General features: G+C 45.8%; 1 protein-coding gene across 1 annotated transcript; it reads left to right on the forward strand.

Moving 5' to 3' along the window:
• Positions 1 to 8,355: 8,355 nt before the first annotated feature.
• Positions 8,356 to 116,048, forward strand: LOC149469379 (uncharacterized). The gene is made up of 3 exons (XM_089669333.1): positions 8,356 to 9,444; positions 62,584 to 63,359; positions 114,984 to 116,048. The coding sequence occupies exons 1-3, from the start codon at positions 8,659 to 8,661 to the stop codon at positions 115,918 to 115,920; spliced, it is 2,499 nt and encodes an 832-aa protein (XP_089525459.1). The 5' UTR covers positions 8,356 to 8,658; the 3' UTR covers positions 115,921 to 116,048.
• The last annotated feature ends 28,131 nt before the right edge of the window (positions 116,049 to 144,179 follow it).

The raw sequence follows: 144,179 nt of genomic DNA on the forward strand, positions 1-144,179 counted from the left end.
GGAAACACCTATTACAGAACTTGAGGTCCCGAACTCCATCAAGTCCCTAAAGTCTAATAAGCGGCCTGACCCAGACAGCTTACAGCCCTATATTCCAAAATATTTACTAACCTCCTTCCACCTTTATTGGTTAATGCATTTAATGCCTTACTCAAAGGTTATTCTTTCTGCTCAGACTCCCTAACCGCAGTCATTTCTATGCTACCTGAACCCCAATCAGATCACACCACATGGCTTCATTACACACCAATCTCCCTTCTTAACTTGGATGTTAAAATCCTAGAAAAATCCTATCTGCATGGCTGAACTCCATCATAGGCACCTTGATACACAAGGATCAGATGGGTTTTAACCCCCCCTCTGCCAAGCCGAGACCACAGAGTGATTTTGCTAGAACATGCAGCTTGCATACACCGCATACCCGGCTGTTTCCTTTCCTTAGACATAAAAAAAGCCTTTGACTCCAATGGATGTCACCCCTTTACACCTCCCCAAGGACGTACTTGAGGTACGTGGTTACAAGTCAGACTTTTTTTTTTCATACAAAGGGGAATGAGGCAAAGCTGCCCCTTGCCCCCCTCCCCCTCCTTTTCTAGCGAATGAACCTTTAGCACAGCTGATAAGAACTAACACAAATATTAAAGGATTAGAACTTGGCGGTCATCATCATAAGTTATGCTTTTTCTCTGATGACAATCTCCTCTTCATGTCTTCTCCTTTGATCTCAGCACCCAACCTTCTCCAATGCCTGGACCAATTTGCAGTGATTTTGGACCTGGTTGTGAATCCAAAAAAGTCTACAGCTCTTAATATCTCTCTACCCTCCTTAACTGTGTTACAACTACAACGTCCTCCACCCTTCTCTTGGTCCAGTCAATATATTCCTGATTTAGGACCCAAGCTGATGGCAGACCTCAATATTCTATATTCTACTAACTACCCTCCTATGTTAACACACCTTACCAATCTTATGACCTCCTGGTCCAAACTACCCCTCTCATGGATGGGTTGTATAACGATTGTAAAAAATGACAATTCTTTCCAAATTATTATATCTTTTTTGGGTCCTACCCATATATATACCTTCCTGTTTCCTCTGCATATTACAGTGTCATGCCACCACTTATGTATGGGGCACTATTAAACTGCATCTACCCCAGTCCATTCGTACCTCACCGAAACTTAGAGTGGTCTGGGGCTTCCGAACTTTGCAAGATATTTCCAAGCTGCACATCTTGCTCAACTCCCTAAATATCACGCAGTAAAAGTGACCCCCCCCCATGGGTCACTATAGAGTCAGTAGATTGTGTCCGCTTATCAGTTGCCAATTTATTATGGCTACACTCCAGAGACCATCGCTCACTGCAAGACCTAATTACTCAACACTACCCATCTATCTGGGACAGTCTAGAGTTCTGATACACCTTACAGTCACCCCATAACCCACTCATGGCATACCTCCTCAATCCAGGCTTTTATCCGGCATGGATGCCTCCATCTTCTTTTCATGCTTGTCCTAGAGCTAGTCTAGTTCAAACTTACAATTTCACAGCACCTGACTCCTTTATACCCTTCCAAACCCTATGTGACTCCCACAAAATATCTAGACCTGAAAGTTTTAGATATCTTCAGATCAATCATTTTTGTTCCTCCCACTTACACAGCAACCCCCTCCCTCCCAGACATGACAAGGTTTGAACACATATGTAAATGTGACCCCCATGTCAGAGGTTTGATTTCCACCTTATATACACAGCTACCAGCTCCACCACCTTACACTTCATACCATATACATCCAAGTGGGAATGGGATTTAAATCTACATTTGGAAATCCTCCCCCCAAAATATAGTAGCCATGGAGACTAACCACAAAACTCTCATGTCCTGGTAATATAGAAAAAAATCACACAGGCGGTGCAAACACCTAGCGCATTATCCAAGCTTTATTTAAAAAAAAATAAATAAAAAAGACAAAAAACATACTCACAGAATATGTACATGAAAAAGCCTAAAAAGCCACAGTGAGGGCCCAAACCTGATGTCAGAGTGTCCGACTGGTGGTGCGGTCATCCTGTTGATGCATTTCGGGGACGTGTCCCTTTCCTCAGAGCTGAAGCCGACAAGAGTTGATGCCCTAATATATATATGTGTGACCAGTGCCGCCTATAGCAAAGACCTCTCCCCTCAGGTACCTGGTCCCTGCCCGGATTACTGCATTCATTCCATCCTAATCCCTGACTTGTTTCCATGGCTGCTCTGAAGCAGTTACCCACCTTCACATGTGGTACCCATCATCAGTACCCATCATCAGTGCCGCCTAACAGTGCCACCAGTCAGTGCCCACCAGTGCTGCCTATCAGTGACTATCAGTACCCATCATCAGTACCCATCATCAGTGCTGCCTAACAGTGCTGCCTATCAGTGACTATCAGTACCCATCATCAGTACCCATCATCAGTGCCGCCTAACAGTGCCAGCTCATCAGTGCTACCTCATCCAATAAGATAAAATGAGCGCTGGATAAACATAGAAATGGAGTAGTTGGCATGAAAGGTAAGAACCTCAAAACCCTCTAATCAATAATAAATAAAACACATGCAGCGCTAAAGGTATGAAAAAAATGTAAAATCCTAAATATCATGAATGAAATGTATGTAGATACAATGGATAATATAAAAGTGACCAACTATGATCTCCATATCAATTATAGTGACATAAATAAATACACGCACTGAGGAGTATGGTGGAGTATAGATGTGATAAACGTCCCAAGTTGGCGTTTCAAAGTGCATACGTGAAATATAAAACTGGTTAGTCTCTAATCCGTGTAATCAGTGCTGCCTATCAGTGCCCATCAGTGCTGCCTATCAGTGCCCATCAGTGCAGCCTCATCAACGCACATCAGTGAAGGAGAAAAATGACCTATTTGCAAAATTTTATAATAGAAACAAAGAACTTTTTTTTCAAATGTTTTGCTCTTTTTTTGTTTATAGCACTAAAAATAAAACACCCAACGGGGAGTAAATACCACCAAAAGAAAGCTCTATTTGTGTGAAAAAAATTATAAAAATTTCATATGAGTACAATGTTGCATGACCGCGCAATTGTCATTTAAAGTGCGACAACACTGAAAGCTGAAAATTGGCCTGGTAAGGAAGGGGGTATAAGTGCCTGGTAGGCAAGTGGTTAAGGACCCCACTGGCACCTTTTGTGGGGGTAACCGAAATTGACAGGTACCCGCTCCCACTTCTGCTGCAATCACCTAGGTGATCAGAAGCGGAAGTTGTCCTCCCCCTCTCTCCCTGTAGTCTTCTGGGACACATGAAAGGTCCTAGAAGACTACAGGACCATTCACAAAGCACAGAGATACTCGCACATGCTCAGTGGGCACCCGGATGTGAAGCCGCAAGCTGTCACAGCTGGGTGCCCACACTGAAGATGCCGGCACTGGAAACACAGGGTGGCCGGTGAAACGAGCTGCGGGGAGGACACCACGAGATCGAGGGACAGGTAAGTGCCCGTCTTTTAAAAGTCAGCAGCTACAGTTTTTGTAGCTGCTGACTTTTATTTTTTTTTTATTTTCACTGGAACTCCACTTTAATGTATGAAGATATTATTTGTACTGTACAAATTACAACCTGTACGTTACCTCTAAGGGTTGTACCCCTTCTGACTTACTGTTGGTGAGTCCTGCAATCACATTGTTATGAGCTCCTTGTAAAACTATTATCTCTTTCCAATAAAATCTATGAACAAGAGAAGATATGGACCCCACAATTCCTCTATATACTCCACAATTCTCCCATGTGGACACCTCGTAAGTGGTTCTCCAGTATAGACTCCCAGTTTGGGGAACTCATTTAGAAGAAGCCGTCAGCTAGAATCACACTCACTACTCTACAGTATGGTGAAGACCAAGGAGGCCTAGCAATACCAAATGTTAGACTTTATTTTATAGCTGCCCAACTTCAACATCTTACCAGGTGGGACTTAGTAGACACATTAGATCCCATCCATCGATTGCTACTTCCATCAGATACAGATTTCACATCACTCTCACACTTGTTAATGGGCTTCAGATGGCACCAGTGGGAAAGGCATGATCTCTCATCTATTTATTCCAGTCTTTTGACTCTTACCGAAGACTTATAGAAAGAAATGGGAAACAGAGAAAATAAGACAGAGTGGTGGGAGGTGATTGTGACCTCCATACCTCTCATCTCTCTGTCCTCTTCACAGAAACTCAGTCATTTCTTTTGCATAGATCTTTCAGGACTCCAGCTCAATTGTTCAGCTAGGACAGGAGGGATTTCCCCTTATGACCCCAATTGTAGCGGTGTTGTCGAGGATTTGATACACGTTTTGGAGATGTCCAAAATTATTCAAAAAGTGGAACGATATGACCAGTATTGTAATGTTGGCATTCAATATTCCTCGGGTGTGCCTCTTGGTGTCAATAGAGGAGGAATTATTTACACCTCCTCCTATTACAAGTCATATAGCAATAGTGAGGCTGCTTGACCATAAAAAATATCCCGATCTTGGCTATCATCTCAAACTCCCAGCAGACACCAGTGGATTGAGCAGGTGAACTCCACATTAACATGTGAAAACTAACTTACCAACATTGTAATTCCCCCAGGAGATGTATGTCTGGCAGAACTGGCTGGATACTCCTTGTTCTCTCCTAGTTAGTTCTTCATAGGCTTTTAAAATCTTAGCTCTTTTAGCCCCATAGAAGAAGAACGGCCAGTTGTATCCTACTGAATGGTGACTACATGGGGGACCCATACTTGGGGTATGATCCTGTAGACACAGGCCTCATTGAACGGTGTCAGCTTTCTATGTACAGTTGTGTTCAAAATAATAGCAGTCAGACTTCACTAACCGGATCAATCACAGTTTTTGGTAGAAATTATATTTCTACATGGCAAATAATTTCCTAGCAGGTGTAGAGTAATAGAAATCCAACAGACCCAAAAATCATGACATGCATGCTGCTGATTCTGTGTCATTGAATCACTCATTGAAAGGGGCGTGTTCAAAATAATAGCAGTGTGGAGTTCTATTAGTGAGGTCATTCATTCTTTGATAAACAGGTGGCAATTATTGCCCTTATTTAAGGAAGGAAGGCAGCAAATGTTGGACATGCTGGTTACGGTGCATTTCTCTCTGAAATTCTGAGGAAAATGGGTCGTTCCAGACATTGTTCAGGAGAACAGCGTACCTTGATTAAAAAGTTGATTGGAGAGGGGAAAACATATAAAGAAGTGCAGAAAATGATCGGCTGGTCAGCTAAAATGATCACAAATGCTTTAAAATGGCAACCAAAACCTGAAAGACGAGGAAGAAAGCGAAAAACTACCATTGGAATGGATAGAAGAATAGCCAAAATGGGGCGGACTCAGCCAACAATCAGCTCCAGGAAGATGAAAGAAGGTGTGACGTTCCCTGTGAGGACTCAGCCAACAATCAGCTCCAGGAAGATGAAAGAAGGTGTGACGTTCCCTGTGAGGACTGTTACAATTAGAAGACGCCTATGTGAAGCCAAGCTATCTGCAAGAAGTCCCCGCAAAGTCCCACTGTTGGAAAAAAGACGTGTGCTGAAGAGGTTACAATCTGCCAAAGAGCACATTGACTGGCCTAAAGAGAAATGGCGCAACATTTTGTGGACTGATGAAAGTAAGATTGTTCTTTTTGGGTCTAGTGGGCGGAGACAGTTTGTCAGACGACCCCCAAACACTGAATTCAAGCCACAGTACACTGTGAAGACAGTGAAGCATGGTGGTGCAAGCATCATGATATGGGGATGTTTCTCATACTACGGTGTTGGGCCTATTTATCGCATACCAGGGATCATGGATCAGTTTGAATCCATCAGAATACTTGAAGAGGTCATGCTGCCTTATGCTGAAGAGGAAATGCCTTTGAAATGGGGGTTCCAACAAGGCAACAACCCCAAACACACCAGTAAACGTGCAACATCTTGGTTCCAGACCAACAAGATGGACGTTATGGAGTGGCCAGCCCAATCCCAGGATCTTAATCCAATAGAAAACTTGTGGGGTGACATCAAAAATGCCGTTTCTGAGGCCAAACCAAGAAATAGAGAAGAACTGTGGAATGTGGTCCAATCATCCTGGGCTGGAATACCTGATCACAGGGGCCAGAAGTTGGGTGACTCCATGCAACACAGATGTACAGCAGTTCTCAGAAACATTGCGACTACAACCAAATATTCATGAAGTCATTCAAAGGAAAGCAAAATCTTCAAACATTTCTCAGTTTATATAGTGAATGTTTGTAAAGAAGAATACAAACACTGCGATTTTTTTGAACCGTCTAATATTCACTTTTCTTCCATTTTTTTAGAGGAACAACACAAATTTGATGTATTTTCTTCATGTTTGGATTTGGAATAGAATGTGTCGTGTTCCCAATGCATTTGTGTGGATGGAAATAAAAGCTATTAGAAGGATTTTCAGCTTTAGTCACTTTTATCATCACACTGCTATTATTTTGAACACAACTGTATGTACTGGGGGGAGTTACTTGCCGTGTACAGCTGAATTGTTATAGGTTGTTTCTTCTTTTCTCTGTTCATTTGTTTATAAAAGGTAAAAGTGACACCATAGACAAAGCAAGTTATTGTTCTGTATGATCTGTAACAGTGCCACAACTGCCTATACGTGAGAATGTATGACTCCATTGTCTGGGCTGAATGTTGGGAATACTGTGCACACTTAGAAACTTTATTAATAAAAGCATTTGATTAAAAAATACTGTAGATAATGCTGTACATATTCTTTCTATTCATAAGATATATTTAGTAATGAACATTAAAAATAGAAAGCAACTTTATGTAGCCCTTTATTATTATTATTATTATTTATTATACAGTATTTATAAAGCGCCGATAGTTCACTCAGCGCTGTACATTACAAAGGGGGACAGAACATGTGACAGAACAATACCAATACAATGTGATACATGAGGGGATTGAGGGCCCTGCTCTTTCGAGCTTACAATTTAGAAGGGACGGGATAGTGGTACAGGAGGAGATAGCTGTGGAGGATGGAGTGGGAGGAAGAGTGGAGGAGGTCGGTCAAGATAGCAGGGGGTAGGCTTCCATGAAGAGATGGGTTTTCAGGGTGCGCCTAAAGGAGAGTGATAATCTGATGGGTTGGGGAAGTGAGTTCCAGAGGATGGGTGACACCCTGGAGAAGTCCTGGAGGCGGGCATGGGAGAAGGAGACCAGGGAACTAGAGAGAAGAAGGTCTTGTGAGGACCGGAGTGTGCGTTCTGGGCGGTACTTGGATATTAGGTCAGTGATGTAGTTCGGGGCAGTATGGTGGACAGCTTTGTACGTCAGTGTTAGGATTTTAAATTTGATCCGTTGCGCAATCGGAAGCCAGTGGAGGGATTGGCAGAGGGGGGTGGAGGTCAGTGGAGGGATTGGCAGAGGGGGGTGGCGGAAACGGAGCGGTTGGAAAGGTGAATGAGTCTGGCAGCCATATTCAGGATCGACTGAAGCGGGGATAGCCAGCGGCGAGGCAGACCAGTGAGGAGGGAGTTGCAGTAGTCAAGTCGTGATATGATGAGGGAGTGGATGAGCTGTTTAGTGGTTTCTGGGGTTAGGAACGTGTGGATTTTGGCGATGTTGTGGAGGTGGAGTCTGCATGTTGCGGAGGTGGAGTCTGCATGTTGCGGAGGTGGAGTCTGCACGAGTTTGTTAAAGATTGGACTTGGGGCTGGAAGGATAGGTTGGAGTCCAGAATGACACCAAGTACTCTGGCCTGCAGGGCGGGTTTGATATTGGCGTTGTTGGATGTGATGGAGAAGTCAATGGGGGGTGGGGTTCGGGCTGGGGGGAAGACAAGAAACTCGGTTTTGGAGAGATTCAGTTTAAGGAAGTGGAGCGACATCCAATCTGATATGTCGCTCAGTAGGTGTGTGATTCGGGCAGAGACCGAGGGGGTGAGGTGGGGGGTTGAGAGATAGATTTGTGTGTCGTCGGCATAGAGGTGGTAGTTGAAGCCGTGAGAGTGTATGAGTTGGCCAAGGGAGGAGGTTTAGATGGAGAAGAGAAGGGGCCCAAGGACAGAGCCTTGAGGGACCCCAACAGAGAGGGGGAGAGAGGGGGAGGTGGTAGCATTATAGGTAACGCTGAAAGAGCATTGTGACAGGTAGGATAAGAGCCAGGAGAGAGCAGAATCTCTGAGGTCGAGGGAGTGTAGTATTTTGAGGAGGAGGGGGTGGTCAACTGTGTCGAAGGCCGCAGAGAGGTCAAGGAGTAGGAGCACTGAATAGTGGCCATTAGCTTTATATAAAATTCTTTTTTTTTTTTGTACAGGTGGATTGATGAACCAAGTTTTCGGTCATGTTGGTCTTCATGAATACAGCTGAGTCACATGGAAAACAAGACATATGGTTGTCTTAATTGACTGAAAGTCTTTATTGCAGTTCACTGGAGGATTCGCACGGGATACAAGTCATATCTGTGTTCTAAAAGTCATGCTTTGGATCCTCTTCCACATTGATCCAGCAGGAGAAAAGTAATTTCAGTGTTCTGGAAGTGACAATGGCTTTACAATAAAGTCCAACTAAGTATAAATAAGAGGAGTCATTTCAAACTACTTCTTATTTGGAGATTTTACAATGGAGAGAAAATATATCACACACCAGAAGGTTCACAATGGGGAGAAGTCATATCAGTGTTCTGAATGTGATAAAGCTTTTACACGGAAGTCAGATCTTATCAGACACCAGAGGATTCATACTGGAGAGAAGCCATATCAGTGTTCTGAATGTGATAAAGCTTTTACACAGAAGTCACATCTTACCAGACACCAGAAGATTCACACTGGAGAGAAGCCATATCAGTGTCCTGAATGTGATAAAGCTTTTATAAAGAAGTCAAATTTTTTCAGACATAAGAGGATTCACACTGGAGAGAAGTCATATCAGTGTTCTGAATGTGATAAAGCTTTTACATTGAAGTCACATCTTATCCCACACCAGAGGATTCACACTGGAGAGAAGTCATATCAGTGTTCTGAATGTGATAAAGCTTTTACTGTGAAGTCAAGTCTTATCACACACCAGAGGATTCACACTGGAGAGAAGCTATATCAGTGTTCTGAATGTGATAAAGCTTTTACAGATAAATCACATATTATCCCACACCAGAGGATTCACACTGGAGAGAAGCCATATCAGTGTTCTGAATGTGATAAAGCTTTTACATTGAAGTCACATCTTATCAAACACCAGAGGATTCACACTGGAGAGAAGCCATATCAGTGTTCTGAATGTGATAAAGCTTTTACTGTGAAGTTAAATCTTATCAGACACCAGAAGATACACACTGGAGAGAAGCCATATCAGTGTTCTGAATGTGATAAAGCTTTTATTCAGAAGTCAAATCTTATCAGACACCAGAGGGTTCACACTGGAGAGAAGCTATATCAGTGTTCTGAATGTGATAAAGCTTTTACATATAAGTCAGATCTTATGAAACACCAGAGGAGGCACACTGGAGAGAAGCCATTTTAATGCTCTCAATGTGACAAAGTTTTATAGTTAATGCCGGTCTAATCTATCACCGGAGGTTTCATAAATTTCTGCATTGATTAAATTCTGGAAGAAAAGGAATATTAAAGAAGTTTCAGGTGTCACAGGTTTGTTTCACATCCCCAATGTCATCCCACAAGCTAGAGAAGGGAAAAGTTAAAATGTTACTTTAAAAGAAACAAACTAAAATCTGAGCAAACTGGAATGTAATGATCGGATGAACTAAGTTTAGTGCTTATGTCCATCAAGCACACAACTAGAAGGGATTTGAATATTTTATCTTTTGACATTTTTTGATGGGGGGAGGGACTGATGGTTGTGTTATTGGTATTGATGGAGAAGTCAGGGAGGGGGAACAGGCTGGGGGGAATACTAAGAGCTCAGATTTGTTAAGATTGAGTTGGAGGAAGTGGAGTGACATCCATTCCGATATGTCGCTTAGTAGGTTAGTAATGAGAGAGGAGACTGAAGGGGCGAGGTGAGTAGTAGAAATATAGATTTGTGTGTCATCAGCATAGAGATGGTACTTAAAACCATGGCAGTAGGGGAAGGAGGTGTAGATGTAGAAGAGTAGGGGTCCAAGAACGGAACCTTGAGGTACCCCTATGGAAAGAGGGAGTGAAGAGGAGGAGGCAGAGTTATAGTTAACTCTGCTCTCTCCTGGTTCTCCTACCTATTGCAGAGCTTGTTCAGAGTCTTGGAGGCCAACTGAGTGGAGTTTTTTGAGGAGAAGGGGTTTGTCAACCATATCAAAAGCTGCAGAGAGGTCAAGTAGTAAGAGTATGGAGTAGTGGCCATTGGTTGGGATGAGTACGGAGTAGTGGCCATTGGTTGGAATGAGTATGGAGTAGTGGCCATTGGTTGGGATGAGTACAGAGTAGTGGCCATTGGTTGGGATGAGTATGGAGTAGTGACCATAGGTTGGAATGAGTACAGTGTAGTGATCATTGGCTGGGATGAGTACGGAGTAGTGATCATTGGCTGGGATGAGTACGGAGTAGTGATCATTGGCTGGGATGAGTACGGAGTAGTGGCCATTGGTTGGGATGAGTACGGAGTAGTGATCATTGGTTGGGATGAGTACGGAGTAGTGGCCATGGGTTGGAATGAGTACGGAGTAGTGGCCATTGGTTGGGATGAGTACGGAGTAGTGATCATTGGTTGGGATGAGTACGGAGTAGTGGCTGTCATGGAAATTTTGTATTGTTGGTCGAACTTTAAATGTGTCATATATTCGTGTTATTCATATGTCTCTCGTGTGGCTTAATTAAAGCTCTGAAGGCTGCAATTGGGCCATGCGCATGTACAATGTATGTATTACAGTACTCAGCTTGGTAATGGATGAGATGGCAGATCTGCGCTTATAGACCGGTGTGTATACCACCATGGCATTCAATGCGAATGCCGCCGGTGGTAGGCCGCGGGCCTGTATCCACATATCAGCAGCATAGTACCACATGGACTTTGTATAGCCAGGCGCTGGGCAGTGCGAACTCCGCGTGTAGGCTCATGGATATCTCTGCAAGCCACTACCGACCTGAACTGTATCTGGATGGATGTGTTTTAATAAAGATCGTATCGGGCCCATTCAGATACAGACTGAAACTGTTTAATCTAAGGGATGCTTGTACAGACAATGTACATACTACTAGGAGATGATAGCATGTAAAGGATGGGAAGTTCGCTCTCCACAGAGAGCTTATGGGGGAGGGGAGGACTGGTGTAACTGGTTTCCAGTATAGATAAGAGGAAAGGCTACACTCCAATCAGGATGTACATTCTGTGTATGGACACTCCCTATACATTGTTCTGTGGGAGGGGATTGACCTGACCCTCATGTGGGGGAGCGTGTGTGTGCTTTTAATAAAACAGGAGTCTGGGGTTAGAGCCAGTCTCAGAGTGAATTCCAACTGCAACCTGAGAGTGTCGTGTGATCATTCCTGGGTAACGGGAGCTCCATTTTCTCCACATATCAACAGAGCTAAACCAGTTGGAGGCGCAGGAATTGTGGAGTTAAGCTGCAGTCGCGGTAAGCAAAATTTGCATAGCTTTATGGGGGATTGCTGCGCATCCAACTGCGGGTACTCACGGTAAGGAAAAATTTGTTAAAAGCAAATTTCCAAGACACTTGCTACCACTGAGGAGGTCACTAAGGTCTTCTCAGAAGCACGCCTCACCACTTGCCCCTTTGACCCTGTCCCCACACAACTCCTCTGGTCACCCTCCTCCTCCATCCTACGCTCCCTCACCCACATCTTCAATCTCTCCCTCTCTACTGGTGCATTCCTCTCCCCCTAAAGCACACGCATATCACTCCCATACTCAAAAAACCCTCCCTGGACCCCACCGACCTGAACAACCTTAGACCCATCTCCCTGCTGCCATTTACTTCCAAACTCCTCGAGCACTTAGCCTACAATCGCCTAAGCGCCCACCTCACTGACAACAACCTCCTCGATCCACTACAGTCTGGCTTCTGTCCCCTACACTCCACCGAAACCGCCCGACTCAAAATCACTAACGACCTGCTAACCGCCAAAACTAATGGCCATTACTCAGTCCTCTTACTCCTTGACCTTTCTGCGGCCTTCGACACAGTTGACCACCCCCTCCTCCTTAATAAACTACACTCCCTCGGCATCAGAGACTCCGCTCTCTCCTGGCTCTCATCCTATCTATCCCAACGTTCCTTCAGCGTTTCCTATAACGCTACCACCTCCCCCTTTCTCCCCCTCTCTGTTGGGGTCCCCCAAGGCTCTGTCCTCGGGCCCCTTCTCTTCTCCATCTACACCTCCTCCTTCGGCAAACTGATACACTCCCACGGCTTCAACTATCACCTCTATGCTGATGACACGCAAATTTACCTCTCCACCCCTCGCCTCACCCCTTCAGTCTCCGCCCATATCACCCACCTACTGAACGACATATCAGACTGGATGTCGCTCCATTTCCTCAAATTGAACCTTTCCAAAACCGAGCTCCTGATTTTCTCCCCAGCCCGCGCCCCCCCACCCTCTCCTTCACGACCAACAATGCCACCATCAGTCCCACCCCGCAAGCCAAAGTCCTAGGTGTCACTCTAGACTCAAACCTGTCCTTCCAACCCCATGTCCAATCATTGGCAAACTCATGCAGGATCCACCTCCGCAACATCTCCAAAATACGTACTTTCCTAACCCCAGACACTACTAAACAGCTCGTTCACTCCCTTATTATCTCACGTCTGGACTACTGCAACTCCCTTTTCACTGGCCTACCTCATCACAGACTATCCCCGCTTCAGTCTATCCTGAACTCAGCGGCCAGACTCATCCACCTTACCAACCACTCCGCCTCTGCCACCACCCCCCCTCTGTCATTCCCTCCACTGGCTCCTGATTGCCCAAAGCATTAAATTCAAACTACTAACACAGACATACAAAGCCATTCATAACGCTGCCCCAAGCTAACTCACCGACCTGATACCCAAATACCACCCTACCCGTAATCTTCGCTCCTCACAAGACCTCCTACTTTCTAGCTCCCTGCTCTCAACCTCCCACGCATGACTTCAGGACTTCTCCAGGACTTCCACCATCCTCTGGAACTCACTACCCCAATCCATCAGACTGTCACCTACCCTCCTCACCTTAAGGCACACCCTGAAATCCCATCTCTTCAGGGAAGCCTACCCCACCCTCACCTAACAGCCAATCTCCTCCACTCCTCCTACCACTGCATCACCCACAGCCACTTCCTCCTGTACCACTATCCCCTCCCTCCTATTATTATTATTATACAGTATTTATAAAGCACCAATAGTTCGCTCAGCGCTGTACATTACAAAGAGGGACAGAACATGTGACAGAACAATACCAATACAATGCAAAACATGAGGGGATCGAGGGCCCTGCTCTTTCGAGCTTACAATCTAGGAGGGAGGGGATGGTCGCACAGGAGGAGATAGCTGTGGGGGATGGAGTGGTAGCGAGAGTGGAGGAGGTCAGCAAGTTAGCAGGGGGTGGGGTAGGCTTCCCTGAAGAGATGGGTTTTCAGGGTGCGCCTAAAGGAGAGAAGAGTAGGTGATAATCTGATGGGTTGGGGCAGGGAGTTCCAGAGGATGGGTGACACCCTGGAGAAGTCCTGGAGGCGGGCGTGGGAGGAGGAGACCAGGGAACTAGAGAGAAGGAGGTCTTGTGAGGAGCGGAGTGTGCGTGCTGGGCGGTACTTGGATATTAGGTCAGTGATGTAGTACGGGGCAGTATGGTGGACGGCTTTGTACGTTAGTGTTAGGATTTTGAATTTGATCCGTTGCGCAATTGGAAGCCAGTGGAGGGATTGGCAGAGGGGGGTGGCGGAGATGGAGCGGTTGGAAAGGTGAATGAGTCTGGCAGCCGTATTCAGGATCGACTGAAGCGGGGATAGCCAGCGGTGAGGCAGGCCAGTGAGGAGGGAGTTGCAGTAGTCAAGTCGTGATATGATGAGGGAGTGGATGAGCTGTTTATTGTTTTCTGGGGTTAGGAACGTGCGGATTTTGGCGATGTTGCGGAGGTGGAGTCTGCACGAGTTTGTTAAAGATTGGACTTGGGGCTGGAAGGATAAGTTGGAGTCCAGAATGACACCAAGTACTCTGGCATGTGGGGCGGGTTTGATGGTGGCGTTGTTGGATGTGATGGAGAAGTCAATGGGGGGTGGTGTCCGGGCTGGGGGGAAGACAAGAAACTCACTTTTGGAGAGGTTCAGTTTAAGGAAGTGGAGCGACATCCAGTCTGATATGTGGCTCCGTAGGTGTGTGATTTGGGCGGAGACCGAGGAGGTGAGGTGGGGGGTTGAGAGATAGATTTGTGTGTCGTCGGCATAGAGGTGGTAGTTGAAGCCGTGAGAGTGTATGAGTTGGCCAAGGGAGGAGGTGTAGATGGAGAAGAGAAGGGGCCCAAGGACGGAACCTTGAGGGACCCCAACAGAGAGGGGGAGTGAGAGGGAGGTGGTGGCATTATAGGTAATGCTGAAAGAGCGTTGTGACAGGTAGGATGAGAGCCAGGAGAGAGCAGAATCTCTGAGGCCGAGGGAGTATAGTTTTTTGAGGAGGAGGGGTTGGTCGACTGTGTCGAAGGCTGCAGAGAGGTCAACGAGTAGGAGCACTGAATAGTGGCCATTAGCTTTGGCGGTTAGCAAGTCGTTGGAGAGTTTGAGTAAGGCAGTTTTGGTGGAGTGTAGGGGACGAAGCCAGACTGTAGGGGATCGAGGAGGTTGTTGTCGTTGAGGTGAGAGCATAGGCGGGTGTAGACTAGGCGCTCAAGGAGTTTAGATGTAAATGGGAGATGGGAGATGGGTCTGAGGTTGTTCGGGTCATTAGGGTCCAGGGAGGGCTTTTTAAGTATGGGGGTGATGTATGCATGTTTCAGAGGGGAGGGGAAAGTGCCGGAGGAGAGGGGGAGATTGAAGATGTGGGTGAGGGAGCGTAGGATGGAGGGGGAGGGAGGTTGTAGGAGTTGTGAGGGGTTAGGGTCGAGGGGGCAGGTGGTGAGGCGGGCATCAGAGAGGATCTTGGAGACTTCCTCGATGGTAGTAAGGTCAAAGGTGCGGAGTGTTGGGGGAGCTTCAGTATGAAGAATGTAGGGTGGGGAAGTGGAGGTCAGAGCAGTGGTGAGGCCGTGGGAGAGGGGTGATGAGGGGGTAGCTGAGTGAAGGGGAACGGGGTTGGAGGGAGTTTGAGCAGCGACAAAGTCCCTGCTGGTTATGTCGAGGGGGAGGGAGGATGAGGGGGTAGCTGTGTGAGAGGGGACAGGTTGAGAGGGCGTGTGAGTTGCGGCGATGTCCTTGCGGATTGTGTCAGTCTTGTTTTTGAAGTGATTGGCAATCTCAAGGGCAGTGAGTGAGGTGCTGGGTGGAGGTGGGGGTGGCGAGAGTAGAGAGTTGAAGGTGGAGAAGAGTCGGCAAGGATTGGAGGAGAAGGCCTTGATGAGGGTCAGGAAGTAGGCTTGTTTGGCTGCGTGGAGGGAGGAGGTGTAGGTGTGGAAGGAAGATGTGTAGCGGGCGAAGGCTTGTTGGGATTTGGTTTTGCGCCATAGTCGCTCCAGGGCACGACTATGTTGTTTGAGGGTTTTGGTGTGATCAGTCTGCCAGGGCTGGAGCGGTCGGGGTTTGATGTTGCGTGTGGTTAGAGGCGCTAGTGAGTCAAGGGCTGTTGACAGCGCGTTGTTGTAGGCAGTCATAGCCAAGTCGGGGCAGGACAGGGGGAGGATGCTGTCATTGAGTTGATCAGTTGCAGAGTGGAGGGGGCAGGGTTAAGGTTGCGGCGGTTATGGCTGGTAGTAGTGTGACATTTGGAGGGGTAGGCGTTGGAGGACGAGGAGATAGAGAAGGGGGTGTTAGTGAGGTTGTGGGGAGCGCAGCGGTTGGAGAAGACGAGATCAAGGATATTACCATTGGAGTGGGTGGTGGATTGTATGCACTGTGCAAGTGCAAAGGAGGAGGTTAAGTGGAGGAGATGGGATGTGTCCGGGTTGTCGAGGTTGACAGGGATGTTGAAATACCCAAGGATGATGGTGGGTAGCTCAGAGGAGAGGAAGAAGGGTAGCCAGGAGAAAAGTCATCCAGGAAGCAGGATATGGATCCAGGAGGCCGGTATATCACAGCAATCTTCAGGGTGGTTGGGGAGAATAGTCGGACGCAGTGGGCCTCGAAGGAGGAGAAGGATAGGGAGGGGGGGTTTGGGAGGACTTGGAAGGTGCTCGGTGGTGACAGGAGCAGACCAACCCCACCACCTTTACGACCGTTAGGCCTGGGTGAGTGGGTCCAGGTGAGACCTCCGTAGGAGAGTGTAGCAGGGGAGGTAGAGTCAGTGGCCTGGATCCAGGTTTCTGTAATTGCTAGGAGGTTGAGGGAGCGGGAAACAAAGAGGTTGTGGATGGCGGTAAGCTTGTTGCACACCGATCGGGCGTTCAGGAGTGCACATGAAAACGGGGGAGATTTAGGGAGCAGGGGGACAGATACTAAGTTGCGGGGGTTGCGGCGGAACGTGGAGGCGGGAGGGTGTTGCGCGGGTGAGGGAGGTGGTGGAGGGCTAGGATTCGGGGAGATGTCTCCCGCGGTTAGGAGGAGGAGAAGGGTGAGAAAGGTGGCATGGGAGCGGGATGTGCAGGAGCGTGAGAAACTCCAAGTGGAGGTATTTGGGTCAGTGGGAGAGTGGAGTAATAGGAGGAGGTGGTGGGTGCCATTGAGGGGTGAAGGAAGCAGTGAGGACACAATATACAATTGTTTGGGTGGGGCAGAGGAATATAGTGAATGGATTTTGGGAATGGAGGAGAGGAAAATGAGAAGGAGGAGTGGAAGAGGCATTTTGGGGAGGTGATGAGAGCAATAGTAGAGAGATGATAGCAATGAGGGGGAGATGTACAAATTTTGGGGTGGAGCAGAGGGGTAAAGAAATGAGATTTGGGAACAGAGGATAGTAATATGATAAGGAGAAGAGGGGTGTATTATATAAAGGTACATGGAGTGGGACTCAGGCATGTAAGAGATGTTTCCCGGGGTGATTGCTTGCAGTCTGTCCAGCGTGCAGTAGAGTTTCTTGCTGTTGTTGTGTCTTCCTGCTGCTGAAGTTCTCCTGCTTTAGTTCCAACTGCTGTGTTTAACTGCATCGCACTCCATCAACGCAGCACTCGCTCAATGCAGAACCCCCATCAGAGACTGTGCCCCCCATCAGTGATCTCCCCCCAATGAGCTGATCTAAATTTATAGGGAGATGCTCAAATGAGCATTCAACTCCACCCCAATTAGAAGCTGATAAGGATCACATGAATAGTGGGGGATGTTTCATTGGGAACAGGCTACAGTCATAAACCTGAGTGCAGCTGGAGGTGAGGAATGGTCAACATACACAAATATAAATACACCATTTGTTCTGAATTTAACAGGAGTCAATGCGTTTTCCTAGTTAAGAGCGGAGATAGGAGATAGATGCATTCACCCAGAGGAAAGCAGCAGGAGTCAATGCGTTTTCCTAGTTAAGAGCGGAGATAGGAGATAGATGCATTCACCCAGAGGAAAGCAGGAGGAGTCAATGCGTTTTTCTAGTTAAGAGCAAATAACAACAAAAGGCCAGAAGAGAACTAGGGAAATGAGGAAATAGAATTTGTTTCCCTAAAACTTGCTTAGCTTATGTATATATTGCTGACCATCAGATTTACAGAGCTATATTTTTTTTTACATAATTCGGACAACCCCTTTAAGGTTTTTTTTGGCATTTTATATCTTAAATGCACTTATGTGAATTAATTAATAGTAATTTGGACTTTAAATTTGGTTAAAAACCCATAATATAAAAAAAACCCAAAAAAATTATTTTTTTTATAAATTTGAAGACAGTTTTGCATTTTGTGGCAAATCATAACGTCTAAGAGTTTTTTCAATATTTTATTTGTTTTCAATATTTTTTTATTTGTTTTCAGCACACCAAAATACATGGAAATTAGATGAAAATAATCAAACAGCTTTTTAGTCGCAGACCTGTGTTATAAGTAAGACACACAACAAGTAGAGATGAGCGAATCGAAGTATCCGAAGTGGAATTCGAGTCGAATATCGGAAAAATTTCGATTCGCGCCGAATCCGAAAAATAGCCTAATTCGGACGCGCGAATCGAAATTTTTCAGAAAATGGCGGCTGACGTGCGGCGACGGAGCGGGGATGTCTGGGAAGGCACGCAGACAAGGCGCGCTGACCCATAATGCATTCCTCAACGACATGTGATCGCATCAGCCAATCAGCAGCCAGCCAGCCAGCACTGTGTAATGGTCGAGCTATAAATAGCGGCCATTTTGGAATTCTTCATTTGCCTGCAGTCATTGAACAGAGGCAGACCGCTCTGTATTAGGGACAGGGACAGAGTTAGGGCCACAGAAACGATACTTGGGGACAGAGAAACGATACTTAGGGACAGAGAACCATTACTCAGGGACACAGAATTGTTAATGAGGGCCACAGAATCGTTACTTAGGGACAAAGAAACGCTAGTTAGGGCCACAGAATTCATACTCAGGGACAGACAGAATTGTTACTGAGTGCCAGAGAATTGTTACTTAGGGCCACAGAAACTTTAGTTAGGGCCACAGAATTGTTACTTGCACAGACACAGAATTGTTACTGAGGGCCACAGAACTGTTACTGAGGGCCACAGAATTGTTACTCGCACAGACACAGAATTGTTACTCAGGGCCAAAGAACTGTTACTGAGGGCCACAGAATTGTTACTCGCACAGACACAGAATTGTTACTGAGGGCCACAGAACTGTTACTGAGGGCCACAGAACTGTTACTTAGGGCCACAGAACTGTTACTTAGGGCCACAGAATTGTTACTCGCACAGACACAGAATTGTTACTCAGGGCCACAGAACTGTTACTGAGGGCCACAGAACTGTTACTTAGGGCCACAGAATTGTTACTCGCACAGACACAGAATTGTTACTCGCACAGACACAGAACTGTTACTGAGGGCCACAGAACTGTTACTTAGGGACACAGAATTGTTACTCGCACAGACACAGAATTGTTACTCAGGGACACAGAACTGTTACGGAGGGCCACAGAACTGTTACTTAGGGCCACAGAATTGTTACTCGCACAGACACAGAATTGTTACTCAGGGACACAGAATTGTTACTGAGGGCCACAGAACCGTTACTTAGGGCCACATAAACATTAATCAGGGACACAGAATTGTTACTGAGGGCCACAGAACCGTTACTTGGGGCCACAGAAACGTTAATCAGGGACACAGAATTGTTACTGAGGGCCACAGAACCGTTACTTGGGGCCACAGAAACGTTAATCAGGGACACAGAATTGTTACTCGCACAGACACAGAATTGTTACTCGCACAGACACAGAATTGTTACTGAGGGCCACAGAACTGTTACTTAGGGCCACAGAATTGTTACTCGCACAGACACAGAATTGTTACTGAGGGCCACAGAACTGTTACTTAGGGCCACAGAATTGTTACTCGCACAGACACAGAATTGTTACTCAGGGCCACAGAACTGTTACTTAGGGCCACAGAATTGTTACTCGCACAGACACAGAATTGTTACTCGCACAGACACAGAACTGTTACTGAGGGCCACAGAACTGTTACTTAGGGCCACAGAATTGTTACTCGCACAGACACAGAATTGTTACTCACACAGACACAGAACTGTTACTGAGGGCCACAGAACTGTTACTTAGGGCCACAGAATTGTTACTCGCACAGACACAGAATTGTTACTCAGGGCCACAGAACTGTTACTGAGGGCCACAGAACTGTTACTTAGGGCCACAGAATTGTTACTCGCACAGACACAGAATTGTTACTCGCACAGACACAGAATTGTTACTGAGGGCCACAGAACTGTTACTTAGGGCCACAGAATTGTTACTCGCACAGACACAGAATTGTTACTCAGGGCCACAGAACTGTTACTGAGGGCCACAGAACTGTTACTTAGGGCCACAGAATTGTTACTCGCACAGACACAGAATTGTTACTCAGGGACACAGAACTGTTACTGAGGGCCACAGAACTGTTGCTTAGGGCCACAGAATTGTTACTCGCACAGACACAGAATTGTTACTCAGGGACACAGAATTGTTACTGAGGGCCACAGAACCGTTACTTAGGGCGACATAAACGTTAATCAGGGACACAGAATTGTTACTGAGGGCCACAGAACCGTTACTTGGGGCCACAGAAACGTTAATCAGGGACACAGAATTGTTACTGAGGGCCACAGAACCGTTACTTGGGGCCACAGAAACGTTAATCAGGGACACAGAATTGTTACTGAGGGCCACAGAACTGTTACTTAGGGCCACAGAATTGTTACTCGCACAGACACAGAATTGTTACTCAGGGCCACAGAACTGTTACTGAGGGCCACAGAACTGTTACTTAGGGCCACAGAATTGTTACTCGCACAGACACAGAATTGTTACTCGCACAGACACAGAACTGTTACTGAGGGCCACAGAACTGTTACTTAGGGCCACAGAATTGTTACTCGCACAGACACAGAATTGTTACTCAGGGACAGAGAACTGTTACTGAGGGCCACAGAACTGTTACTTAGGGCCACATAATTGTTACTCGCACAGACACAGAATTGTTACTCAGGGACACAGAATTGTTACTGAGGGCCACAGAACCGTTACTTAGGGCCACATAAACGTTAATCAGGGACACAGAATTGTTACTGAGGGCCACAGAACCGTTACTTGGGGCCACAGAAACGTTAATCAGGGACACAGAATTGTTACTGAGGGTCACAGAACCGTTACTTGGGGCCACAGAAACGTTAATTAGGGACACAGAATTGTTACTGAGGGCCACAGAACTGTTACTTAGGGCCACAGAATTGTTACTCGCACAGACACAGAATTGTTACTCAGGGACACAACTGTTACTGAGGGCCACAGAACTGTTACTTAGGGCCACAGAATTGTTACTCGCACAGACACAGAATTGTTACTCAGGGACACAGAACTGTTACTGAGGGCCACAGAACTGTTACTTAGGGCCACAGAATTGTTACTCGCACAGACACAGAATTGTTACTCGCACAGACACAGAATTGTTACTGAGGGCCACAGAACTGTTACTTAGGGCCACAGAATTGTTACTCGCACAGACACAGAATTGTTACTCAGGGCCACAGAACTGTTACTGAGGGCCACAGAACTGTTACTTAGGGCCACAGAATTGTTACTCGCACAGACACAGAATTGTTACTCAGGGACACAGAATTGTTACTGAGGGCCACAGAACCGTTACTTAGGGCCACATAAACGTTAATCAGGGACACAGAATTGTTACTGAGGGCCACAGAACCGTTACTTGGGGCCACAGAAACGTTAATCAGGGACACAGAATTGTTACTGAGGGCCACAGAACCGTTACTTAGGGCCACATAAACGTTAATCAGGGACACAGAATTGTTACTGAGGGCCACAGAACCGTTACTTAGGGCCACAGAATTGTTACTCAGGGACACAGAATTGTTACTGAGGGCCACAGAACTGTTACTTAGGGCCACAGAATTGTTACTCGGACAGACACAGAATTGTTACTCAGGGACACAGAATTGTTACTCAGGGACACATAATCGTTGAATTAAAGAGTATGTCAGACAACATGCAGAGGAGTGGCAGAGGAGGCAATGTTTTAGGAGCGAGCAGACGTGGCAGCAGAGGAAGGGGTCGAGGCAGCACTATTCGCAGCCAGAGGCCAGTGCTCCCGGTGTCATCCAGCGGTCGTGTCTCCACCGACAACCCTGCCGTCATTGATTGGTTGGCTCGGTCGTCTTCCTCTTCCCAGGTCACCTCTGACACCTACAGCCAACGGTCGGTGGGTATGTCAGACACAACCGTTAGTTGGCATGGCCCGGGAGCAAGCCCACTGAAATCACATGTCCTCTACCTGCCCCTGTCCTTTGCTGTTCCCTCACCAAGCGAAGTATCGCATGCTGTGGGCTCAGCCCCACTGTACAGTGAGGAAGAGCTAACAGAGGGCGGTCAGGAACGGGGGGAGACATCGGCCTTTTCAGCAGCCAGGCGAACAAGTACTGGCGAGGAGAGTGGCTCGGTAGCCGGTCTAGAGACAGGTCTGTCTCCTGACCCACACGCAGCCGAGGGGGCTAGTAGTGAGGCGGAGACCGTACTTGATGATGAGGAGGTTGATCGCACTTGGCTGCCTCGTCGTCATCAGGCAATTTCTTCCGCATCATCAGGAGAAGAGGGTGCCAGCTTGGCAGCGAGCGAAACAGTTGGTGGGTTGCCCAGGAGGCAGCAGGGTCGCATCAGTGTCAGTGGAGCCAAACGTCCACGGAGTAGAGCACCAGCTCCACTGCAGCCTACCACCACAGCCAGTAGTGGTGCCGGTGCGCACGGAGGAAGTAGCAGTCAGCCAGTGAGGAGTAGCGGGGGCAAAGTTTCCTACTCGGTGGTGTGGCAATTTTTCGTCAAGCCGCCCGAGGAAGTAAACATAGCCGTCTGTCGACTATGTGGCCAGAAATGCAAGCGTGGCCAGGGGGCCCATGTTGGGACTACAGCGTTGCGTCAGCATATGCAGCGTCACCATTCGGTGGCCTGGGAAAACCGTGATAAAGATACGGCGGTTCTGCCTGCCCCAGCCCCCGCTCCATCACCCGCTCCGTTACTTGCTCCGTCACCCGACGTCGTCAATCACCCTCTATCAGCCAGTCAAGGCTCCAACACCTCTGCTGAGGGGAGTTGTCGCTCGTTGGCATCTTCCGCTCGTTCAGATGCTCCTTCTCCTGCTACTCCTCTTCTCGGATTCCGTCAACAGTCTTTCTTGGAATCCGTTTCCAAGAGACAACAGTTTGCGAGCACGCACCCGACGGTGCAAAAGCTGAACGTCCTCCTGTCCAAGTTGCTGGTGCTGCAGTCCCTCCCTTTCCAACTGGTGGACTCAGCACCTTTCCGAGAAATGATGGCTTGTGCCGCGCCGCGGTGGAGAGTGCCAAGCCGTCATTTCTTCGCCATAAAGGCAGTGCCAGCCCTGCATTCACATGTAGAAGAGATGGTGGGCCAGTCTTTGAGCATGTCGGTCTCTGCCAAAGTGCACGGCAGCGCCGACGTGTGGAGCTGTAACTACGGTCAGGGACAGTATATGTCATTTACGGCCCACTGGGTGAACGTGGTGCCGGCATAGCCGCACCAGCAACTTGGACAGGTCACGACGCTTTTGCCTCCACGTTTGCACGTCCTTGGTCCAGCAAACATGTCCGCCTCTACCACCTCTTTTTCCGCCGTGTCCTCAGCCGCCACCCCCAGTGGAGGGATTGGCAGAGGGGGGTGGCGGAGACAGAGCGGTTGGAAAGGTGAATGAGTCTGGCAGCCGTATTCAGGATGGACTGAAGCGGGGATAGCCAGCGGCGAGGCAGGCCAGTGAGGAGGGAGTTGCAGTAGTTGAGTCGTGATATGATGAGGGAGTGGATGAGCTGTTTAGTGGTTTCTGGGGTTAGGAACGTGCGGATTTTGGCGATGTTGCAGAGGTGGAGTCTGCACGAGTTTGTTAAAGATTGGACTTGGGGCTGGAAGGATAGGTTGGAGTCCAGAATGACACCAAGTACTCTGGCCTGCGGGGCGGGTTTGATGGTAGCGTTGTTGGACGTGACGGAGAAATCAATGGGGGGTGGTGTCCGGGCTGGGGGGAAGACAAGAAACTCGGTTTTGGAGAGATTCAGTTTAAGGAAGTGGAGTGACATCCAGTCTGATATGTCGCTCAGTAGGTGTGTGATTCGGGCTGAGACCAAGGGGGTGAGGTGGGGGGTTGAGAGATAGATTTGTGTGTCGTCGGCATAGAGGTGGTAGTTGAAGCCGTGAGAGTGTATGAGTTGGCCAAGGGAGCAGGTATAGATGGAGAAGAGAAGGGGCCCGAGGACAGAGCCTTGAGGGACCCCAACAGAGAGGGGGAGTGAGGGGGAGGTGGTAGCATTATAGGTAACGCTGAAAGAGCGTTGTGACAGGTAGGATGAGAGCCAGGAGAGAGCAGAATCTCTGAGGCCGAGGGAGTGTAGTTTTTTGAAGAGGAGGGGGTGGTCGACTGTATCGAAGGCTGCAGAGAGGTCAAGGAGTAGGAGCACTGAATAATGGCCATTAGTTTTGGCGGTTAGCAGGTCGTTGGAGAGTTTGAGTAAGGCAGTTTCTGTGGAGTGTAGGGGACGGAAGCCAGACTGTAGGGGATCGAGGAGGTTGTTGTTGTTGAGGTGAGAGCATAGGCGGGTGTAGACTAGGCGCTCGAGGAGTTTAGATGTAAATGGGAGCAGGGAGATGGGTCTGAGGTTGTTCGGGTCATTGGGGTCCAGGGAGGGCTTTTTAAGTATGGGGGTGATGTGTGCATGTTTCAGAGGGGAGGGAAAAGTGCCTGAGGAGAGGGAGAGATTGAAGATGTGGGTGAGGGAGCATAGGATGGAGGAGGAGGAAGGTTGTAGGAGTTGTGAGGGGATAGGGTCGAGGGGGCAGGTGGTGAGGCGGGCATCAGAGAGGATCTTGGAGACTTCCTCGATGGTAGTAAGGTCAAAGGTGCGGAGTGTGGGGGGAGCTTCAGTATGAGGAATGTAGGGTGGGGTGGAAGAGGAGGTCAGAGCAGTGGTGGGGCCGTGGGAGAGGGGTGATGAGGGGGTAGCTGAGTGAGGGTGAAGAGGGTTGGAGAGAGTTTGAGCAGTGACGAAGTCCCTGCGGGTTATGTCGAGGGGGAGGGGGGATAAGGGGGTAGCTGTGTGAGAGGGGACAGGTTGAGAGGGCGTGTGAGTTGCGGCGATGTCCTTGCGAATTGTGTCAATCTTGTTTTTGAAGTGATTGGCAATCTCAAGGGCAGTGAGTGAGGTGCTGGGTGGAGGTGGGGGTGGAGAGAGTAGAGAGCTGAAGGCAGAGAAGAGTCGGCGAGGATTGGAGGAGAGGGCCTAGAGGGCAGATAGCTTTGCTTCACATAGGCGTCTTCTAATTGTAACAGTCCTCACAGGGAACGTCACACCTTCTTTCATCTTCCTGGAGCTGATTGTTGGCTGAGTCCGCCCCATTTTGGCTATTCTTCTATCCATTCCAATGGTAGTTTTTCGCTTTCTTCCGCGTCTTTCAGGTTTTGGTTGCCATCAAGGTACGCTGTTCTTCTGAACAATGTCTGGAACGACCCATTTTCCTCAGAATTTCAGAGAGAAATGCACTGTAATCAGCATGTACAACATTTGCTGCCTTCCTTCCTTAAATAAGGGCAATAATTGCCACCTGTTTTTCAAAGAATGAATGACCTCACTAATAGAACTCCACACTGCTATTATTTTGAACACGCCCCTCAATGAGTGATTCAATGACACAGAATCAGCAGCATGCATGTCATGATTTTTGGGTCTGTTGGATTTCTATTACTCTACTACACCTGCTAGGAAATTATTTGCCATGTAGAAATATAATTTCTACCAAAAACTGTGATTGATCCGGTTAGTGATGTCTGACTGCTATTATTTTGAACACAACTGTACATAGATAGCTGACACCGTTCAATGAGGACTGTGTCTCCAGGATCATACCCCAAGTATGGGTCTCCAGTGTAGTCACCATTCAGTAGGATACAACTGGCTCGTTCTCCTTCTATGGGGCTAAAAGAGCTAAGATTTTAAAAGCCTATGAAGAACTGACTAGGAGAGAGCAAGGAGTATCCAGCCAGTTCTGCCAGACATACATCTCCTGGGGGAATTACAATGTTGGTAAGTTAGTTTTCATATGTTGATGTGGAGATCACCTGCTCAATCCACTGTTGTCTGCTGGGAGTTTGAGATGATAGCCAAGATCGGGATATTTTTTGTGGTCAAGCAGCCTCACTATTGCTCTATGACTTGTAATAGGAGGAGGTGTAAATAATTCCTCCTCTATTGAGACCAAGAGGCACACCCGAGGAATATTGAATACCAACATTACAATACTGGTCATATCGTTCCACTTTTTGAATAATTTTGGACATCTCCAAAACGTGTATCAAATCCCTGACATCACCGCTACAATTGTGGTCATAAGGGGAAATCCCTCCTGTCCTAGCTGAACAATTGAGCTGGAGTCCTGAAAGCTCTATGCAAAAGAAATGACTGAGTTTCTGTGAAGAGGACAGAGAGATGAGAGGTATGGAGGTCACAATCACCTCCCACCACTCTCTGTTATTTTCTCTGTTTCCCATTTCTTTCTATAAGTCTTCGGTAAGAGTCAAAAGACTGGAATAAATATATGAGAGATCATGCCTTTCCCACTGGGGCCATCTGAAGCCCATTAACAAGTGTGAGAGTGATGTGAAATCTGTATCTGATAGAAGTAGCAACCGATGGATGGGATCTAATGTGTCTACTAAGTCCCACCTGGTAAGATGTTGAAGTTGGGCAGCTATAATATAAAGTCTAACATTTGGTATTGCTAGGCCTCCTTGGTCTTCACCCTACTGTAGAGTAGTGAGTTTGATTCTAGCTGATGGCTTCTTCTAAATGAGTTCCCCAAACTGGGAGTCTATACTGGAGAACCACTTACGAGGTGTCCACATGGGAGAATTGTGGAGTATATAGAGGAATTGTGGGGTCCATATCTTCTCTTGTTCATAGATTTTATTGGAAAGAGATAATAGTTTTACAAGGAGCTGATAACAATGTGATTGCAGGACTCACCAACAGTAAGTCAGAAGGGGTACAACCCTTAGAGGTAACGTACAGGTTGTAATTTGTACAGTACAAATAATATCTTCATACATTAAAGTGGAGTTCCAGTGAAAATAAAAAAAAAAATAAAAGTCAGCAGCTACAAAAACTGTAGCTGCTGACTTTTAAAAGACGGGCACTTACCTGTCCCTCTATCTCGTGGTGTCCTCCCCGCAGCCCGTTTCACCGGCCGCCCTGTGTTTCCAGTGCCGGCATCTTCAGTGTGGGCACCCAGCTGTGACAGCTTGCGGCTTCACATCCGGGTGCCCACTGAGCATGTGCGAGTATCTCTGTACTTTGTGAATGGTCCTGTAATCTTCTAGAACCTTTCATGTGTCCCAGAAGACTACAGGGAGGGAGGGGGGAGGACAACTTCCGCTTCTGATCACCTAGGTGATTGCAGTAGAAGTGGGAGCGGGTACCTGTCAATTTTGGTTACCCCCCCAAAAGGTGCCAGTGGGGTCCTTAACCACTTGCCTACCAGGCACTTATACCCCCTTCCTTACCAGGCCAATTTTCAGCTTTCAGCGTTGTCGCACTTTAAATGACAATTGCGCGGTCATGCAACATTGTACTCATATTAAATTGTTATCATTTTTTTTCACACAAATAGAGCTTTCTTTTGGTGGTATTTACTCCCCGCTGGGTGTTTTATTTTTAGTGCTATAAACAAAAAAAAGCAAAACATTTGAAAAAAAAGTTCTTTGTTTCTATTATAACATTTTGTAAACAGGTAATTTTTCTCCTTCACTGATGTGCGTTGATGAGGCTGCACTGATGGGCACTGATAGGCGGCACTGATGGGCACTGATAGGCAGCACTGATTACACGGATTAGAGACTAACCGTTTTTATATTTCACGTATGCACTTTGAAACGCCAACTTGGGACATTTATCACATCTATACTCCACCATACACCTCAGTGCGTGTATTTATTTATGTCACTATAATTGATATGGAGATCATAGTTGGTCACTTTTATATTCTCCATTGTATCTAGATACATTTCATTCATGATATTTAGGATTTTACATTTTTTCATACCTTTAGCGCTGCATGTGTTTTATTTATTATTGATTAGAGGGTTTTGAGGTTCTTACCTTTCATGCCAGCTGCTCCATTTCTATGTTTATCCAGCGCTCATTTTATCTTATTGGATGAGGCAGCACTGATGAGCTGGCACTGTTAGGCAGCACTGATGATGGGTACTGATAGTCACTGATAGGCAGCACTGGTGGGCACTGACTGGTGGCACTGTTAGGCGGCACTGATGATGGGTACCACATGTGAAGGTGGGTAACTGCTTCAGAGCAGCCATGAAAACAAGTCAGGGATTAGTATGGAATGAATGCAGTAATCTGGGCAGGGACCAGGTACCTGAGGGGAGAGGTCTTTGCTATAGGCAGCACTGGTCACATACAGTCAGGTCCATAAATATTGGGACATGGACACAATTCTAACATTTTGGCTCTATACACCACCACAATGGATTTGAAATGAAACGAACAAGATGTGCTTTAACTGAAGACTGTCAGCTTTAATTTGAGGGTATTTACATCCAAATCAGGTGAACGGTGTAGGAATTACAACAGTTTGCATATGTGCCTCCCACTTGTTAAAGGACCAAAAGTAATAGGACAGAATAATAATCATAAATCAAATTTTCACTTTTTAATACTTGGTTGCAAATCCTTTGCAGTCAATTACAGCCTGAAGTCTGGAACGCATAGACATCACCAGACGCTGGGTTTCATCCCTGGTGATGCTCTGCCAGGCCTCTACTGCAACTGTCTTCAGTTCCTGCTTGTTCTTGGGGCATTTTCCCTTCAGTTTTGTCTTCAGCAAGTGAAATGCTCCATCGGATTCAGGTCAGGTGATTGACTTGGCCATTGCAGAACATTCCACTTCTTTCCCTTAAAAAACTCTTTGGTGTCTTTTGCAGTCTGCTTTGGGTCATTGTCCATCTGCACTGTGAAGCGTCCAATGAGTTGTGAAGCATTTGGCTGAATATGAGCAGATAATATTGCCCGAAACACTTCAGAATTCATCCGGCTGCTTCTGTCAGCAGTCACATCATCAATAAATACAAGAGAACCAGTTCCATTGGCAGCCATACATGCCCACACCATGACACTACCACCACCATGCTTCACTGATGAGGTGGTATGCTTAGGATCATGAGCAGTTCCTTCTCCATACTCTTCTCTTCCCATCACTTTGGTACAAGTTGATGTCGGTCTCATCTGTCCATAGGATGTTGTTCCAGAACTGTGAAGGCTTTTTTACATGTCGTTTGGCAAACTCTAATCTGGCCTTCCTGTTTTTGAGGCTCACCAATGGTTTCCATCTTGTGGTGAACCCTCTGTGTTCACTCTGGTGAAGTCTTCTCTTGATTGGTGACTTTGACACACATACACCTACCTCCTGGAGAGTGTTCTTGATCTGGCCAACTGTTGTGAAGGGTGTTTTCTTCGCCAGGGAAAGAATTCTTCAGTCATCCACCACAGTTGTTTTCCGTGGTCTTCCGGGTCTTTTGGTGTTGCAGAGCCCATCGGTGCATTCCTTCTTTTTAAGAATGTTCCAAACAGTTGTTTTGGCCACGCCTAATGTTTTTGCTATCTCTCTGATGGGTTTGTTTTGTTTTTTCAGCCTAATGATGGCTTCACTGATAGTGACAGCTCTTTGGATCTCATCTTGAGAGTTGACAGCAACAGATTCCAAATGCAAATAGAACACTTGAAATGAACTCTGGACCTTTTATCTGCTCATTGTAATTGGGATAATAAGGGAAAAACACACACCTGGCCATGGAACAGCTGAGAAGCCAATTGTCCCATTACTTTTGGTCCCTTAACAAGTGGGAGGCACATATGCAAACTGTTGTAATTCCTACACCGTTCACCTGATTTGGATGTAAATCCCCTCAAATTAAAGCTAACAGTCTGCAGTTAAAGCACATCTTGTTCGTTTCATTTCAAATCCATTGTGGTGGTGTATAGAGATAAAAAGGTTAGAATTGTGTCAATGTCCCAATATTTATGGACCTGACTGTATATATATATTAGGGCATCAACTCTTGTCGGCTTCAGCTCTGAGGAAAGGGACACGTCCCTGAAATGCATCAGCAGGCTGACCGCACCACCAGTCGGACACTCTGACATCAGGTTTGGGCCCTCACTGTGGCTTTTTAGGCTTTTTCATGTACATATTCTGTGAGTATGTTTTTTGTCTTTTTTATTTATTTTTTTTTAAATAAAGCTTGGATAATGCGCTAGGTGTTTGCACCGCCTGTGTGACTTTTTTCTTTTTTACCAGGACATGAGAGTTTTGTGTTTAGTCTCCATGGCTACTATATTTTGGGGGGAGGATTTCCAAATGTAGATTTAAATCCCATTCCCACTTGGATGTATATGGTATGAAGTGTAAGGTGGTGGAGCTGGTAGCTGTGTATATAAGGTGGAAATCAAAGCTCTGACATGGGGGTCACATTTACATACGTGTTCAAACCTTGTCATGTCTGGGAGGGAGGGGGTTGCTGTGTAAGTGGGAGGAACAAAAGTGATTGATCTGAAGATATCTAAAACTTTCAGGTCTAGATATTTTGTGGGCGTCACATAGGGTTTGGAAGGGTATAAAGGAGTCTGGTGCTGTGAAATTGTAAGTTTGAACTAGACTAGCTCTAGGACAAGCATGAAAAGAAGATGGAGGCATCCATGCCGGATAAAAGCCTGGAATGAGGAGGTATGCCATGAGTGGGTTATGGGGTGACTGTAAGGTGTATCAGAACTTAGACTGTCCCAGATAGATGGGTAGTGTTGAGTAATTGGGTTTTGGAGTGAGCGATGGTCTCTGGAGTGTAGCCATAGTAAATTGGCAACTGATAAGCGGACACAATCTACTGACTCTATAGCGACCCATGGGGGGGGGGGGGGGTCACTTTTACTGCGTGATATTTAGGGAGTTGAGCAAGATGTGCAGCTTGGAAATATTTTGCAAAGTTCAGAAGCCCCAGACCACTCTAAGTTTCGGTGAGGTTTGGATGGACCTGGGCAGATGCAGTTTAATAGTGCCCCATACATAAGTGGTGCCGCAACACTAATATGCAGAGGAAACAGGAAGGTATATATATGGGTAGGACCCAAAAAGATATAATAATTTGGAAAGAATTGTCATTTTTTACAATCGTTATACAACCCATCCATGAGAGGGGTAGTTTGGACCAGGAGGTCATAAGATTGGTAAGGTGTGTTAACATAGGAGGGTAGTTAGCAGAATATAGAATATTGAGGTCTGCCATCAGCTTGGGTCCTAAATCAGGAATATATTGACTGGACCAACAGAAGGGTGGAGGACGTTGTAGTTGTGACACAGTTAAGGAGGGTAGAGAGATATTAGGAGCTGTAGACTTTTTGGGATTCACAACCAGGTCCAAAATCACTGCAAATTGGTCCAGGCATTGGAGAAGGTTGGGTGCTGAGATCAAAGGAGAAGACATGAAGAGAAGATTGTCATCAGAGAAAAAGCATAACTTATGATGATGACCGCCAAGTTCTAATCCTTTAATATTTGTGTTAGTTCTTATCAGCTGTGCTAAAGGTTCATTCGCTAGAAAAGGAGGGGGAGGGGGGCAAGGGGCAGCTTTGCCTCATTCCCCTTTGTATGAAAAAAAAAAGTCTGACTTGTAACCACGTACCTCAAGTAAGCCCTTGGGGAGGTGTAAAGGGGTGATATCCATTGGAGTCAAAGGCTTTTTTTATGTCTAAGGAAAGGAAACAGCCGGGTATGCGGCGTATGCAAGCTGCATGTTCTAGCAAAATCACTCTGTGGTCTCGGCTTGGCAGAGGGGGGTTAAAACCCATCTGATCCTTGTGTATCAAGGTGCCTATGATGGAGTTCAGCCATGCAGATAGGATTTTTCTAGGATTTTAACATCCAAGTTAAGAAGGGAGATTGGTGTGTAATGAAGCCATGTAGTGTGATCTGATTGGGGTTCAGGTAGCATAGAAATGACTGCTGTTAGGGAGTCTGAGCAGAAAGAATAACCTTTGAGTAAGGCATTAAATGCATTAACCAATAAAGGTGGAAGGAGGTTAGTAAATATTTGGAATATAGGGCTGTAAGCTGTCTGGGTCAGGCCGCTTATTAGACTTTAGGGACTTGATGGAGTTCGGGACCTCAAGTTCTGTAATCGGTGTTTCCAGGGAAGAACATTGAGAAGCTGAGAGTGTTGGTAGAGATAGGCTTGAGAAAAGTTCAGTGGCCTGCGATTCATCATAGGAGCCGGTCTCAGAGTATAATTCTGCTAGATGTTTGTGGAAGACCTGTAATATTTTATTAGGATGGCTGGTGTGTGAAGTTTTTGTAATCTTTAAATGGACAAGTCTGTGTGTGTGGTCTGAGGTTCGCAGTCCCAGGGCTAGAAAAGTGTCAGGTTTGTTTGCGTTCATATAATGTTCATGCCTGGATTGGCGTAGAACTTTTTCATCTGATTCTGTCAAGAAAACATCTATTTCTAGCCTGGTCTTGTCCAGGACAATCTATGAGAAGGTGAGGGGTCTGATTGGAAGGCTTTGTTGGCCTGATGAAATGAGGTTTCTAAGCGGTGATGGATTGCTCGCTGTCCTTTCTTGAGATGTGAGGCTTGGCTGATACAGGCTCCTCTAATTACAGACTTATGGGCTTCCCAAAAGGTCAGGAGAGAGATGTCCTCAGTTGTGTTATGTGTCAGGTATTCTTTGATGGCTAGTTCAATGTCCAGTCTGTGGGATGGGTGAGCCATTTAGACTCCATGTAGTTCTAGTTTGTTGGGGTACTAAGGAGGAGAGGGTCAAGAGGACAGCTTTGTGACCAGTCCAGGGGTGCGGTATGATGGTTCAGGATAGGAGGGCTGGGGACATACCTCTAGTCAGAAATATATGGTCAATGTGGGAGAAAGTTTTATGTGGATATGAGAAGTATGTATAGTGTCTTCTAGCTGGGTTAGCTTCTTGCCATGTGTCTATGAGAGAGCGTTGTTGGAGTTGTTGCTGGAAGGAGGATGTGGATGGATAAGAGGTTATGGGGGATTTGTCTAAAAAGGGATAAACAAGCTGATTGGAATTGCCACATAGTAAAAGTGTACCTAATTTATGGGAATCTATTACTTGTAGCAAAGGGGAGTTAGGTTTGTGATTGGGGCATAGTATGAAGCTATAGTGACCTCTGAGTGAAGGTGACCCACTAGAAAATATAACGGCTCTCTGGGTCCCAGATCTCTTCTTGGGGTGTAAAGGGAGTAGAGCAGTGGAAAGCTTTGAGTACACCTGTGTGTTTAGTTGCAGCAGAAGCCATATAAACCTGTGGGTAGGAAGAGCTGAGATATTTCGGCATATGGCTGGCAGTGAAATGAGTCTCTTGCAGGCACACCACATGTGCTTTGGCAGAGGCAAAGGAATTGAAGGCTTTAATTTTTTTATTCCCCGAACATTCAGGGTAAGTATATTTATTGGAGCCATGATAAAGGACAGATGCAAAGCTGATTGTAGGTGTTGCATCATGGAGACATCATCACCCCTGGGACAGGATTAAGAGAAAGAAAGGAGGAGAGAAGTGGGGGAAGCAAGGTTAGTAAAGAGAGAGAAATGTCTGACAAAACAGGTCAGGAGGCCAAAAGGCCATGATGTGAAAACAGGTAGGTTGTCCATCTGTCTATGTCACTGGGATATAAATGGATGGAAAAAAACAGTCCTGGGCAGGCCCAACTCGGGCTACCAAGGAAAATGTGGGGGAGCAATGAACATCTTCAGAAGCCACAGAGGCCAAAAACAGGATATTAAACATCTGTTGTATAGAGGAGTCAGGCCAAGGATAGACTATTGGGAATAAGATGTCAGCCTGCAGATATAAGCAGTTGGTAAGTGTATGCATTGTTCAAAGAGGCTATGCTTGGCTGGGTATCATGGGCATTAAACAGCATTAGACCACAGCTGGATGAAAGGGTGATCCGTTTGTTATTTTGTTGTCCAGCTATTGGTAGAAGGTTTAGCTAACAGCATTGAGCTGTTAGTTGCAAAAATTGTAGAATTATACTAAATATATATTTTTTGTTTACAAACGTTTTTATTTTTTAAGAAATAGACTTCAAAATGGCATTACAGCTTCAAATAGAATATACAAGAGAAACAAGGAACAACTGCAGTATTCATTTCAAAGGTGAAATTATGTAGAATAAAAGGAAAAAGAGAAAAGAAATGAAGTACATGAGCAATATAGGTAGAGAGGGAGGCAGAGTTATAAAACGACCAACAAAGTAACTCAATCAATCAAAGCATAAATGGTCCTTATTGATCTAGTAAATGCCTGTGAGTTCTCCAAAGTTCCCATTTTCTGTCAAATAAATGCATCTTATCCAATAGAGTATAATGAATTCTCTCCATGAGCATCACCGCATCAACTCTGCAGAACTGTGGTCAATGGTACTGTGAGGGATTTCCAATGTAGGGCAATAGCCCATAGGGTGGATATACAAATGCTATGGATTAGCCTCATAACCTCAGTCTGAACTCCCGAGATAGGGGCTCCCAGTAGGCAGGACTGCATAGACAGATGCACCGGAGCACCTGCCACTGCAGAGGCAACTTCAGAAATTTTGTGCCACACCAATGAGAGGCTTGGGCAGGCCCAAAATATATGCACTAGAGTACCAGCAAGGCCACAGCCCCGGAAACAAAGGTGGGACGTCCCTGGATACATGGCGTGTAGTCTAGATGGGGTATGATACCATCTGGTTATTACTTTGAGGGCCGTCTCACGGACAGAAAGATCTAGAGCTCTTACACACATTATCCACCATGGAATCCCAATCCTCATCAGAAAAAGTGACATCACTATCAGCCTCCCATTTCTGTCTATAAAGAGGGGGTGAGGGAAAGAAAGTAACCAAAAATTGGCGATACAAATCTGAAATAAGATCCCTGCCCCTAGGAGAGTCACGGCTAATACATTCAAAAAATGAAATCGGAGATGAAGGCGTAAGAGCAAAATGTGAATTAAAAAAATGTCTAATCTGTCAATAGTGATAATATTCACGAAGCGGAATATCAAAAAGTATGCGTAGCACCTCAAAAGTGATACAAGATCCTCCTCTCTGAAAGTCAGATAACCTAATAAAGGACCTATCATACCACCAACGGAATACCTGTGAAGATGAGAATGCTGTAATAAAATTTGGGTCACCAAAAAATGATGAACCTGGTGAGACAGAGGAGACAAGATTCAATTTAAGTTTATAACGGGACCAAAACATCAATGATTGGGCAACAATGGAATTATAGAGCAATAACGAGCGGGGGGGGAATTTTGGACCATAATACACCTGGTAAATAGAACGGATGTATAGACTGAGATTCAAATCTGATCCATGGGACCTGAAAAGTTATAGTCGCCCATTGTGATAGCTGTGCGAAACGGGCTGACAGGTAGTAAGCCAGAAATTGGGGAGACCTAGGCCTCCCGCCCATTGTGACCGGTAGAGGACCGATGAAGTAAAACGAGGGCGTTTGTTACGCCAAATAAAATTATTAATAATCCTGTGAAAGTGATCTAAGAACTTTTTTGAAACAGGGATTGGGAGTGATCTAAATAAAGTAATTTAGGCAAGACATTCATTGTTACTGCCGTGACTCTGCCAAGAATGAGATAGGGGATCCATGCCAGATCTTCAATAGAGGTGAGAGGCGTGACACACATGGTGGGCAATTAGCAGCAAATAATTTTGAGTATCTGGGGGTGAGGTTTATACCTAGGTATGAAATCTGATCTGTGGCCCAACGAAATGGAAAAGAATTGCGGAGAGATGCACCCAGGGAATCAGGAACATTAATAGGCAGAACTACTGATTTAGTAAAATTTACAGTAAGACCTGATACTGTTACAAAGTCATTCAATAATGAGCAGAAGTCAGGCAATGACACCAACAGTTTAGTAAGGAAAAGCATAACATCATCTGCATACATACAAATTGTGAAATGTGAACCAATAATGGGGAACCAGAAATGTCTGAGTGTGATTATTGCAATTGCCAAGGGTTCCAAAACAAGCGCCAATAATAAGGGCGAAAGAGGACAACCCTGACGGGTACCTCCGCCTAGTGTACAAAATACAGAATTGCAGCCTGGAAGTCTTATTCTTGTTTTGGGGGGAGTCATACAAAGCATGTACACCAGACAGAAATTCATCACTAAAGCCCATCTTCTGCAGTAATGAAAACAAGTATGGCCAGAGGACACTATCAAAGGCCTTGTTAATGTCCCGGCTCAGCAACAAAACTTCTTTAGAATGCAAAATGGCGTCCTGAATAACATTTAATGTGAGAGGAATATTGTCCGTGATAAGTCTGCCTGGGATAAATCCCGATTGGTCCGGTGAGACCAAAGAGGAGATAATAGGGGCCAACCTATCGCCAGAATGCGGCTAAATATTTTCAGATCATTGTTCATCACTGAGATTGGTCTATAGTTTTGAGGTAAATGATGGTCTTTCAGGGGTTTAGGTAATAGAGACAGGTTAGCCAAGAGTATCTCTTCAGGAAACCTACCGCCCTGCAAAACATCATTGAATAATGACATCAAAGAGGGAGCCAATGTAGGAGCAAAATGTTTATAATAACTGGCCGTGAACCCATCAGGGCCCGGTGCTGTGGAAGTTCTGAGTGCGCTAATCACACAGGATATTTCCTTCAAAGTGCATGGGGCATTGAGGGAGGATATCTGAGAGGGTGAGAGAACAGGGAGGGGTATAGAATCAAGCCATGAGCCATTTGAGGAAGCAGAAGTTGGTTGCGGGGGAGCTAATAGGGTGGAATAAAATATTTCAAAAATACCCAGGACTTCACGAGGAAGAGAGGAGATACTGCCGGATTTAGTACGTAACTTGTAGATATGTGGGGGTCGTATTGAATGGTTTAATTTCCATGCGAACATAGTAGACGCTGAATTACTATGTAATAAAAAGGAGGCCTTCGACCAGCGTAGAGCTTTTTCAGTTTTCTGGGATAGTAAAGTATTCAGTTCTAGACGCTTTTGCGATATCAAGGTTTGTTACGGAGAGATGGATTGCCATCATGAGCCCTATAATGTGATTCTAATTCTCGGGTAAGTTTCTGAATTTGTTTCCACCGCTCTCTATTTCTAGAAGAAGCCATAGAAATAAGGTGGAAATAAAAACCCTACTAGAGTAAAACCTTTTCTTACTCTCTGGGAATGTCCTCTTGTTATGGGCCGTACATTCCAGAGCCTCCTCGAGACCTGGACCAAAAAGATTATCACCAATAAAGGGTAAGGCACAAAGGTGCAGTTTGAATGCTGAGTTCCCTGCCCAGGTTTTTAACCAAAATGCCCTTTTAGCTGAATTCACTAGGGCAGAGGTTCAAGCCGCTAGCTTAACGGATTTGGCCGAGGCATCCACAAGGAAACCAACTGCTTTAAACAGCAAAGGAAATTATTTATTTCAGGTACTTATATAGTGCTGTCAGTTTACGCCGCGCTTTACATATATATTGTACATTCACATCAGTCCCTAACCCTCAAGGGGCGTACAATCTAAGGTCCCTAACTCACATTCATACATACACATACTAGGGACAATTTTGACATCAGCCAATTAACCTACCAGCATGTCATTGGAGTGTGGGAGGAAACCGGAGTACCCAGAGGAAACCCATGCAGGCACAGGGAGAACATGCAAACTCCAAGCAGGTGGTGCCGTGGCTGGGATTCGAACCAACTACCCGAGTACTGCCAGGTGGAAGTGCTAACCATTTAGAAACTGTGCTGCCCTATATTTCAGGATTTGCTGCCTGAAGGTTCCTGCCAAAAGATGCGACTAACTGGGTAAGCCAGCATTCCAGATTTCTGGCGACACAGGTAGATGATAAAGCTGGCCTAAAGCTGATGGAAGTGGAATCCCAGGCCCTGCGGAGTAAGACTTCACCCTCTTATACATAGGGTCCTTCATGGCCCCCATATCTTCAATGTTAAGTCCATCCTTTTAGAGACTTTAGATAAGGGGGTGTCTAATTTCTGAACCTTGTTCCATTGCTGGGACCTGTTATCCTAAAAAGGAAACCTCCTTTCAAGGTTACTTGAGAAAAAGGGTTTCCTCTCAGGGCTTTCCCATTCCTGCTTAATGGTATCAACCAGGGAACTATGGACTGGAAAGACACTAGTCTTTCTAGCATACAAACCTTGATACATGAGGTCATGCTTACATAGGCAAACATCCTCCTCCTCGATCTCTAAGGTTTCGTAGATAACTTTAAGGAGGTCGTCCACATCTTCCAGGGGCAATTTGTTCCTGGAACCTCTGGAGGAGCAAACTTCACCGTCCTCCTCTTATGAGCCTGAATCTACCTTTGAGGAAGCAAGAGACCTAGGATCCTCCTCCGGGTCCTCCTCCCCTCTTAATGCATCTGCTACCTACAAACCCACCGATTGGGTCCAAGGACCCAGTGGCGACTGCATTTTTCCAATAGGGATCTAAAGGATACACTACCACCTCCCCCCCACTCCCCCTCTCTGTTGGGGTCCCTCAAGGCTCTGTCCTTGGGCCCCTTCTCTTCTCCATCTACACCTCCTCCCTTGGCCAACTGATACACTCTCATGGCTTCAACTACCACCTCTATGCTGACGACACGCAAATCTATCTCTCGACCCCTCGCCTCACCCCTTCAGTGTCCGCCCGAATCACCAGCCTACTGAACGACATATCGGAATGGATGTCACTCCACTTCCTTAAACTGAACCTCTCTAAAACCGAGCTCCTAGTCTTCCCCCCTACCCGCACCCCCCCCCCCCACTGACTTCTCCATCACGTCCAACCATGCCATCATCAAGCCCACCCCGCAAGCCAGAGTACTTGGTGTCATACTAGACTCCAATCTATCCTTCCAGCCCCAAGTCCAATCACTAACAAACTCCTGCAGACTCCACCGCCGCAACATCGCCAAAATCCGCTCGTTCCTAACCCCAGAAACCACTAAACAGCTCATCCACTCCCTCATCATATCACGACTCGACTACTGCAACTCCCTCCTCACTGGCCTGCCTCTTAACAGGCTATCCCGCTTCAGTCGATCCTGAATACGGCTGCCAAACTCATCCACCTCACCAACCGCTCCGCTTCTGCCACCCCCCTCTGCCAATCCCTCCACTGGCTTCCGATTGCCCAATGGATCAAATTCAGAATGCTAACACTGACATACAAAGCTGTCAATAGTTCTGCCCCAAACTACATCACCGACCTAATATCCATCTACCACCCAAAACATATGTTTTGCTCCTCACAAGACCTCCTTCTCTCTAGTTCCCTGATCTCCTCCTCCTATGCTCGCCTCCAGGACTTCTCCAGGGCATCACCCATCCTCTGGAACTCCCTGCCCCAACCCATCAGAATATCACCCACTCTCCTCTCCTCTCCTTTAGGCGCACCCTAAAAACCCACCTCTTCAGGGAAGCATACCCCACCCCCTGCTAATTGCCAATCTTCTCCACTCCTCCTACCACTCCAACCCACAGCTTTTCCTCCCATACCACTATCCCCTCCCTCCTAGATTGAAAGCTCCAAGGAGCAGGGCCCTCGAACCCATCGTGTATCACATTGTATTGTTATTGTACTGTCTCATGTATTGTCTCCCTCTGTAATGTTCAGCACTGAGCGAACTGTTGGCGCTTTATAAATACTGTATAATAATAATAATAATAATAATAATAAAAGGATTGAAATGTATAGAACATGTCATCCTTAATGGAGGTGAGCACTTTATGGCACGCTGTAAATGACTTATTCTTAAGTAGGCTAGCCACACAATTGCGGCATAAGGGTTTTTCCCAAGCTGAACCCAATTTAGCTGCACAAACTGCACACTTCTTCTTGGGGGTCTGACTCTGCACCTTGTCCTGGACTTTAACCTACAATAAGCAAGAAAAAACATAATACAGAAAAAGATCAGCCCAGGGCCCCTCATACAAAACCACTGTGCTGGGGGAGCAAGAAAAGGAAGTGTGCCCACCAGGGTCAGCAAGAGGGATCAGAGTCCCCAAGCTTACCTTAGAGGAGCCAGTGCCTGAAGGACCAGGGTATGCCTGAGAAGTGCCAGCGCCTTCCATATGTCCCTCTTGGTGTGGAGCTACAGGCTCTGCTGGGTCTGTACACCAGACTGGCTGCCTGTGCTAATATGGAGACTGGAACCACAAGTCTCCGGCGCCCGGAACTTCCGGATCCTGGACAGCACCCAGAAGTTGGGGCTACTTGCACGCCTGCTTGGCAGTCACTCTGCCACATTGTGTATCAGATGCTTGAGCCCCCCCCCCCCACACGGGAAGGAGAACGACAGGCATCAAAGGTCCTGGACCCCTCAGGACACCCCCGATGATGGTTTTCATCCACTGAGGCATGGAAGGACATCAGGAGCGCAGCCCCACTCCTCCTGAAGGGATCACGTCAGGCAGGAGGAAGTAATCCAGACCAGGATCCACCAGCAAACTCTAGGGCCCAGGACTTCCAAACAATCAGTTCCTTGATGACTGCACCCATCCTTGCAGAGGAAACACTAAAAACTCAGGAGGGAGGCCTGGTGGTCCGCCTTTTATAGTACTGTGCTTACGTGTTTCCTGTCCCAGAGGGAGGAGCTCTGTCTCAGGAAGGATGTCCTGGAGGACGTTTGGAGAAATGAACATTAGAGTGACTGAGAGACAAAAGCCAGAAATAGATCAGTGGCTGCATGCACGCCTCATTGTTAGGCTGCAGGTAGAGAGGCAGAGATGAGGCAGGATTTATCATGAAATACAAATTAAAGTGTATTATTATCAAAACAGCCAAGAATATTTCACAAGGTCTGAAAAGTATGTAAGTCATCGAGTTATTCCACAATTTAAGAAGAAGAGCATAACTGCAGGTAGTAAATGTAAGAGAGGAGTTGCAGATGATACGATGGTGGGTAGTATGTACAGGAGAGGAGTGTGGGGGGTATGACAGTGATCGGTACGTACAGGAGATGAGTACGGAGGTATGACAGTGATCGATATGTACAGGAGAGGAGTACGGAGGTATGACAGTGATGGGTATGTACAGGAGAGGAGTACGGAGGTATGACAGTGATGGGTATGTACAGGAGAGGAGTACGGAGGTATGACAGTGATCGGTATGTACAGGAGAAGAGTACGGAGGTATGACAGTGATGGGTATGTATAGGAGAGGAGTACGGAGGTATGACAGTGATGGGTATGTACAGGAGAGGAGTATGGAGGTATGACAGTGATGGGTATGTACAGGAGAGGAGTACGGAGGTATGACAGTGATGGGTATGTACAGGAGAGGAGTACGGAGGTATGACAGTGATGGGTATGTACAGGAGAGGAGTACGGAGGTATGACAGTGATGGGTATGTACAGGAGAGGAGTACGGAGGTATGACAGTGATGGGTATGTACAGGAGAGGAGTACAGAGGTATGACAGTGATGGGTATGTACAGGAGAGGAGTACGGAGGTATGACAGTGATGGGTACGTACAGGAGAGGAGTACGGAGGTGTGACAGTGATGGGTATGTACAGGAGAGGAGTACGGAGGTATGACCGTTCCCAGGGAGGAGTATCTCAGGAAGGGTCTATACTCCACCATAACTCTGGTTCTCGGAGTGTCAGGTCCCAGCGGGTTCTCCTGGTGTCTCTCCTGTTATTCTGTCTCGGACACATCAGAGGAACATGGTGGGAGATCGGCCTGAATGTCCTTCCTAGGAGGGAATACCGGAGCCATTCTGAGGCCCATTTAATGGCCGGCAATGAGGAGGAAACCAACACTGAGAAGTATATGCTGAGATATATACAGCACGGGGCAGCACAGTGGCTGAGTGGTTAGCACTTCCTCCTGGCAGTACTCGGGTTGTTGGTTCAAATCCCAACCATGGCACCACCTGCCTGGGGTGTGCATGTTCTCCCTGTGCCTGGGTGGGTTTCCTCTGGGTACTCCGGTTTCCTCCCACACTACAAAGACATGCTGGGAGGTGAATTGTCTCCTAAGTTGTCCCTAGTATGTGTATGTATGAATGTGAGTTAGGGCCCTTAGATTGTACGCTCCTCGGGGGCGGGGACTGATGGGAATGTACAATATAGATGTAAACTGACGGCGCTATATAAGTACCTGGAATAAATAATAATAATACACCCAGATCATCGATGACGAGGAGGAAGGTTCGGTCACAGATGATTGGTCCGTCTATAGCAGGGACAGGAGCCGGGACCAGGACTAGGAGATCCACCTGACTTACCCGTGTGCTCTGACATGGAGAAGATCCCATGCTGGCCCTATGGTGGCCGTGTGTTCAGGATGGAGACCGACAATCACAGGCATACCCTGGTCCTTCTAGAAGCCGATCTAAAATGGCTGAGAGGAGGAAAGTGTTCCTGGAACAGGAAGTGACTGCAGACAGATTTATACAGAGGGTGCAGTATGGAGAGCAGACACCAGATGGTGCTGGTCCAACAAAAGCTGAATAGTATAAAACAGAAAAAAACCTGAAAAGCAGAAGAGGATGGCGGCTCGTAAACTTCCTATTTAGCAGCTTGAATTCATTGTCCCACTCTACAGGTTACATCACATCACGTGACTTCCTCAGGAGTTGGCCATCGGACGTACAGCTGCCTATATATACCAATATAATCCTTAATAGACTAATCGGGCGCCATTATTTTGTAGCCTTTCTGTCCCTTATTCGGCGGCCATTTTCCCTTGGTCTAATTTAATGTTTTCACATTACAGTGCAGAGGATAAGATCATCGTCCTCCATTTTGTTGTAGCCCGTATGTCCCTCCTCCGGCGGCCCTTTTCCCTTGGTCTAGTAACAATTTACATTTATCCCGTTACATTGCAGTGGATTAGATCTCCCTTCATTTTGTTGTAGCCCGCCTGTCCCTCCTCCGGCGGCCATTTTCCCTTAGTCTGAAATCAATGATCTCGCAATTATACACATCACATTGCAGTGGATTAGATCTTCCTCCTCCATTTTGTTGTAGCCCTCCTGTCCCTTCTCCGGTGGCCATTTTCCCTTAGTCTGATATGAATGCTGGCACATTTTGTCCCCTGATATTAGACATTAGCCGGGTGATTGTATACACACAGCGGGCAGATCTCAATCAATGTCACCCACTAGTCTATACTGTCACGGGGTTGGCCAGCCAATCATGTGGCTCCTATTCTGTCCTTCCAATGACCATTCCTAGTACATAGGACTCATCTTCCATACTACATTCATGATACAACAAGATGGAAACTCCCAATATACAGAGAAAATCTCCCATAAAATACATAGAAATCACATCTGCCCTAAAGGGCCATAAACATAAGAAGATTGCCCCCGACGCCCCCAGATTCATCTACAATACTAGCCAAGGTGTCATTGGTCCCCCTAATACACGGACAGTATCTGTTTCATGTACAGGAATGAAGACAACACAAGCTGCTGGTGTGAGGAATCATGTTGTACAACAGAACTGCATCCAGGTCAGCAAAGAACAGGAAGCAGGAAGTAGAAGGCCATGCAATATTCCCGGATACAAGTCGGGTCACAGGATTTGTACAATGACTCTATAACGTCTCCCTTTTTTACATTCCATTCAAACCTTGTAAACAATGAAACTAAAACAGATCCTGAACAGTCTTGAACATGGCATGCTGTGTGACTGGTAGATACACTACAGATTGAGTCCATCTGGTGGTCTGGAAACTCGACCACTACGCAAGGACACAGGGATTTTCCTGGGGAAATCCGTTCAGCTCCAGAAGGTGTTGATAAGGAGCGACCCTCTTTCCTGGCTGGTGTGTTTGGCAGAGAAGATCTTGTCGGGATATGTGGCTGCATTATGTCATCCTCATTGTATCCCGATATGACAGCGGAGTTCTCTCTGCTTTGAGTATATGGTCCAGTAGGACTCGGGGCATTGAGCACCTCAGGAGGATCACGTGCAGGATGCTCATAGGCTTGTGCGGTGAATCGTTCTGCCCTTCGCAGGTCCACTCGATTGCGGTGGTAAAGACTGCCTTCTACATCCACAAGATATGATCGAGGAGCAACCCTCTGAACACAGGAACCCAGTCTCCAGTGACCGGTCCTGTCACCTGGAAGCGGCTTCATACGGATTGGCTCTCCAATGCTTAGTTCAGGTAAGTCTTTAGCAGACACATCGTATGACAGTTTGGCAATCTGTTTCCTCCTCTGCAGTTTTGCCGGGACACCTGTAACCACACAAGGATCAAGTAATTTGTTGGCCACAGGCAAGGAAGTCTTCAGTCTCCTAGACATCAAGCGCTGTGCAGGACTACTGTCCATGCCTTCAGATGGGGTGTTCCTCCAATGTAGAATGGCCTTCCATGGATCAGTACCATCAAACTTGGCCTTCTTACAAAGATTCTTCACTATCTTGACAGCCGATTCTGCTTTGCCATTGGCTTGCGGGTGCCTCGGGGATGAGGTAACATGCTCAAATCCCCAATCTTTAGAGAACCGTCTGAATTGCTCACATGCAAATTGAGGTCCATTATCTGAGATGACTCTATCCGGCTGGCCATAACATGCAAACTGTGCTTTACAATGCTTGATGGTAGTATCAGCAGACAGGTCAGCAAGTAGCTCAATCTACCAAAAGTCAGAATAGTGATCAACAATTAGTAGAAAGTCCTGCCCAGCATAATTCAGTAAGTCCATGCTTACAATTTGCCAAGGCCGGGTGGGCAGCACATGTGACATCATAGGTCCTTTCTGTTGTGCCTGCGCATATTCATTGCATGCCGAGCAACAGCTAACAAAGTCTCTAATCTCCTTCTGCATGTTGGGCCAGTATAGGGTATCACGTGCTTGCCTATAGCATGCTTCTCCTCCAATGTGACTGGTATGAATACGAGTCAGCATCTCCCATCTTAAAGATTTAGGAATGATGACCGTTGGCCCCTTGTACAGTATACCATCTTGGATGGCGATTTCATCTCTGAAAGTCCAATATTCTCTGACAAGTAATGGGACTTCCAACTTGGAATCAGGCCAACCGTTCAGAACAACATATTTAAGAGCCTGCAAACTCTCATCGGTTTCAGTGTGCTGTTTTATCTGAAGCAATCGTTGGTCCGTGACGTATAAATAGTCTGAATGATTAATCTGTGACAGGACCTCCAGGTCCCACTGAACATTGCAAACTGTGTGTTGTGCATACTCAGGTGTACCACCTGCTGCTGTAGCTCTGCTAAGAGTGTCACTAATGTACATTTCAGGACCAGGTTTATAGACAACATTTAGGCAATAGTTTTGTAACGTGACAACATGCTCTGTAGACGTTTGGCTGCACACAAAAGTGGTTTCTGGAAAATAGAAATCAGAGGTTTATGGTCAGTTTCTTCCGTGATCTCGTCGTGCCCATAGAGGTAGTGGTGAAAGCGCTGGCAGGCAAACACTATACTCAGACATTCCTCTTCTATTTGTGCGTAGTTTTGTTCGGTAGAGTCAGTGCCCTTGAAGCAAAAGCGATAGGCTGGCCAGCTTGCAATAGACAACACCCAAGTCCAGTTTTGCTTGCATCACTTTGAATAGTTACAGGTTTTGTAACGTCATAGTACTTCAGGACAGGTGTGTCCGTGACCAAGCGTTTGTTGTCCTGCACTGCATTATCATGCTTAGGAAGCCAATGCCAAACAGCGTCCTTGTCCAGAAGCCTTCTCAATGGCTCACACACCTCTGAGAGGTGTGGTAGGAATTTTGCTAGGTAGGTAACACATCCAATGAAGCGCTGCTGGGATTTCACATTTGCTGGGTGCGGCATATCCAGTATGGCTCTGATTTTTTCTGGGTCAGCCTTCAAACCCTCCCAGGTTAGAATGTGTCCATGAAAGCGGACCTCTTTGACCTTGAATTGCAGCTTTTTCATGCCAAGTCTCAATTTTACCTGCCTACAACGATTCATCAGTTCCAGCAGTTTGCCATCATGATCTTACTCTGCTTCCTCATCTGTGTCCCCACAGCCAATCACAAGGATGTCATCAGCTATTGGTTCAATACCACCGAGTCCAGTCAATAGTTCATGTTGTTTATGTTGATACACGTCTGGTGCAACTGATATTCCAAAAGGCAGTTTGAGCCATCTTTTCCTGCCCCACGGAGTCCAGAAGGTTGTCATGTAACTACTTGCATCATCCAACTTACACTGTAAAAATGCATCCCGGGCATCAACAAGTGTGAACAGACGTGCCTTAGGCAGCTTGTACAAAACATCCTCGAGAGTTGGCATGATGTAGTGAGATCGTCTCAGTGCCATTTTTAAGAATTTGGGATCTATGCATATTCGTAGCTTATTTGGCTTCCTTACAATCACCATGTTACTTATCCAGCCAGTTGGGTCAGTCACTGGTGTCAAGTGTCCATTGGCCTCATACTGGTCAAGCTGTGCCTTAACTGCCTGTTTTAATGCCACCGGCACATTGCGTGGTGCACATTGGACTGGAGGGACACTCACATCAAGGTGGAAATGAACTTCCCCTGGTACAGATTCTACTGGCCCAGTAAACACATCACTAAATTCCTTTATCAGCAGTTGTTTTGTCAAGGGCCCCTTGGATAGATTGTCCATCACATTAAGCTCTGCAGGGACGGAAAAACGTATCAGCCCTAGACGCTCACAGGATGAGCCAGACAACAGTGGCTTTTGGCTGCTTCCACAATTTCACACTCCAGCTTGTGTGTTAGTCCACGTATGGCACATTCTGTCTTGAAGAGCCCTAGAGATTTCATCATCGCACCGGAGTACAACTTTAATCTGGTGTCACTTGGCAGTAGACGTTCTTCTGGTGCTGACACCATTTTGTCTCTTAAGCACATTACATCCCATGTATGAGGATGTGTTCTCCACGTTGTGTCATTTGCCTATTGATGGCCGTCGTTTACTTGACAAACAAACGTTAGTAAAATGGTTTGTTCTTCCACAAGACTTCCAAGACTCCCCATAAGCTGGACACGGCTCTTTAATTCTTTCATGCACAGTCCCACAGTATTTGCAAGCTGTAGGGTTGGCAGTATTTGTGCTCATCAGGCGGCGTTGCTGTAGTTTGTTCTTGTTGCCATGCTGCATTGCAATGTTTATGCTGTCGGTCTGCTGTCTGTCCTGTTCCATAACTTTCAGACGTCTGTCAGTGAGCTCTGCTGTACGGCACGTCTCAATGGCTGTGTGTAGAGTGAACTCATGTTCTCTTAGGAGGCACCTGCGTGTGCTCTCTCGCTAGCTATACCAACAACAATTGTGTCCCTTATCAATTGGTCTCTGAGTGCCATATTCACAAGTTGCTGCCTTTTCTCTCCAGTGTGTAACAAAGTGATCCAAAGATTCTCCCTCTTCTTGTTTGCAGCATCCAAACACATCCCTTTCATAAATGACATTTGTAGCAGGTATGAGATCATCTTCCAGTACATTTACAATGGCTGTAACATTGTGTTGCTGATCTGCTGTGAGGGTCACATTGTGTTTATACACATGCCTGCATTCACTGCCCATGACTCTTCTCAGAGTTGCTGCCGGCACTCCTGCACATTTCTCATTCCAGCCTGTAGCCAGACAATAATCTTCACATTCAGCTCTGAAAGATTCCCAATTGCTGCTCCAATCCCCACTCATTGTCATCCCCTCTGGGGGAGGTATGCCATTCATGGCAGCCATATTGTCAGGAAGCCTCTGAGCTATCAAATCTCAGACAATCCTCAGTCTCAGGCTGTAGTTCACAAACCTGTGTTTCCCAAAGCTGCTGCGCTCCAAACAAGAGGCTCAGTCCTGATTCCAGTCACTTCTGACACCATGTTTCATGTACAGGAATGAAGACAACACAAGCTGCTGGTGTGAGGAATCATGTTGTACAACAGAACTGCATCCAGGTCAGCATAGAACAGGAAGCAGGAAGTAGAAGGCCATGCAATATTCCCGGATACAAGTCGGGTCACAGGATTTGTACAATGACTCTATAACAGTTTCCATCTTGTTGTATCATGAATGTAGTATGGAAGATGAGTCCTATGTACTAGGAATGGTCATTGGAAGGACAGAATAGGAGCCACATGATTGGCTGGCCAACCCCGTGACAGTATAGACTAGTGGGTGACATTGATTGAGATCTGCCCGCTGTGTGTATACAATCACCCGGCTAATGTCTAATATCAGGGGACAAAATGTGCCAGCATTCATATCAGACTAAGGGAAAATGGCCGCCGGAGGAGGGACAGGAGGGCTACAACAAAATGGAGGAGGAAGATCTAATCCACTGCAATGTAACAACACTATATTAGACCAAGGGAAAATGGCTGCCTAATAAGGGACAGACAGGCTACAACATAATGGCGCCCAATTAGTCTATTAAGGATTATATTGGTATATATAGGCAGCTGTACGTCCGATGGCCAACTTCTGAGGAAGTCACGTGATGTGATGTAACCTGTAGAGTGGGACAATGACATCAAGCTGCTAAATAAGAAGTTTACGAGCCGCCATCGTCTTTTGCTTTTCAGGGTTTTTTCCCTGTTGTTTTATACTATTCAACTTTTGCTGGACCAGCACCATCTAGTGTCTGCTCTCCATACTGCACCCTCTGTATAAATCTTTAGGAAGTCACTTCCTGTCTGTCACTTCCTGTCTGAGTCACTTCCTGTCCCGAGAACACTTTCCTCCTCTCAGCCATTTTAGATCTGCTTCTAAAAGGTCCTGTGATTGTCGGTCTCCATCCTGAACACACGGCCACCATAGGGCCAGCATGGGATCTTCTCCATGTCAGAGCACACGGGTAAGTCAGGTGGATCTCCTATTCCTGGTCCCGGCTCCTGTCCCTGCTATAGACGGACCAATCATCTGTGACCGAACCTTCCTCCTCGTCATCGATGATCTGGGTGTATTATTATTATTTATTCCAGGTACTTATATAGCGCCGTCAGTTTACATCTATATTGTACATTCCCATCAGTCCCCGCCCCCGAGGAGCGTACAGTCTAAGGGCCCTAACTCACATTCATACATACACATACTAGGGACAACATAGGAGACAATTCACCTCCCAGCATGTGTTTGTAGAGTAGGAGGAAACCAGAGTACCCGGAGGAAACCCACGCAGGCACAGGGAGAACATGCAAACTCCAGGCAGGTGGTGCCATGGTTGGGATTTGAACCAACAACCCGAGTACTGCCAGGTGGAAGTGCTAACCACTCAGCCACTGTGCTGCCCCGTGCTGTATATATCTCAGCATCTACTTCTCAGTGTTGGTTTCCTCCTCATTGCCGGCCATTAAATGGGCCTTAGAATGGCTCCGGTATTCCCTCCTAGGAAGGACATTCAGGCCGATCTCCCACCATGTTCCTCTGATGTGTCCGAGACAGAATAACAGGAGAGACACCAGGAGAACCCGCTGGGACCTGACACTCCGAGAACCAGAGTTATGGTGGAGTATAGACCCTTCCTGAGATACTCCTCCCTGGGAACGGTCATACCTCCGTACTCCTCTCCTGTACATACCGATCACTGTCATACCTCCGTACTCCTCTCCTGTACATACCCATCACTGTCATACCTCCGTACTCCTCTCCTGTACATACCCATCACTGTCATACCTCCGTACTCCTCTCCTGTACATACCGATCACTGTCATACCTCCGTACTCCTCTCCTGTACATACCCATCACTGTCATACCTCCGTACTCCTCTCCTGTACATACCCATCACTGTCATACCTCCGCACTCCTCTCCTGTACATACCCATCACTGTCATACCTCCGTACTCCTCTCCTATACATACCCATCACTGTCATACCTCCGTACTCCTCTCCTATACATACCCATCACTGTCATACCTCCGTACTCCTCTCCTGTACATACCCATCACTGTCATACCTCCATACTCCTCTCCTGTACATACCCATCACTGTCATACCTCCATACTCCTCTCCTGTACATACCCATCACTGTCATACCTCCATACTCCTCTCCTGTACATACCCATCACTGTCATACCCCCCATACTCCTCTCCTGTACGTACCGATCACTGTCATACCTCCATACTCCTCTCCTGTACATACCCATCACTGTCATACCCCCCATACTCCTCTCCTGTACGTACCGATCACTGTCATACCCACCACACTCCTCTCCTGTACATACCGATCACTGTCATACCTCCGTACTCCTCTCCTGTACATACCCATCACTGTCATACCCCCCACACTCTTCTCCTGTACGTACCCATCACTGTCATACCTCCGTACTCCTCTCCTGTACATACCCATCACTGTCATACCTCCGTACTCCTCTCCTGTACATACCCATCACTGTCATACCTCCGTACTCCTCTCCTGTACATACCCATCACTGTCATACCTCCGTACTCCTCTCCTGTACGTACCGATCACTGTCATACCTCCACACTCCTCTCCTGTACATACCGATCACTGTCATACCCACCACACTCCTCTCCTGAACGTACCGATCACTGTCATACCTCCACACTCCTCTCCTGTACATACCAATCACTGTCATACCTCCGTACTCCTCTCCTGTACGTACCGGTCACTGTCATACCTCCACACTCCTCTCCTGTACGTACTACCCACCATCGTATCATCTGCAACTCCTCTCTGCATTTACTACCTGCAGTTCTTTTTAAATTGTGGAATAATACACTTTAATTTGTATTTCATGATAAATCCTGCCTCATCTCTGCCTCTCTACCTGCAGCCTAACAATGAGGTGTGCATGCAGCCACTGATCTATTTCTGGCTTTTGTCTCTCAGTCATTCTAATCTTCATTTCTCCAAACGTCCTCCAGGACAGCCTTCCTGAGACAGAGCTCCTCCCTCTGGGACAGGAAAGACGTAAGCACAGTACTATAAAAGGCGGACCACCAGGACTCCTTATGTATCAAGGGTTGTATGTTAGACTAGGGTCTTTCCAGTCCATAGTTCCCTGGTTGATACCATTAAGCAGGAATGGGAAAGCCCTGAGAGGAAACCCTTTTTCTCAAGTAATCAAGGAGGTTCTGGTCAGAGGCTGCGGTGTCATCCGGCTCAGCAGTGGACACACAAGATGACACACAAGATGAATTCTAACACTCGAGGTCACAGTTCGCTCACAGACTCATCACACAGCTATGGGTATGGGTATTGGCTCCACCCTCCCAGACAGGCTCCACCTTGTAATGCTCACAACAAGCAAGCCAGGACAAAAAATGGTTCTAATAGTGTAGTACCACTTTTATTAAGTATTGTAACAAATCCAAGATACAAAAATGATAAAACTCACATTAGGTCAATAAGTGGCCTTCCTGGTGGCCATGTACAGCTAGGCGTCTTAACTACACTATTAGCACCATTTTTTGTCCTGGCTTGCTTATTGCGAGCATTACAAGGTGGAGCCTGTCTGGGAGGGTGGAGCCAATACCCATACCCATAGCTGTGTGATGAGTCTGTGAGCGAAGTGTGACCCCGAGTGTGAGAATTCATCTTGTGTGTCCACTGGTGAGCCGGATGACACCGCAGCCTCTGACCAGATCCAGATGACTCCATCATCAGGATTATACATATAATGCTGATATTATATGTACTTCTGGTAAGTGCATAACTTAACCAGATCCTTACCGGATTCTGGCACCTATATCACTAGATACGGAACACCTGCTACAATTTTTTGGATGTTATTCCTATGGAACTTTCCATTATTATGATGGGACTCCTATACTTTTGTTGTACATAGACATACCAATATTATGATTTCCTTTTCTCTATATTTTTCAAGCACTGCATATTTATTTATTTAAAAAATTAGACACCCTTCAACTGGTAGACTCCTGGAGGGCACATAATGTAGGAGCTAGAGATTATTCATTTTACTCCCACCCACATGACTCTTATGCTAGACTAGATTATATCTATTGCTCCCCCATTCTGCTGGCTAACTCTAGGAAAGCTTGCATTCATTTAAGCCCCTGGTCAGATCATAATATTATCGCGTTGTCTATCACTTTTATAGGTCTAGCCCCTACTCCCTACTCCTGGAGACTTAACGACTCTATGCTTACGGATACTAACACCCGCCATGAAGTAGTTACTTCCATTCAAGAATACTTTCAGTCAAACACAACTCCTGATATCTCCCCGGCCATCTTGTGGGTAGTCCATAAGGCGGTCCTGCGAGGTCACCTTATTTCTATGGCTTCTTCTAGAAATAGAGAGCGGTGGAAACAAATTCAGAAACTTATCCGAGAATTAGAAGCACATTATAGGGCTCATGATGGCAATCCATCTCTCCGTAACAAACCATGATATCGCAAAAGCGTCTAGAACTGAATATTTTACTATCCCAGAAAACTGAAAAAGCTCTACGCTGGTCGAAGGCCTCCTTTTTATTACATAGTAATTCAGGGTCTACTATGTTCACATAGAAATTAAACCATTCAATACGACCCCCACATATCTACAAGTTACGTACTAAATCCGGCAGTATCTCCTCTCTTCCTCGTGAAGTCCTGGGTATTTTTGAAAATTTTATTCCACCCTATTAGCTCCTCTGCAACCAACTTCTGCTTCCTCAAATGGCTCATGGCTTGATTCTATACCCCTCCCTGCTCTCTCACCCTCTCAGATATCCTCTCCCAATGCCCCATGCACTTTGAAGGAAATATCCTGTGTGATTAGCGCACTCAGAACTTCCACAGCACCGGCCCCGATGGGTTCATGGCCAGTTATTATAAACATTTTGCTCCTACATTGGCTCCCTCTTTGATGTCATTATTCAATGATGTTTTGCAGGGCGGTAGGTTTCCTGAGGAGATACTCTTGGCTAACCTGTCTCTATTACCTAAACCCCTGAAAGACCATCATTTACCTCAAAACTATAGACCAATCTCAGTGATGAACAATGATCTGAAAATATTTAGCCGCATTCTGGCAGATAGGTTGGCCCCTATTATCTCCTCTTTGGTCTCACCGGACCAATCGGGATTTATCCCAGGCAGACTTATCACGGACAATATTCCTCTCACATTAAATGTTATTTAGGACGTCAATTTGCATTCTAAAGAAGTTTTGTTGCTGAGCCGGGACATTAACAAGGCCTTTGATAGTGTCCTCTGGCCATACTTGTTTTCATTACTGCAGAAGATGGGCTTTAGTGATGAATTTCTGTCTGGTGTACATGCTTTGTAGGACTCCCCCCAAAACACGAATAAAACTTCCAGGCTGCAATTCTGTATTTTGTACACTAGGCGGAGGTACCCGTCAGGGTTGTCCTCTTTCACCCTTATTATTGGCGCTTGTTTTGGAACCCTTGGCAATTGCAATAATCACACTCAGACATTTCTGGTTCCCCATTATTGGTTCACATTTCACAATTTGTATGTATGCAGATGATGTTATGCTTTTCCTTACTAAACTGTTGGTGTCATTGCCTGACTTCTGCTCATTATTGAATGACTTTGTAACAGTATCAGGTCTTACTGTAAATTTTACTAAATCAGTAGTTCTGCCTATTAATGTTCCTGATTCCCTGGGTGCATCTCTCCGCAATTCTTTTCCATTTCGTTGGGCTACAGATCAGATTTCATACCTAGGTATAAACCTCACCCCCAGATACTCAAAATTATTTGCTGCTAATTGGCCACCATGTGTGTCACGCCTCTCACCTCTATTGAAGATCTGGCATGGATCCCCTATCTCATTCTTGGGCAGAGTCACGGCAGTAACAATGAATGTCTTCCCTAAATTACTTTATGTAGATCACTCCCAATCCCTGTCTCAAAAATGTTCTTAGATCGCTTTCAACGGATTATTAATAATTTTATTTGACGTAACAAACACCCTCGTTTTACTTCATCGGTCCTCTACCGGTCACAATGGGTGGGAGGCCTAGGTCTCCCCAATTTCTGACTTTACTACTTGTCAGCCCGTTTCGCACAGCTATCACAATGGGTGACTATTACTTCCCAGTTCCCATGGATCAGATTTGAATCTCAGTCTATACATCCGTTCTATTTACCAGGTGTATTATGGTCCAAAATCCCCCCCCCCCCCCGCTCGCTATTGCTCTATAACTCCATTGTTGCCCAATCATTGATGTTTTGGTCCCGTTATAAACTTAAATTGAATCTTGTCTCCTCTGTCTCACCAGGTTCATCATTTTTTGGTGACCCAAATTTTATTGCAGCATTCTCATCTTCACAGGTATTCCGTTGGTGGTATGATAGGTCCTTTATTAGGTCATCTGACTTTCAAAGAGGAGGATCTTCTATCACTTTTGAGATGCTACGCATACTTTTTGATATTCCGCTTCGTTAATATTATCATTATCGACAGATTAGATTTTATTTTAATTCACATTTTGGTCTTACACCTTCATCTCCGATTTCATTTTTTGAACGTATTAGCCGTGACTCTCCTAGGGGCAGGGGTCTTATTTCAGATTTGTATCGCCAATTTTTGGTTACTTTCTTTCCCTCACCCCCTCTTTATAGACAGAAATGGGAGGCTGATAGTGATGTCACTTTTTCTGATGAGGATTGGGATTCCATGGTGGATAATGTGTGTAAGAGCTCTAGATCTTTCTGTCCGTGAGACGGCCCTCAAAGTAATAACCAGATGGTATCATTCCCCATCTAGACTACACGCCATGTATCCAGGGACGTCCCACCTTTGTTTCCGGGACTGTGGCCTTGCTGGTACTCTAGTGCATATATTTTGGGCCTGCCCAAGCCTCTCATTGGTGTGGCACAAAAGTTCTGAAGTTGCCTCTGCAGTGGCAGGTGCTCCGGTGCATCTGTCTATGCAGTCCTGCCTACTGGGAGCCCCTATCTCGGGAGTTCAGACTGAGGTTATGAGGCTAATCCATAGCATTTGTATATCCACCCTATGGGCTATTGCCCTCCATTGGAAATCCCTCACAGTACCATTGACCACAGTTCTGCAGAGTTGATGCGGTGATGCTCATGGAGAGAATTCATTATACTCTATTGGATAGGATGCATTAATTTGACAGAAAATGGGAACTTTGGAGAACTCACAGGCATTTACTAGATCAATAAGGACCATTTATGCTTTGATTGATTGAGTTACTTTGTTGGTCGTTTTATAACTCTGCCTCCCTCTCTACCTATATTGCTCATGTACTAAATTTCTTTTCTCTTTTCCCCTTTATTCTACATAATTTCACCTTTGAAATGAATACTGCAGTTGTTCCTTGTTTCTCTTGTATATTCTATTTGAAGCTGTAATGCCATTTTGAAGTCTATTTCTTAAAAAATAAAAATGTTTGTAAACAAAAAAATATATATTTAGTATAATTCTACAATTTTTGCAACTAACAGCTCAATGCTGTTAGCTAAACCTTCTACCAATAGCTGGACAACAAAATAACAAACGGATCACCCTTTCATCCAGCTGTGGTCTAATGCTGTTTAATGCCCATGATACCCAGCCAAGCATAGCCTCTTTGAACAATGCATACACTTACCAACTGCTTATATCTGCAGGCTGACATCTTATTCCCAATAGTCTATCCTTGGCCTGACTCCTCTATACAACAGATGTTTAATATCCTGTTTTTGGCCTCTGTGGCTTCTGAAGATGTTCACTGCTTCCCCACATTTTCCTTGGTAGCCTGAGTTGGGCCTGCCCAGGACTGTTTTTTTCCTGTCCATTTATATCCCAGTGACATAGACAGATGGACAACCTACCTGTTTTCACATCATGGCCTTTTGGCCTCCTGACCTGTTTTGTCAGACATTTCTCTCTCTTTACTAACCTTGCTTCCCCCACTTCTCTCCTCTTTCTTTCTCTTATTCCTGTCCCAGGACTGATGATGTCACCATGATGCCACACCTACAATCAGCTTTGCATCTGTCCTTTATCATGGCTCCAATAAATATACTTACCCTGAATGTTCGGGGAATAAAAAAATTAAGGCCTTCAAATCCTTTGCCTCTGCCAAAGCACATGTGGAGGGCCTGCAGGAGACTCATTTCACTGCCAGCCATATGCCGAAATATCTCAGCTCTTCCTACCCACAGGTTTATATGGCTTCTGCCGCAACTAAACACACAGGTGTACTCAAAGCTTTCCACTGCTCTACTCCCTTTACACCCAAGGCAGGGATCTGGGACCCAGAGAGCCGTTATATTTTCTAGTGGGTCACCTCCTTGACTTAGAGGTCACTATACTTCATACTTTGCCCCAATTGCAGTCCTAACTCCCATTTGCTACAAGTAATAGATTCCCATAAATTAGGTACACTTTTACTATGTGGCATTTCCAATCAGCTAGTTTATCCCTTTTTAGACAAATCCCCCATAACCTCTTATCCATCCACATCCTCCTTCCAGCAACAACTCCAACAACGCTCTCTCATAGACACATGGCAAGAAGATAACCCAGCTAGAAGACACTATACATACTACTCATATCCACATAAAACTTTCTCCCACATTGACCATATATTTCTGACTAGAGGTATGTCCCCAGCCCTCCTATCCTGAACCATCATACCTCACCCCTGGACTGGTCACAAAGCTGTCCTCTTGACCCTCTCCTCCTTAGTACCCCAACAAACTAGAACTACATGGAGTCTAAATGGCCCACCCATCCCACAGACTGGACATTGAACTAACCATCAAAGAATACCTGACACATAACACAACTGATGACATCTTTCTCCTGACCTTTTGGGAAGCCCATAAGTCTGTAATTAGAGGAGCCTGTATCAGCCAAGCCTCACATCTCAAGAAAGGACAGCGAGCAATCCATCACCGCTTAGACACCTCATTTCATCAGGCCAACAAAGCCTTCCAATCAGACCCCTCACCTTCTCATAGATTGTCCTGGACAAGACCAGGCTAGAAATAGATGTTTTCTTGACAGAATCAGATGAAAAAGTTCTACGCCAATCCAGGCATGAACATTATATGAATGCAAACAAACCTGACACTTTTCTATCCCTGGGACTGTGAACCTCAGACCACACACACAGACTTGTCCATTTAAAGATTACAAAAACTTCACACACCAGCCATCCTAATAAAATATTACAGGTCTTCCTCAAACATCTAGCAGAATTATACTCTGAGACCGGCTCCTATGATGAATCGCAGGCCACTGAACTTTTCTCAAGCCTATCTCTACCAACACTCTCAGCTTCTCAATGTTCTTCCCTGGAAACACCGATTACAGAACTTGAGGTCCCGAACTCCATCAAGTCCCTAAAGTCTAATAAGCGGCCTGGCCCAGACAGCTTACAGCCCTATATTCCAAATATTTACTAACCTCCTTCCACCTTTATTGGTTAATGCATTTAATGCCTTACTCAAAGGTTATTCTTTCTGCTCAGACTCCCTAACAGCAGTCATTTCTATGCTACCTGAACCCCAATCAGATCACACCACATGGCTTCATTACACACCAATCTCCCTTCTTAACGTTACATGTTAAAATCCTAGAAAAATCTTATCTGCATGGCTGAACTCTATCATAGGCACCTTGATACACAAGGATCAGATGGGTTTTAACCCCCCTCTGCCAAGCCGAGACCACAGAGTGATTTTGCTAGAACATGCAGCTTGCATACGCCGCATACCCGGCTGTTTCCTTTCCTTAGACATAAAAAAAGCCTTTGACTCCAATGGATATCACCCCTTTACACCTCCCCAAGGGCTTACTTGAGGTACGTGGGTTACAAGTCAGACTTTTTTTCCATACAAAGGGGAATGAGGCAAGGCTGCCCCTCCCCCCCCTCCTTTTCTAGCGAATGAACCTTTAGCACAGCTGATAAGAACTAACACAAATATTAAAGGATTAGAACTTGGCGGTCATCATCATAAGTTATGCTTTTTCTCTGATGACAATCTTCTCTTCATGTCTTCTCCTTTGATCTCAGCACCCAACCTTCTCCAATGCCTGGACCAATTTGCATTGACTTCGAACCTGGTTGTGAATCCCAAAAAGTCTACAGCTCTTAATATCTCTGTACCCTCCTTAACTGTGTCACAACTACAACGTCCTCCACCCTTCTCTTGGTCCAGTCAATATATTCCTGATTTAGGACCCAAGCTGATGGCAGACCTCAATATTCTATATTCTGCTAACTACCCTCCTATGTTAACACACCTTACCAATCTTATGACATCCTGGTCCAGACTACCCCTCTCATGGATGGGTTGTATCATGATTGTAAAAAATGACAATTCTGTCCAAAATATTTTACCTTTATTGGGTCCTACCCATATATATACCTTTTTGTTTCCTCTGCATATTAGTGTCGCGGCACCACTTATGTATGGGGCACTATTAAACTGCATCTACCCAGGTCCATCCGTACCTTTCCGAAACTTAGAGTGGTCTGGGGCTTCTGAACTTTGCAAAATATTTCCAAGCTGCACATCTTGCACAACTCCCTAAATATCATGCAGTAAAAGTGACACCCCCCCCCATGGGTCGCTATAGAGTCAGTAGATTGTGACCCCTTATCAGTTGCCAATTTACTATGGCTACACTCCAGAGACCATCGCTCACTGCAAGACCTAATTACTCAACACTACCTGTCACAGCTGCCCTCCCCCCCCTCTCAGCCCCTTCTCTGTCCCTGCTCTTTCTCTGACGTCTCTCATCCATGCCCCTCCCCCCCTCCTGCAAATATGAAACTAACTCCAAAGGCAAGCTTGAGCCAACCTATCTCTGGGCTCCCCCCTGGTTGCCTAGGTGACTAGGGGGGTCCGACTAGTTTTAAGAAGCTAATGCAGAGCTCCCAAGGTATTCACCGCTGGGTAGCTGACGGAAGGAGCCCAAGAGCTGTGGCCGGGACCTTTTGTGGCCAGGCTTGGCAGAGACCCAAGGCTGCCTAGGACCCCCCTTCTCCCAGAGCTGGGGAAGACTTTACTTGCTACAGAGACTCTCCCTTGGCTTTCGGTGCTGGACTTTAAGTGTGTTGGTCCTTCCGTGTCATCCTGGACTGGCGTATTCACCCTCTCTGCGAACTCCCCTATTCGTTGACTGCCGTCTGTTTGTCTCAATAAAGCTTTGTGCATTTGCCATCTACTCTGTGTGTTCTGTCCTGCCTACGCTCCGTCACACTACCCATCTATCTGGGACAGTCTAAAGTTCTGATACACCTTACAGTCACCCCATAACCCACTCATGGCATACCTCCTCATTCCAGGCTTTTATCCGGCATGGATGCCTCCATCTTCTTTTCATGCTTGTCCTAGAGCTAGTCTAGTTCAAACTTACAATTTCACAGCACCAGACTCCTTTATACCCTTCCAAACCCTATGTGACTCCCACAAAATATCTAGACCTGAACTTTTTAGATATCTTCAGATCAATCACTTTTGTTCCTCCCACTTACACACCAACCCCCTCCCTCCCAGACATGACAAGGTTTGAACATTGTAACGGGGTTCTCTCGGCAGCGGATGTATGTGACCCCCTGGATGGGTGCACAACACAAAACACAGGCACAGCACAACAGTGGAGGTGAAAAAAACAAAAAGGTGCAGTTTATTTACAATATTTACAGAAAAACGTAAAAAAAAAATAAGAAACATCAAATCCTGGCCAACTTGGATACTTACTGTACAACATAGCTTCCCTAGCTACCCACCAGGTATAGCCTGATGCTATACCTAGCCCCTGTTAGTTGGAGGCTTAGCCACACAGGCTTTTGTCTCACTGCACACAGATAGGATGTTGCTCCCCAGTCAGTTCAGGCACAGATCTGGTTCCAGGATGGAGCAACTCCCTAAGCAGGCTGGGAAGTTTTATCAAGGCCTTAATGAGCCCACTATCTTCAGCTGGGCTCATTACCTCAGTGCTGAAAGACTCAGCACTTCCCCCCTAGTGGAACAAATCCCCATATAGTCTAAACCTTGGACAAATGTATCGTCCATCCAGGACAAAACCAGGTGATTTCACCTGCCTACTGTCACATAACATAACATAACACAGGGCGGCCGGTGAAATGGGCTGCGGGGAGGACACCACGAGATCGAGGGACAGGTAAGTGCCCGTCTTTTAAAAGTCAGCAGCTACAGTTTTTGCAGCTGATGACTTTTATTTTTTTTTATTTTCACTGGAACTCCACTTTAATGTATGAAGATATTATTTGTACTGTACAAATTACAACCTGTACGTTACCTCTAAGGGTTGTACCCCTTCTGACTTACTGTTGGTGAGTCCTGCAATCACATTATGAGCTCCTTGTAAAACTATTATCTCTTTCCAATAAAATCTATGAACAAGAGAAGATATGGACCCCACAATTCCTCTATATACTCCACAATTCTCCCATGTGGACACCTCGTAAGTGGTTCTCCAGTATAGACTCCCAGTTTGGAGAACTCATTTAGAAGAAGCCATCAGCTAGAATCAAACTCACTACTCTACAGTATGGTGAAGACCAAGGAGGCCTAGCAATACCAAATGTTAGACTTTATATTATAGCTGCCCAACTTCAACATCTTACCAGGTGGGACTTAGTAGACACATTAGATCCCATCCATCGGTTGCTACTTCCATCAGATACAGACTTCACATCACTCTCTGTCAGGGCTCCAGGTATGACCAGAGATGTGTGGACTGACACAGGGAAACGCAGGCTCAAGGATGGTGTAAAAGTAATATAATTTATTTAAGGTTACACAATACACAGAACACACAGTGCAAAACCAAACCTTAAGCTAGTCCCAATATGTGTGGGAACACAAGCATAGTCAGGCAGGCCGGGTCGGTAACTATCAGGCAGGTAGGTACAGGAAGAGCAGGCAGAGAGTAGTCATGTAAAGAGCCAGGGGTCAGTGCAGGAGACAGTCAACAGGATCAGGATCAAAGCAGGCACAGATAACAAGATACAGGGGCTCATGGGAAACATACATCAAGGCACTGATCACAGGCCCGGCCATTCCTTAAATACACCTCCTGCAATCAGCCTCAGGTGATGGCCGATTGCAGGAGTGAGTCTCTTGGTTGCTGAGAGCACCCGCTGGCAAGCCCTGGTACTGCAGCCCACAAGGCAGGTGAGTCCCATCACCATTGGCAAGTCCATTCCTGACACTCTCACACTTGTTAATGGGCTTCAGATGGCACCAGTGGGAAAGGCATGATCTCTCATATATTTATTCCCGTCTTTTGACTCTTACTGAAGACTTATAGAAAGAAATGGGAAACAGAGAAAATAAGAGAGAGTGGTGGGAGGTGATTGTGACCTCCATACCTCTCATCTCTCTGTCCTCTTCACAGAAACTCAGTCATTTCTTTTGCATAGAGCTTTCAGGACTCCAGCTCAATTGTTCAGCTAGGACAGGAGGGATTTCCCCTTATGACCCCAATTGTAGCGGTGATGTCGGGGATTTGATACACATGTTTTGGAGATGTCCAAAATTCTTCAAAAAGTGGAACAATATGACCAGTTTTGTAATGTTGGTATTCAATATTCCTCGGGTGTGCCTCTTGGTGTCAATAGAGGAGGAATTATTTACACCTCCTTCTATTACAAGTCATATAGCAATAGTGAGGCTGCTTGACCACAAAAAATATCCCGATCTTGGCTATCATCTCAAACTCCCAGCAGACACCAGTGGATTGAGCAGGTGATCTCCACATTAACATCATAGGTTTTAAACATTTTAGCTTTTTTAGCCCCATAGAAGGAGAACGAGCCAGTTGTATCCTACTGAATGGTGACTACATGGGAGACCCATACTTGGGGCATGATCCTGTAGACACGGGCCTCATTGATCGGTGTCAGCTATCTATGTATGTACTGGGGGGAGTTACTTGCCGTGTACAGCTGAATTGTTCTAGGCTGTTTCTTCTTTTCTCTGTTCATTTGTTTATAAAAGGTAAAAGTGACACCATAGACAAAGCAAGTTATTGTTCTGTATGATCTGTAACAGTGCCACAACTGCCTATACGTGAGAATGTATGACTCCATTGTCTGGGCTGAATGTTGGGAATACTGTGCGCACTTATAAACTTTCTTAATAAAATCTATTTGATTAAAAAAAAAAGTAGATAATGCTGTACATATTCTTTCTATTCATAAGATATATTTAGTAATGAACATTAAAATTAGAAAGCAACTCTATGTAGCCCTTTATATAGAATTTTAATTTTTTTTTTTTGTACAGGTGGATTGATGAGCCAAGTTTTCGGTCATGTTGGTCTTCATAAATATAGCTGAGTCACATGGAAAACAAGACATATGGATGTCTTAATTGATTGAAAGTCTTTATTGCAGCTCACTGGAGGATTCACACAGGATACAAGTCATATCTGTGTTCTAAAAGTCATGGTTTGGATCCTCTTCCACATTGATCCAGCCTCAGAGGACAACAGGAGAAAAGGAATTTCAGTGTTCTGGAAGTGACAATGGCTTTACAATAAAGTCCAACCCCAGTATACATAAGAGGAGTCATTTCAAACTACTTCTTGTTTGGAGATTTTACAATGGAGAGAAAAAATATCACACACCAGAAGGTTCACAATGGAGAGAAGTCATATCATTGTTCTGAATGTGACAAAACTTTTACAAGCGAGAGAGACCTTATAGTACACCAAAGAGTTCACACTGGAGAGAAGCCATATCAGTGTTCTGAATGTGATAAAGCTTTCACAGTGAAGTCAGATCTTAACACACACCAGAGGATTTACACTGGAGAGAAGTCATATCAGTGTTCTGAATGTGATAAAGCTTTTACACAGAAGTCAAATCTTATCACACACCAGAGGATTCACACTGGAGAGAAGCCATATCAGTGTTCTGAATGTGTTAAAGCTTTTACAGTGAAGTCAAGTCTTATCACACACCAGATTGTTCACACTGGAGAGAAGTCATATCAGTGTTCTGAATGTGATAAAGCTTTTACTCAGAAGTCAAATCTTATCACACACAAGAGGATTCACACTGGAGAGAAGTCATATCAGTGTTCTGAATGTGATAAAGCTTTTACACGGAAGTCACATCTTATCAGACACCAGAGGATTCACACTGGAGAGAAGCCATATCAGTGTTCTGAATGTGATAAAGCTTTTACACAGAAGTCAGATCTTATCACACACCAGAGGATTCACACTGGAGAGAAGTCATATCAGTGTTCTGAATGTGATAAAGCTTTTACAGTGAAGTCAAGTCTTATCACACACCAGAGGATTCACACTGGAGAGAAGCCATATCAGTGTTCTGAATGTGATAAAGCTTTTACACAGAAGTCAGAGCTCATCATACACCAGAGGATTCACACTGGAGACAAGTCATATCAGTGTTCTGAATGTGATAAAGCTTTTACACAGAAGTCAGATCTTATCACACACCAGAGAATTCACACTGGAGAGAAGTCATATCAATGTTCTGAATGTGATAAAGCTTTTACAGTGAAGTCAAGTCTTATCACACACCAGAGGTTTCACACTGGAGAGAAGTCATATCAGTGTTCTGAATGTGATAAAGCTTTTACAGTGAAGTCAAATCTTATCAGACACCAGAGGATTCACACTGGAGAGAAGTCATATCAGTGTTCCCAATGTGATAAAGCTTTTACACAGAAGTCAAGTCTTATCACACACATTAGGATTCACACTGGAGAGAAGCCATATTAATGCTTTCAATGTGACAAAACTTTTACAGTTAATGCCGGTCTAATATATCACCGGAGGATTCACAAATTTCTTCATAGATTAAATACTGGATGAAAAGAGATATTAAAGAAGTTTCAGGTTTCACAAGTTAGTTTCACATCCCCAATGTCATCCCACAAGCTAGAGAAGAAGGGAAGATAAAATGTTACCTTAAAAGAAACAAACTAAAATCTGAGCAAACTGGAATGTAATGATCGGATGAACTGAGTTTAGTGCTTATGTCCATCAATACACAACTAGAAGGGATTTAAATATTTTATCTTTTGACAATTTTTTTAAGATAAGCATCAATAACTGATCAGCTTCCCTCATGATTCTCATCTTTATCTTTTTTATGGAGCTTTGAATGAACATGTAATGTATTTTCATGATACAGCAACTGAGTTGTGTTTCCAAGCATTTTCTTCATTTCTGGATCCTGAGGTAATACATGACCAACACTGCCTCAGTACCAGAGACTAGGATGGGGTCTATTGTCATCTTACCAAGTCTCTGAAGCCTCAGTGGGAGAGTCCATTCCAGGTTCTTCTGACTATTGATACATGATCAGCCAGGCTTGAGGTCTCCAGCTAAGCCCACCTTGTCCATTCCTCCCATTACCTGTTCCATCTACTCTCCCATTATCAATGCTTTCTTTCCACATTTCATCTCCTCTCATTATTATTATACAGGATTTATATGGCGCCAACAGTTTGCTCAGCACTTTACAATATAACGGGAGACAATACAGCAACAATACAGTTAAATACAAGCGGGATAGGAGGGCCTTGCTCCTCGGAGCTTACAATCTAGGAGGGAGGGGCTAGTGGTACAAAAGGTAGTAACTGTGGGGGATGGACTGGTTGGAAGAGTAGAAGATTCCATTATTAGCTGAGGGCAGGATAGGCTTCCCTGAAGAGAGAGGTTTTCAGAGATCGCCTAAAAGTGAGCAGAGTAGGCGATAGTCTGATAAATTGGTGTAGAGCATTCCATAGGATGGGGGAAGCTCTGGAGAAGTCCTGGAGATGAGCATGGGAGAAGGAGACAAGGGAGCTAGAGAGCAGGAGGTTGTGCGAGGAGCGGAGAGTACGGTTTGGGTGATATTTGGAGACAATATTGGTGATGTAATTTGGGGCGGAGATTTAAATGACTTTATATGTTATTGTTAATGTTTAGAATTTTATCCTTTGGGCAATGGGAAGCCAGTGGAGGGATTGGCAGAGGAGGGTAGGGGACAATGAATGGAGGTCAGTGGAGGGATTGGCAGGAGGGTGTGGAGGACACTGAATGGAGGCCAGTGAAGGGATTGGCAGAGAGGGTTGGAGGACACTGAGTGAAGGCCAGTGGAGGGATTGGCAGAGAGGGGTGGCTGATACAGAATGGTTAGTAAGGTGGATGAGTCTGGCAGCAGCATTCATGATAGACTGAAGAGGGGATAGCCTGCAATGTGGTTGGCCAATAATGAGGGAGTTAGAATAGTCAAGGCAATATATGACAAGGGAGTGAATATGTTGCTTAGTGGTTTCCGAGGTTAAGAACGGCCATATCTTGGAGCTGTTGCGGAGGTGAAGTCTACAAGATTTGGACAGTGATTGGATTTGGGACTGAAAGGACAGATGGGAGTCTAGGATTACACCTAGCACCCTGGCATGAGGGGAGGGACTGATGATTGTGTTATTGATCTTGATGGAGAAGTCAGGGAAGAGGGCATAGGCTGGAGGGAATACTAAGAGCTCAGTTTTGGAAAGATTGAGTTTGAGGAAGTGGAGTGACATCCATGCTGATATGTAGCTTAGTAGGTTAGTAATGCGAGAGGAGACTGAAGGGGCGAGGTGAGGAGGAGACTGAAGGGGTGAGGTGAGGAGGAGACTGAAGGGGTGAGGTGACGGGTAGAAAGATAGATTTATGTGTCATCAGCATAGAGATGGTACTTAAAGCCATGGGAGTTTATCAAGTGACCAAGGGAGGAGGTGTAGATGGAGAAGAGTAGGGGTCCAAGGACGGAACCTTGTGGGACCCCTACAAAAAGAGGGAGTGAAGAGGAGGCGGCAGAGTTGTAGGTAATGCTCAACAAGCTCTGTGATAGGTAGGAGGAGAACAAGGAGAGAGCAGAATCTTGGAGGCCAAGAAAGTCGAGTTTTTTTTAGGAGGAGGGGTTGGTCAGCAGTATCAAAAGCCGCAGAGAGGTCAAGTAGTAAGATATGGAGTAATGGCCATTGGTTGGGATGAGTACGGAGTAGTGGCCATTGGATGGGATGAGTACGGAGTAGTGGCCATTGGTTGGGATGAGTACGGAGTAGTGGCCATTGGTTGGGATGAGTACGGAGTAGTGGCCATTGGTTGGGATCAGTACGGAGTAGTGGCCATTGGTTGGGATGAGTACGGAGTAGTGGCCATTGGTTGGGATCAGTACGGAGTAGTGGCCATTGGTTGGGAGGAGTACGGAGTAGTGGCCATTTTTTGGGAGGAGTACGGAGTAGTGGCCATTGGTTGGGAGGAGTACGGAGTAGTGGCCATTGGTTGGGATGAGTACGGAGTAGTGACCATTGGTTGGGATGAGTACGGAGTAGTGACCATTGGTTGGGATGAGTACGGAGTAGTGACCATTGGTTGGGATGAGTATGGAGTAGTGACCATTGGTTGGGATGAGTATGGAGTAGTGACCATTGGTTGGGAGGAGTACGCAGTAGTGGCCATTGGTTGGGATGAGTACGCAGTAGTGGCCATTGGTTGGGATGAGTACGCAGTAGTGGCCATTGGTTTTAGCAGTTAGTAGATCATTAGTGAGTTTTAGTAGGGCAGTGTCAGTGGAGTGTAGTGAGGGAAAGCCAGACTGTAAAGGGTCAAGAAGGTTGTTGTCGGTGAGGTGGGAGGAGCTCAGGCGATTGTAGACTAAGAGTTCTAATAGTTTAGAGGTAAATGGCAGCAGGGAGATGGGTCTTAAGTTGTTCAGGTTGGTGGGGTCCAGGGAGGGCTTTTTAAGTATGGGAGTGATGTGCGCATGCTTTAGAGGGGAGTGGAAGGCACCAGTAGAGAGGGAGAGATTGAAGATGTGAGTGAGGGAGCATAGGATGGAAGAAGAGGGTGACCGTAGTAGTTGTGAGGGGACAGGATCCAGGGGGCAGGTAGTGAGACGGGCTTCTGAGGAAACCTTAGTTGACCTCTTCGGTAGTAGGAAGGTCAAAAGAGGAAAGTGTTGAGGGAGGTTTAGTATAAGGTATGCTAAGTGGGATGGATGTCTGTGCAGTGGAGATGCCCCTATGAATTGCATCAATCTTGTTTTTGAAATGATTTGCAATCTCGTGAGCAGTGAGTGAGGTACTGGGTGGGGGTGGAGAAAGTTGAGAGTTAGAAGTAGAGAAGAGACGACGAGGACTGGATGACAAGCTATTGATGAGAGTGACAAAGTAGGCTTGTCTGGCAGCATGGAGGGAGGAATTGTATGTGAAGAAAGCAGATTTATATTGGGTGAATGCTTGGTGAGATTTGGTTTTACGCCACAATCGCTTCAGCGCACGACTATGTCGTTTAAGATCTCTGGTGCTGTCAGTCTGCCAAGGTTGTAATGGTCGGGGCCTGATGCTTCATGTTAGAGGAGCAAGTGAGTCCAGTGTAGATGACAGTGAACTGTTGTAGACAGCAGTGGCCAGGTCAGGGCAGGACAGGGGAGAGATTCTGTCATAGAGTTGGTCAGTTGCAGAGTGGAAAGGAGAAGGGTTCAAGTTGTGATGGTCTCTGCAGGTGATTGCTGATTGGAGGGATAAGTGTTTGAAGATGGGGAGACTGTGAAGGTGATGAGATTGTGATCAGAGAGAGGAAAGGGGGTGTTTGTGAGGTTGTAGGATATCATCTCATGGGTGACAACCTTTCAGGCAGGTCTGTGTCTGTGACACCAGCTAGAAAGAAGTCTCTGTTCAGTGAGAAAACAACATCCCAAGCTGATGCAGGCCTTCCAATACTGAGTTACTGCTGATTTAGGGGATGTATTCAGCAGTAAAACTTAAGCCCAGCTGGCCACTTGTGTTCCATGTGGTTCTGCCAAATGGGATTCCATCAGGTGAAGATCAGAAATCCTTGTTCCATGTTTTCTCTTTCCAGCTATTACTCCTCTCCATAGACTAATCACACAATACAACTGCCAGAGATCTGAACTTACAAAGTGCTGAGTGTGCGGTCATATTCCTACCACTTCTTCCGGGGGACTGACATTCCTCTGATTGGGGTTCACAATAATCACTCTGAGTGCACACATCTCTTTTTGGTGGAAAGTTTGTAAAGAAAACTTCTTCTCCCTGGAAATATTACAACGTTGGCACCAAAGTGTACCTATGGGCAAAATCAGTAATGACATTAATAATGAAATCTGTCATTAGCAGAGCAGGTTTTGTTTTTCCAAGTCTCCTATTGTATTATTTTTTTGTTGTCCCTCCCAGTAGATTGTTTTTTTTTGTACTTCCTGTAGAAGACCAAGTCTTTTGGGAAAAATGGCAGTTGGAGGGGTTGGGGCAAATCCTATAACACTGCTGGAGGTGCTCACAACTGTCAGTTGTCATTCATATGGGGGGTTGGACCTTATAGAGAACCTGTTGCTGTAACTGCTGTAGAAGCGTTAGCTGAAGTTGGGCTTTACTTGTTGTGTGTCTTACTTATAATCTATCTAAGACTTCCCTGTACAGGGTGACAACGCTGCTGTGTAATGTTCCTGCAGAATGATCAGGGTTGTCACCCTGTTACAGAAGGTGGGAAAATAACAGATCTACAGACAGGACCAACAGCTGATACAACTATGTTGCAGAGGGAACTCTGGGAATGCTAATGACAGATTGCATTACACATTCAGTTAGCAGACTTCCTGCTGTTGGTCTGATGTTTGAATTGTGTTCTGATATTTACTGTCCTGCTGTAAAAGGTGTAAATGATCGCCCGCATGTTTCCTTTAGTAGCAGGGACTACAAACTCATGTCAGGAATAGTAGGATGGCTACCTACCCGAGGGGGTCACCTTTTTGGATTTGGGGGGAAACATTTCACATGGTTTCTTTCCATTAATGACACCGACTAGGGGAGTCTCACTTCACTAACAAGAGGAGAGCCAATCACAGGCCAGTAATATTTCATGTTGTCTCAATGTAATTGCAGAATATTTAATCCCCATTGGTCCAATGGATTACTAGTCCTTCCAGATACATTGCTTCTTGTGTGGAAGGAGCACCCTAAAATGGCTTCCCTTCAATTCCACCCATAGCTGTACTTTAGGTGATGTTGCCCCTCCCCCATATCTGTAAGGGAAAGCCTCAATTTCTCCCAATCCTCCTCTGGCCTTCCAGTGAGAAGAAACATTTTCTCTGGAGTGGAGATGTTTTATGCAGTGAGCCCTTCATAGACGGGATGGGGAATCTAAGTAATCTAAGATAAGTAAGATGAACCGGTGTACTGGAGTCATGGATCAGATAACCAATGACACCATTGATGGTATAGCAGAGCTGACAGCAGAAGTGGCTCCATCACCTAAGGTGGTGTCACAGAACTACATGGTGGCTGACTATCTCTCGGAAGATCAAGGCGGAGCCTACAAACTGGTGTCAGAGAGTGTTGTACATTTATATTAGATCATGAGGATCTCAGAAGGAGATATCTACACAAGGTAAAGCAGTTCCAACAGTCACCTGGGTGGGGGGAAGTGGGATCCATTTTCTTGGATGGGTTTAGTTGGAACTTGGTTGAGTAATATGGTGGCTTTGCTTCTTAGGCCATTAGTTGCTTCTATAGATTTGATGATAATTTTATACATTGCTGCTGTTGTGTCTTTTGCTGAGTTGATTTTGCTTTTTTATGCACATGATTACATTCACACTGTTAGAACAGAAGATTATTTTAAACCCTCAAACATTTTTTATTTTCTGAAGCAGAGACCCTGGAGAATATAATGGTGGTGGTTCTTATTTTCTATGTTACAGGATATTAGCTCAGCTGTTTGTCAAATGCATATTTTCTGTGAAAAACACTAAAAACACAATATATAACCCAGCTTCTTTAGTGAAATATACAATATTGGGTTGGCATCAAGTATATAGATACCAAACATGCCAAACTTTTTAAAAATTGTGCGTATTTGTGAAATGGTGACAATCTTCAGTACCAGAAATTGTCCATAGGTGACGCTTTAAAAGCCTTTACAGGTCATCAGTTTATATAGTGAACCATGAATGATGGCCCTAGAGTTATTCCTCTCCCTCTGGTGTGTGCAGAGATATGTACAATGTGTAGTGTGATTGATGTTTTCCTACATAACCGCACTCAACCCTTGCAATTGCTCATGTATACGGGAACTGGGGGCTTTAAAATGTGTTTTGTGTGTTTTTTCATTTACAGTGTGTTACTTTACACTTTTCTTCCTCTGAACTTTATTATTGCCATATAGGGGGTTAATAGCCTCGCATGTGATAACATATTGCTGGTCACAGATCCTCTTTAAAGAAACACAAGAGGTCTATCAGACCCCTAATGTCACCTCTGGTCCCCAAAAAAGATGGTCAAGCACAGGTCATGTTTGATCAGCTCCTTGAAGACACAAATGTACATCTGCCAAATCTGTATCTGAGTAGACCATAGAAGCAGCATTAGAAAGAAATGTAAGCATGGCTTCAGTCAGGCGATGGTCCTGGTGGTCATGGTCTTGTTCTCCTTCAGGTCCTCTCACCTTGTAGATGGTGACATGGACTTGCTGTGTGGGAATGAGCAGGAGGGGCTCGGGGTTCTCTTGTACCCAATCAGCTTGTTATGGATAAAAGATGAAAGTGTCTTCTGGGAAGTTACAGGGATTTGGATGTTTAGAGGGTTACATAAGTGGGTGGGGCTGGTTTTAATGAGGGGCGTGTCATATGTTAATCAGTTTCTTAGCATAGATGATATAAATGGTATAAATAGATCCTTGAAATGTAAACAATCTATCTCTTTCCTTCTGTTGTTAAAGTGTCACATGTATATGATGAATAAAGTTGGATGATATTTTCACCGCACAATAGCGAGGTCTGGGTTCTTATAGTTCAATAGTTCAATATAGTAACGTTTATTTCTGAGCACATAAATGCAATTCATGACCTATTTTCTGGTGAAATATAAAAGATGAGGTTGTACCTGACCGCAGGTAGCTCTCAAGGTCCTACCTTTTCCCAGAGGTTATGTTACTCCATGTGCTGGCATCCATCTTGGATTTCTGCTGAGCATGGTGGGAATCTTTTATGCCTTCAGGTCTCTGAGGTCCATCCCCCAGAGGGGTGTGGCTGAGTACATATAAGCCTGTGATCCGCACATGCTCTTTGCACTTGTGTCTTTCTCTTGCTACAGCTCTGTGTATATGCTCGTGACGCTTCTGGTATCTGACTCGGCTTGTGACTAAGACCATTCTCTGTGTTTTCCTTCTATCTGACCTTCCGTTGCTGAACCCGGCCCGTGACCTGTGATTCTCTGTCTACTGTTCTGTACCGTTTTGTCCCATTGTTGTCGACCCGGCTTGCCTGACTATGCTATTGTCATTCTCACCAGCTACACGCCATTGGCGGCGGCCATTACCGCAGCCGGGGTGTCTCGGGGGCCATGACCTGGTTCCTGGCTGCGTCAAGTCCATCCCCACCATCAGGGGCCCTGGTGAAGGGCAGCCTGGGACTTAGACTCCGCGCCCTGAGGGACTTCTGTCTGTTGGTGGTGTTTGTCATCAGCCAGTGCGTTACCCTGCCACTAGGCCTACCTGTCCGTTCCACAGCCCTGCCCTGACAGTAGCCAAATGACGGCTGCACTGCGGTTGGCCAGTTTTGGGAGGCCGTCATATGACGTCCTCCCAGAACGCGCTCTCCTGCATGCCCCTGGGGGCGCGCACCTGACGATCTCCGTGATCGTTGTGTCCTATGACACGCTGGTCATTGGGAAATGCAGTTGCCGATTCTAGACTGCACTTTCCTCACGCTGTCAGAGCATGAGTAAAGTACTGCCAGCAGTTGTCAGAGGAGGGATCATCAGAGCACTGATAATCAGTGCCCTGAGGATCGGTGCCCATCAACCCCACCCTCCAGTTCCACCCACAAGTGCCCAGCAGTGCCCACCAGTGCTGCCCAGCAGTGTCACCAGTTAGTGCCCAGCAGTGCTGCCAGTCAGTACCCACCAGTGTCACCAGTCAGTGCCCAGCAGTGCTGCCAGTCAGTACCCAGCAGTGTCACCAGTCAGTGCCCAGCAGTGCTGCCTATCAGTGACTATCAGTACCCATCATCAGTGCCGCCTAACAGTGCCAGCTCATCAGTACTGCCTCATCCAATAAGATAAAACGAGCGCTGGATAAACATAGAAATGGAGCAGCTGGCATGAAAGGTAAGAACCTCAAAACCCTCTAATCAATAATAAATAAAACACATGCAGCGCTAAAGGTATAAAAAAATGTAAAATCATAAATATCATGAATGAAATGTATCTAGATACAATGGATAATGTAAAAGTGACCAACTATGATCTCCATATCAATTATAGTGACATAAATAAATACACGCACTGAGGCGTATGGTGGAGTATAGATGTGATAAATGTCCCAAGTTGGCGTTTCAAAGTGTATACGTGAAATATAAAAACGGTTAGTCTCTAATCCGTGTAATCAGTGCTGCCTATCAGTGCCCATCAGTGCTGCCTCATCAACGCACATCAGTGAAGGAGAAAAATTACCTGTTTGCTAAATTTTATAATAGAAACAAAGAACTTTTTTTTTTCCAATTTTTTGCTCTTTTTTTGTTTATAGTACTAAAAATAAAACAGCCAGCGGGGAGTAAATACCAACAAAAGAAAGCTCTATTTGTGTGACAAAAATGATAAAAATTTCAAATGAGTACAATGTTGGATGACCGCGCAATTGTCATTTAAAGTGCGGCAGCGCTGAAAGCTAAAAATTGGCTTTGTAAGGAAGGGGGTATAAGTGCCTGGTAGGCAAGTGGTTAAGGACCCCACTGGCACCTTTTGGGGGGGTAACCGAAATTGAAAGGTACCCGCTCCCACTTCTGCTGCAATCACCTAGGTGATCAGAAGCGGACGTTGTCCTCCCCCCTCCCTCTCTCCCTGTAGTGTTCTGCGACACATGAATGGTCCTGTAGTCTTCTAGGACCTTTCACAAAGCACAGAGATACTCGCACATGCTCAGTGGGCACCCGGATGTGAAGCCGCAAGCTGTCACAGCTGGGTGCCCACACTGAAGATGCCAGCACCAGGAACACAGGGCGGCCGGTGAAACGGGCTGCGGGGAGGACACCACGAGATCGAGGGACAGGTAAGTGCCCGTCTTTTAAAAGTCAGCAGCTACAGTTTTTGTAGCTGCTGACTTTTATTTTTTTTTATTTTCACTGGAACTCCACTTTAATGTATGAAGATATTATTTGTAGTGTACAAATTACAACCTGTACGTTACCTCTAAGGGTTGTACCCCTTCTGACTTACTGTTGGTGAGTCCTGCAATCACATTGTTATCAGCTCCTTGTAAAACTATTATCTCTTTCCAATAAAATCTATGAACAAGAGAAGATATGGACCCCACAATTCCTCTATATACTCCACAATTCTCCCATGTGGACACCTCGTAAGTGGTTCTCCAGTATAGACTCCCAGTTTGGGGAACTCATTTAAAGAAGCCATCAGCTAGAATCACACTCACTACTCTACAGTATGGTGAAGACCAAGGAGGCCTAGCAATACCAAATGTTAGACTTTATATTATAGCTGCCCAACTTCAACATCTTACCAGGTGGGACTTAGTAGACACATTAGATCCCATCCATCGGTGTCTACTTCCATCAGATACAGATTTCACATCACTCTCACACTTGTTAATGTAATAATAATAATGTAATAATGTACTAACAAGTTAATGTGTTAACCAGTCTTTTGACTCTTACCGAAGACTTATAGAAAGAAATGGGAAACAGAGAAAATAATAGAGAGTGGTGGGAGGTGATTGTGACCTCCATACCTCTCATCTCTCTGTCCTCTTCACAGAAACTCAGTCATTTCTTTTGCATAGAGCTTTCAGGACTCCAGCTTAATTGTTCAGCTAGGACAGGAGGGATTTCCCCTTATGACCCCAATTGTAGCGGTGATGTCGGGGATTTGATACATGTTTTGGAGATGTCCAAACATATTCAAAATTATAACGATATGACGAGTATTGTAATGTTGGTATTCAATATTCCTCAGGTGTGCCTCTTGGTCTCAATATAGGAGGAATTATTTACACCTCCTCCTATTACACGTCATAGAGCAATAGTGAGGCTGCTGTTTATTGACCATAAAAAATATCCCGATCTTGGCTATCATCTCAAACTCCCAGCAGACACCAGTGGATTGAGCAGCTGATCTCCACAATAACATGTGAAAATCAAACTTAACAACATTGTAATTCCCCCAGGAGATGTATGTCTGGCAGAACTGGCTGGATACTCCTTCTCACTCCTAGTTAGTTCTTCATAGGCTTTTAAAATCTTATCTCTTTTAGCCCCATAGAAGGAGAACGAGAGGTAGTACCAACCAGTGAATCAATCAATCTAATATGTTCCTCTGTGAAATTTCTCCCCTTACATGCCTTCTTCAAATATGCCAGTTTACCAAACAAATTGGGTCATATATTTTGTATTAAAATGATCTTAGTGGGTTTTTTACAGAAAATATGCATTTGACAAACAGCTGTGCTAATATCCTGTAACATAGAAAATGGCAACCACCACCATTATATTCTCCAGGGTCTCTGCTTCAGAAAATAAAACATGTTTGCGGGTTTAAAGTAATCTTCTGTTCTAAAATGTGAATGTAATCATGTGCATAAAAAAAGCAAAATCAACTCAGCAACACACACCAGCAACAATGTATACAATTATCATCAAATCTATAGTAGCAACTAATGGCCTAAGAAGCAAAGCCACCATATTACTCAACCAAGTTCCAACTAAACCCATCCAAGAAAATGGATCCCACTTCCCCCCACCCAGGTGACTGTTGGAACTCCTTTACCTTGTGTAGATATCTCCTTCTGAGATCCTCATGATCTAAAATAAATGTACAACAGTCTCTGACACCAGTTTGTAGACTCCACCTTGATCTTCCGAGAGATAGTCAGCCGCCATGCAGTTCTGTGACACCACCTTAGGTGATGGAGCCACTTCTGCTGTCAGCTCTGCTATACCATCAATGGTGTCATTGGTTATCTGATCCATGACTCCAGTACACCGGTTCATCTTACTTATCTCAGATTACTTAGATTCCCCATCCCGTCTATGAAGGGCTCACTGCATAAAACATCTCCACTCCAGAGAAAATGTTTACTCTCACTGGAAGGCCAGGGGGGTAGTGGGAGAAATTGAGGCTTTCCCTTACAGATATGGGGGAGGGGCAACATAACCTAAAGTACAGCTATGGGTGGAATTGAAGGGAAGCCATTTTAGGGCGCTCCTTCCACACAAGAAGCAATGTATATGGAAGGACTAGGAATCCATTGGACCAATGGGGATTAAACATTCTGCAATACATTGAGACACCATGAAATGTTACTGGCCTGTGATTGGCTCTCCTATTGTTAGTGAAGTGAGACTCTCCTTGTCGGTGTCATTAATGGAAAGAAACCATGTGAAATGTTTCCCCCAAATCCAAAAAGGTGACCCCCTTGGGTAGGTAGCCATCCTACTATTCCTAAAAACTAGTAGATAGGAGTCAATATAAAGCACTTTATACTGTTTTTAATTGATTATATATATATGTACGTATTTTTTCTTTTTTCTATTTTTTGTATATGCATTTTGTAATAAATTTTGGATTAAAGCTTATTGTTAAAAGTAAATGTGACCGACTTCCCTGTTGCCAATTACATGCACAGTCTATATAGCCGACGTATACAGGGTTGTTAAACAGTGGATATAACAGTTACATGTTTTCACACAAACAACATCACAATTAGCAACATTGTCTCAATTTGATCAATACAGCTGTCCGTAATGATAGCTACAAAGGTTTGGCCCCAAAAAGATGGCCGCGACCATACATACTTCAAGAAAATGGCGCCAAACTATTATAAAAGAAGTCCAGGCACGGTGATTGTCCTAGCACATCCCCCGGACGAAGCCACGTGACCATGTGGCGCAACGCGTTGGGGAGCGGCTTTGACATCACCACGGCAACCCAACTTCAGTAACGGCGGGTATAGACAGTGTGTGTAGACACACGGAGGAAGCCTGTCACATCCGCATTTAGCGGTTTTATCTATTACAAAGCGCATTGAAATTGACATGTGAGGTCATATAGAGGGCATTAAATAAATCTTTTTATTAAAACGATAAGGCACCAAATATCTCTTCTTTCTTCCACTATACTAACGAGGAGAAAAATAGGGAGATGGAGCCACATCCAGCATCAGAAGGAAGCAGAGATCATCATGTCCATACAAGCACATTAGAAGTGACCAATCCAGGAAAACCCAGGGGAGGTCCAAAGGATCTCATCAATACAAACCTCTTAAAAGCTGTGTCAGCCCAGCAATAGGCTAACAAGAAGGTGAGCCCATAAAAGGGTCAATATTCAAGCAAGGATTTATTTCTACAGTTCCTTATATACAGCAATTACTATTGTGGACACGAATAGAATACTCCGGTATTATTCATAGACTTTGGACACCATTTCATTTTTAGATTCTTTCTCATCTTTTCATTTTCAAAATTTTGTGATTATATTGTCTTGGAAATTCGCTTTAACGAATTTCTCCTTACCGTGAGTACTCGCAGTTGGATGCGCAGAAATCCCCCATAAAGCTGTGCGAATCTCGCTTACCACGACTGCAGCCAAACTACACGATTCCTGCCCATCCAAATACTTTGGTTCTGTTGAATTTGTGGGTGATTGGAGCTCCGTTACCCTAGAATGATCACACGACACTCTAAGGCTGGTTGCAACTCACATAAGGGCCCGCTTTAGGCTCAGCTCTCTGTTTTTATTAAGAATACACACATGCCCCCCACATGAATAAAGTCAATCCCTCCCACCGAACAATACAATGGGGATTGCCTATACAGAGGATGTACATTCCAATTGGAGCATAGCCTTTGCTATTATCTATCACTGGTCCTCCCCCATGAGTCTTCTGAGGTCAGCAGACTTCCTCCCCTTCCCCCCTATGAGCCATCTGAGGTCATATTTCCTGTCCTACTAGCTTCTATTGGTATGCAAAATTCTCTGCACAAGCATCTCCCTAAAAATATCAGTCTGTACCTGGATGGGCCCGATACGATCTTTATTAAAACACATCCATCCCAGATACAGTTCAGATTAGTAATGGGTTGTAAGATATGCATAAGCCTACACGTGGAGTTCACACCGCTTGCGCATTGCGTTATGAAGCCCACGTGGTACCATGCTGCTGATATGCAGATACAGGCCCACGGTCTACTGACAGCAGCATTCGCATGGAATGCCGTGGTGGTATACACGCCGGTCTATAAGCGCAGATCTGCCATCTCATCCATTACCAAGCTGAGTACTGTAATACATACATTGTACATGCGCATGGCCCAATTGCAGCCTTCAGAGCTTTAATTAAGCCACACGAGAGACATATGAATAACACGAATATATGACACATTTAAAGTTCGACCAACAATACAAAATTTCCATGACATTCCCTCCTGTTTTATCATATTCTCCTCGTGTCCCTTCTTGATCTTCTTCAGCTTGATGGGTGTAGTCTCAAACTTCAAAGAGTTCCTGTAGTTGTCCCTGAGAATAAAGCTCCACGGGGTACCTGAAACAACAAGACCCGACGCAGACTCGACGCAAACAGGCTTGATTGAAGCGATGATCCTCAAGAGCGTTGGAACCTTCACTACAGGAAGGCTCTTGCAAAAACCACAAACAGACTTGTGGTATGAATAAAGCTTGTGATCCCACGGTGGTCTGGGGAGATCCAGCAATAGATTCTCAAATTGCCCCTGCAGACGGGGCCACACAAGGCTGGTCTCGACCCAGACAGTTTTCCAAATCGCAGACACAAACAATGATGAGGCTTGAAGCTTGCTTGAAGGTCTTGGAGAATGTGGTCTTCAGAGAGATAAATTAGAGGGAAGCCAGGACGTAATCTGTAGAGAAGGTGGTTGGTTGGTGAGGTCTTCCCCCGATCAGTGGTTGGAGTGGGATCCCCGGAGCGGGCATGGAGATGTGGTCGTCTGCCCGAGCTTGGCTTACACGGTCGATGAGGCAACAGGAACATCTCACCGCGGCATATAAAAGGCAGATGAAAAAGAGAAGCATCAGGATATACACTCCCACTTCCTTCAACCAAGATCCGATGGAGAACAGGAAATCTCCCAATCCTCCCAAACCCTTGAACGGATTCCAACCCTCACTAGCTATAGCTCTAGCTTTTCCCTGTAGTTCACTAACTTTGTCCATATGGGCCTGGACCTTGTCATCGGTGTCTTCTATCCAAGTACAACAATCCTCTCCGATGAACTCACAGAACCCCCCTTTGGCGGCTAAAAGATAATCAAGGGCCATCTTCTCCTGAAGCACTAAAATTCCCATCTGCCGTTGTTCTTGGGCAATTTCTCTGACAGCCTCTACGGTCTCGTTAAACATACTATCCACGATGACAGAAAAATTGTTCAGGCGCTTCATAAGTTCTATTCCCCATCCTGTCCATGAGGGGAACCAAGCCCATGCCTGGTCGCCCTCAGAGAACAGTTCCCTGCGAACTCTCCCTGCCATCCTTACCTTCTTGTGGACCATCAACTCTTCATGGTCCATCACTACATAGGATGCGGGGACTAGCTTTATGAGGGCACACGAACCTTTCGCGTTCTGGGGGAATGTTCTATAGGCTGCCGAACCACACAGAAAATAGTATGGACCTGTCAGAGCAGAACAGGAGGAGTTCCTCGTTCGGCCTCTGGCACTGAGCAACAGTTGCACAGACTGGGGGATTGCTCCCTCAGTCTGCACATCACATCCGTCCTTCCAACACACGTGGTCTGGTCGGTCAGTGTGGTTACTCAGAAGGGAAGTCTGGTTAGTCAGATTGACAGTTATACCTCCCTCACAGGTGGTAGTCCCAACAAACTTGTTACCTGTGCCAAAGCTGATGTTAAAGCACACCTGAGGGCTGCCTAGCTGCCCAGTTACCCATAATGGACTGGTGAGGGCCCTACAGGAGCTAGAGCTAATATTGGTGCTGAAACTGATGTTACCTGCTAAAAATGTGTCATTAAGTTCTACCGATAAATGTCTACGTGGGGGCTGACCAGGGGTCCCTTGCTTTTTCATGCCGACGCGGATGTCATATAGGGCATGAACAGCGGCCATTGCGGACATGTGATGACTGGGTGGGGGCTTAGAGCATACCCAACAGTTGGTTTTGTTGGCGGTTCTGGCTAAACGCAGGTGCATTTTAAATAAAAGGTTGGGGTATCTGCCGTCTTTTCCTCCGTTCACACACATGTAAGACATACAAACAAAAAGAAAAAGGAAAATGACACCCCTCATTCTCTGGTGTAGCTGAGAAGCTTCTTGCAGTGGCTTGCGTGCACCCAGTTGTCTCGTCCCTCGAGCTTGAGTGAGGTAGGTGTCGTCAGCTGGACTTGGTATGGTCCGGTGAACCGTGGCTCGAGTCCAGTTCTTTGATGTTTCTTTAGGACGACCCAATCACCTGGCTCAATAGAAAGAACACCTGTTATTGCATTTGGATCGGGGAGCGATTCGCAAACCCGATGGTGTATCTTCTGCAGCTCCCGTTGCAGAGATTGCACATAACCTGTAAGCTGTGAATGCAAAGATGACAACTGTTGAGGAAAGTACAACCCTGTTTTTGGGAGGTCCCCCAAACAACACCTCGTAGGGTGACAGCCCATGTGGTTGCCGAGGGGCATTCCGGATGGAATAGAGGGCAATGGGGGGACACTCAGGCCAAGGTTTTTGGATATCGGCCATGATGTTGGAGATCCTGTTTTTAAGGATTCCGTTAAAATGTTCAACCTTACCGCTACTCTCGGGGTGATATGGGGTGTGTCGCCGCTGACTCCAGTTCCACCAAAGAAATGCAGTCGTGTCCTTTGGAAGAGAGGTTAGTAGTGGACAAAGAAGACATGTTAGCAGAAGAGGTGTTAGTATTGTTAGTCGTGTTGCAAAATTCAGCACTGTCATTGCTGTCCTCCCCCCCCTTCTCATCTTCCGACACAGGAAGAAGAGAAGCTGGGTTAAGAATAGTGCATTGTTTGATAGTGAGGTTAGTAGGGGTTAGGAGGGCTTTCCCCTGAGAGGGGTACCTTGCCTTGGATGTCCTATTTTCGCAAGGCCGTTCTTGCTGCACCGGTGTCGGTGAGGCAAGGGAGGGGATATTTTAATTCCTCTAGAAAAAGATGGATCTGGGCCGACACCGATTTGTCAACTTCCTATGAGGATTCATAGGAGTTACTTACCATGGTGGTCACTGGGGCGGAGGACTCATCAGGAATGAACTGCCACCGACCTTTAGGTAATTGGGGACAGCTCCTCCTCATGTGCCCCATTTGGTGGCATTGGAAGCACCTGGGTGGGGGCCTATCCTTCCTGTGACCCAGATCCCTTGGTTTTTCGTGTGGGGTCTGGGACATAAGAACTTTGGCCTTGTCTTGTTTTCTTCTATCCATTTCCCTCTCTATTGCTGCAAGAGTGGAGAGGATAGCAGGGATAGACATCTCATTATATTCGGGTCGGGCCAGAACCAGCCTTTCCCGAATTTTAGTATCGATGCCTTCCAAAAATTTGGCCCGCAACAGAATGTGCGTCGCGGTCACCTTTACCCCTTCAGTTGGAGCATCAGGTCCAACTTCCAGATCCGCATCCAGTGCCGTCTGCTTGAGACGGCGCCAGAAGCAGGTGCTTTCCTCATTAGGACCCTGGGTGAGCTTCATCATGTCCGTAGTAGAGGTAGCACCATACATTTCTGGAAGCTTTGCCTTTAGCTGTGTACAGAACTCTTTGCCCCCTGAAGTCATCTCCTCATGAGTGGTTATAGAGCACCCTGCAATCACTGTACTGGCCACTTTCATGCCCACCTTTGCCCGCAGGATCTGCGTACAATCTGACCCGCTCATACCATAGCTGAACTGGTTTTGTCCAAACATTCGAGCAAATCCTCTCGGATTGACTCGATAGTCCGGGAGCTCAGCCAGAATAGTGCGGATCTCTGCCGGGTTGAAGGGGACATGCCAAACTACCCGTTCCCCTAAAGTCCGTTCCCCCTGTGCATTGGGAGGACCTTCAAATTGCTGCACCCTGACTGGATAGGCCTCGGTCCGGGAAGAGTGCAAGGGTTGGCCCAGCTTCATCGGTGGGCTTAGATTAACCACCTCGCTTACTGCACCTTCAGGTTTGAGGTCCCTCAGATCAGGGTATAGCTGGGGGGCAGGGGTCTGATCAGTGGCTCGTAGTGCTTTGATGCAATCCGCCCTGTTTCTTAACCGGGTGTCTATTCCCCTTGATTCACAGATAGTCTGCAAATCGGTTGTTGAGAAGGCTTCATAGTTGGAAACAGAAGGAGCTGGGGTGAAGCAGGGAGAAGGGAGAGGTAGAGGCTGAGGCATAGATACAGAAGACACGGAAGGTACATCAAGAGTGACGTCACTAACAGAAGAGACAGGTGCAGTTATACTTATCTCAGCCACTGTTGGTTGTTCGGGAACCCCAGCAGACCCTGATCCTGCCTGCCTTAGTAGAGTCAGCCCTGAAAGAGCTTCCTCCACCTCTGACACTGGATCCTCCTGTTTTATTCCCTCTGGAGGCCAGGTATACATCACCTGGTTCTTCCGGACAGACACCAGTTTATGTATGCCCTGCTTCCCTAATTGGATTGACCTGTGAAGCCATAGCTGTGCGATCTCTAGTTCTGACGCCTGCATCCGTGGTTCAAATTCAGAGATGAATTTTTCCCACCTCCATGCGTCAAATGTACCTTCCCGGGGAATTTCCCATCTGGTACCCTTCGACCATTTATTCCACCTTTTGAGGGGTTCTGTAGACTTCCCCCCCAAACTCACCTTCATCAGTTGTGCAGTTGTCCTTACCCTGAAGAGGGTTGGTTCCCCCTCTCTCTTCATGGACTGACTACTGCCCATCGTGACTAGTCACTGGTATATATCCCGCGTCCGGGTACCTGTTTACCCCCTGGAGCACTCGGTGGGATCCTACCAAGAGGTCTGATTCCACCACTTTCCCAGCACAGCGTAATTTATGTGATACTTATCGATCACCCGAAGCGCATCAAGTGGCGGTCAGACTGAGAGCACACCTCCCACTCCCACAGTGCAATTTATGTGATCCTGACCACCCGAAGTGTTTGTGGTAACCAGGCTAAGCGTTATACTTCCCTGGACCGCCCACTCGCACAGCGCAATTTATGTGATCCTGACCACCCGAAGTGTTTGTGGTAACCAGGCTAAGCGTTACACTTCCCTGGACCTCCCACTCGCACAGCGTAATTTATGTGATCCTGACCACCCGAAGTGTTTGTGGTAACCAGGCTAAGTGTTACTTCCCTGGACCGCCCACTCCCACAGCGCAATTTATGTGGTTCTCATCACCCACTGTGTTTGGCAGGCCACACCGCACAATGATGAAAGTGGCTTTTCTCTCCCTGCACACAGTAGCTAACACAAGTCAAAACAAAAAGAGGGGTTCTTGGATGTTACTTCGGGGTCACTGGTTGGCCAGAAACCTGCTAACTGACCTTTAGGAAATTTGTGTAAAGAAAAAAACTTTCCTAATACACACAGAAAACCCCCTTTTCAACCTGAAAAACCGTTAAAAAGGACAAAGTGGATCCTTATGAAAAATACGGGACGCTTCGCAGTAAAACAATTACACAGAGGTGAACCGAAAAACTGCTCCAAAAGTAACCTTGTTGCTGACGCAAAAATTACTCCTACTAGCACCGCTAAACGATCCGCGTTACACACGCAATCTTCACTGTAACTACCTAAAACCGTTTACGCAAAAAGTCTGCTGGACGTGAAACACGTGACGCAGCAGCTTAAAACAAACCCGCTTTACAATAAGGAACTACTTTTAACAAGAAAAACACAAGAAAAACATAATCACTATACAAGAAATCTATGTGCAAAAACCCCGACTTCACCGCGCTCACTAAATGTGGAACACGTGAAGGGAAAACTCGCTTAACACACTTTAAATTGGCCGGCAATACGCAAATTTAAAGCTAAAAGCAAACAACTTAAACTGTAAAAAATTTGGATTAAAAACACAAAATGGGTCAAATGCATATAGGAAACTTCATGCACATTGCATAGAGATTACTGCACATGTGGTAGTCAACAAAATGGCCACCAACAGGGAAAGCACATGGCAGTCAACAAAATGGCCACCAACAGGGAAAGCACATGTGGTAGTCAACAAAATGGCCACCGACAGGGAAAGCACATGTGGTAGTCAACAAAATGGCCACCAACAGGGAAAGCACACGGCAGACACTAGCCTCAAAATTGCCTCTAACCTCTTACATAAAACAGACTTTTGGACAGAACATACACTGGACAATTACACAACAATATACAGCACACATACAACACAATTTGGCACGATCACAGAACAGACATAAAACACCAACATATCACACTAACATGCACATGTAACAGAGTACTGACAAAACACGGCACAGACTACATACACACAGAGATCTTACAACAGTTAACAATTAACCTAAACCTTTCAGCACTGTAATAATTACCTCACGTGGAGGGGGGTAGAGCAATTACCACAGTACCTACAACCCACAAATACTTACCTAACACTATGCAACAACTTTTACCCGCTAAAACATATACCCGTTTAATTTTTGGTTGGAAGATTTTTAAACTTGACCAAATCCAGCCAACCAAACCCACCCCTCTGCTGCTCTCCGCAGAGACAAACCCTCGTCTTTCACCCACAAATCAAGATTTTAGGACAAAACTAGGTCCTTGTTAAGCGGAATTCACGTTAGCTAACAGAGAGCGAAATCAGCCACACGAACGCGCAAAAAGCGATCCTCTTAATGGCAGAGAGACCTGAAATATGCCGGCATACTTTTTGCTAGTTCATGATGGCTCATTCCCCCTTCGAACTTGGTTAGCTAGCGCAAAATTCGCGTTAGTATCCACTGGCTCGCCAAACTGTCTTGGAAATTCGCTTTTAACGAATTTCTCCTTACCGTGAGTACTCGCAGTTGGATGCGCAGAAATCCCCCATAAAGCTGTGTGAATCTCGCTTACCGCGACTGCAGCTAAACTACACGATTCCTGCCCATCCAACTGGGTTAGCTTCTGTTGAAATGTGGGGAATTGGAGCTCCGTTACCCTAGAATGATCAGGCGACACTCTCAGGATGATGTTTGAATTCACATAAGGGCTGGCTTCAGACTCAGCCCTCGGTTTTATTACAAGCAGACACACGCCCCCCACATGAATAAAGTCAATCCCCTCCCACCGAACAATGCAATGGGGAGTGCCTATACACAGGATATACATTCCGATTGGAGCATAGCCTTTCCTATTATCTATCACTGGTCCTCCCCCATGAGCCCTCTGAGGTCAGCAGACTTCCTCCCCTTCCCCCATGAGCCCTCTATGGAGGGCATACTTCCTGTCCTACTAGCTCCTATTGGTATGCAAATTTCTTGTACAAGCATCCCCTAGAAACACCAGTCTGTACCTGGATGGGCCCGATACGATCTTTATTAAAACACATCCATCCGGATACAGTTCAGGTCGGTAATGGGTTGTAAGATATGCATGAGCCTACACGCGGAGTTCGTACCGCTTGGCGCCTAGCGTTATGAAGTCCATGTGGTACTATGCTGCTGATATGTGGATACAGGCCCGCGGCCTGCCGCCGCCGGCATTCGCATCGAATGCCGTGGTGGCATACACGCCAGTCTATAAGCGCAGATCTGCTATCTCATCCATTACTGAGCTGAGTACTGTAATACATACATTGTACATGGCATGGCCCAATTGCAGCCTTCAGAGCTTTAATTAAGCCACACGAGAGACATATGAATAACCCGAATATATGACACATTTAAAGTTCAACCAACAATACAAAATTTCCATGACACTATGACATTACGATTTCCGGAGAAACATTCCCGTTCTAAGATATGGCATTTGGATGCCTCTCTTCTTTCTGACTTGGCCAATGAAGCAGAGGTTCGCTCCCAATTAATGGACTACTTTTCGAACAATCAAACTCCAGATACCTCTTCGTTAACTCAAGGGAAGGCACATAAATGCGTCATTCGAGGAGTCCTAATAGCTATGGCCACAAAACGTAAAAAAGAGAGACAGACTCGCTTACAACTCTTAGATTGCATTAAATTCCTGGAAAAGGCACACAAACATAATGTCATGGAAATTTTGTATTGTTGGTCGAACTTTAAATGTGTCATATATTCGTGTTATTCATATGTCTCTCGTGTGGCTTAATTAAAGCTCTGAAGGCTGCAATTGGGCCATGCGCATGTACAATGTATGTATTACAGTACTCAGCTTGGTAATGGATAAGATGGCAGATCTGCGCTTATAGACCGGCGTGTATACCACCACGGCATTCCATGCGAATGCCGCTGGCAGTAGACCGCGGGCCTGTATCCACATATCAGCAGCATAGTACCACGTGGGCTTCATAACGCAAGGCGCCAAGCGGTACGAACTCCGCGTGTAGGCTTATGCATATCTTACAACCCATTACTAATCTGAACTGTATCCGGATGGATGTGTTTTAATAAAGATCGTATCGGGCCCATCCAGGTACAGACTGATATTTTTAGGGAGTGCTTGTGCAGAGAATGGACATACCAATAGAAGCTAGTAGGACAGGAAATATGACCTCAGATGGCTCATGGGGGGGAAGGGGAGGAAGTCTGCTGACCTCAGAAGACTCATGGGGGAGGACCAGTGATAGATAATAGGAAAGGCTATGCTCCAATTGGAATATACATCCTGTGTATAGGCACTCCCCATTGCATTGTTCGGTGGGAGGGGATTGACTTTATTCATGTGGGGGGCATGTGTGTATTTTTAATAAAACAGAGAGCTGGGTCTAAAACCAGCCCTTATGTGAGTTGCAACACCATCCTGAGAGTGTCGTTTGATCATTCTAGGGTAACGGAGCTCCACCCCCACATTTCAACAGAAGCTAAAAGTATTTGGATGGGCAGGAATCGTGTAGTTTAGCTGCAGTCGCGGTAAGCGAGATTCGCACAGCTTTATGGGGGATTTCTGCGCATCCAACTGCGAGTACTCACGGTAAGGAGAAATTCGTTAAAGCGAATTTCCAAGACATTTTGGCGAGCCTGGTGGATACTAACGCGTATTCTTGCATAGCTAACCAAGAACGGGGGGGGGAATAGCCATCATGAACTAGCAAAAAGTATGCCGGCACATTTCAGGTCTCTCTGCCATTAAGAGGATCGCTTTTTGCGTGTTCGTGTGGCTGATTTCGCTCTCTGTTAGCTAACAAGAATTACCGCTTGGCAAGGACCTAGTTTTTTGTCCTAAACTCTTGATTTGTGGGTGAAAGACGAGGGTTTGTCTCTGCGGAGAGCAGCAGAGGGGTGGGTTTGGTTGGCTGGATTTGGTCAAGTTTAAAAATCTTCCAACCAAAAATTAAACGGGTATATGTTTTAGCGGGTAAAAGTTGTTGCATAGTGTTAGGTAAGTATTTGTGGGTTGTAGGTACTGTGGTGATTGCTCTACCCCCCTCCACGTGAGGTATTTATTACAGTGCTGAAAGGTTTAGGTTAATTGTTAACTGCTGTAAGATCTCTGTGTGTATGTAGTCTGTGCAATGTTTTGTGGTACTACTGCTCCCAGCAAGCATGCAGCAGGGGGGCCTTTCTGTTACATGTGCATGTTAGTGTGATATGTTGGTGTTTTATGTCTGTTCTGTGATCGTGCCAAATTGTGTTGTATGTGTGCTGTATATTGTTGTGTAATTGTCCAGTGTATGTTCTGTCCAAAAGTCTGTTTTATGTAAGAGGTTAGAGGCAATTTTGAGGCTAGAGTCTGCCGTGTGCTCCTCTGTGGGGGGCCATTCTAGTGTTACCATGTGCTTCCCTGTGGGGGGTCACTCTAGTATCTACCATGTGCTTCCCTGTGGGGGGTCATCTTCTTGACTAACCACATGGACTCCTTTTGTTTGGTGGCCATTTTGTTGGCTACCATGTGCTTTCCCTGTTGGTGGCCATTTTGTTGACTACCATATGTGCAGTAATCTCTATGCAATGTGTATGCAGCTTTCTATATGCATTTGACCCATTTTGTGTTTTTAATCCAAATTTTTTACAGTATCATTTGTTTGCTTTTAGCTTTAAATTTGCGTATTGCCAGCCAATTTAAAGTGTGTTAAGTGAGTTTTCCCTCACGTGTTCCACATTTAGTGAGCGCAGTGAAGTCGGGGTTTTTGCACATAGATTTCTTGTATAGTGATTATGTTTTTCTTGTGTTTTTCTTGTTAAAAGTAGTTCCTTATTGTAAAGCGGGTTTGTTTTAAAGCTGCTGCGTTGTGTGTTTCACGTCCAGCAGACTTTTTGTGTAAACGGTTCTAGGTGGTTGCAGTGAAGATTGCGTGTGTAACGCAGATCGTTTAGCGATGCTGGTATGAGTGATTTTTGCGTCAGCAACAAGGTTACTTTTGGCGCAGTTTTTCGGTTTACCTCTGTGTAATTGTTTTACTGTGAAACGTCCCGTGTTTTTCATAAGGATCCACTTTGTCCTTTTTAACAGTTTTTCAGGTTGAAAAGGGTTTTTCTGTGTGTATTAGGAAAGTTTTTTTTTTCTTTACACAAATTTCCTAAAGGTCAGTTAGCAGGTTTCTGGCCAACCAGTGACCCCGAAGTAACATCCAAGAACCCCTCTTTTTGTTTTGACTTGTGTTAGCTACTGTGTGCAGGGAGAGAAAAGCCACTTTCATCATTGTGCGGTGTGGCCTGCCAAACACAGTGGGTGATGAGAGCCACATAAATTGCGCTGTGCGAGTGGGCGGTCCAGGGAAGTATAACACTTAGCCTGGTTACCACAAACACTTCGGGTGGTCCGGATCACATAAATTGCGCTGTGGGAGTGGGAGGTGTGCTCTCAGTCTGACCGCCACTTGATGCGCTTCGGGTGATCGATAAGTATCACATAAATTACGCTGTGCTGGGAAAGTGGTGGAATCAGGCCTCTCGGTAGGATCCCACCGAGTGCTCCAGGGGGTAAACAGGTACCCGGACGCGGGATATATACCAGTGACTAGTCACGATGGGCAGTAGTCAGTCCATGAAGAGAGAGGGGGAACCAGCCCTCTTCAGGGTGAGGACAGCTGCACAACTGATGAAGGTGAGTTTGGGGGGGGAAGTCTACAGAACCCCTCAAAAGGTGGAATAAATGGTCGAAGGGTACCAGATGGGAAATTCCCCGGGAAGGTACATTTGACGCATGGAGGTGGGAAAAATTCATCTCTGAATTTGGACCACGGATGCAGGCGTCAGAACTAGAGATCGCACAGCTATGGCTTCACAGGTCAATCCAATTAGGGAAGCAGGGCATACATAAACTGGTGTCTGTCCGGAAGAACCAGGTGATGTATACCTGGCCTCCAGAGGGAATAAAACAGGAGGATCCAGTGTCAGAGGTGGAAGAAGCTCTTTCAGGGCTGACTCTACTAAGGCAGGCAGGATCAGGGTCTGCTGGGGTTCCCGAACAACCAACAGTGGCTGAGATAAGTATAACTGCACCTGTCTCTTCTGTTAGTGACGTCACTCTTGACATACCTTCTGTGTCTTCTGTCTCTATGCCTCAGCCTCTACCTCTACCTCTCCCTTCTTCCTGCTTCACCCCAGCTCCTTCTGTTTCCAACTATGAAGCCTTCTCAACAACCGATTTGCAGACTATCTGTGAATCAAGGGGAATAGACACCCGGTTAAAAAACAGGGCGGATTGCATCAAAGCGCTACGAACCACTGATCAGACCCCTGCCCCCCAGCTATACCCTGATCTGAGGGACCTCAAACCTGAAGGTGCAGTAAGCGAGGTGGTTAATCTAAGCCCACCGATGAAGCTGGGTCAGCCCTTGCACTCTTCCCGGACCGAGGCCTATCCAGTCAGGGTGCAGCAATTTGAAGGTCCTCCCAATGCACGGGGGGAACGGACTTTAGGGGAACGGGTAGTTTGGCATGTCCCCTTCACCCCGGCAGAGATCCGCACTATTCTGGCTGAGCTCCCGGACTATCGAGTCAATCCGAGAGGATTTGCTCGAATGTTTGGACAAAACCAGTTCAGCTATGGTATGAGCGGGTCAGATTGTGCACAGATCCTACGGGCAAAGGTGGGCATGGAAGTGGCCAGTGCAGTGATTGCAGGGTGCTCTATAACCACGCATGAGGAGATGACTTCAGGGGGCAAAGAGTTCTGTACACAGCTAAAGGCAAAGCTTCCAGAAATGTATGGTGCTACCTCTACTACGGACATGATGAAGCTCACCCAGGGTCCTAATGAGGAAAGCGCCTGCTTCTGGCGCCGTCTCAAGCAGACGGCACTGGATGCGGATCTGGAAGTTGGACCTGATGCTCCAACTGAAGGGGTAAAGGTGACCGCGACGCACATTCTGTTGCGGGCCAAATTTTTGGAAGGCATCGATACTAAAATTCGGGAAAGGCTGGTTCTGGCCCGACCCGAATATAATGAGATGTCTATCCCTGCTATCCTTTCCACTCTTGCGGCAATAGAGAGGGAAATGGATAGAAGAAAACAAGACAAGGCCAAAGTTCTTATGTCCCAGACCCCACACGAAAAACCAAGGGATCTGGGTCACAGGAAGGATAGGCCCCCACCCAGGTGCTTCCAGTGCCACCAAACGGGGCACATGAGGAGGAGCTGTCCCCAATTACCTAAAGGTGGCAGTTCATTCCTGATGAGTCCTCCGCCCCTATGACCACCATGGTAAGTAACTCCTATGAATTCTCATAGGAAGTTGACAAATCGGTGTCGGCCCAGATCCATCTTTTTCTAGAGGAATTAAAATATCCCCTCCCTTGCCTCACTGACACCGGTGCAGCAAGAACGGTCCTGCGAAAACAGGACATCCAAGGCAAGGTACCCCTCTCAGGGGAAAGCCCTCCTAACCCCTACTAACCTCACTATCAAACGATGCACTATTCTTAACCCAGCTTCTCTTCTTCCTGTGTCGGAAGATGAGAAGGGGGGGGAGGACAGCAATGACAGTGCTGAATTTTGCAACACGACTAACAATACTAACACCTCTTCTGCTAACATGTCTTCTTTGTCCACTACTAATCTCTCTTCCAAAGGACACGACTGCATTTCTTTGGTGGAACTGGAGTCAGCGGCGACACACCCCATATCACCCCGAGAGTAGCGGTAAGGTTGAACGTCTTCCGATACCCAAAAACCTTGGCCTGAGTGTCTCCCCATTGCCCCCTATTCCATCCGGAATGCCCCTCGGCAACCACATGGGCTGTCACCCTACGAGGTGTTGTTTGGGGGACCTCCCAAAACAGGGTTGTACTTTCCTCAACAGTTGTTGTCTTTGCATTCACAGCTTACAGGTTATGTGCAATCTCTGCAACGGGAGCTGCAGAAGATACACCATCGGGTTCGCGAATCGCTCCCCGATCCAAATACAATAACAGGTGTTCTTTCTATTGAGCCAGGTGATTGGGTCGTCCTAAAGAAACATCAAAGAACCGGACTCGAGCCACGGTTCACCGGACCATACCAAGTCCAGCTGACGACACCTACCTCACTCAAGCTCGAGGGACGAGACAACTGGGTGCACGCAAGCCACTGCAAGAAGCTTCTCAGCTACACCAGAGAATGAGGGGTGTCATTTTCCTTTTTCTTTTTGTTTGTATGTCATACATGTGTGTGAACGGAGGAAAAGACGGCAGATACCCCAACCTTTTATTTAAAATGCACCTGCGTTTAGCCAGAACCGCCAACAAAACCAACTGTTGGGTATGCTCAAAGCCCCCACCCAGTCATCACATGTCCGCAATGGCCGCTGTTCATGCCCTATATGACATCCGCGTCGGCATGAAAAAGCAAGGGACCCCTGGTCAGCCCCCACGTAGACATTTGTCGGTAGAACTTAATGACACATTTTTAGCAGGTAACATCAGTTTCAGCACCAATATTAGCTCTAGCTCCTGTAGGGCCCTCGTCAGTCCATTATGGGTAACTGGGCAGCTAGGCAGCCCTCAGGTGTGCTTTAACATCAGCTTTGGCACAGGTAACAAGTTTGTTGGGACTACCACCTGCGAGGGAGGTATAACTGTCAATCTGACTAACCAGACTTCCTTTCTGAGTAACCACACTGACCGACCAGACCACGTGTGTTGGAAGGACGGATGTGATGTGCAGACTGAGGGAGCAATCCCCCAGTCTGTGCAACTGTTGCTCAGTGCCAGAGGCCGAACGAGGAACTTCTCCTGCTCTGCTCTGACAGGTCCATACTATTTTCTGTGTGGTTCGGCAGCCTATAGAACATTTCCCCAGAACGCGAAAGGTTCGTGTGCCCTCATAAAGCTAGTCCCCGCATCCTATGTAGTGATGGACCATGAAGAGTTGATGGTCCACAAGAAGGTAAGGATGGCAGGGAGAGTTCGCAGGGAACTGTTCTCTGAGGGCGACCAGGCATGGGCTTGGTTCCCCTCATGGACAGGATGGGGAATAGAACTTATGAAGCGCCTGAACAATTTTTCTGTCATCGTGGATAGTATGTTTAACGAGACCGTAGAGGCTGTCAGAGAAATTGCCCAAGAACAACGGCAGATGGGAATTTTAGTGCTTCAGGAGAAGATGGCCCTCGATTATCTTTTAGCCGCCAAAGGGGGGTTCTGTGAGTTCATCGGAGAGGATTGTTGTACTTGGATAGAAGACACCGATGACAAGGTCCAGGCCCATATGGACAAAGTTAGTGAACTACAGGGAAAAGCTAGAGCTATAGCTAGTGAGGGTTGGAATCCGTTCAAGGGTTTGGGAGGATTGGGAGATTTCCTGTTCTCCATCGGATCTTGGTTGAAGGAAGTGGGAGTGTATATCCTGATGCTTCTCTTTTTCATCTGCCTTTTATATGCCGCGGTGAGATGTTCCTGTTGCCTCATCGACCGTGTAAACCAAGCTCGGGCAGACGACCACATCTCCATGCCCGCTCCTGGGATCCCACTCCAACCACTGATCGGAGGAAGACCTCACCAACCATCCACCTTCTCTACAGATTACGTCCTGGCTTCCCTCTAATTTATCTCTCTGAAGACCACATTCTCCAAGACCTTCAAGCAAGCTTCAAGCCTCATCATTGTTTGTGTCTGCGATTTGGAAAACTGTCTGGGTCGAGACCAGCCTTGTGTGGCCCCATCTGCAGGGGCAATTTGAGAATCTGTTGCTGGATCTCCCCAGACCACCGTGGGATCACAAGCTTTATTCATACCACAAGTCTGTTTGTGGTTTTTGCAAGAGCCTTCCTGTAGTGAAGGTTCCAACGCTCTTGAGGATCATCGCTTCAATCAAGCCTGTTTGCGTCGAGTCTGCTTCGGGTCTTGTTGTTTCAGGTACCCCGTGGAGCTTTATTCTCAGGGACAACTACAGGAACTCTTTGAAGTTTGAGACTACACCCATCAAGCTGAAGAAGATCAAGAAGGGACACGAGGAGAATATGATAAAACAGGAGGGAATGTCATGGAAATTTTGTATTGTTGGTCGAACTTTAAATGTGTCATATATTCGTGTTATTCATATGTCTCTCGTGTGGCTTAATTAAAGCTCTGAAGGCTGCAATTGGGCCATGCGCATGTACAATGTATGTATTACAGTACTCGGCTTGGTAATGGATGAGATGGCAGATCTGCGCTTATAGACCGGCGTGTATACCACCACGGCATTCCATGCGAATGCTGCTGTCAGTAGACCGTGGGCCTGTATCCACATATCAGCAGCATGGTACCACGTGGGCTTCATAACGCAATGCGCAAGCGGTGTGAACTCCACGTGTAGGCTTATGCATATCTTACAACCCATTACCAACTTGAAACTGTATCTTGGATGGATGTGTTTTAATAAAGATTGTATCGGGCCCATCCAGGTACAGACTGATATTTTTAGGGAGTGCTTGTGCAGAGAATTTTACATACCAATAGAAGCTAGTAGGACAGGAAATATGACCTCAGATGGCTCATAGGGGGGAAGGGGAGGAAGTCTGCTGACCTCAGAAGGTTCATGGGGGAGGACCAGTGATAGATAATAGGAAAGGCTATGCTCCAATTGGAATGTACATCTTCTGTATAGGCAATCCCCATTGTATTGTTCGGTGGGAGGGGTTTGACTTTATTCATGTGGGGGGCATGTGTGTATTTTTAATAAAAACAGAGAGCTGAGCCTAAAGCCGGCCCTTATGTGAGTTGCAACCAGCCTTAGAGTGTCGTGTGATCATTCTAGGGTAACGGAGCTCCAATCACCCACAAATTCAACAGAACCAAAGTATTTGGATGGGCAGGAATCGTGTAGTTTGGCTGCAGTCGTGGTAAGCGAGATTCGCACAGCTTTATGGGGGATTTCTGCGCATCCAACTGCGAGTACTCACGGTAAGGAGAAATTCGTTAAAGCGAATTTCCAAGACACCCCAAACTACATAACCGACCTGATACCCAAATACTACCCTACCTGTGCCCTTCACTCCTCACAGGACCTCCTACTCTCTAGCTCCCTGGTCTCCTCCTCTCACGCCTGATTGCAGGACTTCTCTAGGACTTCCCCCATCCTCTGGAACTCCCTACCCCAATCCATCAGACTGTCACCTACCCTCTTCACCTTCAGGCACACCCTGAAAACCCTCCTCTTCAGGGAAGCCTATCCTAACCTCACCTAACACCTGACCTCACCCAACAACTAACCTCCTCCACTCTTCCCACCACTCCATCCCCCACAGCCATCTCCTCCTGTACCACCTTCCCCTCCCTCCTAGATTGTAAGCTCGAAAGAGCAGGGCCCTCAAACCCCTCGTGTATTGTATTGTTACTGTCTTGTCTCATGTTCTGTCCCCCTTGCTACTGTACAGTGCTGAGCAAACCCTTTGGCGATATATAAATACTGTATAATAATAATAAACAGTGTAGAATGCCTGTCTACATAACAGCTGCTAAACATATACAACTTTACAAAGGGGACAACGGGGAGAGCACTCACCAAGGGGATAAAACAGGAACAGGAAGGGCAAAATGTGATCACAAAGGGAGGGTTCATCACAAGGCTCCCCCATTGCGTAACACCCGCCGGATCCGGTGAGACCTTCAAACAGGTCCGCTTGTGGCTGGTCGGTTCAGAGTGTTACTTCTCTAACTTGACTTGCTGGGACAACCCATCCGCATTGGCGTTTTTGCTTCCCTGGTCGGCACTGGATGGTAACATTATAGGGTTGGAGGGCCAAGCTCCACCGCAGCAGATGACCATTGTCCCCGGCGACCCAGTTTAGCCATAGCAGGGGGTTGTGATCGGTGAGTACGGTGAAGGAGCGCCCGCACATGTAGGGCTACAATTAATTGAGGGCCCATACTAAGGCAAGACACTCTTTCTCCACAGCAGCGTAGGCCACCTCCCAGGGTAACAACTTTCTACTTAGGTAGGCCACTGGATGGTCGTTCCCATCGTCCCCGATTTGGCTCAGAACCGCGCCCAATCCAAAGGTGGAGGCATCTGTGTGAACACAAAACCGTTTGGAAGGGTCAGGAGCAGCCAAAACGGGAGTATGGATTAGATCATGTTTGAGCTTTTGGAAAGCCGTTTCACACTCTGGGGACCACACAACCTGTCGGGGCAGATTTTTCCGGGTCAGATCCATTAGGGGTTCTGCAGGCTGGGACTGGGAGAGATCAGATTCCGGGACTGGCAGAGGGAAGTCATATAATCGCAGTACTGATTACTGACACCACTCATGTCATGTAAGTGGCATTCTACTCCACTGACACCAATGTAAAGGACATACTACTCCACTGACACCAATGTAAGAGACATCCTACTCCACTGACACCAATGTAAGGGACATACTACTCCACTGACACCAATGTAAGGGACATACTACTCCACTGACACCAATGTAAGGGACATACTACTCCACTGACAAAAATGTAAGGGACATACTACTCCAATGACACCAATGTAAGGACATACTACTCCACTGACACCAATGTAAGGTACATACTACTACACCAATGTAGTGACATACTACTCCTCTGACACCAATGTAAGGGACATACTACTCCACTGACACCAATGTAAGGGACATACTACTCCACTGATACCAATGTAAGGGACATACTACTCCACTGACACCAATGTAAGGGACATACTACTCCACTGATACCAATGTAAGGGACATACTACTTCACTGACACCAATATAAGGGACATACTACTCCACTGACACCAATGTAATGGACATACTACTCCTCCGTGGGTGTCCCCAGTGTGCTGTCCCCCTTTCCTCGTGTCCCGGGTATTATATACAGTATATACACAGTGTGTCTGTAGAGCCTGTAGTGTCCCGTCTTGTCTATTCTTAGTCTCTATCCATCTGGTGGTGGGGGGAGGGGGGCCTCTCTAATGGGGAATCTTCTTGGCTGTCACATGACCTCCCATGTGGAGTAATCTCCATGTCTGGGTGTGGAATGTAATGGGATCTTCCAGAGAAGACCTTCAGACTCCCCTCCATCTCTCTCCATTGGTGGGGAAACTTTTCCCTCTGAAAGAGTAAAGAGGACATGAGAAGGAAGAGAACGTCTCCACTTCCCGTCACTCAAAGCCAAAGGACTCATCCCAGCCATTCCTGGAGAGAAGGAGGACTAGAGGAATCCAGGAGGAGGACTGGTGAGGGTCTATACAGAGTACCCCTCATATGGTTCAGGAGGGGGCCGCATGCCTGGCACTCCCTTCCCTGGCCAGCTTGGCTGCATGCCTGGCACTCCCTTCCCTGGCCAGCTTGGCTGCATGCCTGGCACTCCCTTCCCTGGCCAGCTTGGCTGCATGCTCGGATTGGGGGTCCTCTATGGATTTTCTACAGGGTCCTCACACTATGTTTTATATATTTGTGTGATTAACCCCCTAATATCCACACCAGATTCAAAGTGTCTTTCATACATTTTTGGGGGGCTCTTTCATAGAGCAGATGCCATGGAAGGGGTGTGACCCCGGACACAGTGGTGTAGACATGACTCGTCATTACTGGGGTCACTCATACATAAGGTGTGGAGTGACAGGATGCAGGGGAACTACAAGAATCAGAAAACCCCCTGATTATTTCTCTGTCAACCCTACAACACCCTGTACTCCCCACTGTCCCCCACACTGCTCCCTTTCCTCCCTACTGTCCCCCACACTACCCCCTGTTCTCCTTACTGTCCCCCACACTACCCCCTGTTCTTCCTACTGTCCCCCACACTGCCCCCCGTCCTCCCTACTGTCCCCCACACTGCCCCCTGTCCTTCCTACTGTCAGCCACAATGCCCCCTGTCTTCCCTACTGTCCCCCACAATGCCCCCTGTCCTCCCTACTGTCCCCCACACTGCCCCCTGTCCTTCCTACTGTTCCCCACAATGCTCCCTGTCTTCCCTACTGTCCCCCACAATGCCTCCTGTCCTCCCTACTGTCCCCACAATTCCTCCTGTCCTTCCTACTGTCCCCACACTGCCCCCTTGTCCTCCCTACTGTCCCCCACACTGCTACTTGTCCTCCCTACTATCCCCACACTGCCCCAATGTCCTCCCTACTTTACCACACACTACCCCCGTCCTCCCTACTATCCCCCACAATGCCCCTTTCCTCCCTACTGTCCCCCACAATGCCCCCTTTCCTCCCTACTGTCCCCCACACTGCCCCCTGTCCTCCCTTCTGTCCCCCACACTGCCCCCTGTCCTCCCTACTGTCCCCCACACTACCCCCGTCCTCCCTACTGTCCCCCACAATGCCCCTTTCCTCCTTACTGTCCCCCACAATGCCCCTTTCCTCCCTACTGTCCCCCACAATGCCCCCTTTCCTCCCTACTGTCCCCACACTGCCCCCTGTCCTCTCTACTGTCCCACACACTGCCCCCTGTCCTCCCTACTGTCCCACACACTGCCCCCCTGTCCTCCCTACTGTCCCCCACAATGCCCCCGTCCTCCCTACTGTCCCCCACAATGCCCCCTGTCCTCCCTACTGTCCCACACACTGCCCCCCTGTCCTCCCTACTGTCCCCCACTCTGCTCCCTGTCCTCCCTACTGTCCCCCACAATGCCCCCTGTCCTCTGTACTGTCTGTACGGGGGGCTTATCGGAATCTGGAAGCCCCCCCATGTGAATGAGTATGGGGTACATGGTACTGCTACTCATTCACACAAAATAAAACTGTAGTGTAAAAATGACAGGAGACGGTCTGTGACAAGTCCTTTATTAAAAATAAAAATGTAAAAAATGTCCCCCGAATAGATCCAACGTCACTCACGATGCCCGCCGCCATCGTTACCCCAAAAAAGGAAAAAAAACTTGTGACTCCGGCTCCCGCCGTCTGACAGCTGCCCCCTCCATGACAGTTCTTATATGCAGTCATGACATCACATGGGGGCGGGGGTTTACCCCACCTCTTGTGACATCATCACGCGCTGCAATTGGTCAAAGCATTGCACCTGACCTGTGATCCAGTCAGATTGAACAACAAATGCAGATTTTACCGGGTGTAAAAAATTGGTCAAAAGTGGTTAAAGTATCTCTCCGCCTACAAGGCCTTGCTGGACGCACAGCAAAAAGACACAAAAGATGCCCCTGGAAACGGTTTGGGAATGTCTCGGCTTATCCGTGTGTCTATGGGGCAATTGTTAGTGTTCAGATCAGCATTTTATACCAGATATTTATTTCCCCCCCAAACAATGATATATTTTCTGAAAGCAGAGACCCCGGAGATTAAATGGTGGCAGTTTACATTTGTTATGTGGCAAACTATTTGTGCTGCTGTTTATCAAATGCATATTTTCAGGGAAAGAAATCCATTGAAATGAATGTTAGTGTGTGCAAACTCCGTATAATAGCCATTCATTGGTGAGATAGAAATGATGGCGTTGCATCGAGTAAACAGATACCAAACATGTCCAGACTCCAAACTGTGCGCACATATGACATGGCAAAGAACTATGGGGGCTGAAATCTGCCATAGGGGGCGCTCTCCAATCCTTTACAGGTCATCAGGTTTATATAACGTGTAGTAACCTGTGAATGATGGCCCTCGACTTATTCCTCTCACTCAGACGTGATGGGCCGTGCAATGGCTGCTTACATACGCTTGTGTGCACATTTACATTTGTTTGTATGTGCGGGGGAGGGGGGGTAACTATATACCAAGAGAGCTAACATGTCCTCCATGCAATAGCATCAAGCAGGTGACCAGACCTCTTCATGAAGACCTCGGGGGTCTATTAGACCCCCAATGTCTCCCCTGCCCTCCACTGCTACTAATCCAAGACCTCCTCATGAAGACCTCAGGGGTCTATTAGACCCCCAATGTCTCCCCTGCCCTCCACTGCTACTAATCCAAGACCTCTACATGAAGACCTCAGGGGTCTATTAGACCCCCAATGTCTCCCCTTCCCTCCACTGCTACTAACCCAAGACCTCTACATGAAGACCTCAGGGATCTATTAGACCCCCAATGTCTCCACTGCCCTCCACTGCTACTAACCCAAGACCTCTACATGAAGACCTCAGGGATCTATTAGACCCCCAGTGTCTCCCCTGCCCTTCACTGCTACTAACCCAAGACCTCTTCATGAAGACCTCAGGGATCTATTAGACCCCCAGTGTCTCCCCTGCCCTCCACTGCTACTAACCTAAGACCTCTACATGAAGACCTCAGAGGTCTATTAGACCCCCAATGTCTCCCCTGCCCTCCACTGCTACTAATCCAAGACCTCTACATGAAGACCTCAGGAGTCTATTAGACCCCCAATGTCTCCCCTGCCCTCCCCTGCTACTAAGCCAAGACCTCTTCATGAAGACCTCAGGGATCTATTAGACCCCCAATGTCTCTCCTGCCCTCCACTACTACTAATCCAAGACCTCTACATGAAGACTAGAGATGAGCGAATCGAACCAGGCGAAGTGGAATTCAATTCGAATTTCAGGAAAAATTTGATTCGCGTCGAATCCGAATATTAGCCTACTTCGGGTGCGCGAATCGGATTTTTCCCGATCAGCCGGCAAAAGTGTCCCTGCAGAGAGCTCCGCTATTTCTGACAGTTCTCTGACAGTTCCTTCACATGTACAGCGGTTGAAACATTGTATCTATTTGTTTCCATTTAGGATACAGATGTTTTTATTTGGAAACAGATACAATGTTTCAACCGCTGTAAATGTGAAAGTCAGAGAACTGTCAGAAATAGAGGAGCTCTGCAGATACACTTAGCGGAGCTCTGAAGATACACTTTTTGCCGGTTTGGAATTCTTCTTATTTTCATCCTACTTCTTCTTCTTCTTCTTCTCATCCTCATCCTCAGAAGAAGAAGAGGATGAGGATGAAGAAGAAGAAGAAGAAGTAGGATGAAAATAAGAAGAATTCCAAGCCGGCAAAAAGTGTATCTGCAGAGCTCCTCTAAGTGTATCTGCAGAAAAGAGGAGCTCTGCAGATACACTTTTTGCCGGCTTGGAATTCTTCTTATTTTCATCCTACTTCTTCTTCTTTTTCTTCATCCTCATCCTCATCCTCAGAAGAAGAAGAAGAGGATGAGGATGAAGAAGAAGAAGTAGGATGAAAATAAGAAGAATTCCAAGCCGGCAAAAAGTGTATCTGCAGAGCTCCGCTAAGTGTATCTGCAGAGCTCCGCTATTTCTGACAGTTCTGTGACATTCACTCCATACAGCGGTTGAAACATTGTATCTATTTGTTTCCATTTATGGAAACAAATAGATACAATGTTTCAACCGCTGTATGGAGTGAATGTCAGAGAACTGTCAGGAATAGCGGAGCTCTGCAGATACACTTAGCGGAGCTCTGCAGATACACTTTTTGCCGGCTTGGAATTCTTCTTATTTTCATCCTACTTCTTCTTCATCCTCATCCTCATCCTCAGAAGAAGAAGAAGAGGATGAGGATGAGGATTAAGAAGAAGAAGAAGAAGAAGAAGAAGTAGGATGAAAATAAGAAGAATTCCAAGCCGGCAAAAAGTGTATCTGCAGAGCTCCGCTAAGTGTATCTGCAGAGCTCCGCTAAGAAATAGCGGAGCTCTGCAGATACACTTTTTGCCGGCTTGGAATTCTCCTTCTTCTCATCCTTCTTCTTCTTCTCATCCTTCTTCTTCTTCTCATCCTTCTCCTTCTTCTCATCCTTCTCCTTCTTCTCATCCTTCTTCTTCTTCTCATCCTTCTCCTTCTTCTCATCCTGCTTCTTCTCATCCTTCTCCTTCTTCTCATCCTTCTTCTCATCCTTCTCCTTCTTCTCATCCTTCTCCTTCTCCTTCTTCTCATCCTTCTCCTTCTTCTCATCCTTCTCCTTCTCCTTCTTCTCATCCTTCTCCTTCTCCTTCTTCTCATCCTTCTCCTTCTTCTCATCCTTCTCCTTCTTCTCATCCTTCTCCTTCTTCTCATCCTTCTCCTTCTCCATCTTCTCATCCTTCTCCTTCTCCTTCTTCTCATCCTTCTCCTTCTTCTCATCCTTCTCCTTCTTCTCATCCTTCTCCTTCTTCTCATCCTTCTTCTCATCCTTCTCCTTCTTCTCATCCTTCTCCTTCTTCTCATCCTTCTCCTTCTTCTCATCCTTCTCCTTCTCCTTCTTCTCATCCTTCTCCTTCTTCTCATCCTTCTCCTTCTCCTTCTTCTCATCCTTCTCCTTCTCCTTCTTCTCATCCTTCTCCTTCTCCATCTTCTCATCCTTCTCCTTCTTATCCTTCTCATCCTTCTCCTTCTCCTTCTCCTTCTTCTCATCCTTCTCCTTCTTCTCATCCTTCTCCTTCTTCTCATCCTTCTCCTTCTTCTCATCCTTCTCCTTCTCCTTCTTCTCATCCTTCTCCTTCTTCTCATGCTTCTCCTTCTCCTTCTCTTTCTCCTTCCTCATCTCCAAGGGTATTTAAATTAAAGGTACAGTGTTCTGCACTAATTTAAAGGCTCTCTGAAGCCTAGAAACCCTTTTTATAAGTTAACTTCGTAGCGAATAAATTCGCATCGAATCGAATTTCTTCCTCAAATTCGGCGAATCAGCCGAATCGAATTTTTGAATAATTCGCTCATCTCTAATGAAGACCTTAGGGATCTATTAGACCCCCAGTGTCTCCCCTGCCCTCCATTGCTACTAACCCAAGACCTCGTCATGAAGACCTCAGGAGTCTATTAGACCCCCAATGTCTCCCCTTCCCTCCACTGCTACTAATCCAAGACCTCTACATAAAGACCTCAGGGATCTTTTAGACCCCCAATGTCTCCCCTGCCCTCCCCTGCTACTAAGCCAAGACCTCTTCATGAAGACCTCAGGGATCTATTAGACCCCCAATGTCTCCCCTGCCCTCCACTGCTACTAACCCAAGACCTCTTCATGAACACCTCAGGGATCTATTAGACCCCCAGTGTCTCCCCTGCCCTCCACTGCTACTAACCCAAGACCTCGTCATGAAGTCCTCAGGAGTCTATTAGACCCCCAGTGTCTCCCCTGCCCTCCACTGCTACTAATCCAAGACCTCCTCATGAAGACCTCAGGGGTCTATTAGACCCCCAATGTCTCCCCTGCCCTCCACTGCTACTAACCCAAGATCTCTTCATGAAGACCTCAGGGATCTATTAGACCCCCAGTGTCTCCCCTGCCCTCCACTGTTACTAACCCAAGACCTCTTCATGAAGACCTCAGGGATCTATTAGACCCCCAGTGTCTCCCCTGCCCTCCACTGCTACTAATCTAAGACCTCTACATGAAGACCTCAGAGGTCTATTAGACCCCCAATGTCTCCCCTGCCCTCCACTGCTACTAATCCAAGACCTCTACATGAAGACCTCAGGGATCTTTTAGACCCCCAATGTCTCCCCTGCCCTCCCCTGCTACTAAGCCAAGACCTCTTCATGAAGACCTCAGGGATCTATTAGACCCCCAATGTCTCCCCTGCCCTCCACTGCTACTAATCCAAGACCTCTGCATGAAGACCTCAGTGATCTATTAGACCCCCAGTGTCTCCCCTGCCCTCCACTGCTACTAACCCAAGACCTCATCATGAAGACCTCAGGGGTCTATTAGACCCCCAGTGTCTCCCCTGCCCTCCACTGCTACTAACCCAAGACCTCGTCATGAAGTCCTCAGGAGTCTATTAGACCCCCAATGTCTCCCCTGCCCTCCACTGCTACTAACCCAACTACAGCAGTCGGGAATGATGGCTCTGAACCTGGAAGTGACAGAATGTTTGTCATTTCGGGGTTCATTCATCACAGATGAGATCGGGGGATCAGATCCTCTCCAAGCTCCTCCTGCTTAGTAAGATGAAGTAGTTTACCGATGTTCCTCCGTCCTGGACATCCTGGAGGAAACACGGCAGGCACCAGCAGGGGGGAGGGGCGGCACATTCTCCGTACTGTAAAGTGATTGGCTGCTTCTACAGCTGCCCGGATCAATTTTACATGACCGCTGGCTGAAATAATAATACAAACCTCATTTGTGTTTAACCCCTTGAATACCAGAAGGATAAGAAATGTACCTTAGTAGACGAGGGGTCGGGTAATGAGGTGAAGCTCTCCTGACTTCCATCAGCCAATCATGTGGAAGCAAAATTGCATTTTTTTACATTTTCTTTGCATGTGATTGGATATTCTTTGTAAAGTCAAATTTCACCGCATTCACTAAGCTCCGGGGGAAAGTTCTGTGAAAAGTGTAAAGTGAACAGCCTACTTGTATTTAGTAAATCCCCCCTCTGTCTGTACACTGAACTGTCCGGAATGCAGGTCTGGGGCCAATAATGATGCAGACAGCTGACATACATGACATGGATCCTAATACCCCTCCCCCTCCTCTCCCACCCTACTTAATATAGACCAGCAGACTAGAATATCCTCCTGCGCCCCCCTGCACGCTGACACAGGATGGGGGATGGTGGGGGACAAGGCAGAGGGGGGGCATGTTCTCATGGAAGATGACTGAATGAGATTTTGAGCTTCACCCTTGTCTTTGCTGGTATATGGAAGATCACTTGGTGGTGGTAATGGAGCTGAACCCGGCAATGAAGCAGATCTACAGTACAGCTACCATTACTGGTCCCTCAATGGTCCCAAGGTCAGTGCAGATCTCCATAATGTTCCTCTCTGCCCCCCACCAACTTCCTTCTAACCCCCTCAACAGAGCTACGACCTTCTTTTAGTTTTGTGTTAATTAGACCTCAGCAGGCAGTTGTCACCGACAATCTGTCCAAGAGTTCCCTTTATTGTCCCAGCACCTCAATGCATCCTTTGACCCCCCCCCCCACCCTAGTAAAACAGTCCCAGCACACAGCTAACCCTTTGATCACCCCTCATGTTAACCCCTTCCTGCCCAGTGTCATTAGCACAGTGTCAGTGCTTTTTTTTTAGCACTGATCACTGTATTGGTGTCACTGGGGATGTCAGTGACACCAAGTCAGTTTCCCCCAGTGTCAGAACTCCCATGCCAAAATTTAAAAAAAGTGTGGGGGCCCCACACAATCCATACCAGACCCTTATCCTAGCATGCAGCCCGGCAGGTCAGGAAAGGGGAGGGGAACGAGCGAGTGCCCCCCCCCGTACCATATCAGGCCACATGCCCTCAACATGGGGGGGGTACTTTTGGGCGGGGGGGGGCTCCCATCATCTGAAACAGAGCCTTTTTTAAAAATAATTTTACGGGTGCTGCAGCGGCAGTGGCGGTGATGGCGGACATCGTGATTGGTGTTGGATCTACTGTGGGGGACATTCTTTTAGTTTTTCCTTTAATAGAGGACTTGTCACAGACCCTGTCCTGTCTTTTTTCACACTACACTTTTTGTTTTTTTGTGAATGTGTAACGGTACCATGTACCCCATACTCCTTCACATGGGGGGGGGCGGGATCTCGGGTCTCCCTTGTTAAAGGGGCCTTCCAGATTCTGATAAGCCCCCTGCCTGCAGACCCCCAAAACCACTGGCCAGGGTTGTAGAGAAGGGGCCCTTGTCCCCATCAACATGGGGACAAGGTGCTTTGGGGAGGAGCCCCCCTGCCCCAAAGCACCCCCCCATGTTGAGGGCATGTGACCTGGTATGGTTCAGGAGCGGGGGGCGCTTGCTCCCCCCCTTTCCTGACCTGCCGGGCTGCATGCTCGGATAAGGCTCTGGTATGGATTTGGGGGGACCTACAAGCCATTTTTTATAACAAACTTTGGTGTGGGAATTCCCATCAAAATCCATACCAGACCTGAAGGGCTTGGTATGGATGGGAGGGGGGACCCCATGCTGTTTTTTTGATTATTTTTTAATTGCCGGCAATTCTTTTACATTCAGCTGTCAGTGGGGAACCCTGCAGACAGCTGAAACATTGCTGCATGGTTGTCACTACTAAAATACCGCATGACTCCATCAAATACCTCCTGCAGTATTTTAGTGGAATTCACTTCTTCTGACCTCCGGAACGGATTAATTGGTTTTTAATGCATTCCTATGGGAAACCGCGTTTCAGTTTATGAATTTTTTGCTATACAAAAAGTCCCGCAAAACGAATTAAATTCCTAAACCGAGGTATGCCTCTGTGTGTGTATATATATATATACAGTATGTGTGTATTTACATAGACATGGCTTAGTCTGTATATTCTAGGGACATGTGGTGTCAATTAGTCGTACGTTGGCTTGCACCCCTCCCCCTAGGTTGTATGAGGATAAGGTCTCACATGCATTTAGTACATAAAGGTTTAAGTATGTATAAGTTAGGAATGGAAGTCCTTTACACTGTAGGATTCCCTGATTAACATATTCAAATGAAAAAGGAGTTTACATTGAAATCCATCTATTGGCGTCTGTAATATGATGGGATTCAGATGATAGGTAAAGTTCTATTCTATCATGTATATCATTGCTTTCACATGGACCATGCCATCCCCCCACCTCTGATGGAAGATCAGTGTGGCTCTGAAAAGGGGCCCCGAGTATTGGATTTCAGAGAAGGGAGGGGAGCAAGGCTGAAAGTGTTTTCCCTGCATAGGCATTTGTCTCCAGAGACTCCAGTATAGTGGGACTATAAGACGCAGGAGGAAACCCAGCTCACTTTTAGGAGAAGGTGGGGGCTGAATTGCTCCTAACAGAGTACAAGGAAGAGAACAAAGACTGGAGGGGAGACGCTTCCATGAGGAAGAGCTGCCCACTGCTATACACACACATGATTCCACACAATTCCTATCTCAAGAATATAACTACACTTCTATTATTATTAGTTTTCATTCTGGATTTGAAGATTATTCTTGTAAGCTTGCTTGCTATTTCATTATTAAACCCATTTTCAGTTTTTACACAAGAATTGGAAGGACTTTCTATTTTGGACTTTTCTCCCCAATATAAGTTTACAGAATATGGAGACAATTTCGATATTGAACCCATCCACATACAGAAAGAGAAGGGCCCATGGAGATGGCACCGTGTGTGTTTAGTATGACTTTAATGAAGAGATTGCATTGCCCTCCCTGAGTCTAGCACTAGTTCCCCCCGAGTAGATGTCTCTCCATTGTCTGGATGTATTGGGGACAGTCGGGGTTCACCTCTCGCCCGCTGATTTTCTAAGGCAGATGGATTCCCTGTTTGTTCTTCTAGAGGGTCCTTAAAAAGAGGTTCTCACTCTTCCGGGTCCATTATTTCTGATTGAATTTGAAAGGTTCTAAGTGGATTGAACAGATTGTTTTTCAGGCCTATGAATTACGTGACAAAGTGCCTCCTTTCCATTACTGAAGCCCACTCCAGTAGTGAGCACTTCTTGGGCTTCTCATCATCAGGTTCCTGTGTCTCAGATCTGTAAGTCCTGCTCTTCAATGTATATGTCCTCTAAGTTTTACAAGGTCCATGTATCGGCCAGTTCATCCATTTTGTTCACCAACCTGCAAAACCTCTGCTGCAGCCAGAACTCATTTATTTAGTGGTGGAATCCCTACTGTCACTAAATGAGAGTTTTTGGTTTGGTGGCTAGGATACTGGAATCCACCGCCATCCTAGCAACCGAGGAAGCTGTTCGGATCTTAGCAACCAATGATTGCCACAAAGCATCATTGGCTGTTACGTAGGTTTCACCATAACAACCCATGATGCAGTGCAAGTGCCTGCATCTTAGCAACCAATAAGGTGGTGCCGCACAGTTCCACTGGTTGCTAGGACACAGGTGGCCAGGGTATGGGATTTAGCGATGAAGTAGTGACATTTAGACAATTTAGTCAATGACCTCACCTGGAAGCCCTTTATTTCACTTTCAGCTGTCAGCATGGGAAATGTCATTTGTGGACAGAATATGTTGGGATAGTCTTGGTGGTCCGTGTGTTTTCTTTGGCAAGTTGGAGGAACATAAAACACCGGATGCCATGATTATTATCTATGATGGGGTCTTTGTTGTTGGTTAGACTTTATCATGGTGTTTATTTTCTAGTTGACCTTTTTCTTGTAAATGAGTAACCAGACATACTATGTACCTCTTACTCATTTATGTAGGGGGGCAGATGTCTGGGGGCCCCTCTTACAAATCTTCCCTGCAGACCCTCACAACCACTCAGCTAGAATTGGGGGGAAGAGGCCTTGTCCCCAACAACATGGCTAGGCAGCCTGTGGTACCCTTCTCATGTTGAGGGCATTTGGCCTGGTATGGGTTAGGTAGACGGCTACCACTTGCTGACCCCATTTCCTGGCCAGCCAGGCTTCCTGCGTAGATATGGATTAGCTATGGATTTTGGGGAGTCAAGAATAAGGGTCGGGTATGAATGGTGAGAGGAATTCCAGCCACTTTGTATTGTTTCTCTCTGATTTTGTTTTTCTACATTCTACAGGTATGCCATTTGACAGGCAGGTCTGAAGCATTACTAAAGGATTTGTTTTTAAAATTAAAATAACACACATGGTACCCTTACCTGCTCCCTGCAATGGTACTGCACAGAGCAGCCCCAAACCTCCTCTTCTGGGGTCCCCTGATGGATATTTTAAGCTCCTTTTCTTCAGTTTCTTCCCTGTAGCAAGCCACTTGCTCTGGGGACTGGCATGTGGACTAGCTCCCCAGGGCCGGTCTGCGTGTGTCTATAGATATACACAGAGTGGCTCGGCCCCACCCCCTGCTCTCAGGATTTACCTGACAGTAGAAGGAGCCAATGGTTCCCACTGCTGCCCGATCCTCCTGTGAGAAGAGAAAGATGGGAGAAGAACCGCAGTCGGGCTCAGTGCTGGATCAATGCAGGACTCAGGTAAGTGTTTGGTTGGGACACAGAAAGTGGCAGAACATTGTTTACCTTAATGTGGGGAATGCTTTAAGGGAAGAAAAGATTTTATGTTCAGGGCCAGTTCCCACCATAACCACCTGCAGACCAGTGACGTGCCCATACGTTGCCGGACCTTCGCTGGTGATACTGGGATGATGGCTGCAGCTGAAGAAGTCATCCCGGTGTTGTTTATTAGAGCCGAGGGTCTGCTTTCTTATAAAAGCAATCCAACCAGATAATTAGCCACTGGATTGCTTTTACAAGCAGCGGGAAGGGACGTCCCCCCTCCCACCACCTTCTGTGGCCCTCTCAGCCTCTCCTGTCCCATAGAAGCAAACAGAGGCCAGATTGGCCCTGATGGCCTCCATGATGCAGGAAGATGGAAGTGATGAGCATTCATCCCTTCTGGTTTTCTGGAATATAAAATGGTAAGGCCCCTTTCACACCGGGTGGGCCCGTCAGCGGATCCTCTTGCTCAGCGGGGGATCTCTCTGCTGATCGCTGTTGGGCAAATGGATGACAAGCCTGCGTCTGCTTCGCTTATACAGAGCGGACATGGACACGGCCCGCTGTCCTCTATGGGCGGTCAGACTGCCATGTGATCCAATCCAATGGACAGGAGGGGAATGGATCCCCATCTGTCTCTTTTTGGTGGATCGGATCGGATGTCGGCGAGTGTAAAGGGACACATATCCGTTTACACCTGCCGCTCCATAGAGGAGAATAGAGGTTCTGATCGGGTCCGGACCCAATCGGAACGTCCGTGTGAAAGGGGCCTAAAGTATCTGATTACACTGATCTTGGTGCGATCAGATGTTAAGGGCAGAGGAGAGATTTGGAGGCTAATACACCCCAGATCTCTCCATAAAGAGTACCTGTCACTGCCTATTGCTATCACAGGGGATATTTATATTTTCTGTGATACCAATAAAAGTCATCCAAATGAAATGTAAAGTGACAATGTCAACAAAATAAATGGAAAGAAATATGCAGCCCCCTTCCCCCCGTGTTTGTGAGCAAAAGGTGAATGCACGAGACATGCCGCACGCTTTCAAACAGCGATGGTCCCACACATGTGAGGTAACACCGTGAACATCAGATCGAGGGCAGTAATTCTAGTACTAGACCTCCTGTGTAAATCTAAAGTGGGGCCCTGTAAAGGCTTTTATAGCATCTCCTGTGGATAATGACATTTACGTCATTTGTGGCTGTTGCAGGCGTGCGCACTTTTAAAGAATGACACGTTTGGTATTTATTCACTCGCTGTAACATACATTTTTAAATTTATACCGCGTGTAAAAAATTGCAACACCCTTCATTTTATTCTCTAGGACCTCCGCTATAAAAAGTCTATAACGTTTGGGGCTCTAACTGATTTTCTAGCAAAAAAAATGATTTTGAAATGTAAATAAAAATGGTCAGAAAAGGCCTGATCTTCAAGTGGATACATTGCACAGGAACGTGCTGCGCATGCAATGCTCTGTGCGTTCCAGTGCGATTCACATGCTATCTGGGTGCAGTATGATTTCACACCATTCATTTGAATTGGCTGAAATGGCACCAGACCACAGCTAAAGTTGTGCTTGGACTACTTCACAAAACACACAGCAACCGGACCGCATGGAACGTCAGTACTTCTGTGCCATGCCATCCAGTGCAGGAAAATGCCCTGTGATTGTGGCCTGCGTTTGGGGTGTCGTTAACATTGCACTGACACCAGGTGGGGGACACAAACATGGACCTCAGATTTCCCACATCACATTCTGGTGTCAACTGGCCCCCAGAACCACTCTAAACACATAAGCTTCATAGATATTGGGACACGATTGTCGGCACCATTAATCAAGCTTTTTTCAATGACATCAAACTGAACCCAAACCCCTTCACGCCTGAAGGTACAACAAATGTTCATGCCTAAGCACAATTTTGCAGCTTTGATATGCGTTAGTGAAACCGTCATCACAACTACTTTGTGCATCCAGTTGGTAAATGGTAATGGACATCTCCTGATTTTATTTTATGTGACCAAAGGAAAACAGGCCCAAAATAGTGAAAATCATTTTTTCTAAAGTTAGCTGTATATTTCTTGCTGCTGCCATAACCCACCACCAAAGGACAACCCCCAACAATTCTCCTGCCCCCAACGATGGCAGCAATACCTCGTATGTGTATGTTAGTTGCTGTTTGTACCCGTAGTACAGCCCAGAAACAGTACTGCGCAGTTTTCTTTACATTTTTTTTTACCTACTAAAACACACCGACACTAACTGACACTGATACTAATTTACATAAATAAATAACCCCCCCAAAATACTGACTCTGACCTTAACCTTTGACCCTGACCTTGACCCAAACACTAACCCTGGCACTGTCCTAGATCAAACCTTCATCTACGTATTTTTGTTATTTTAAATTACTGTTATTATTATTAATATTATTATTGATTGATTTTTTTACACACTGTTGTTTTTTTTTTTTCTGAGAGGAGAGACAATGTAAGAAAACACGTGGGGCGAGCTTCACAGTGACTCCTCATTGTGATAGCCAATCAGAGGCTCACAGTGATCAGGTGACCCAGAGTTGGGAGTTCTGAGTTTTGATCATTAGTATGGGACCCAGAGCTCTCAGTGAGACCCCCGCCTCTGTGCTGGGAGCTGGCCATACGGCGCGCTCCCACCACAAAGACAGACATGCAAATACAGTGAGGAACAGAAGTATTTGAACCCCCTGCAATTCTGCAAGTTCTCCCACTTCTCCATCATGGAGGGTCTGACATTCACATTGGAGGGGATTCCCACTCTGAGGACAGAATTCAGGAAATCACATTGTATGATTTGTAAAGAATGTATTTGTCTCGCACGGCTGAACAGAAGTATTTGAACCCCTGAGAAGATCCGTGTTAATATTTGGTACAGAAGCCTTTGTCTGCAATTACAGAGGTCAGACGTTTCCTGTAGTCCTTGGCCAGGTTTGCACTGCAACAGGGATTTTGGCCGACTCCTCCACACCGATCTCCTCTAGATCTGTCAGGATTCGGGGCTGTCGCTGAGCAACACGGAGTTTCAGCTCCCTCCAAAGATGTTCTATTGGATTTAGGTGTGGAGACTGGCTAGGCCACTCCAGAGCCTTGATATGCTTCTTACTGAGCCACTCCTTGGTTCTCCTGGCTGTGTGCTTCGGGTCGTTGTCATGTTGGAAGACCCAGCCACGACCCATCTTCAATGCTCTGACTGAGGGAAGGAGGTTGTTGCTGAAAATCTCACAATAAATGGCCCCATTCATCCTTTCCTTAATACAGTGCAGTCGTCCTGTCCCCTTCGCAGAAAAGCACCCCCAAAGCATGATGTCACCACCCCCATGCTTCACAGTAGGGATGGTGTTCTTGGGATGCAACTCATCCTTCTTTTTCCTCCAAACACGACGAGTGAAGTTCTACTTTGGTCTCATCTGACCACATGACTTTCTCCCATGCCTCCTCTGCATCATCCAGATGGTCATTTGCAAACTTCAGATGGGCCTGGACATGTGATGACTTGAGCAGGGGAACCTTCAGACGGGCCTGGACATGTGATGACTTGAGCAGGGGAACCTTCAGCCGGGCCTGGACATGTGATGACTGGAGCAGGGGAACCTTCAGCCGGGCCTGGACATGTGATGACTTGAGCAGGGGAACCTTCCATGCAATGCATGATTGGAAACCATGACGGCGTAGTGTTCTACCGACAGTGACCTTTGAAACTGTGGTCCCAGCTCTCTTCATGTCATTGGCCAGCTCCTCCCTTGTAGTTCTGGGCTGATTCCTCACCTTTCTTATCATCAGTGATACCCCACGAGGTGAGATCTTGCATGGAGCCCCAGTCCGAGGGAGACTGACAGTCGTCTTCAGCCTCTTCCATTTTCTAACAATTGCTCCAACAGTTGATCTATTTTCACCAAGCTGCTTGGCAATTGCCCCGTAGCCCTTTCCAGCCTTGTGCAGGTCCACCATTTTGTCTCTGGTGTCTTTTAACAGCTCCTGGTCTTGCCCATGGTAGTAGTTGGCGTCTGACTGACTGTGGGGTGGACAGGTGTCTTTAAAGAGCTCAGACAGGTGCTACTAAGTGAGATGAATGAGTGGAGTAGAGGTGGACTTTTTAAAGGCGCAGTAACAGGTCTTTGAGAGCCAGAATTCTTGCTGTTTCTTAGGGGTTCAAATACTTCTGTTCAGCCGTGCGAGACAAATACATTCTTTACAAATTATACAATGTGATTTCCTGAATTTTGTTTTTTAAATTCTGTCTCTCAGAGTGGGAATGCACCTACAATGTGAATTCCAGACCCCTCCATGATTTCTAAGTGGGAGAACTTGCAAAATCGCAGGGTGTTCAAATACGTCTGTTCCTCACTGTAAGATGGTAATGTGATGCAATGTGATCTTTAAATACCAATATTGTACCGCGCTCCAATATATTCAACCTTGTGTGATATTATAAATTAATAAGTGTACCACCAATAATCCAGTAATTATATAAATCAGTTATACCTAAATATATCATTTATATAAATTAATTAATTCATAATTGTGAAAGAATAACTATTAAAAAATATATAAGTGGAAAATATATATGAGAAAAAGATTTAAATGAGAAAGAAATGAATTAATTTAGAACAACAGTTCACTACTTTAGGAATGAGATGGTATTGTAGTTCAATCTAATCTGTGTGATGAGTCTGTGTTCACAGCGTGAACCCCTCTCTCCTTTCTCCTCTCCTCTCTCCTTTCTCCTCTCCTCTCTCCTTTCTCCTCTCCCCTCTCCTCTCTCCTCTCCTCTCTCCTTTCTCCTCTCCTCTCTCCTCTCCTCTCTCCTCTCCTCTCTCCTTTCTCCTCTCCTCTCTCCTTTCTCCTCTCCTCTCTCCTCAGCTCAGCCTTCTCAATAGGACTTTCTCCGCTGGCTGCTTTGTTTATTCCTCCATATACGGAACATACAGAGAAGGGAAAAGAAACATAGTGTCTTATCCGGGATAACGATTGTTTATTATGCTTTGATCTCCCACTCACATGGTGTAAATATAAGTAGCGCTTTGTATAAATGTATCCAGATAGTATTACAGACAGCCTTGCAGGTGTGTTTGCCTTCAGTGAATATACTCGCCGTTCCTCTGTGGATGCGTGATGACGTCACCGCCCCTCCCCTACACGTTATGCTACAGGGACTCGTAGCTTCCTCTGGGGGATGTAGTTTTGCATGTCATCATGCACAGAGACTATTTATATCCTACCGGCGCCATTTTTGCTATGATATATTAGCTCTTCGTTTCTCCTCCATAATTTTAGAGTTCAGACTATGTCTCAATGTCATACATTATGTATATACAAAGTGCGCCTCAGCATCCTACGGCTGTATACTCAATGTTTTCATACACACCCTTCACAATTTGGATTGCAATCTTATACTTATTCATCACCACTAAGGTTATCATATTATAATCAACATATCCATAATATCCCCTTATTTTCATACTTTATCACTATGTTAAACATTTTAATTCATTTTTAAAACATTTTTAAAATTAAAATTAAAAAATATATTTTATTAATTTACATACATTATTTCATAAAATGTACTTCTTAATAATATAAAAATAATAATTATAAAAATAAAATTAAAATAAAAAAAAAAAAATGAAAAAAAAAATATAAAATAAAAAATAAAATAAAAAATAAAAAATAAAAAAATAAAAAATAAAAATAAAAAATAAAAAATAAAAATAAAATTAAAAGTAAAAATAAAAATAGATATAAAAATAAATATAAAAATAAATTGGATAAAACATATTTAAATTTGATTTTAGGAGAGAGGAGAGGAGAAAGGAGAGAGGGGTTCACGCTGTGAACACAGACTCATCACACAGATTAGATTGAACTACAATACCATCTCATTCCTAAAGTAGTGAACTGTTGTTCTAAATTAATTCATTTCTTTCTCATTTAAATCTTTAAATCTTTTTCTCATATATATTTTTCACTTATATATTTTTTAATAGTTATTCTTTCACAATTATGAATTAATTAATTTATATAAATTATATATTTAGGTATAAAATAGAAAAAAACAGCAGTGAGCGCTAATCCTATAAGCGGCTAAGCACTCTAAGCAACCAATGTAAACTTAAATGAAATAACATAAAAATAGTGCAGCGCTAAAGTAGTGACAATATGACAGGTAAAAGTCCACTAAAAATCTTGGTCATAAGGACGTGTCCAGTGACAAATGAAGATTCAGAAGTGGTGATCCGTGTGGAAATGGCTGAAAAACGCACTCACCAGAAGTAAGACACATAAACGCAGTGTGCATTTAGAGCTCATGGATCTTCAATCCAGAGGGGAGTAAAGCTGGTCCGGTTATAGGAATGGTGAATCCCTCCTCCGTGGGTGCAGCAACAGATCTTCCTTCTCTCGATTAGATGTAGAATTCCAAGACCAAGATTCTGCAAGCAAAAGCTCCTCAAGGGAGTTTTAGGGAAGGACACCCATAGTGTAGTAGGTTATAAAAAACAGCTTTATTAGACGTCGAGACGCTATGCCGCCGGAGCCACGTGGAGGCCCGGCGGCCATTATTCAGAGTGTCAGGGTTAGTCTGTCTTGCTGACACATCTTTATGATACCTGCCTACTTTGAATTTGAATTGGATATCATTATTCTAATAAAGCTGTTTTTTATAACCTACTACACTATGGGTGTCCTTCCCTAAAACTCCCTTGAGGAGCTTTTGCTTGCAGAATCTTGGTCTTGGAATTCTACATCTAATCGAGAGAAGGAAGATCTGTTGCTGCACCCACGGAGGAGGGATTCACCATTCCTATAACCGGACCAGCTTTACTCCCCTCTGGATTGAAGATCCATGAGCTCTAAATGCACACTGCGTTTATGTGTCTTACTTCTGGTGAGTGCGTTTTTCAGCCATTTCCACACGGATCACCATATATTTAGGTATAACTGATTTATATAATTACTGGATTATTGGTGGTACACTTATTAATTTATAATATCACATAAGGTTGAATATATTGGAGCGCGGTACAATATTGGTATTTAAAGATCACATTCATACACCTGGAGAGGGTGTAATAAGTACCTGGCGATCTAATATTTTATGAAATTTATGTATGAACTAATTAATATTTTGGTAGTTCACATTTATATATTTTTTATATATATTTTTTATGCACAAAATTGATTGATCATAGATAAAGAAAACTTCTAGTGGCTCACAAGTAATTATTTAATTCATGATGCAAGGTGTACTCCTATACTTTTGAATTTTAACATATTATTTTTCTATCCCAAGTGGACCATGATGGCTGTGAAAACCCAATAGCATAAGGCTGTTGTGCGCTATGTTACACGTTTCTGACTTTGGATGTGTTTCATTATCTGACAATGCATGTCGTGATACTGATTGTACTCAGATGTCAACTCTGGAATGTTTTGGATGTTTTCATAAATTTTCATTTTAATTAAAAAAATATAGAAAACATCTTTATTTAGCCCTTTATATAGAATTCTGACTTTTTTGTTTTTCTGTACAGGTGGATTGAAGAACCAAGTTTTCAGTCATGCTGGTCTTCATAAGTACAACTCAGTCACATGGGAAACGAGCCAAATGGATGTCTTAGGTGATGGAACGTCTTTATCGTAGGTCACTGGAGGATTCACACAGGATACGAGACATATCAGTGTTCTCAATGTTGTAAATGTTTTGGATCCTCTTCAACATTGATCCCCCCTCAGAGGACAACAGGAGAGAAGATATTTCAGTGTTGTGGAAGTGACAATGCTTTACAATGTAGTTCAACCCTTGCATCCATAACAATTATTTCAGAAGCTATTTCTTGTTTGGATTGTGATAAAGGTTTTACAATGAAGGCAAAACATATCACACCCCAGAAGGGTCACACTGAAGAGAAACCTTTTCAGTGCTTTGAGTGCAACACAGCTTTTACAACAAAGGGTAATCTTACCAAACACAAGAGGGTTCACACCAGAGAAAAGCCATATCAGTGTTCTGAATGTGATAAAACCTTTACATCGAAGGATCAACTTATCAAACACCAGAGGAGTCACACTGGAGAGAAGCCATATCAGTGTTCTGAATGTGATAAAGCTTTTACACGGAAGTCAAATCTTATCATGCACCAGAGGATTCACACTGGAGAGAAGCCATATCAGTGTTCTGAATGTGATAAAGCTTTTACAATGAAAGGTAATCTTATCACACACCAGAGGGTTCACACTGGAGAGAAGTCATATCAGTGTTCTGAATGTGATAAAGCTTTTACAGTGAAAGGTAATCTTATGACACACCAGAGGATTCACACTGGAGATAAGACATATCAGTGTTCTGAATGTGATAAAGCTTTTACGCAGAAGTGCTATCTTATCACACACCAGAGGATTCACACTGGAGAGAAGTCATATCAGTGTTCTGAATGTGATAAAGATTTTACAATGAAGTCAGATCTTATTATACACCAGAGGATTCACACTGGAGAGAAGCCATATCAGTGTTCTGAATGTAACAAAGCATTCACAATGAAGTCAAGTGTTATCACACACCAGAGGATTCACACTGGAGAGAAGCCATATCAGTGTTCTGAATGTAACAAAGCATTCACAATGAAGTCAAATCTCATCACACACCAGAGGATTCACACCGGAGAGAAGCCATATCAGTGTTCTGAATGTGATAAAGCTTTTACAGTGAAGTCAAATCTTATCAGACACCAGAGGATTCACACTGGAGAGAAGCCATATCAGTGTTCTGAATGCAATACCACTTTTATACAAGCGTCATCCCTCATCAGACACCAGATGATTCACATTGGAGAGAAGCCACATCAATGTTCTGAATGTGATAAAGCTTTTAAAACTAAGTCAAGGCTTATCATACACAGGACAGTTCACACTGGAAAGCAGCTTTGAGTGTTCTGAATGTGATAAAATGTTTACAACCAACAGCAAACTTATCATACACCAGAATACTCACACTGGAGAAAGGCCATATCAGTGTTCTGAAAGTGGCAAAGCTTTTGTATATAAGGAAAGCCTTATTATACACCAGAGGAGTCACACTGGAGAGAGGCCATATCACTGTTCTCAATGTGACAAATCTTTTAAACAGAGAAAACAACTTAACACACACAAGAGGGTCCACACCAAAGAAAATCCGTAGCCGTGTTGTGAGTGTAACAGATTTTTTTACATAAGTCACAGCTGATCACACACCAGAGGATTCACAGGCTTCAGCTGCAGGAGGTAATGGGGAGAAGGGGGGTTTAAAGGGGTAGAAGCCCAAGACTATTTTACCTTTTGACTATTTTTATCAGACAAGTATTGACAGTGAACTGTGTTTCCTAATGATTTACATCTCTATCCTTTTTATGGAGCTTTGACTGAACATGTAATATATTTTCATCATTCATTAACTGAGCTGTGTTCCCAAATGTTTTCTTCATTGTCAGATCCTGAGCTAATGCATTACCAACACTGCCTCAGCACCAAGACTAGGTAGTGGTCAAGTGGCATCTTACCAAGCCTCCAAAGCCTCAGTGGGAGAGACTTTTCTAGATTCTGATGACTATTCCAATATCCGTCTAGCATGAGGGCTCCAGCTACGCTCACCTTGTCCAAGCCTCCCTTCACATATTCCACCTCCCCTCCAATGATCAATGCCTTATTTCCAGGTTCCTCCTCCTCTTATGGATGACAGCTTTACAGGTAGGACTGCAACAGGGACAACAGCCATGGAGAATTCTCTGTCCAGTGAGAAATCAAATTCCTAAGCTGGTGTAGGCCTTCCAACACCAATTCACTGCTCTTTGTTTGGGATGTGTTCAACAGTACCACTTACACCCAGCTGGCTGCTTGTGTTCCATCTTGTCCTGCCACAAGTCTAAGGGATTCCATCAGGAGAAGATTGGACTTCCTTATTATATTGTCTCTCTGTTCAGCTATTGCTCCTCTCCATAGACTGATCACATACTACGACTGCATCTTCTGGGGGACTGAAATTCCTCTGACTCGGGTTCTCTTCAATGACTCTGAATAGTCAATTCTCTTTTTTTGGGTAGATATTGTTTGCGAAGAATCCTCTTTTGACCCTAGAAACATTATGATGTTGACCCTAAAGTGTAACTATGGTTAGAATTAATATTTACATAAAGGGTGCAATCTGTCCTGAACCACTTATGGTGATGTCCCAGTTCAGCACATTACACCTTTAGGATTTGTAATCTACCCAAATGTATTATACATCAGTTTTTCATGTCAGAGGGCTTTAATGTGGTAGAAAATGTGGATACGTATATTTTATTTGTTTTTCTAGGTAACACTTGTGATGTCACTACGCTCCTAATGTAAATACGGTGCAAAAGAATTCTGTTTTTGTTGCTTTTACAGTGCTCTCCCATCACCTTCTGTGGCACTCTCGGCCTCTCCTGTCCCATAGAAGCAAACAGAGGCCAGATCGGCCCTGATGGCCTCCGTGATGAGCATTCATCCCTTCTGGTTTTCTGTAATATAAAATGGTAAGGCCCGTCAGCGGATCCTCTTGCTCAGCGGGGGATCTGTCTGCTGATCACTGTTGGGCAAATGGATGACAAGTCTGTGTCTGCTTCACTTATACAGAGCGGACATGGACACGGCCCGCTGTCCTCTATGGGCAGTCAGACTGCCATGTGATCTGATCCAACGGACAGAAGGGGAATGGATCCCCATCTGTCTCTTTTTGGCAGATCGAATCGGATGTCAGCGAGTGTAAAGGGACACATCTCCATTTACACCTGCCACTCCATAGAGAATAGAGGTTCTGATCGGGTCCGGACCCAATCGGAACGTTCATGTGAAAGGGGCCTAAAGTATCTGATTACACTGATCTTGGTGCGATCAGATGTTAAGGGCAGAGGAGAGATTTGGAGGCTATTAGACCCCAGATCTCTCCATAAAGAGTACCTGAAAGGATAATATAACATAATCAACTCCATTTTGTTATACAAGATGTTTGCTTAAAAAATATATGACTTTTGTAAACATTAAGAGAAAAGTTTGTACTGTATGTATTCTTTACAGGAAACTAACTGTGTTTTTTGTGGAAGTTTTTTGAGGAAGTAACTTTCGGTTAGACCGTGGCCGTAGTCTGGGCGTTGTGCTAAGATCATGAGTTAGTCTGACCACAACCATCTGGCCAGAAACTAGTTCTGCAAAGTTTAATGACAATTAAGGTGCAAATATTAAAGATAAATGCATGATTTTGATTGGTTGATATTAAAGGTTGGTCATTAATAATCTGCCTAGAGACTACAGATTTATATATATGCCGATGTTTCCACAATAAAGTTGAAGTGTCTTGCAACGAGCTGTGGCGTGGTGTGCAATTCATTTCCCGATATATCGTAAGTTATCGCTCAGGTGTAACCGGTGGGGGCCCCCATTGAGAGGAAAAACTCAACACCAACCCTTTGTACTGGTGTCAGAAGAGTGGGATTATCACCAAGGTGAGTGAGAATTTTTTTTTTTCTATTTTTTTAAGAAAAAGAGATGCTTTTCTTGCCGAGGTCATTATTTCTGAATTTAAGAGGGAGATTGGGGGGTGGAGTTTAGGAGCGAGAGAAAGGGACTCTCGGCTCGGGACATAGAATACCTGTATACACCTGACATAGCACTTATTGTTCTTTGTTGTATTGCTGTATTGTCTTACTAATCTGCTGCTGCCGCTGCTGTTGTTATGGGGAATTCCTTAGGTAAGGAAGAAATACCTCGCCATGTGCCGCCGCTAAAAGCATTAAAGTGTATTAAATTGATGAAGAAAAATAGAGACAAAAAGCAGAAAGGGAAAATGCAGTTGTTCCCATAAATGAGACTTGAAAAGAATTTGTTACTAGAGTTTCTTCTTTTGGTTACTATTATGTTAATCCATGGGTGGATAATTTAGTAAGCTGGTTAGAAGGATTGGGAGGAGCGAGCTTTCCCCGGGAAGGAGGGAATGACACAATGTGTATGGATATGATAAATGGTATGTGCCTGCATGAGCAACCACAGGTGGAAGTTTGGGGAAAGGGAGACCCAGCTTAGGACAAGGATTATATGTTTGAGGGAGGTAAGAATTGGTTGACATATGCACCAGGATATAGAACCTTAATTGCAGCAAATATTCCTGTGCCACCACCACCCTACAAACATAAAGAGGTTAATTCAGTTCCACCAACTTCCCCACAGATAGCCCCGTTATATCCAGCACTTCCCCACAGATAGCCCCGTTATATCCAGCACTTCCCCACAGATAGCCCCGTTATATCAAGCACTTCCCCACAGATAGCCCCGTTATATCCAGCGCTTCCCCACAGATAGCCCCGTTATATCCAGCGCTTCCCCACAGATAGCCCCGTTATATCCGGCGCTTCCCCGCAGATAGCCCCGTTATATCCGGCGCTTCCCCGCAGATAGTCCCGTTATATCCGGCGCTTCCCCGCAGATAGCCCCGTTATATCCAGCACTTCCCCACAGATAGCCCGTTATATCCAGCACTTCCCCACAGATAGCCCAGTTATATCCAGCACTTCCCCACAGATAGCCCCGTTATATCCAGCGCTTCCCCAAAGATAGCCCCGTTATATCCAGCACTTCCCCACAGATAGCCCCGTTATATCCAGCACTTCCCCACAGATTGCCCCGTTATATCCAGCACTTCCCCACAGATTGCCCCGTTATATCCAGCACTTCCCCACAGATAGCCCCGTTATATCCAGCACTTCCCCACAGATAGCCCCGTTATATCCAGCACTTCCCCACAGATAGCCCCGTTATATCCAGCACTTCCCCACAGATAGCCCCGTTATATCCAGCACTTCCCCACAGATAGCCCCGTTATATCCAGCACTTCCCCACAGATAGCCCCGTTATATCCAGCACTTCCCCACAGATAGCCCCCTTATATCCAGCACTTCCCCACAGATAGGCCCGTTATATCCAGCACTTCCCCACAGATAGCCCCGTTATAGCCAGCACTTCCCCACACTGATAAAACAGAGGATGATGAAGACATCATCATGTCAGCAGTCCGAGTTAGAAGACAGCGCAGAGCAAATGAGAGAGAGGCAGAAAGTTCAGATGATGAAGGTAAAACAGAGGAAGAGGAGGAAAAGAAAAAGAAAGTTGAAAGAAAGGAAAAGAAAGTAGTGGAGGTAAGTGATAGGGTTATGAGGTCCAGTGATGAGCCAAAGGAAGGGAAGGGAAGAGGATTGGGGCCGGTAGAAGAGGAAGAGAAAGTGAGATCAGCTTACCCATTTATGACCGTTGGGGGATGAGCTGATTTTAAAGGCATTAGACGCAAAGGAATTAAATGCTATAGTACAAGGATGCCCCAATCCCAGGAAGTCTCCAGGGGGAGCAGTATCCTGGTTAAAAAGAATGTGTGTAGGAAGAAATTATACGATGGAAGATTGCAAGTTAATTGTAGAAAAGATATTGGGAGATATTACAGATGAATTTGAATGGGACAATTGTCCAATATTTAACAATGAGGATAATACTGAGTTGGGACATAGGGCGTGGTCCACAAAGCAGGGTGTGGATAAATATCCCCTGTGATCTAGGGAGCAGAGGGATGCAGCGTGGGAGGAAGTTAAACCGGAATTGGTAAGGCTTTACAAGCAGAGGAAATCATTTGCTCCAATTGTAGCATGTAGACAAAAAATTACTGAAACTGCCACAGATTGTATTAGAAGGTTTAAAAAGGTATGGCTGGAAGGAGGGATGAATTTAAGTGATGGGTCTCACGCCTGTTATAACTAATGCGTTTAATGCCATACTTTCAGGCCATACCTTTAACTCAGATACAGTGCAAGCCAACATTTCTATGATACCCAAGCCGAACTCAGATAACACGCAATGGTCCAATTATAGACCAATCTCCCTTCTTAACGTAGATGTTAAACTCCTAGCTAAAATTCTATCTACTCGCCTCAATACATGTATTGGATCCCTAATCCACAATGATCAGGTCGGCTTCATACCAACCCGACAAGCGGGGGACAACGTCAGACGTGCATCCCTTTTAGCACACTTAGCCAAAACTCGCAATATTCCTGCTTGCTTCTTGTCCTTGGACATACGGAAAGCGTTCGACACTGTCTCGTGGCCATACCTACACTATATATTGCGCCGATGGGGTTTTGGCCCGCATTTCTTAACCTGGATCTTTTCTCCCTACCAGGGCCCTTCGGCCAGGATCAAATACTTAGGGCATCGATCTGCTCATTTCCCAATTATGCGTGGCACCAGACAAGGTTGTCCCCTATCCCCTCTGCTTTTCGCATTAGCTATAGAACCGCTGGCCCTATTGATTAGGACTGACCCGGATATCCGCGGACTTGAGATAGGAGGCACCACACATAAACTGTGCTTATTTGCAGATGATGTCTTACTTTTTCTCACCTCCCCCTTAACATCCACACCTACTCTTCTTCAGCTACTTGATAGGTTTGGGATGCTCTCGGGCCTCCAAATAAATCCCCAGAAGTCACTTGCACTTAATATTTCGCTCCCACCCAATGAACTTAACCATCTAAAATTGATCCTGCCGTTCTCGTGGTCGCAAGACTCTGTTCCCTTTTTGGGTATAAAATTCACCCCGCATATTTCAGGTCTCTATACAGCTAACTACATTCCTATGCTAGCTCGTCTAATGGCACTAATGACCAAATGGTCCTCCCTTCCGTTGGCTTGGCTGGGCAGGATAGCTGTTGTGAAGATGTCGATCCTCCCCAAAATCCTTTACCTTTTCAGAGTTCTCCCTATCCCAGTACCTTCTCACTACCTTCGCGTATTGCAGCGCCGTATTTCCTCCTATGTTTGGGGTAAAGTCCGCCCCCGTGTTCCTTGCTCTACTCTATACCGACCAAAAATTCATGGTGGTCTGGGCCTCCCTGAAATTAGCAAGTATTACCAAGCGGCGCATGTAGCACAATTGCCAAAGTATCATGCTACCAATGAAACCCCGCAGTGGGTCATTCTGGAATCCATTGAGTGCGACCCCTTTAGTACAGGAAACCTTCTTTGGCTGAGACGTGTTGATCACCGCACGATTGTGAATCCCATTACCTCGCATTTTTTGTCCCTCTGGGATAAACTGAAGTCCCGTTATCTCCTACAATCACCACATAATCCCCTCCTTTCCTACCTTCGCAATCCAGCCTTCCCCCCAGCCTGGTCCGCACCACACGTCTTTGCTCACTGGTCTACAGCTGGTCTCACCCAGACCCGACACTTCGTATGCAGGAATAAATTCAAATCCTTCGCCTCACTATGTGAATCCCATAACCTCCCTGCCTCTGAGATATTCAGGTATCTGCAGCTGAAGCATTTCTTTGCTCCGTACACAACGGCACATAACCCAACACCTACTTTGTCACCTTTTGAGCGAGCTTGCCTCACGGACCCCCATAGACGGGGCCTCATCTCCTATTTATATTCCCTCTTCACAACTTCAACTACCTCAGCGTTCCCCTCGTATACAAATAAATGGGAAGTGGATTTAGGACGGCAAATTGACCCCTCAGATTGGGACCTTATTTGGTCCAATACCAAGGAGTCATCACAGAATATTGTGGCCCTGGAGACCAATTACAAAGTTTTGACCCGCTGGTACCTAGTCCCGGCTAGAATTGCGAAATATACCCCTGATTACCCCTCAGTTTGTTTCAGGGGCTGCACAGACCTGGGTACTTTTTTCCATATTTGGTGGGATTGCTCCATCGTCCGTGCATTTTGGGTTGAGGTTTTTAAAATATTATCTACACTCAGTGCCGTAACCCTCTATCCCGATCCATTAATCGCGCTTCTTCACCTGCGACCACCTGGCATCGCTAAGGCGCATTTCAAACTTATTCTACAAGTCACCACCGCAGCCAAGCAGGTTATCGCTAAATCATGGAAATCAACCTCGTTGAGTATGACTGCAGTTTCGAATAGGGTCACTCAGGCAATGATTCACGCAAAAATAGAAGCCACTATCCTAGATTCCATCCCTAAGTTCAAGAAGATTTGGAATCCCTGGGTAGAGCATTTCCTTCCATCCAATTTTGATGACTCCCTTCTCAATCCGTAATCTGCATCTTTTGTTTGATGGTACCATTCCTTAACCATACTGCGGGTTTCCCCCTTCTCCCCCTACTGTGCAGCCGTATGCCCCTTCCCATCCTTCCCCCCCCCCCCCCCCATTTTGTTAGGCCTTAACTGCCATTTGATAGTCCTCTTTATTAGTGATGCCTGACTTTGTATTATTGGGTTTCTTACTGTGCAATTAATGTACACCTTCAATGACCCATACTTTTGTTTATTATTTTATACTGTTCCATGTTAAAAAATAAAATTGTTTGAACACGAATTTAAGTGGATGAATGGAGCCCTGCCCCATGTTAGTTTAGCGATTAGACAGCTGTATGGTGCTTGGCATAAGAAGTATGGGACCCCCCTGGAGATTTCCTCGAGTAACACCAAATCAATAGGAATAGAGGGAAAAGAAACACCCACTAGCAGTACATCTCCCCTCCCCGTACAGGCAAAGGATGGACAGGTCTGGTATCATAGATTTCATGTGCTCCCACATTGCCCAGTATCCCTGTTAGGCCAAGATTTGTTAGCTGCTCTTAAAGCTGTGATGTCTATCACAGAAGAAGGCAAGCAACTGGACAAACCTTTTTTATTTTGCCCAGCTATAGAGCGGGATTTAAGTACACTTCCTGAAAAGTTATGGGCTAAAACTGCTACAGATGCTGGATTTATTGATTGCACACCATACAAAGCCACCCTGAAAATAAAAAACCCAATGGTGAGTGGAGATTAGTACAGGATCTAAGGGCAATTAATGCCAATTGTACCTGTAGTCCCAGACATACCAACCTTGGTGAATGCCACACCAACCAACGCCACACATTTTACAGTAATTGATCTATTAAATGCATTTTTAGTGCCCCAGTTGACAAGGAGACACAGGCATTATCTGGGTTTTGTTTTTTGGAAGAGAAGCTAACCTGGACCCGTCATCTGCAAGGCTATGTAGATTCACCGGTAACATATACCATGGCCAGTAGATCCATGCTTAATGACTGGGAACCCCCTCCATGGTTCAGTACTCATCCTGTACATGGATGACTTACTCCCTAGTTCTGTAAATGCAGAGACATCCAGGGCTGATTCACTGTCATTGTTACAGTTTCTGGCTGATCAGGGACAAAAGGTTTCCAAGAAAAAGATCCAGGTTGTAGTACCACAAGTAGAATACCTAAGATTTGTATTGTCTGAGGGTCAGAGGGGGCTGAGCCCACGGAGAGTGGCAGCAATATGTCAACAACCAAAACCAAAAACTAAGGTTCAAATGCAATCCTTCCTGGGCATGGTAAGCTATTGCAGACAGTGGATTCCTGATTGTTCCTATTATGACAATGTACTATGTGAGGTGACACTAAAGGATCAGCCAGACTGTGTCAATTGGACACCACCATTGGTGCAGGCATTTGAGTATCTGAAATCAGCACTTGCTTTGCCTCCTGCATTAGGGATACCAGATTAAATGTTTACATTTGTATTGTCAATCTGCATGTAAAACCATGGCAGCAGTACTAGCTGAGGAGCACGGAGGTGCCATGAGGCCGGTAGCATATTTATCAAAAATAATGCCCATCCCGGTCCAGGGCATGCCGGGGAGTCTCCAAGTTTTGTCTGTGTGCCTTGGCAGTAGAAATGGCATCTACCATAGTTTTGGGGCACCCTTTGATTCTACACACATCCCATCATGTCCTACATGTACTAAAAAATATTAACACTCAGCACATGTCAGCACAACGTTTGGCAGGGTGTGAGGTAATGTTAACATCCACAACTAACCTCTCAGTGAAATGCAGCCCTTCCACATCAGGACCATCATTGTTGTTGGTTTTTTTTGATCTCCACAAATCCAAACCCTCACCTTACTGCGAGGAACATAATTGTATAGATGTTATTCAAGCAGACACTTCTCCAAGGCCAGACATGCAGGAAACCCCGATTTCTGGGGCTCCTAATGTCTTTGTGGATGGATCATGCACACGTCCTAGTGACACCACGTATGTCACAGGATATGCTGTTGTGGAACCACCAAATATCATTGAGACTGGATCCATCCCGTACCCCAGTGCACAAGCCGCTGAGCTTGTGGCTCTCACAAGAGCATGTACTTTATATCAAGGACAAGATGTCAACATCTATACTGACTCCAAATATGCTTTTGGGGTGGTACATGATTTTGGATGAATCTGGCAACGCCGCAGTTTTACTACTGCAGATGGCAAGTCAATATCCCATCATTCACTGATTCAGGACTTGTTGGCTGCACTCCAACTTCCAAGATGGATAGCAGTTATCAAGGTCCAAGGCCATACTAATGCTATAGACCCAATTGCAGAGGGAAATGCTATGGCAGATGCAGCTGGAAAAGCTGCAGGGCAATTGCATAATCGAGAAGATTTAACTATGGTGATGCTGTCTACCCCGTCCCTACTGTCAAATGAACTTTTGAATACATTACAGGACCAGGCTTCTGAAAATGAAACTGAATTTTGGGCCAGCAGAGGGTTGACACAAGACAAAAATGGTCTTATGTCAAAAGAGAGGATTGTGGGATTACCACAAGCTGCCACTGTGTTGTTTATTCAAAATTTTCATGGAGTAAGTCACAAAGGTAGACATTTGGTGGAGCAGGAAATGCACAAATATTTTTGTGTATGGTTTCTACATGATTTGCATGTTTCTACATGAACCATCTTAGGGTGCCAGGATGGGGGGGGGGGGGGTGGGAGGTAAAACATGAACTTGCAGCAACTTGCTGGGGATTCAGATCTTTAACAATGCTGCAGACGTGTTATTTCCCCCCACACTGCCCACCGCTATACAGCCGGGAGTGTGAGGACTTTTGTAAATCCGAATGTCGGCTGTCATGTGGAAGTGATACAAGTGGCTGTGAAGTCGCCTATCATTCCCACCACTGAGATGTGCCCCTCCCCCTGACACCATGTGGGACAGCAGAACCCGGTGCTGTCATGGTGGGTGTCACTGGGAAGGAAAGAGGGAGCTCAGCGGACCTCCTATACACAGACCAGGACATGACATGTACATTGGGGTGCCTACATAGGAACACAGTGACCCCCACACACGTTACATATCAGCGCACACGCCGGAGGGAGAGCAATGATTGGAGCACCAGTGCTCCTGTGTAACTCTATACTGATGACCTGGAGGGGCTATTAAAGCGTTCCAAGTGCACACAGTGTTACGGCTTGACATGTTGGGAATCCCATTTCCTCGGCACAACCTCATCTTTTATATTTCACCAGAAAATAGGTCATGAATTGCATTTATGTGCTCAGAAATAAACGTTACTATATTGTTCCTGAAATGTTGACTTTCATAAACTGTTGTGCTAATATCATGTAACATAGAAAATGACAACTCCCAACATTGGATTATATAGGGTGTCTGCTATCAAAGAATACATCAGATTTGGGGTTTAGTGATCTTCAGGACTAAAATGATTTGGTGTAAAAGGTGGAAATAAAAAATAAAAAATGTCCCCAGGACTCCATGGACCCCTTCATTCCACGCTGTCTCCAGGAACCGGGAAACCACAGAGAAGCCAAGTGTCCCCCGACTTCCTCTCCAGGCTGGGATGTCACTCTGGTCGGGCGCCACCTACAGGGGAAGAAGCAAACTGCACCGGCCTACATCTGCTCTATGCTTTGTCTGATCAGGATGGCGGCCATTTCTCCCTGAACACAGAGCGCCCTAAACACGAGGTAAACGTGGTGCAACATTGAGCCCCGTCCAGCTGTAGTGTAGACTTTGACAGGCTGCAGGCAGCGGGGCTGGACGCTGTACCTGTGCCTACCAGGTGTATTATAATGCCAGCATTGCACCCACAGGGGCCGGACCCCCCATGTACAAGGGGCCTAAGAGATACCATCAGCTTGTGTCCCATTCCACCAGACTCCTAGAACTGGAAGAGGACATTTTTGGGGGGATGTGTTGTAGAAGAACCCAGACCACGCTATTGTGCGGTGAAAATATCATCCAACTTTATTCATCATATATATGTGACACTTTAACAACAGAAGGAAAGAGATAGATTGTTTACATTTCAAGGATCTATTTATACCATTTATATCATCTATGCTAAGAAACTGATTAACATGTGACACACCCCTCATTAATACCAGCCCCACCCACTTATGTAACCCTCTAAACATCCAAATCCCTGTAACTTACCAGAAGACACTTTCATCTTTTATCCATAACAAGCTGATTGGGTACAAGAGAACCCCGAGCCCCTCCTGCTCATTCCCACACAACAAGTCCATGTCACCATCTACAAGGTGAGAGGACCTGAAGGAGAACAAGACCATGACCACCAGGACCATCGCCTGACTGAAGCCATGCTCACATTTCTTTCTAATGCTGCTTCTATGGTCTACTCAGATACAGATTTGGCAGATGTACATTCGTGTCTTCAAGGAGCTGATCAAACATGTTCTGTGCTTGACCATCTATTTTGGGGTCCAGAGGTGACATTAGGGGTCTGATAGACCTCTTGTGTTTCTTTAAAGAGGACCTGTGACCAGCAATATGTTATCACATGCGAGGCTATTAACCCCCTATATGGCAATAATAAAGTTCAGAGAAAGAAAAGTGTAAAGTAACACACTGTAAATGAAAAAACACACAAAACACATTTTAAAGCCCCCAGTTCCCGTATACATGAGCAATTGCAAGGGTTGGGTGCGGTTATGTAGGAAAACATCAATCACACTACACATTGTACATATCTCTGCACACACCAGAGGGAGAGGAATAACTCTAGGGCCATCATTCATGGTTCACTATATAAACTGATGACTGTAAAGGCTTTTAAAGCGTCCCCTATGGACAATTTCTGGTACTGAAGTTTGTCACCATTTCACAAATACACACAATTTTTAAAGTTTGACATGTTTCTGATCTATATACTTGATGCCAACCCAATATTTTATATTTCACCAAACAAATTGGGTCATATATTGAGTTTTTTGTGTATTAAAATGATCTTTAGTATGTTTTTTTACAGAAAATATGCATTTGAGAACAACTGTGCTAATATCCTGTGACATAGAAAATGGCAACTATCACAATTATATTCTCCAGGGTCTCTGCTTCAGAAAATAAAACATGTTTGCAGGGTTCAAGTAATCTTCTGTTCTAAAATGTGAAATTAATCATGTGCATAAAAAAGCAAAGCCACCATATTACTAAACCCATCCAATAAAATGGATCCCACTTCCCCCCACCCAGGTGACTGTTGGAACTCCTTTACCTTGTGTAGATATCTCCTTCTGAGATCCTCATAATCTAATATAAATGTACAACACTCTCTGACACCAGATTGTAGACTACACCTTGATTTTCTGAGGTAGTCAGCCGCCATGTAGCTCTGTGACACCAGCTTAGGTGATGGAGTCACTTCTGCTGTCAGCTCTGCTATACCATCAATGGTGTCATTGGTTATCTGATCCATGACTCCAGTACACCGGTTCATCTTACTTATCTTAGATTACTTAGATTCCCCATCCCGTCTATGAAGGGCTCACTGCATAAAACATCTCCACTCCAGAGAAAATGTTTCTTCTCACTGGAAGGCCAGGGGAGTATTGGAAGAAATTGAGGCTTTCCCTTACAGATATGGGGGAGGGGCAACATCACCTAAAGTACAGCTATGGGTGGAATTTAAGGGAAGACATGTTAGAACGCCCCTTCCACAAAAGAAGCAATGTATCTGGGAGGACTAGGAATCCATTGGACCAATGGGGATTAAACATTCTGCAATTACATTGAGGCACCATGAAATGTTACTGGCCTGTTATTGGCTCTCCTATTGTTAGTGAAGTGAGACTCCCCTTGTCGGTGTCATTAATGGAAAGAAACCATGTGAAATGTTTCCCCCAAATCCAATACACCTTTTACAGCAGGACAGTAAATATCAGAACACAATTCAAACATCAGACCAACAGCAGGAAGTCTGCTAACTGAATGTGTAATGCAATCTGTCATTAGCATTCCCAGAGTTCCCTCTGCAACATAGTTGTATCAGCTGTTGGTCCTGTCTGTAGATCTGTTATTTTCCCACCTTCTGTAACAGGGTGACAACCCTGATCATTCTGCAGGAACATTACACAGCAGCGTTGTCACCCTGTACAGGGAAGTCTTAGATAGATTATAAGTAAGACACACAACAAGTAAAGCCCAACCTCAGCTAACGCTTCTACAGCAGTTACAGCAACAGGTTCTCTATAAGGTCCAACCCCCCATATGAATGACAACTGACAGTTGTGAGCATCACCGGCAGTGTTATAGGATTTGCCCCAACCCCTCCAACTTCCATTTTTCCCAAAAGGCTTGGCCTTCTACAGGAAGTAGAAAAACAAACAATCTACTGGGAGGGACAACAAAAAATAAAACAAAAGGAGACTCAGAAAAACAAAGCCTGCTCTGCTAATGACAGATTTCATTATTAATGTCATTAGTGATTTTGCCCATAGTTACACTTTGGTGCCAACGTTGTAATATTTCCAGGGAGAAGAAGTTTTCTTTACAAACTTTCCACCAAAAAGAGATGTGTGCACTCAGAGTGATTATTGTGAACCCCAATCAGAGGAATGTCAGTCCCCCGGAAGAAGTGGTAGGAATATGACCGCACACTCAGCACTTTGTAAGTTCAGATCTCTGGCAGTTGTATTGTGTGATTAGTCTATGGAGAGGAGTAATAGCTGGAAAGAGAAAACATGGAACAAGGATTTCTGATCTTCACCTGATGGAATCCCATTTGGCAGAACCACATGGAACACAAGTGGCCAGCTGGGCTTACGTTTTACTGCTGAATACATCCCCTAAATCAGCAGTAACTCAGTATTGGAAGGCCTGCATCAGCTTGGGATGTTGTTTTCTCACTGAACAGAGACTTCTTTCTAGATGGTGTCACAGACACAGACCTGCCTGAAAGGTTGTCATCCATGAGAGGAGATGAGATGTGGAAAGGAAGCATTGATAACGGGAGAGGAGATGGAACAGGTAATGGGAGGAGTGGACAAGGTGGGCTTAGCTGGAGACCTCAAGACTGGCTGATGATGTATCAATAGTCAGAAGAACCTGGAATGGACTCTCCCACTGAGGCTTCAGAGACTTGGTAAGATAATAGACCCCATCCTAGTCTCTGGTACTGAGGCAGTGTTGGTCATGTATTACCTCAGGATCCAGAAATGAAGAAAATGCTTGGAAACACAACTCAGTTGGTGAATCATGAAAATGCATTACATGTTCATTCAAAGCTCCATAAAAAAGATAAAGATGAGAATCATGAGGGAAGCTGTTCAGTTATTGATTCTTATCTTAAAAAAAAATTGTCAAAAGGTAAAATATTCAAATCCCTTCTAGTTGTGTATTGATGGACATAAGCACTAAACTCAGTTCATCCAATCATTACATTCCAGTTTGCACAGATTTTAGTTTGTTCCTTTAAAGTAACATTTTATTGTTTCCCTTCTTCTCTAGCTTGTGGGATGACATTGGGGATGTGAAACTTGCTTGTGACACCTGAAACTTCTTTAACCTCCCTAGCAGTCTGATATTGTCCATATTTCTGTGCTCAAAGTGGTACTTTTTTGCATGGAAATATGTATTTTTTTTATTGTAGGTCTGTAATTTTTAGGAATAACTCACTGAAATCTATCTGAACACGAGTCTAGTAAATATCCTGGGTAGGATAAAATTTGAAACACAAAATCATTTAATAAATAATCATAAAAATAATAATATAATAATACATTTAATTAAATAATATAATCAAACCAAAAACACTGAAATGTGAAATGGAGCGCCAAGTTCGCACATCGCTGAGCTCAGTCGCAAAATTGTTTTCAGTGTCTGATGATGAATTTCCCCAACAAATCATTATCACTCAATTCTGCAAGTGGTTCTGATTTACTATCGCTGTTCTCTACCCGGTCTAAAACCGATTTTGACCTAAAGGGACACTTTTTGGACGTCATTGACGTTTCTCAGTTTCCAAGCAGAAAGAACAGTAAAAATGCAGGCAGGGTGCCAGACAAAGCACTCGGGACAAAATATATGTGAAATGGTTTGATACAGGAATGGAATACTATGTGATTTTAGTGTATTTAGTGAATGTCACTTTTTTTCATTTTCAAATTTCCCGCCGTTCCATCCCCCGTACGTCCTGACGCTCGCAGGGGACGGAACCCAGATGACAGATGCCGGCATCCGCCGCAGGACATTACAGGGGACACTGCAGGAGGGACATTGTGGGAGCGAAGGACAAGGTAAGTGATTGAGGGATCCCGGAGCAAGGCTGCAGGGTATTCCCGAGTGTAGCTCAGGGTTACAGCTTGTGGTACTGAAACTTTACCCCAAGCTACACTCAGGAATACCACCAGGGGGTTTAATATCTCTTTTCTTCCAGAATTTAATCTATGCAGAAATTTGTGAATCCTCCGGTGATAGATTAGCCCAGCATTGACTGTAAAAGTTTTATCACATTGAGAGCATTAAAATGGCTTCTCTCCAGTGTGAACCCTCTGGTGTCTGATAAGATCTGACTTCTCTGTAAAAGATTTATTACATTCAGAACACTGATATGGCTTCTCTCCAGTGTGAATCCTCTGGTGTCTGATGAGATTGGACTTCACTGTAAAAGATTTATCACATTTAGAACACTGATATGACTTCTCTCCAGTGTGAATCCTCTGGTGTATGATAAGATGTGACTTATGTTTAAAAGCTTTATCACAGTTAGAACACTTATATGGCTTCTCTCCAGTGTGAATCATCTGGTGTGTGATAAGTTCTGACTTCTGAGTAAAGGCTTTTACACATTCAGAACACTGATATGACTTCTCTCCAGTGTGAACAATCTGGTGTATGATAAGATGTGACTTCCTTTTAAAAGCTTTATCACATTCAGAACACGGATATGGCTTCTCTCCAGTGTGAATCATCTGGTGTGTGATAAGATCTGACTTCTGTTTAAAAGCTTTATCACATTCAGAACACTGATATGGCTTCTCTCCAGTGTGAACAATCTGGTGTCTGATAAGATTTGACTTCTGAGTAAAAGCTTTATCACATTTAGAACACTGATATGGCTTCTCTCCAGTGTGAATTCTCAGGTGTATTTTAACCTTCCTCTTGGTTGTAAAGGTTTTGCCACATTCAGAACAATGATATGGCTTCTCTCCAGTGTGAATCATCTGGTGTCTGATAAGATCTGACTTCTGAGTAAAAGCTTTATCACATTCAGAACACTGATATGACTTCTCTCCAGTGTGAATCATCTGGTGTCTGATAAGATCTGACTTCTGAGTAAAAGCTTTATCACATTCAGAACACTGATATGACTTCTCTCCAGTGTGAATCATCTGGTGTCTGATAAGATCTGACTTCTGTGTAAAAGCTTTGTCACATTCAGAACACTGAGATGACTTCTCTCCAGTGTGAACAATCTGGTGTCTGATAAGATTTGACTTCACTGTAAAAGCTTTATCACATTCAGAACACTGATATGGCTTCTCTCCAGTGTGAACAATCTGGTGTACGATAAGATATGACTTCTGTTTAAAAGCTTTATCACATTTAAAACACTTATATGGCTTCTCTCCAGTGTGAACTCTTTGGTGTACTATAAGGTGTCCCTTGCGTGTAAAAGTTTTGTCACATTTAGAACAATGATATGGCTTCCCTCCATTGTGAACCTTCTGGTGTCTGATATATTTTCTCTCCATTGTAAAATCTCCAAACAAGTAGTTTGAAATGACTCCTCTTATGTATACTGGGGTTGGACTTTATTGTAAAGCCATTGTCACTTCCAGAACACTGAAATTACTTTTCTCCTGCTGGATCAATGTGGAAGAGGATCCAAACCATGACTTTTAGAACACAGATATGACTTGTATCCCGTGTGAATCCTCCAGTGAACTGCAAAAATGAACTTCAGTCAATTAAGACACCCATGTGTCTTGTTTTCCATGTGACTCAGCTGTATTCATGAAAACCAACATGACCGAAAACTTGGTTCATCAATCCACCTGTACAAAAAAAAAATTAAAATGCTACATAAAGTATTTTTCTATTTTTAATGTTCATTACTAAATATATCTTATGAATAGAAAGAATATGTACAGCATTATCTACAGTATTTTTTTAATCAAATAGATTTTATTAATAAAGTTTCTAAGTGCGCACAGTATTCCCAACATTCAGCCCAGACAATGGAGTCATACATTCTCACGTATAGGCAGTTGTGGCACTGTTACAGATCATACAGAACAATAACTTGCTTTGTCTACTGTGGTGTCTGTGGTGTCTGTTGTCGGTGTTCGGACAGGGAAGTGGTATTCTAATGGAAGTAGTTAAGCGCAGTCTGGGGTCGGTTCCGTTACATCCCCAAAAAGACTTGCAGCTGGAATTGCAGCCAAAGGGGGTCCTACAAAGTATTGACTCCGGGGGGCCGAATACAAATGCCGCCACACTTTTCACAGATTTATTGGTCACAAATGTTGGAAACCATTTCTCATTTTCCTTCAACTTCACAATTATGTGCCACTTTGTGTCGGTCTATCACATCCAATCCCAATAAATACATTGCAACATGACAACATGGGGGGGCATTTCAAGGCACTGTAATGTGTATTGCTATCATGTAGGGGACCAATAGCCTCCTATATGATGGCATATAGGTGACAGGTTCTCTTTATGGAGACCCCCGGGGTCTATTAGACTCTGGATGTCTCATGTCTGTTCCACTGCAGATGATGGAACACAGACCGCCTTCCATCAGCTGCTTCCCCAGCACTGATCCCGGAGAATGACAGCTCTAGTCCAGGAAGTGATGTCATCCACGTCATACATGTCACTTCCTGGTCTGTGTACAGGAGGTCCGCTGAGCTCCCGCCACCCTTCCCAGTGACACCCACCATGACAGCACCGGGCTCCACTGTCCCACATGTTGTAATAGGGGGAGGGGCACATCTCAGTGGTGGGTGTGGGAATGATAGGCGGCTTCACAACAACTTGTATCACTTCCACATGACAGCCGACATTCGGATTTACTAAAGTCCACACACTCCCGGCTGTATAGCGGTGGGCAATGTGGGGGGAAATAACACGTCTGCAGCGTTGTTAACAATCCAAATCTCCAGCAAATGGCTGCAGATTCAAATATAACCGCCCCCCATCCTGACACCCTAGGATGGTTGCCTGAGCTGCCTTATGCTGGGCGTGGAGCCAGGTGCACAGTCATTGGTAATTGAGTGGTATGTGGGTGGAGCCAGGTGCACAGTCATTGATAATAAAGTGGTATGTGGGTGGAGTCAGGTGCACAGTCAATGGTAATAAAGTGGTATGTGGGTGGAGCCAGGTGCACAGTCATTGGTAATAAAGTGGTATGTGGGTGGAGCCAGGTGCACAGTCATTGGTAATTGAGTGGTATGTGGGTGGAGCCATGTGCACAGTCATTGGTAATAAATCGGTATGTGGGTGGAGCCAGGTGCACAGTCATTGATAATAAAGTGGTATGTGGGTGGAGCCAGGTGCATGGCCATTGGTAATTGAATAGTATGTGGGTGGAGCCAGGTGCACAGTCATTGATAATAAAGTGGTATGTGGGTGGAGACAGGTGCACAGTCATTGGTAATAAAGTGGTATGTGGGTGGAGCCAGGTGCATGGCCATTGGTAATTGAATAGTATGTGGGTGGAGCCAGGTGCACAGTCATTGATAATAAAGTGGTATGTGGGTGGAGACAGGTGCACAGTCATTGGTAATAAAGTGGTATGTGGGTGGAGCCAGGTGCACAGTCATTAAGTGGTAAGTGGGTGGAGCCAGGTGCTTGGTCATTGGTAGTTGAGCGGTATGTGGGTGGAGCCAGGTACACGGTCATTGGTAGTTGAGCGGTATGTGGGTGGAGCCAGGTGCACAGTCATTAAGTGGTATGTGGGTGGAGCCAGGTACATGGTCATTGGTAGTTGAGCGGTATGTGGGTGGAGCCAGGTACACGGTCATTGGTAGTTGAGCGGTATGTGGGTGGAGCCAGGTGCATGGTCATTTTCAAAGGCAAGTTGTGTCAGTTGCTTTTTCAAAAGTTATTGGAGCCCCAAAAACATTATTTGATAGCCCTCCTCCCCCAACCAATACTAATAAGCCTTTACCCCCCCACCTTGTGACACCAGATATACTCACCCACGTCCCCCATACAGGTCCCTCACCTCCGGGTCCTGGTGGGGGAACTTCTGATCCAGCTCTGCAATTCCCCCCCTGAGATCACCTCTCCTCTGCCGTCCCCCCGTGATGACATCATCCTGTTCTCTATTTTGAGAGGACCCCACTGGAGCCCATCCAATAGGAAGTGTCCATGTCAGGCAGGCACCAATGTGGTCACCCAAAGAAGGACCCAAACCAGGAAGTAAACAATAGCAGACTCGGGGTAGTCATGTGATCACAGATACAGGAAAGTATAAAAGGACTTTTACATTAGAGGGGTATTGTTTTCTTTAATAGACTGGTCAGATAGAGGGGGAGGAGTTTATCATGGGGGAGGAGTTTATCATGGGGAGGGGCTGTAAAAGATTACTTTACTTGGAAGATGATGTTTATTAACCACTTCCTGACCGTGCTCTAAATGAAAGATGGCTGCAGTGCGGCTCTCTCATTCTGGGAGGATATCCGTGGACGTTACCCCAGAACAACGCCCCCCACATGGCCCCCTGGGGTCCTTCTGACACAGCTGATCACAGATTGTGGGGAAAAGCCAATCACAGCTCATCACTTGCCAGTTATTGACATTCCTTTCCTTCTGTGCTGGCACAGCTGCCTATCAGTGACACCTCATCAATGCTCATCAGTGACACCGAGAAATGACCTATTTGCAACATTTCATGACACAAACTAAGAAAACCTTTTTTCCCAACATTTTCAGTTTGAGTCCCACTCCATGTACCTTTGTAATATGTCTCCTCTACTCCTCCTCTTCATATTACTATCCTGCGTTCCCAAAATCTCACTTCTTTACCCCTCTGCTCCACCCCAAAACTTGTACATCTCACCCTCACTGCTACCATCTCCCTACTACTGCTCTCATCACCTTCTGCTGATACTTCACTCTCCTGCTGACCCAAACACCAGGACTGGAAGGCATGTGCGCTCGTGTACATCCCGCTCCCATCTTACTTTCCTCACCCTTCTTCTTCTCTTCACCTCTGGGGATATCTCCTCAAACCATGGTCCTCCACTACTTCACCCCCGCACCAGGCACCCTCCTTCTCCTAACCTCTGGGGATATCTCCCCAAACCCTGGTCTTCCACTATTTCACCCCCACACCAGGCACCCTCCTTCTCCTTACCTCTGGGGATATCTCCCCAAACCCTGGTCCTCCACTATTTCACCCCCACACCAGGCACCCTCCTTGTCCTAACCGCTGGGGATATCTCCCCAAACCCTTGTCCTCCAGTATCTCACCCCCACACCAGGCACCCTCCTTCTCCTAACCTCTGGGGATATCTCCCCAAACCCTGGTCCTCCACTATTTCACCCCCACACCAGGCACCCTCCTTCTCCTAACCTCTGGGGATATCTCCCCAAACCCTGGTCCTCCACTATTTCACCCCCACACCAGGCACCATCCTTCTCCTAACCTCTGGGGATATCTCCTCAAACCCTTGTCCTCCAGTATCTCACCCCTACACCAGGTGTCCTCTTTCCTCTGGGAATAGCTGCAATCCCCCCAATTTAATATCAATCCCCGTGCTCCCAAAACCACACTTCATTTTTCATGTGCGCTCTGGAATGCCCGCTCTGCCTGTAATAAGCTCACCTCTGTCCATGACCTTTTTGTCTCCCGCTCCCTTAACCTACTAGTAATTACAAAAACCTGGCTTCAAGCAGCAGATTCTACTTCCCCCGCAGCACTTTCCTATGGAGGCCTCTTCTGGACCCACTCACCCAGACCCAGTGGTTGGAAAGGTGGTGGAGTTGGTTTGTTTCTATCCCCACTGAGCACCTTTCAAGTCCTCCCTAACCCTCTCTCTCTATCCTTCTCTTCTTTCGAGACTCACTGCATCCGGTTGTTTTCTCCCATTTCTCTGAGGATTGCAGTGATCTATCGGCCTCCTGGACCCGTGTCCCACTTTCTTGATGATTTCTCCACCTGGCTCCCCTACTTTCTCTCCTCTGAAATATCCACCATCATTCTCGGAAATTTTAACATCCCTATTAATGTGAACAACCCGGCTACATCCCAACTCTTCAACCTAACCTCATCTTTTGCATTAGCACAATGTATACCGTCCTCCACTCACTCTGATGGGAATACATTAGACCTTGTTTTCTCCCATCTTTGCACTCCCTACAACCTCACAAACACCCCCTTTCCTCTCTATGATCACAATCTCATCACCTTCACAGTGTCCTCGTCTTCAAACACTTATCCCTCCAAGCAGCCAACAATTACCCGCAGAAACCTTCACAACTTGAACCCGGCTCCTTTCCACTCTGCAACTGACCGCCTCTGTGACAGAATCTCTCCCCTGTCCTGCCCTGACCTGGCCACTGCTGTCTACAACAGTTCACTTTCATCCACATTAGACTCACTTGTTCCTCTAACCACACGAAGCATCAGGCCCCGACCATTACAACCTTGGAAGACCGACGACACCAGAAATCTTAAACTACATAGTCGTGCGCTGGAACGAATGTGGCATAAAACCAAATCCCAGCAAGCATTCACCCGATATAAATCTGCTTTCTTAACATACAATTCCTCCCTCCATGCTGCAAGACAAGCCTACTTTGTCACTCTTATTAATACCTTGTCATCCAGTCCTCGTCGTCTCTTCTCTACTTTTAACCCTCTACTTTCTCCACCTCCACCCAGTACCTCACTCACTGCTCACGAGATTGCAAATCATTTCAAAAACAAGATTTAGACAATTTGTAGGGGCATCTCCACTGCACAGACATCCATCCTACTTAGCATACCTTATACTAAACCTCCCTCAACACTTTCCTCTTTTGACCTCACTACTACCGAAGAGGTCACTAAGGTTTTCTCAGAAGCCCGTCTCACTACCTGCCCCCTTGGATCCTGTCCCCTCACAACTACTACGGTCACCTTCTTCTTCCATCGTATGCTCCCTCACTCACATCTTCAATCTCTCCCTCTCTACTGGTGCCTTCCCCTTCCCTCTAACGCATGTGTACATCACTCCCATACTTAACAAGCCCTCCCTGGATCCCACCAACCTGAACAACTTAAGACCTATCTCCCTGCTCTCATTTACATCTATACTCTTAGAACTCTTAGTCTACAATCACCTGAGCTCCCACCTCACCGAAAACAACCTTCTTGACCCTTTACAGTCTGGCTTTCGCTCACTACACTCCACTGAAATTGCCCTACTAAAACGCCCTAATGATCTACTAACTGCTAAAACCAATGGCCACTACTCTGTACTCATCCCAACCAATGGCCACTACTCTGTACTCATCCCAACCAATGGCCACTACTCTGTACTCATCCCAACCAATGGCCACTACTCCGTACTCATCCCAACCAATGGCCACTACTCCGTACTCATCCCAACCAATGGCCACTACTCCGTACTCATCCCAACCAATGGCCACTACTCCGTACTCATCCCAACCAATGGCCACCACTACTGCGTACTCATCCCAACCAATGGCCACTTCTCTGTACTCATCCCAACCAATGTCCACTACTCTGTACTCTTACTACTTGACCTCTCTGCGGCTTCTGATATGATTGACCATCCCCTCCTCCTCCTCAAAAAAACTCCACTCTCTTGGCCTCCGAGACGCTGCTCTTTCCTGGTTCTCCTCCTACAGCGCTCCTTCAGCATTACCTATAATGCTTCCTCCTCCTCTCCACTCCCTCTCTCTGTAGGGGTCCCTCAAGGTTCTGTCCTTGGACCCCTTCTCTTCTCCATCTACACCACCTCCCTTGGTCACTTGATAAACTCCCATGGCTTTAAGTACTATCTCTATGCTGATGACACACAAATCTATCTTTCTACCCCTCACCTCACTCCTGCAGTCTCCTCCTCACCTCACCCCTTCAGTCTCCTCTCGCATTACTAACCTACTAAGTGACATATCGGCATAGATGTCACCCCACTTCCTCAAACTCAATCTTTCCAAAACTGAGCTTTTAGTATTCCCCCTAGCCCGTGCCCCCTCCCCTGACTTCTCCATCAAGATCAATAACAGGATTACTAGGTGTAATCCTAGACACCCATCTGTCCTTTCAGTCCCAAATCCAATCACTGTCCAAATCTTGTAGACTTCACTTCCACAACATCTCCAAGATATGGCCGTTCCAAACCACGGAAACCACTAAGCAACTTATTCACTCCCTTGTTATGTCTCACCTTGACTATTGTAACTCCCTCCTCATTGGCCGACCTCATTGCAGGCTATCCCCTCTTCAGTCTATCATGAATGCAGCTACCAGACTTATCCACCTTACTAACCGTTCTGTATCTGCCACCCCTCTCTGCCAATCCCTCCAGTGGCCTCCATTCAGTGTCCTCCACCCCTCTCTGCCAATCCCTCCACTGGCTTCCCATTGCCCAACGGATAAAATTCAAAACATTAACAATAACATATAAAGCCATTTATAACTCCACCCCAAATTACATCACCAATCTTGTCTCTAAATATCACCCAAACCGTACTCTCCACTCCTCTCACGACCTCCTGCTCTCTAGCTCCCTTGTCTCCTCCTCCCATGCTCATCTCCAGGACTTCTCCAGAGCTTCTCCTATTCTCTGGAACTCTCTACACCAATTTATCAGACTATCGCCTACTCTGCTCACTTTTAGGCGATCTCTGAAAAACGATCACGTGACAGGTCCGAGAAGACTACGGGGCCATTCACAAAGCGCAGCGCTTCTCGCACATGTGCAGTGGGCAGCCGGCTGTGAAGCCACATGATGTCACATCCGGGTGTCCACACTAAGGATGCTGGCGCCGGGGAGAGTGCGCATGCGCGGCCGGCGGGACGGACCTGTCCCGATGAGGCTCCGTCTCCCCGTCAGGTGACAGTGCCGAGGAGCAGCGCAATACAGCCTGGGGGGGATCAGATCCCCAAAGCAACCCTCCCAGGGTCTGATCCACCCTGGTCTACGGCGGATCCTCCGCAGCAGGTCGGAGAAATCCAACAGGGGACTCTGTCCCCATTGTGAGCCATACACAGGCCTGCCCACCGCTGTCTACACAGCACCGAGGCTGAGGAGAGAGAGCAGGGGGGCTGAGATCAACATAACAGCCCCCCTGACAAGCAGCAAAATGGTTAAGGGGGCACCCCAGCACCAGGTCCCCCCTTCAACCAAAACAATCAAAGAGGCCCTGGCAAAGGCCTCCACAAAGATGGCCACCCCCCAGCTCGTGGAAGCAAGCAGGCGGCAGAGGCATATGCAGCCCTTCAGGATCCACAGCCCAGCCATCCCTGCACATCTGAGGGTGAGTCTGACACTGAGACAGATGTCCCTGGAAAAGCCCTGACGCCTGACCTTACACCCCCTGACCTATTGTCATGGTTTGAAAAAATGCTACACAAAGCTTTGAAGCAAACCTTGGACCGCATCACTGCCACGCTATCTAGGGAAATCCGTGAACTAGGACAACGCACTCTAGAACAGAGAGTAGACGGTCTTGACACCTCGCTTCAGACACATACGGATGACCTTGATCTCCTGCGTGATGAAAACGCAACATTATTAACACGACTGGAGGACTTTGAAAACCGAGCATGGTGCTCATACCTACGTATCCATGGCCTTCCGGAAACGATCGTCGATGTCCAATCAATAGTAACAGCTCTGTTCCAAGAGCTTGCCCCAGCTATCCCAATCGAAAGATTAGAATTGGATAGAGTTCACAGGGCGTTAGCATCACGACGCACTGATGGTCTGCCACGTGACATTATAGCCAAGCTCCACTTTTTAAGTACCAAGGAGCAACTCCTACAAGCTGCAGTAACGCAGAATCTCTACAGTTCCAGGGTCATACCTACCAATTATTCCAAGACCTATGCCCCACAACTATCTCCAAGCGCAGGGCTATGAAACCTCACCTACAAGTACTTCAACAACACGCTATACCATATAGGTGAAGCTTCCCCTTTGCAGTGCGATTCCGATACCAGACCCGAGATTACACCTGCAAGACTCCAGAGGACCTTTTAGACACCTTGCAGATCCTACAACTACATCCCCCAGCGACGCCTTCAGAAAGCGCCAAGCGGAGGTCCACATCCTGCTCGCCGCGGAAGTCCTTCCCCGCACGTACAACTGAAGGTCAACTCAGCCTCCACAAAAGAGGGCGTCTTTCGTCTCTGGGCCTATCTTCACAAGATACCATGGACTGAACGCTTATCTTTTTTTTTCCTTTTTTTGCCACACACACCAAACGGTGTTCTTTTTTGACTATCATTGCGGTTAACACCATTGATATCCTTTCCCCTCTACCTGTTAAATTTTGCTTGCCCCGCAACCTGGGGATTGTTCTGCACCCCCCCTCCTGGGCTCCATTTTAGCTTATATTTGGGAGCCTAGGCTTTGGTGGCATGCAATGCCACACCCCTACACCCAAGATGTCTCACTAGTACTGCTAGTGCCATCTGATTCTGGGACACCCTGATTTTCTCAGATTTTTTATTTTTATTTTTATATATACACCTGTTTTTTCTACCGGGACCTCGCCACCATTTATTAATCACATTGCTGTCATCCTCACGGTCCGCGTACCTGCACACTCCACCCCTGCCCCTGTGTTATTAGTTATTTAATAACACTTGGGCTACTATTTCTCCCTAGACCACCCTGATCCAGGGTGTCCTTCGGAACCCACCTTTTAGGCCTCAAATGGCCTCCTACACCCCTTCTTTCATGTTACCTCTCTCATACCGTACCCCTCCTCCCTCCCCCCAACATGACTCCATGACTTTGTGCAACATACTCCGCAACGTTCCCATCCCCCACAGTAAATCGTCAGGCTCCATCCCGGGCAGTAGTGCCATGCTCTCCAAACCACTATGCACTTTCCCCATGGGCTCGTTAAATATTCTTACCCTGAATGTACAGGGCCTTAATGTTCCACAGAAACGTAATAAGGCTTTCCGAACCTTTGCTACACTTAAAGCTCACGTGGTCTGTCTACAGGAAACACACTTCACTCCCAACTCCACCCCTAAGTTTTTTGGCCCTCGATATCCTCAGGTCTATACAGCCTCTGCCACCACCAAACGCAGGGGGGTACTGATTGCCTTCCATTGCACAGCACCTTTCACGCTAGGCACCGAAATCAAAGACCTGGAGGGTTGTTACCTCCTGTTAGTAGGGCAACTCCTTGACGTAGATGTTACCATTGTTGCATACTATGCCCCAAACCAAAACCCCTTACCATTCCTTTCCCACATACTCTCGGTTATAGACCACCATAAACGCGGAACTCTAATTGTTAACGGAGACTCTAACAGTGTAATATATCCCTTTCTCGACAAATCTCCTCAACCATCCCCTGTCCCTGCCTCTAAACAAACCTTCCAAGCCATACTTCAACGTTATTCTTTGATAGATACATGGCGGGAACTCAACCCGAGTAAACGCCAATACACCTTCTATTCTCACCCCCACCGGTCATTCTCCAGGATAGATCATATTTTCATTACCACCGCCTCTTCCCCCGGCTCCTGACTTCTGAAATAATTCCAATCCCTTGGTCTGACCATTGCGCCGTATTCACGACTATGACCTCGTTAGCCCCATCCCCCGCTGAATCCTCTTGGATCATTAACGATAACCTGCTTGCAAATCCAGCTCACTGTCTAGAAATCGAAGCAGCCCTTAAAGACTATTTTTCTCTTAACCAATTGCCTGATATTTCCCCTCTCCTGTTATGGGAAGCGCATAAACCGATATTGCGAGGGTTTTGCATTAGCAAAGCATCCTTCTTAAATAAAACCAAAAGACAACAACGTCTCTCACTGGAGCAAACATATGATCGTTACCATCAAGCCTTCCAGGCGGCTCCTACGCCTACCAACCTTGAGGCCCTGGAGCGATCTAGATTGGCTCTAGATCTCTTTCTCACAGATCAAGCGGAACTCTCACTCCGTAGATCTAGGCACAAATATTATACTAGGGCAAATAAACCCAATACATTCCTGGCCCTCTCACTTTGCAGGCTCGACCAGCTCACTAGACCTATCCGGATACGCACCTCTTCTGGCAACCTCACTAGTAGCCCAGAACACATTTTACAGACTTTCCATAAACACCTGTCACAGCTTTATTCTTCTTCCACACCTTTTAACCCCGCACAAGCTGATACCCTTCTAACTTCCATTTCTTTCCCGAAACTCTCAGAGTGCCAATTAGCGACACTTGAGCGACTCATTTCCCCAGCCGAAACCTTAGATGCTATTAAAAGTCTAAAACTACGTAAACGCCCAGGACCAGATGGCTTCTCAGCCACTTATTATAAAAAATTTGCTCATCTCCTCACACCTATCCTCACTAATGCTTTTAACACTTTACTATCTGGCCAAACCTTCAACCATGAAACAGTGCAAGTGAACATATCAATGATCCCAAAGCCGAATTCTGACGATACGCAGTGGTCCAATTATAGGCCAATCTCTCTCCGCAACATTGACATCAAACTGTTAGCAAAAATCCTCTCTTCACGTCTTAACCTGTGTATTGGCTCTCTAATTCATAACGACCAAGTGGGCTTTATCCCAACTAGACAAGCGGGAGAGAACATCATGCGTGCATCCCTTTTGGCAAATTTAGCCAGGTCTCGCAATATTCCTGCCTGTTTCCTGTCCTTAGATATCGAGAGCCCTCGGCCAGAATTAGGTATCTGGGGCACAGGTCAGCTCAGTTTCCAATCTCTAGAGGCACGAGACAGGGCTGTCCTCTGTCCCCCTTGCTCTTTGCCCTGGTTATAGAGCCTCTGGCCCTCTTAATCAGAGCTAACCCAGATGTTAGGGGACTCGAGATAGGGGGCACACATCATAAGTTATGTCTCTTTGCGGA

This window comes from Staurois parvus, unplaced genomic scaffold, assembly GCF_062004578.1.
Source record: "Staurois parvus isolate SC_StPar_1 unplaced genomic scaffold, SC_StPar_1.0 ptg000072l, whole genome shotgun sequence".
NCBI lineage: Eukaryota > Metazoa > Chordata > Amphibia > Anura > Ranidae > Staurois > Staurois parvus.

Excerpts from the sequence above, each read along its gene's own strand:
- LOC149469379 (XM_089669333.1), top strand. The coding sequence starts at position 8,659 with ATGGAGAGAAAATATATCACACACCAGAAGGTTCACAATGGGGAGAAG. Across the intron at positions 9,445-62,583 it reads ATCTTATCAGACACCAGAGG|AGGATTCACACTGGAGAGAA; the intron begins GTTCACACTGGA and ends ATCACACACCAG. Across the intron at positions 63,360-114,983 it reads AGGATTCACACTGGAGAGAA|AGAAAAGCCATATCAGTGTT; the intron begins GTCATATCAGTG and ends GGTTCACACCAG.